A 127,077-nucleotide genomic window follows, 5' to 3' on the forward strand; every position below is an offset into this window, starting at 1 on the left:
ATAATACACAGTAAACTCGGGTGTTGGTATTATGTTTACATTTCTCGAGGGGTTTTCTCTCTATATTTGAATGTTTATTATCATTTGATGTTTAACGAAGGAGGAATAGGTGAATGAAGATGACGAGACTGAAAATAAAATGGAGTTTTAGATCAGCTCCTTCCTCCTCCCCCTCTCCTGTCCTCTCCCAGCTCACCCGCTCCCCCTCCCAGTTCACCCTCCTCTCCCCCCCCTCCCCACTCTCCTCCCCCCTCACCCAGCGCCACCTCTTCTAAACCATAAACTAAACAAAATAATCAGAAAATTATACTCTATGAGGAAATAACGAGAACGCCTCAAAAAACACACACACACACACACACACACACACACACACACACACACACACACACACACACACACACACACACACACACACACACACACACACACACACACACACACACACACACACACACACACACACACTGACGCCTATTATCATAAAAATGAATTTTATTTCCTGAAAACAAGATTCGTGATATTAGCTACTGACTCTAGGAAATTGAGACGAAGTTTATGTCAAGAGTTAAAGATATTGGAGTCGGCGGAATAGTCTCTCTCTCTCTCCTCTCTCTCAGTACACTTGATCTGATTGTCAATGTCTCTCTCGTCAATGCCGTCGGTCTTTCTACGCGTTTGTGTGTTATCCCACCTGCCCAAACTGGTATAGTTCTCCTTCCAGTTCTGACTCGACCAGACGGTAAGGGAGCAGCAGCAAGAAATTTACTCAGATGCACTTTCTTATAACCTAACCTAACCTAACCTAACCTGCATCTAACGTAACCTAACCTAACCCTAACCAAGGTCGCACAGTTTTAGGATGAATACTCGGGTCCGGTTTCGTGTCCGGATTCGGGGATTAGTTTCTGGCCGGAATAAACCAAGATCCAACTAGCATTAACTTGTCGTTGTAACAGCTCGTTGAGGGTGGAGCAACTCGTACCAGCCTGACGGAATTTCGCTCAAGAGTTGCTGAGCGCGACAGAATTTCGGCAAATAACCCAAATTCTGGCAGATTGTGTCCTATTTTCTTCGTCTGGCGAGGCGGAGAGCTTTCCTCTTGGATCATAGCAATAATAAGGTGGTCGGTACCGAGCAATGACTCCGGCCCAGCGGGGAAGTGACCGACACGTTGGCAAAATGGCTAGGGCTATGAGGTGGCCAGGACTATGAGGAGGTGGCCAGGGCTATGAGGAGGTGGCCAGGGCTATGAGGGCGGTGGCCAGGGCTATGAGGAGGTGGCCAGGGTTATAAGGAGCTGGCCAGGACTAAGAGGAGGTTGCCAGGGCTATGAGGAAGCGGCCAGGACTATGAGCAGGTGGGCAGGACTATGAGCAAGTGGCCAGGGCAATGAGCAGGTGGCCAGGGCAATGAGCAGGTGGCCAGGGCAATGAGGAGGTGGCCAGGGCTATGAGGAAGTGACCAGGACTATGAGCAGATGGCCAGGACTATGAGCAGGTGGCCAGGGCTATGAGGTTGGTATTACCTGTTACCTGACCTTCTGGAGACAACTGTGTGTAAGAATAATGGGAATAATTCGAGAAAAACGGATGAAACTATAATAAGAGGAACCTAGATGTCTTAGCGTATGAGAAACACATCTGAAGGACGAAGGAGAGGTGAGAACTGGAGGGATTGGATGAAGGAAATATGATAAATATGTCATTGGTCATCCAGGAAGTAGCAGTGAATGTGAATGACTGGAAAGCATAGAGGCGAATAATCTTTGTTTTGGTTCAGGGAAGCTGTTGGTGATGGATGGTGCTAGGGGTGTGGGAACCTTGTTGTGAGGAAGGGAACACCATACTAGAATACATTTGTTACTACACGTCGGAAGAGTTATGTTTTGGCTTTGTTCTTACCATGAAAACATTTGAAAAAAGTAAAACACACATACACACACACACACACATATACCCCTACCACACACACCCATCACACCCCCCCCCCACACACACACATACACATTCATACACACAAACACTAATAAAAAAAAGGCCAGGCAAGAGTTTACCAAACACAATAACACACAGACAAATATTTACACGCGGGAACAGCCACGAAGCTCCCATCACCAGGGCTGCCCGTGTGTCTCTCCAGTCCATCGTATTTTTTTCCAAGTAGAATACAATAGATCAGTGTTTTGTCATGCAGTATCTATGCTTAGTGCATGAGATTAAGCTTATATTGTATTGATTTAGCTTTTTTCCTAGGCTTAGTGTTTTAAATTTCAGGTTGATTCGTGTTTATTTTCTGTTCTAAGCTTTATGTCTAAAATTAAGCTTGTATCGTTTTTTTAAAGCTTTGGTGTCTAGATTTTGTTTCTTTCGTGTGTGTTTGTCTAAGCTTAGTGCTGTAAATAAGTTTGGAAACTTTCTCGAGGGAGACAGGTAACAGAGTGAGGCAGCGAGCGAGACTGAGGGTTATGAATCACACACACACACACACACACACACACACACACACACACACACACACACACACACACACACACACACACACACACACACACACACACGGGAAACAATCAGTGGAGGCTCAAAGAAACATGATATATGCCCTTCGTCAGGTGATTCTTACGTGAATTTATGAGGTAACCGGTAAGATTATGAGGCCGCGTCTGTATCATTATGAGATGATTTATGAGGTAGAATGTGTGGGATTTATGAGGTAGAATGTGTGGGATTTATGAGGTAGAATGTGTGGGATTTATGAGGTCGAATGTGTGGGATTTATGAGGTAGAATGTGTGGGATTTATGAGGTAGAATGTGTGGGATTTATGAGGTAGAATGTGTGGTGTATGAAGTAACGTCTCTGGTGGTGTGAGATAAGTGAGAAGATGTATAAAGAGAAGGAAGGAGAAAGAAAGATAGACAACGAAGGAAGGAGAGAGAGAGTGAAGGAAGATAAAGAGAGAGAGATCGCTAAAGAAGAGAGTAAAAAAGGGGAGAAAGAAAAAGAGAAAGACTGACAACGAACGAAGGAAGGAAGGAAGGAGAGAGAGAGAGAGAGAGAGAGAGAGAGAGAGAGAGAGAGAGAGAGAGAGAGAGAGAGAGTCTGACCTTTAACAGGTCTGAATGTTTCCACAGTCTGCTGTTGCTGCTGCTAGTAGTGGTAGTGGTGCTGATGGTGGCTGTGTTGGTGGTGGTAGTTGAGGTGGTAGTGGTGGTGGTGGTTGTGTTGGTGCAGGTGGTAGTGGTGGTGGTTGTGGTGATAGTGGTTGTGCAAGTAGTGGTAGTTGTGGTGGTGGTGGTAGTGGTGGTGGTGGTGGTGGTGATGGTGCTGGTAGTGGTTGTGAGGTGATGGTAGTGGCTGTGTTGGAGCTGGTGGTGATAGTTGTGTGCAGGTGGTGGTGGTGGTAGTGGTTGTGCAGGTAGTGGTAGTTGTGTTGGTGGAGGCTGGCCATGGATTATTTCAGAGTCAGTGGTGGCGCCTTTGCCTGTCTGCTTCATTAGTCATCTGTGATACAAAATAAAAGAGTCTGGATATTTTAACCCCCGTGCACCGGGTCCCTGAAATAAGAAAAAACCACCACCTTGTTCTTTCATTTTTTCATCCTCTCTCAAAGTTCATCATCCGCCATGACATAAATCATTTTGGCTACAAGGTCGAACATACAGATTGCGATTTTAATATAATACATATTTCAGTTTATGTAATTTACGGCTGGCATTTATAGTGAACAGATGTAATGGACAACTCATAATTCTGTAACACACTTACTGTAACGGGCTCCTCTCGCCTCCACTCCTCGAAATACAGATCCTCCTGTAATCTGCTTTCAGTTTCAAAGGATACTGTAAAATTCATGAAGCCGACTGTTCGGATGTTGGATACATATTAGATAACATTGTGACTGAATGTTTTATCACTGCACCCAATTCAATGTTGGTCTCATCATGTGCGGTGACGTGCTGTTCACTGCTGTACTGTATGATGTGCGGTGTGCTGTTCACTGCTGTACTGTATGATTGTATGATGTGCGGTGTGCTGTTCACTGCTGTACTGTATGATTGTATGATGTGCGGTGTGCTGTTCACTGCTGTACTGAATGATTGTATGATGTGCGGTGTGCTGTTCACTGCTGTACTGTATGATTGTATGATGTGCGTGTGCTGTTCACTGCTGTACTGTATGATTGTATAATGTGCGGTGTGCTGTTCACTGTTTCTACTATGATTGTACTGTGCGGTGTGCTGTTTACTGCTGTACTGTATGATGTATGATGTGCGGTGTGCTGTTCACTGCTGTACTGTATGATTGTATGATGTGCGGTGTGCTGTTCACTGCTGTACTGCATGATTGTATGATGTGCGGTGTGCTGTTCACTGCTGTACTGTATGATTGTATGATGTGCGGTGTGCTGTTCACTGCTGTACTGTATGATTGTATGATGTGCGGTGTGCTGTTCACTGCTGTACTGTATGATTGTATGATGTGCGGTGTGCTGTTCACTGCTGTACTGTATGATTGTATGATGTGCGGTGTGCTGTTCACTGCTGTACTGTATGATTGTATGATGTGCGGTGTGCTGTTCACTGCTGTACTGTATGATTGTATGATGTGCGGTGTGCTGTTCACTGCTGTACTGTATGATTGTATGATGTGCGGTGTGCTGTTCACTGCTGTACTGTATGATTGTACGATGTGCGGTGTGCTGTTCACTGCTGTACTGTATGATTGTATGATGTGCGGTGTGCTGTTCACTGATGTACTGTATGATTGTATAATGTGCGGTGTGCTGTTCACTGCTGTACTGTATGATTGTGATGATGTGCGGTGTGCTGTTCACTGCTGTACTGTATGATTGTATAATGTGCTGTTCATCAAGTGTGCTGTTCATGCTGTGTGTATGTGGATTGTATGATGTGCGGTGTGCTGTTCACTGCTGTACTGTATGATTGTATAATGTGCGGTGTGCTGTTCATGCTGTACTGTATGATTGTATGATGTGCGGTGTGCTGTTCACTGCTGTACTGTATGATTGTACGATGTGCGGTGTGCTGTTCACTGCTGTACTGTATGATTGCGTGATGCGGTGTGCTGTTCACTGCTGTACTGTATGATTGTATGATGTGCGGTGTGCTGTTCACTGTTGATGTACATTGTAAGTGATGTATGATATGATGTGCGGTGTGCTGTTCACTGATGTACTGTATGATTGTATAATGTGCGGTGGTGCTGTTCACTGCTGTACTGTATGATGTGCGGTGTGCTGTTCACTGCTGTACTGTATGATGTGCGGTGTGCTGTTCACTGCTGTACTGTATGATTGTATGATGTGCGGTGTGCTGTTCACTGCTGTACTGTATGATGTGCGGTGTGCTGTTCACTGCTGTACTGTATGATTGTATGATGTGCGGTGTGCTGTTCACTGCTGTACTGCATGATTGTATGATGTGCGGTGTGCTGTTCACTGCTCTGTCCTGCTGTGAATAACTTAACCATAATAACAATACTAAATCACAGACACTTCTCTTTAGCTTCATCCAGTTAGAGTTTCGAAACGTGTCATCTCTCGTTTATAAACCCTGAACCACCATTTATTATCTTCCAAAGGCATTATTAACATCTATGCCAGTAATATCCCTTCTTTATTCATGTTGTCTTTAATTCTCAAGTGTAAAAAATAATCTAAGTAATGTTGTCAAGTAATCGGATCGTTTACAACATTACATTCATGTTTGAAACTGTACTGAACCATTGACCTGCTGTGGGTAGAGAAACAGTTCAATGATTCGTTCCAGTAGTTCGAAGTCTCAGTCGCGTAGAGTCATTTCTTCTGGATAATATTTATAATATATTGTAATTTTAATATACTCGATTATGTGTGGTTATATTTTTGAAACGATAAAATAAGACATGGACATTTTTTTTTATGTATTTCGGTTATATTACAAATTTATTCAAGACTGTCAACACTACGTATATATTTATAAATCCTGAATATCAAATGAGCTTCTTAAGTCTGTCTAATATTTACAGTTTTTTCACAAGAGTTTTATAAAGATAAGTTATGCAAAAAATTAAGTTGATATCCTTCTGGAGTTAATGAATTCTCTCTTTATAAATTACTGTTTAGAATATTGATAATTATAACACCGAGTAACTTCTTCTCTCCTTCCCTTCCTCCCTCCTTCCTTCCTTTCCTTCTCTTTCCCTCTCCCTCAATACAGTTTTCTCTCTTGTGCTTTTTACATCTCTTTTTGTTTGCTCCCCCTAAGGAAAAGTCCCCAGAGAGGTAGCCCCAGACAGTTTCCCAGAGAGAGGTGCCCCCAGACAGAATTCCCCAAAGAGAGTTTTCAAAAGGGAGGCACCTCAGAGAGAAATACGACCAAAGAAAGAAAAATCCCCACAGAAAATACATATTCCCCAGAGAAGACACATTACCTCCCAAGAAGACACATTACCTCCCAAGAAGACACATTTTCTCTCAAGACGACACACATAACCCCCAAGAAGACATATTACCCCCAGAGAAGACACATTACCCCCCGGAAGACACATAACCCCCAAGAAGACATTAGCCCCGGAAGACACATTGCTAGAGAAGACCTATAACCCCTAGAAGACACATAACCCCGGAGGGCAGCAACCTCCCAGAAGACGCATCACCCCCGGGAAGACACATAACCCCCAAGAAGACACATTAGCCCCCCCCCAGAGAAAGGTAATGTGAGGTGAAGTAATCCCTGGGCACCACATGCGTCAGTGGTACCCTGTCTCCCTGCCTGGTACTGTCGACCCACCTTGACTCTAATCCATCTTCCGGGTCTCTCTGACACAATGCGAGGGGCGAGACAGGGACATATGGAGACAGAGAGACATAAGAGACAGGGGGCATAAGGGGGGCAGGGGGCATAAGAGACAGGGGGGCATAGAGAGACAGGAAGAAAGACATGGAAAAGCAGAAGAGATAGGAAGACAGAGAGAGATACAGAGAGAGAGAGACTAGAGACAGATGGGGAGATAGACAAAGGAGAGAGAGAGAGAGAGAGAGAGAGAGAGAGAGAGAGAGAGAGAGGAATGATTGATAGATAAGTTAATAAAGACTGATTGCTCGCTGAGACGAATGAGGCACAACCTGTACAAGAATAATTTAGGGGGGAGAGGGAAGGGAGAGAGAGGGGGAGAAAGTGAGGAAGGGAGAGAGACAGACGAGGAGGGGGAGAAACAGTGAGGGTGGGAGAGAGATGAGAAGGGAGAGAGATGAGAAGGGAGAGAAAGAGTGAGGGGGGGAGGGGAGGGTAGATGAAATGGAGATTCAGAGGGAGAGAATGAAATTAAAACAAGATGGATGATAAACAGAGAGATAAACTTAGATGGATGACCGAGGTTGGAGAACTGATGGATAAAGAGAGAGAAATATTCAACCAGAAGGAGAGGAGAACAAGTAAGAAAGAGAATAGCGAAAGAGAAAACACAAATAGTTAACATCACAAAAAACGTATCTGTGTTGCCCTTAAGTGACGATTTATAAACAATAGGTTGGACCCCGGGGGAAGCTGTTCAATAAATACGGGTTGCGTAAACTTGCACACACCGAATTGGCTACACTTAACATGTACACTACACGGGTAAGCTGATGGCGTGTGGACTGAGCATACTAAAATTGGTATTATACTACTGACATTCATAACTCCAGGTATAATAAATGCATGAACGAAAGTTGGTCAATACCCTCACAGGAAAATAAATTCATCTCTATAACATAAGCCTGAAAAATATCCCGGTGTTTGTTGTTATTTACTTACTAAGAGGATTTAGAAATATCCTGACCTAAAATACTGTATATCTGTCTGTAACTGTAATCTGTATCTATATAGTTATTAACTGTATCTATACCTGTAAATCTGTCTCTACCTCATACCTATCTGGTGCATCTTACCTGTATTTTACCTGTATCTATACCTGCCCCCTTCACCTGTCTCATCCTGTGGTTCATGAAGTTAAGTTTTTGTAATGTAAACAAGAGAGAAATGTGATAGCAAGTCGACACAGCTGATGAGAACAGACGTGAGAGGGTATCATAACACACTACTCCGGCCATCAACTCCCACCCACTCCCACACGTGTCTAAAATTAGGAGAGGGAGTGGAGGAAGGAGGGTTTCGGAGTGAAGAAGGGAGTTTGGAGAAAAGGAATTAGGAGAACTTTGGAGGTGGCTGAGAGGGAGGTGGAAGAGGTGAGGCTGGGAGGGAGGTGGAAGAGGTGAGGCTGGGAGGGAGGTGGAAGAGGTGAGGCTGGGAGGGAGGTGGAAGAGGTGAGGCTGGGAGGGAAGGAGGACGGAGAGGTAACTAAAACAAATGACCATGGCCTCACTACCTCATAAACTCAATTATCGTCAATAAATCCCGGTAGCGGAGGCCAGTCTAAATGTACCCCTCTACCCCCACACTACCCCCACACTACCCCCCTCACACTACCCCCCACACTACCCGCCACACTATCCCCCTCACACTACCCCCTACACTACCCCCCTCACTACCCTCACACTACCCCTCACGACCCCTTACTACCCCCACACTACCCCACACTACCCCTCACCCCCACACTACCCCACACTACCTCTCCCCACTACCCTCACACTACCCCTCCCTACCCCTCACACTACCCCTCACACTACCCCTCACACTACCCCTCTACCCCCCTACCCCCCACACACACCCTACCCCCACACTACCCCTCCCACACCCCCTCACTACCCCTCACACTACCCCCCACTACCCCCACTACCCCCACACACACCCCTGCCACACTACCCCACACTACCCCCTACCCCCTCACACTACCCCTCCCTACCCCACACTACCCCTCCTGAACCCTCCTGAACCCTCACACTACCCCACACACTACCCCCTCCCTTTTCACCCTCACACTACCCCTCACACCCCACTACCCCTCTACCCCCACTACCCCATAGTACCCCCCTACCCCCCCCACACTACCCCCACTACCCCCACACACACCTCACACCCCTCCCTACCCCTCCCCCTACCCCTACCCCATCCCTACCCCCACACACACCCCCTTACCCCACACCCCACCTACCCCTCACTACCCCCTCCTACCCACTACCCCTCACTACCCCACACCCCTCACTACCCCACACACTTACCTCCCACGAACCCTCACACTACCCCACACTACCCCCTTGCCTACCCCCACACTACCCCTCACACTACCCCCCACTACCCCCCATGTAGTACCCCCACACCCTCACACTTCCCCATAGTGCCCCCACACCACCCCCACACTACCCCCCACACTACCCCCCCCACACTACCTCCCCCACACACACACAATAAAGGACACCCAAGTTTTCCCATAAACCAGGACTAAGTAAAACAAATTTGCTAGGAGATATCCCTCAAGTGTGACCTGAGATATCCCTCAAGTGTGACCTGGGATATCCCTCAAGTGTGACCTTAGATATCCCTCAAGTTTGACCTGGGATATCCCTCAAGTGTGACCTGGGATATCCCTTAAGTGTGACCTGGGATATCCCTCAAGGGTAACCTGGGATATCCCTCCACTCGAGCATGGGGGGATACAGGTGGAAGGATGACTTGATTGGTAACGGTGATAAATATAAAAGATCTTGCGGTCAGTCAGCAGGTATGTACTAACGAGCGACATCTCTAATTGGGTGGTTAAGGTAGTAGGTCTTGTGGTACATACAACACTTGTTCCGGTCACTAAAAACTCCTCCCTCTCCTACCCACCCACTCAAGTCTCCCACACGGTGTAGATCTTACTCCTTCCACCCACCCACCCGCCCACCTGCCCACCCACTGAGTCTCCCACACGGTGTAGGTCTTACTCCTTCAACCCACCCACCCACCCACCCGCCCACCCACCAGTCTCCCACACGGTGTAGATCTTACTCCTTCCACCCACTGAGTCTCCCACACGGTGCAGGTCTTAACACTGTAGATTCTGTTACCTGAAGCTGATGAATGGACCGATCATAAGGGTTCTGCTTATTACACTATAAATCACGGACCAAGGTGTGTCAGGTGCTCCCAGCCTCCCCTGATGTGAGGACGGGAAGAGGAGGAGGGGGAAGAAGAAGAGGAGGAGGGAGGAAGAAGAGGGGGAGGAAGAGGTGGAGGGAGGAAGAAGAGGGGGAAGAAGAGGTGGAGAGGAGGAGGAAGATAAGACAAAATAAAGAGGTGGGAAGAGGAGACGAGAAGAAACTAATGCTAACGATGATGTGTGTGTGTGTGTGTGTGTGTGTGTGTGTGTGTGTGTGTGTGTGTGTGTGTGTGTGAAGGGTGTGTCAGGTAAGTAGGTAACATGATAATTATATGTATATTTCCATTGCCGAGTGATGTAATGTATGTATGTATGTATGTATGTATGTATGTATGTCTTTGAAAATAATTAATTAGCCGACATCACATACTAAGATAAGTAACACGAAACAAACAACTTTACCTGATGGTACTAGTGTAACTTGATTGTACTACTGCTACTTAATGGTACGATAGTGTTACCTGTTGGCACTACTGTTACCTGATGGAACTGTACAACAGGTGAGATATAAGAACCATTAACTAAGAAACAAACTCTTCCATATATTCCTCCATTATCTTAAAAGCTTTTTCAGAATCATACATATTTAAGGGCATAGTGGCATAGTGGCATAGTGAAAATAAAGACCGTCTGTAAAAATTTAATTCATATTATATCTATCCTTTTCGTGAGGTGTTAAAAAAGTCTATATGTGTTTCCATTTGGCATAAAGCTAAGATTTCCAATATCGTAGCTAAGACGGTGAGCAAACATAATGAAGACCTCTCCTCTCCTCTCCGAGTTTATTCCTGAAATACAGAAATCTATTTTGTGTGTTAATTTTGCTGAGAGAACGAAGGCTTGGAAAGGGAGAGGGAGGGAGAAATGGTAGGGAGGGAGGGAAGGAAGGGAGGGAGGGAAGGAAGGGGGTGTATTAGCCTCTTAGAACATATGTATATTGACACAAATATTTGTTCCATTATTAGATTAGGTGATTAGTTCTTCAATGGGGTTCAGGTGTAATTATATAATGGATTGTTCCAGTTGTAATGAACTGTGTGCGAAGTGTGAGTCTGGCGAGGGAAAAGTGAGTGAGTGAGACATAGATATACAGATACAGACAGACAAAAAGAGAAAGAACGAAATAAAGAAACAAGCAAGCAAAAACAGGACAGACTCAGTGAGGGAGAGAAACACACACACAGTAAGGGCCGAGCTGCGATATGTTCACCCGTAACGTCTTATTGTTATCACTAGTGAAGGGCCTCCATCTTACCTCTCCCTCATGATGCTTTTGTAAATCTTCCTCCACCGGCCATAAACCAACCCCCAGCTTTATATATATGGGCGTGGCGAGGTGGGCGGCGTAGCGTCCATCAAAATTACCGTCACTGTGGTAGCCTGGCGAACGTACGTCATCCCACTCGGCGGCTTGGCCGTACGGCCGCCGTTAAGCCCCCCATAAGGCGAGTGCTGCCATTCAGCGGCTTCCTTGTACGGCCACCGTTAAGCCCCCATAAGGCGAGTGCCGCTCCTCAGCGGCTTGGCCGTATAGCCGCCGTTAAGTCCCCATAAGGCGAGTGCCACTCCTCAGCGGCTTGGCTGTGGGGGCGCCGTTAAGCCCCCATAAGGCGACTGCCATTCCTCAGTAACTTGGCCGCACGGCCACTGCTAAGCCTCGATAAGGAGAGTGCCGCCCCTCAGCGGTTTTCTCGTACGGACGCCGTTAACATTAATTGCGGAGAATATTATTAATTACGAAGAAAATTACTTGAAGTTCTAAATCATTTGAAATATACAACTTGTTTTACAACTATATGTAGCGTTAGAGCTGAAACCTGACTCTGTTTACGTGGCAGTAGATTCCCTTGACAACATTCAGAGGAGCATGGCTAGGTCAGTCATTGAGAGACGTAGAGTGAAGGGCGATAGAATGTAAACAGAGATTAGGTTCAGTAAGTGATGTTAATAAGGTCCTCAAACTATCAAATTTGGAGTGAACGCATAACAATGGTTTTTACATGAGTTAAGGAAAGAAATAAGTCAAACTTTATTTTGAGGAATTAGAATTGTGGATGAGTGAAACAAGTTACCCAACGCCATCATTAACTCGAACACGTTGGCAAGTTTCAAATATAGGTTGGACAGATATATGAGTGATTTTAGTTGGGTGTAAATAGAAGCTGCCTCACATGAACCAACAGATCTACAGCATTTTAGTTTATTATTTATAATGTTGTGTATATAGAGCAGGAACACTACTGACACAAATTATCTACAGCAGTAATATTAGCCTCTCGGTATACCTGACACAAATTCAACGTCCCATCATAACAGGTGTAATATTTCCACGATTGATTGGCTCTAACGATATTGGAAGCATCGACTAAAATACTGAATTAATTTAAAGAGCGAAGGTTGTTCCAGTGTCCCAGATACTAGTATAGGCCAGGGGGTGAAGCACCCATCTCTACCCTCCCTGCCCAACCCCCCCCCCCTCCCCCCGCCCTCCCGTTTTTTTCCACTGACCTAAAGTTTTAAATTGTGTGTTGGAAATTTATATTTTACCAATAGTTCATGGATAGTTCTAAATCATATGAGACGTTATGGTAATTGATGTCCATAATGTGTGTTGCACCTGATTACCTGTGCAGTTTTACTCTCATCAATATGTTATAAGTACACGGAAATCACCTGGGGAAGTTGATTATCACCTGGCTCTTACACACACACACACACACACGGTTATGATCTGGCCACACAACACTCCCCCTGGCCACACAACACTCCCCCTGGCCACACTCAACATGCCTCAGCAATAAAGAAGGTTTTATACCGCATAAAGTCTAATTTCCTGAACAGCCGGTGGGTGGACGAGTGGACCAACATACAGTACACACCCACAGCCAAACAATACGTCTCGTCAACAGTGCTAAGGTGGTGTTTCATCTTCCCTAAAAGGTTAAAGAATAATAATTATGTACATTGTCGATAACCATAAGTAATAGGTTAGGTTGGGTTGGGTAGGTTAGGTTATAGGTTAGGTTAGGTCAGGTCAGGTCAGGTCAGGTCAGGTCAGGTCGGGTTGGGTTGGGTTGGGTTGGGTTGGGTTGGGTTGGTTAGGTTAGGTTATAGGTTAGGTTAGGTTAGGTCAGGTCGGGTTGGGTTGGGTTGGGTTGGGTTAGGTAGGTTATAGGTTAGGTTAGGTTAGGTCTAGTATACTAAAATCCTTAATATTGTGCTTGAACCAACACCGGCCGACTGTACCCAGCTAAGAGAGGGAACTCGTACACAAGTTGCTGGTAGACTATCTCCACTAACACGCATTAAAATTTTTATTATCTATATAGCCAAGAGTAACCAGTTTTAATAGATAAATTCCATTGTTCGACAACTTTTTAATATTATGAATCATGAATAACAGCAAGAGCCACACAACCTAACCTAACACTAACGCTAACACTAACCTCGCCTCTCACGGGAACGGCATAAAACCCTCGACCACTCAAGTGTACCAGACAGGGGTGTATTTGGTCGTGGTTTTCAACATCGTCCGCCTGAGACCGACACTAGTGAGACGAGTGACTCTTCAATATCTGGACGACAACAAAGAGGAAATATTGTTTGTTGAGTACAGACTGGCTTTTATAATATGAATGTGTGTGTGTGTTTTGATATCCTTCACTGTACGATCCCCATACACGACTTGAGTCTCTGAGCTGCTTGAATGAGTCCTCGTACAACTCATAAATGGCGCTGTAGTGTTAGTGTTTAGTATAGTACCGTTTCGAATATTATTATAGAGTAACTTCCGTATTGTTGTATTCCTTCGCGAGGTCAGGTGTGGTCATTAACCTGGTGATTTGTTATTATGAGAGGTCAGTATAGAATCGCTAACTGGAAAAGATTAATATAGGTTAGGAGACGGACAGGTGTAGAGACGTACAGGTGAGGAGACGGACAGGTGTGGAGACGGACAGGTGTAGAGAAGTCAAGTGGGGAGACGGTCAGGTGTTCGAGACGGACAGGTGTAGAGACGGTCAGGAGAGGAGACGGATAGGTGTAGAGCAGTCAGGTGAGGAAACGGTCAGGAGAGGAGACGGACAGGTGAGGAGACGGACAGGTGAGGAGACGCACCGGTAAGGAGACGGTCAGGAGATAAAACAAAATACTTCTTGGAGCTGAGACGAAAAGCTAAATGACTTATGGGTGATTTTGTTAACCTAACCCCAAATGAAGTGCCGTAATTTTTTAATGGGGAATTGTAATGGAGGGAAGCATGGTGGTGGGGAGGTAATGTGGAGGGGTGGTGAGGTAATGTGGAGGGGTGGTGAGGTAATGTGGAGGGGTGGTGAGGTAATGTGGAGGGGTGGTGAGGTAATGTGGAGGGATGGTGAGGTAATGTGTGTTTATTTGCTTTTACAATCAATGATATTCTCCAGTCTCTGTTATATATTTTTTCATTTTTCATTCATTCTCTTTTTCATTTACTTAGTTAAATATGATGTGGCACTAGTATAAGAGAGTAAGTCATAAGGTACAAGTTTATTTATTAACCACACAGAATGATTTACCTGCCGCTGAGGTATATTTAATGGATGGGCGGACACCATTGTACAGTTTCCTGGAAAAATAATCTCCATTCATTACCTGAAGAAATGACACCATGTTAATTCATCACAAAGAAACAGCTGGATAAAAGGAAACACACACACACACACACACACACACACACACACACACACACACACACACACACACACCCGCGCGAAATGTAAATAACATGTTATGGTGAAGGAAGAATATTGCAGAGAGAAATAACAAGGCCAGGAGTTGTGCCACACCACCCACGGTTCAGTGAGAGATTGACAAAGCCTTCATAACAACATTGTGTGTGTGTGTGTGTGTGGGCGCAGGTACATACATGAACAGGGGGGTGACGGACGCCGGCCTCTAACGTGGTCTGGACAATCAGGTATCCGTCCCTTGCGTGTTACCTGACGATACAAGGGAGGAAGATATGTTTTTTTTTTCTCTTTTCTCGGGGATTAAAGGGATAAGACTGTGTTCCTTGTGGGTGTGCAGAACGGTAATAACATCAAAGAAAGATAACAGATGGAGATGAACTGTGTGATGCTAGTGGTGAGTTATGTCAAGCGTGTGATGAACCTAGTGGGTGGTGTGTAGTGGCGCCGTCTTCTTGTTAGTAGTGATTGCAGTACACACACACACACACACACATACTGACGAACTCGTAAATACTCATAATAACTCGGCCACATGCATCTAGACACATTCAGGGACGTAAATAAACTACTCGTTAGATTTACGCTCTTATAATCAACAATAAACACGCACATACCCACACACGGCCAAGCAACACACACACACACACACACACACACAGTTGATTGAACAATACAAGCAGTAGCAGTGACAGCAGTAGCAACAGCAGCAGTTAGCAGCGGCAGCAGCAGCAGGTAATGCAGGCTGGCCGTGCATATTGCGGCAGTACTCAACAGCATCAATTACAGAACACTCACACAAATATTTAATCTACCATTTACTAACGAGTAAAATTTTGATTGCCATGCAAGATAAAACTACATCCTGCACTCAGCCCTCCATGAAAGCTTAACGAAGTCAGCTCTTTCCCGTCTTTATTCTCTCTCTCTCTTTCCCTTCTTTATTATCTCTCTCTCTTTCCCTTCTTTATTCTCTCTCTCTCTTTCCCTTCTTTATTCTCTCTCTCTCTCTCTCTCTGTTGGTTGTATCTTGCATCGGCCATATTGAACACGAATACCACTGAAAGCCTCTCATTAATTTTCTTATTCACAGGGACCAGGTACCTCGGGCACTACTGGGAGTAAATATGTTTACTAATCTTCTTACCGTCTCGGCTTGGATGACTGTGTGTGGTAGATGAGTTCTCGCTAAGGTTAGTGGTTCTTATACTGGAGGTGTCTAATGGCGTCCCCTCGTGTTGGTGGAGCGTGACATCACAAAAAAATATTTTGAAGTTGTAGTTTAAATGAAAGCAAAAACGAGGAACTAGTTTCTATATTTCCTGGAGCTGGTATATGAATTAAGGGTCAAGAGGTCAAAGGTGAAGACAATAACTGTCCTAAACACCACCTAACATGACCCGACACATTGTTTGTTTATACTCATGATCGTTTTATTTTCTATTTTGTTTTCTCTTTTAACTTTTGTAAACATAATGACTTCCAAGTCTCATTAACGCCAGATGATATTAGTAATCTTGTCACAAATATGTTAAATTGACCAATGTAGAGGACACAGGTGTGCTTTTTGGTGATTGGATTAAGAAAGGTGACAGGTGAGGCACATTAGCAATACACAGTGTACGTTATGAGTTCTTCACGGACGGACAGACAGACAGACAGAGACAGACAGACAGACAGACAGACCTACAATTTATCTCTTGCCCATTGCTGTCTCGGGAGTGTGTGTGTTCGTCCGTCTGTTTATCTGGGAGTTACGAATACAAAACCTTGAGGAAAGATCGAATCACTTCATGAGTAACCACCCTAACCCTAACCTAACCTGACCTAACCTAACCTAACCTAACCTAACCTAACCTAACCTAACCTAACCTAACCTACATAATCAGCATGGAGCATTATAATTATAACCTAACCTAACCTACATAATCACCATGGAGCATTATAATTATAACCTAACTTTACCTACATAATCACCATGGAGCATTATAATCAAACTCCTGTATTAAAATAAATCTTTTCATAATATTATTCATTGTTTTGCACGTACTGATCATTCCAGTTAATTTGTGTAATGTATAAGCTTGTGTGTATAGGATGGCAGATATATAAGGTAATATTATGTAGCGCTGGTATACATAGGAGGCTTATATGTATAGGCCTATAGTGTATACTGAAAGTCTGTGACGTTGGTATGTATATTGATATACATATAGTCTCCATATGTATAGATGTGGTATACGTTCATGGCTAGTATACGGCTGTTGAGACATATAATGGCGTAAATTACCTGGCGGGGATGTCTGCATGTCTAAAATAAAAGGAAATAAGGTCACTAGCCATAGTAAGCTTGATCTACAGTCTGGTCTAGGGGGAGGGGGTGGTTGCGTCGTGTCATAATTTATCGTCTTGTGTCGTGGTGGATTAGGGTAATTTCTACGATCACATAGCGTGCGTATGAACGAAAAATATACGACCTTACCGTAGTTGGTGATGTCTCTGGCCTGATCTATTGTGAAACGTGGCGTGAACTCGGCAAATTCAGATGTGTGTATCTAAGAATTTGTGGGTTGGTATGGTGACGTTTGGCTCAGTCGTGGGAGTCGTGTTGGCTGTATGTAGTGAGACGTGAGGAATGTTTATCAGTGTAGGTATTTCTTAATCCATTGTATACAGGTGTGTGTGTGTGTGTGTGTGTGTGTGTGTGTGTGTGTGTGTGTGTGTGTGTGTGTGTGTGTGTGTGTGTGTGTGTGTGTGTGTGTGTTAACCCTCACTGTTTACTTATGCAATAGTCTTTATTGATGTCTTTATTGTGTCATGTCATTTACTCTGGAAACTCTTAGTTATAATATTCTTATTGACCCCCGAAGGACAGTGGAATAGGCAGTGTGTTGTAGTACTTACCATCAGTCTCTCTGTTGTAGTACTTACCATCAGTCTCTCTGCTGTAGTACTTACCATCAGTCTCTCTGTAGTAGTACTTACCGTCAGTCTCTCCGTTGTAGTACTTACCATCAGTCTCTCTGCTGTAGTACTTACCATCAGTCTCTCTGCTGTAGTACTTACCATCAGTCTCTCTGCTGTAGTACTTACCATCAGTCTCTCTGTTGTAGTACTTACCATCAGTCTCTCTGCTGTAGTACTTACCATCAGTCTCTCTGCTGTAGTACTTACCATCAGTCTCTCTGCTGTAGTACTTACCATCAGTCTCTCTGTTGTAGTACTTACCATCAGTCTCTCTGTTGTAGTACTTACCATCAGTCTCTCTGCTGTAGTACTTACCATCAGTCTCTCTGCTGTAGTACTTACCATCAGTCTCTCTGCTGTAGTACTTACCATCAGTCTCTCTGTTGTAGTACTTACCATCAGTCTCTCTGCTGTAGTACTTACCATCAGTCTCTCTGCTGTAGTACTTACCATCAGTCTCTCTGCTGTAGTACTTACCATCAGTCTCTCTGTTGTAGTACTTACCATCAGTCTCTCTGTTGTAGTACTTACCATCAGTCTCTCTGCTGTAGTACTTACCATCAGTCTCTCTGTTGTAGTACCACCAGTCTCTCTGTTGTACTTACCATCAGTCTCTCTGCTGTAGTACTTACCATCAGTCTCTCTGCTGTAGTACTTACCATCAGTCTCTCTGTTGTAGTACTTACCATCAGTCTCTCTGTTGTAGTACTTACCATCAGTCTCTCTGTTGTAGTACTTACCATCAGTCTCTCTGTTGTAGTACTTACCATCAGTCTCTCTGTTGTAGTACTTACCATCAGTCTCTCTGTTGTAGTACTTACCATCAGTCTCTCTGTTGTAGTACTTACCATCAGTCTCTCTGCTGTAGTACTTACCATCAGTCTCTCTGTTGTAGTACTTACCATCAGTCTCTCTGCTGTAGTACTTACCATCAGTCTCTCTGCTGTAGTACTTACCATCAGTCTCTCTGTTGTAGTACTTACCATCAGTCTCTCTGTTGTAGTACTTACCATCAGTCTCTCTGCTGTAGTACTTACCATCAGTCTCTCTGTTGTAGTACTTACCATCAGTCTCTGTTGTAGTACTTACCATCAGTCTCTCTGTTGTAGTACTTACCATCAGTCTCTCTGTTGTAGTACTTACCATCAGTCTCTCTGCTGTAGTACTTACCATCAGTCTCTGCTGTAGTACTTACCATCAGTCTCTCTGCTGTAGTACTTACCATCAGTCTCTCTGTACCCATCAGTAGTACTGTCCATTACCATCAGTCTCTCTGCTGTAGTACTTACCATCAGTCTCTCTGTTGTAGTACTTACCATCAGTCTCTCTGTTGTAGTACTTACCATCAGTCTCTCTGTGTGTACTTACCATCAGTCTCTCTGCTGTAGTACTCTGCTGTAGTACTTACCATCAGTCTCTCTGCTGTAGTACTTACCATCAGTCTCTCTGCTGTAGTACTTACCATCAGTCTCTCTGCTGTAGTACTTACCATCAGTCTCTCTGCTGTAGTACTTACCATCAGTCTCTCTGCTGTAGTACTTACCATCAGTCTCTCTGCTGTAGAGTTATAGTGCTTGGGGACAGACGTTTACTCACATGGTACTCAAGACGGCTTCCCTTTACTCAGTTCTGTCCAGACTCGTGTTATTAACCTTAGCCCTTCATAATGTTTTATTTGGTTAATGCCTGATGATTTTATTCAGGTCGGAGGTTAAGCTATGAAATATCTCCCTCAAGGCGATAAGAAATTTCAAAGGTAAAGGTGATATTATTGTGAACCAGCGAAGTGGAAAGGATTTTTTTATTTTTTACCTTTATATCAGTTAACCCGATGCCTCACGAGCCTCTTCATAACAGGATTTAACTTACAATTATGAATCAAAAGGTAAAATGTTTAAATTTACACTTGTCATCTTCTCCAGCATAATATATTGTACGCAGCTGACATTGTAAATCTAAAGTTGAAAAAAAGGACTCCAGCCTCTCCGGTAACTGGCTCCAACGGTCCACGGTGTGAGGTGTGTGGTGACATCTTAAGCAGGCGGGAACCGACCATTCCAGTCGCCTTAATCAATTACCTTCATCCATAACGCGAGGTCCGGCTGTGCTCACGCCCACCACTCACTCATAATGATCCGCTGTCGACACATTGATTATACTTGGTTATAATGCGTGGTCATGCGTGCCTTTAATGCGCTGCCACGTCCTCAGACCTGTGTTCACGCGCCTGGTGTTGGCCAGGATCACCTACAGTGCCGCAGCGCCTCGTGGGGATTAATAGCCAGAATATACATTATTACCAGAGCCGGGCACCAACCTCCTGCTCCTCCACACCTCTTGTCCGCGCCTCCCGCCACGCCACTCTGCTTGGAGCTTAATTTCTCAGAAGTGACGACAACACCTTTTTGTTTGAGCACCATTAAGGTTGCCGTGTAGATAGAGACCTTTGAGTTACTGAACAAATTGACATATAACATTATAAATTAAATAGTGAACGCACGCTTTTCCGAGAGGCATATTGTACCTAAGAGTCACAATTATTGTATGTGTTTGTATTTTATCTGATCCTCCCAGTGGTTGGGGTACCCGGCCATGCCAGAGTCTTAGAAGAGGTGGCCAAAATTAAGTGAACATGCAAAACCTAACTATATTAAATTGCGGTTCTCTAAGTTAGACACTGGTTGTGTACAGGAACACTTCTATGTGGGAGTCTACCCCTGCTGGGGCGCCTCCCCCCATCAATCTAGACATTCGTGAGTCGAGTATCCACGGCGCCAGTTACGTGAGCATACCAAATTTCTGCTCCCTCCTTATAACCGTGGCTGAGCATAATAAGGGCACGAAAAATTTTTATAATGAGGGTGTTCCACCATCAGGGGTTGGGGGCGGGAACCATTTCACCTTCGGAACACTACTGGGGCAGGTACTGTACTGTACTGTACTGTAGTATGACGCGGTGTAGTGGCCCTTATAACCGACGGACTGAGACTAAAACACGACAACAGCGACCAAATAATTGTCTGGTATAAGTGAATATGTCTACTGTAAATTCTATTTTTGTTTTCTGTTTTTCCATCCTTTTGGGTTTATATAGCTGTTTGTTAATGGTGTTTTGTTTATTTGTGGATATTTTGATTTTAAATGAAGGATGATAAATAATTGGATTGACCAATAGACCTTTTGTTTTCTTTTTTACGTAAGTGGTGACGAAGATGTTTCATTAATATCTGCTAAACTTAATAGAGAAGAGATGAACGAGTTGGGAGTCTCTTCTCTGGTGAAGAGGAAGAGTAATTTATAAGGAAGAATAACACATCAGGAAATTTCAAGAGTTTACATAATTAATTTTGTACAGTGAAACCCTGAAAATCTTCCAGAGGATTTAAACTAATTCTGGGGAACAGTTCTTATTAGCTGGAGGAAGAATACCATCTGGGCGCAGCTTTGGGAAGGCTCTCGCTGTCGGAGAACTGACAAAGCTTCCCAGCGTAGAATTTTGAGGGGGTACAAAGTGAAGGATTAAATAGGATGAGAAAATGGATCTGAAATGATTTAGTCAAGAAATATAAGGATTCATGGATACCTGTCTGCCAGTGTAGGAAGAGACAATATATTTTGGTGCTAATAAATGTATATATCAGTGAGGTGTGTTTGTTGAATCTATTAAATGATGAAAGGATTCCGCCACGACACCTCTAGTAGATTGTCCACCCGTCTGTGATCCTCAAGGCCACGAGAAGTTCCTCAGCCTCGAGAGACAACACTATCGTCAACAAAGGTTCCCAAGACAGTATTATGCCATCTCTGAACGTCTGATATGTGATGCCTTCAAGTAACCCCTCGGAAAGTGTTTGTAATATGTAGTACTCGACCCCACCAAAGTAAGCTTACATCCCAGCAAGTTACTCGACACTCGACAGCGTTTTGAACAGCGGAAGAAACCAAAGCTGAAATAGATAAAGTTGCGAGAGAAAGAAATGACGTATCTGAAAATATAATAATAGCAAGTGTTGTATCTTGGTAAACACTGTATATGTTGGGTTGATGATGTAAACTGTGACAGATGATAAAATTTGGCTTTGTTTATTCACTGTTATCTTGCCAACACGTGAGCTGAAGATTATATATCACTCTGTTGCAATAGTTTAGGTAATTATTTTAAGTCTTTTTTTATCGGTATTTATGTGATGTAGACCGGTCGTACTTGTTACTGGTGTTATCTGTGGCCGTAAATGGGGGAGTTACATTATAGACGTGACACCAGCCTGGGTGGACGTGACTAACGGCCCCGGATATATTGACTACTACACAAGATAGATAACCTAAGGCAGGGTAAACAGTTCTCTATCTTCCTTCCTTTTTATCTGGAAGTATTTGAGTCAGGTTAGGTTAGGTTAGGTTAGGTTAGGCTGTCGTGTAGCGGATTCACTCGGTAAGAACGTTGTGCAGTGAGCCATTGGAGCTTCACTCAGGCCGCCATTAGTACAAGCTATTGTGTCCCTTGTAGAGGAGAGCAGGATGGCCCCCAGAGAGGTCCTTGTTTACAGTGTCCACACGAGTCCTCCGCTCCCTCCATCCTGTCGCGGGGAGAGCAAACCTTCCGCTGTCCTCCCTCACTTTTTTTTTGTGTTTTCCTCCCGCCAAGAAAACACCCCTTCTCTCCCCCCCCATACGTCAGACCATACACACAAACAATTCTACACCTTTAGATAACTTGCTTACTTTCTTGGTAACATTTACTCTGTTCTCCATATATTTGTTCTATATTCATGGTTATGTATCGTATCCACATAACACTAACGAGCCGCGTTCCTTCCTCAACGGCAAACGCTTTTTAAAGATGGAAGTTTATGTATGCTTGCTTCCTCGAGTCAGGCCATCACCCGGCCACGAAAACCTCTTTACCTTCACTGAGTTTCTGAAGGCCATTTGTAAACCCTTCCTATTTCCTCGCCACTTCCTGCTCAACTTACAGTCTTACCTCTGAGTCAAGCCACCTAGCCACCAGACCCTCCTCATACCTCCTCCTCTTCCTCTTAGCTCCTCCTCCTCTTCCTCTTAGCTCCTCCTCCTCTTCCTCTTAGCTCCTCCTCCTCTTCCTCTTAGCTCCTCTTCCTCTTCCTCTTTCCTCCTCCTCCTCCTCGTTCCAGGTGTTTCTTCTCCCCACATCCTTCTCGTTCCTCCCACATCGTAGATTCATCTCGTGCAAAAAAAAAAGTGAGAAAAATGTAGGGTCAAGAATGGCGGGAGAAAGACAGAGAGAGACAAGAAAACAGAGAGAGAGAGAGAAAAAGACAGTGAAAGAGACACGCGGGAATAGATGGGACACAGAACTAGAAGGGGAGAGAGAGAGACGGGAGAGGAAGAGAATGTTACGTGGAGAGATAATGACAAAAGTGACCTAATTAACTTACCTGTCACATTTAGTGTCTCCGTCCCAAAGTTGAATCCCTCTTGTGAGACTGACAGAGTATATCATTCCGCGGCCCCACGAGAAGTTTGCAAAATGTATCAATACTTGTAATGAAGGTAGCTTATGTTGGCGGCTCTCCTCAGTCCCACCAGTGTTAAGGGATTAGTAGTCATTTAATATAGTTCATATCGTCGTTATATAAACCTCAACTACGTCTAAGGTAAATACCAGCTCAGGTCAGATGATAGATTTTTACCATAACATCTCTAGGCGGCGTTGTCATGGTGATTATCCCAGTATGAACATTATAAAATCCTTTCCGTTCTTGATTCATAATCTGGATATGAAGTCGGATTCAGACGATGCTGGTCGCCATCCTCACACGAACCCTGGATACGATCATCATCTTAAAGCCTGTAAGACACTTGTGTGTATTTTGTTTTTCTTGTGTATATATAATGAGCTTAACGTCCTTATGTTTGTCTTTTTTTTTGCCGAAGTTTTTCCATTCTGGTGATTAGTGCTGAGACAAGTGAGCATCGGGTCACGTTAGAGACACTTGGGGTTAATGAACTTGTTTCTGATGCGCACAAGACGTGATTATTATTATTATTTTTTTATTATTATTATTATTATTATTATTTAAACATGCTTAATAATAAATAATGAAAACTACACGACTTTCTCAATCACTTTTAGAACACGACAGTTGCAGTAACACCCACAACCTCGTTCTCTGTCACCCCTAGTTTACACAAAGCAACACAGCCAGGGTAAGTCAGTCAGTCAGTCACTTGAGGTCTGTCGTGTAGGAGAGAGGCTGGGCTGGGCTGGGTGAGGTTGCTGTGAATAATGGTGTTCCTTGCTCTTGTGGAAATAGTTTACAAGATGTAAATAGGTAGTATATGGATAATTGAACGTTTTTTACATTTATTTACGTCTGTGTGTAAATTATTTGACGACAGACGATAGAAAAACGGGAGAGGAATGTTGGAGGATGGTGACAGCGACACTTGACTGAAGGATGGATCTCGCCAAGTACACAATGGAAATAGTCCTGGAAAAGGTAAACAAACAGAATAAGCCATAACACATATAGTAGGTCACGTGATACTCTGGTACACACACACACACACACACACACACACACACACACACACACACACACACACTTGTAATAAATCAGTGTATTCACTCCCAGTAAACACTACTCCTTGCACTGTCACTATGTTGAAATGAACTGTAGTTTGAGCTTTTCCCCATCTAGTTATTATATGTCTTATTTGTGTCACTTATGTTACTTGTATAGTATTTGTAATTCGAAACCCATTCCCCAAATATGTAACTGTATATTTTCAGCCTTCTGGTTGCCAAGCTCTTTCAATAAACCGTTAATTATTATTATTATTATTATTATTACACACACACACACACACACACACACACACTACATTATTCACAGTTGCTAATTAACGTATCTAATTAAGGTAGAGTCTCAATGAAATACCTATGCTGCTCCTGAATGTAATATTTTCTGGTTTACCTCCCCCCTAACCTAACCTAACCTAATCTACCGTAATATAATCCCACAACCTAACCTACTCTCCCCCCCCCCAACTTAACTCAACCAAACCCGGGTATTTATTAAAAGAATATTCGGGTATATGAGATCAGTTCGGGTAGGTAGTGAGTGTCGGCACCACGGCAGTCAATAAAGGCGACGTCATCAATCATCGTGAACGGAAAATATCACTTACTCACCTCTCATGCTCCTCAATGGCTGCCAGCTGAGTCAATTGTGGGCGTGAGGGCGTGTTTGTGTATGGGCGTGGTGGTGCTAGTGAGCCATTGTATGTATATGGGGGGGGGGGTGTGGATGTGTGGAGAGAGGGATAGACAGAGAAAGTAGAGAGATATTCAGTGGTTTAAGGGAATGGACGTGATGAATGAGGAGGGAGGGAAGGAGAGACGTAGGGTTGGGGGAGAGAAAGAGGAGGGAAGGGAGGAAGTGGAGAGAGAGATGTGGAGGAGGGAAGGAAATATGTGTAGGGGGGTAGGTGAGGGAAAATAGAGGGGAGAGTTAATGATGTGATGTTGTGCAGGAAAGCTAAATGCAGGAAGGGGGAGAGGAGTAGGGAGGGAGGTAGAAGAGAGGAGGAGGAAAAGATGAGAAGGAGAAGGAAGAGATGAGGAGAAGGAGGGGAGGAGGAGGAGTAGGAAGACAGGAGGTGGAGGAGTAGGAAAAGATGAGAAGGAGTAGGAAGAGATGATGAGTAGGACGATGGGAGTAGTAGGAAAATAAGAGGAGGATAAAGGAAGAAGAAAGTAAAATAAGGAAGGTGAAAGAAGTGTGTGTGTGTGTGTGTGTGTGTGTGTGTGTGTGTTGCAGATAGTGGATTTTGACGTGTATGTGTACGTGGTTTGTGTATTTTAATAAGAATGTGATCCCTCAGTCTTGTCTTGTCTTTCTGTCTGTGTATGTATGTATGTATGTATGTATGTATATATATGTATGCAGCAGAGTGGATACAACACTCCATAGGTTCACTGGTTCATGCTCAGATACAGCCAGGTTCACTGGTTCATGCGCCAGGACATACAGCCGGGTTCACCCAGTTATGTATGGGTACCAAACGTCACTAGGCTGCTGCGTCATTTGGGCTGATCCTAATGGGGCAAACAAATAAAACCACATTGAAACCCATGATGAAGTGGTCTCTAACGCACAGTCAGGATAGGTCACACTAGACTGGGACCTATTTGACCTGGGACCTATTTGACCTGGGGCCTATTTGACCTGGGACCTATTTGACCTCTCTCCCTGCTGTATGACGCCTTAGAGGGAATTGATGTGTAGGAAACTGCTCAACTCTATACCCGTGGGAGGAGACGAGCCATGTTGACGACCTTACATTGATCAGTTGATTAAGACTATTGTGCCTTATTAAATACCTGTATAGAAACTACAGGAGAATTAGTCTGTCAAGAATACAAAAGAAGGGGGGGGGGAGTCTGTCAAGAATACAAAAGAAAGAATTAGAGTAGATAGGGGAGTGAATGTGTGTGTGTAGAGAGAGAGAGAGAGGGGAAGGGGGTAAGTGGGAATGATAAAAATATAGAGAATAAGAGATATACATTACATCACCGACAGCAGCGAGACTTTATCACCGCCACAACATTATTAACGGATTAAATAAACGATACATTAAAACATCTTCCATTACGACAAATTTTAAGGCACCGTAAACCACATGTCGTCCCTCTTACTAAAATCTGTCGTGTTTACGGGACCTTCAGAGGAATATCAAGGAAGCTAGAATATGATTTGTCAGTTTTAGATTTCCAATAATGACACTGAGTTGTCGTATTTTGATTATACATATCCAAAAACCGCGATGAGTTATCCTATTTAAGTTTAAAATGTCCTATAAATTCACCAAGATATCCTATTTCAGTTTTATGTATACTATAACGACGCATATATATCATATTGTAGTCTTAGATATCCGACATGACAGCTACGTTGTCTACCAGTGTTATAAAATTAGCGAATGGATCAAGAGAACGTGACGAAAACGATGAATTTGGACACGAGGTGAGAATATTGAGGTGGTTGGACCAGCACCGTACCACAACAGTAAATATGGCTTGATTGGGTAAACTGAAGGAAAGTGGGTGATATTGTCCATCAGGGGGTAAATATTAGCCAGGGTTACCGAGGACGTCACCCCCTCGCCTCGGTGGCCGGAATGTCAACACAAACGTCGAGTGGAGGAATTACCCCCAACCATCGCCTCTTCAGTGATTGTCTTTTTTAACTGGATCCTGTTTACAATTCCACACCAAAAAAGAGTCACCAGGAGGTAGAAAATTAATTTCCAAGGAGTGTAGGGAAGCCCGGAAGGTGATTAAAGGATAGGAAGTGAAGGGTGTAGGGGAGCTATCGTCAAGTTGAAAACAGCTTCTCTGTTAATGTGATGTTTGCGCTGGTTGATTAAGGGTGAGTCCCAGATATTTGTCCTCAAGTATGACGGTATCGAGACTGAGGGCAGGCGCATTACATATATATATATATATATATATATATATAGTATATATAGTGTATGTGTCAGATGCATGGAAACTTTTTTCTCTGGTTGTGTCTGTGACCACTCTACTGTGAGTGTTTTGTTACAATACTACACTGTGTACTTGTATTCAACACTCCTGTGCTACAGTAGTGTGTGTGTGTGTGTGTGTGTGTGTGTGTGTGTGTGTGTGTGTGTGTGTGTGTGTGTGTGTGTGTGTGTGTGTGTGTGTGTGTGTGTGTGTGTGTGTGTGTGTGTGTGTGTGTGTGTGTGTGTGTTCATCATGCTGAAACCTACTCAGAGTTCACCCGGGCGTACAGGCCAGAAGCCTCTCCCTATTTTGCATGACACATGGAGAGGCAGCTCGTGTGTCATGCTGGTCTACTACTGCCTGCTGCCGCGACAGTCTGATCCCCTTACAACTTCCTACAGATCTACGTCCTCTGGTAAATACAATACACTTTGACGCACTCTTATTACTCTGCCTACAAGTGTGGGTCAGGGGATTGTTTGGGTCCTGCCTGTCTGTCTGTCTGTGCCTAAAACAACTCGAGAATGGGATTATAGATAATATGTACTAAACTTTGCAGGTTTGATCAGAACGTGACACGATCCACTTGATAAACTCTTAGTGTAAATCACGACACAATTTACCAAGTATTAAAGAAAACGAAGACACGAGACAATCTTTAGCGGTGACTATATCAATTAAAGGTAACAGCATCACAAGTTTACCCTTCCATGGTAACGGTTCACGGACAGGGTATCATTATCTCTTATTTTAGTATATACATGGATGAATAAAGTAGTTTGGTATTCATATAGGTCATAATCAGTTCTGAATTCACTGTAATTACTGCTAACTCGGTAATTGGGATAAAAACTTGACTCCTCAGACAAAGAAACACACCCGCAGCCCCCACGTGTTCCAGCCGCAGTGAACACCTTTTGTTGTGCCTTGGAGAAATTTCACTGTATTAATTTTCTTTACTTGCACACACACATACATTCATACACATTCAAGTACATTTGTAAATTCATGACTATAAATTATACATACATACATACATACATACATACATACATACATACATACATACTGTGGCTCCTGGCTCCATGGCTGTCTGCGTCAGGGCTCAGGAGAGAGAGGCCCCAGGGTGTAGTGAAGCCATTAGTCTTGTGGCCCCCAGACACCGAGTCCGCCTTTGTTGTCTTTCTTAACGTGTTTATTTAAGGCGGTGAAATACCTAATGATATTTTTCATTTACATAAGTCGTTTATTTTACTCTGGTTGATCTGTTTTTCTTGGACTTTTCAGTGATTCTTTTGTTTCGTGAGCTGAAGGGGATACGGACTACGTGTTTTTAAATATAACTTTTAAATATTGGGTTTTTTTTAATTTCTTATGAAAAACTGTACATTTTTTCTTAGTTACGGGCGGAGTTATATTTTCTTATATGTCTATAATAAGTTTTTAGATTGTTAATTAAATAGAGAGAGAGGGGGGGGTGTTGTAAGCTACTGTTATAGTTTAGTTTGACGAAATACAGTAATTCAAGTTTGTGCCCTACTACCACCACACGTCACTATCACCACCACCACACATTACCATCACCATCATACCTCACCATCACCACCACACACCATACCTCACACCTCCACTACACATCACCACCACACACCATACCTCACACCACCATCATACCACACATCACCACCACCACACATCACCACCACTACACATCACCACCACACACCATACCTCACACCACCATCATACCACACATCACCACCACCACACATCACCACCACTACATATCACCACCACCACACATCACCACCACCACACATCACCACCACCACACATCACCACCACTACACATCACCACCACAACACACTACAAATTAGAATGCAAATTAGTATCCCTCCGTTGTCTGGTAATCCTGGGATATTACAAATTGGACTTTTGGAAAATTGGAATCTTCACACGATAAGTATTTTTTAATCTCCAATGAAGTTAAATAATTATTTGGATTTATAGAGAATTTGGGTATTTTGTTGCAGTTATTTTAGTGGAATGAAACATGAGTTAGGTGATTGTGAAGCGGGAATGACGTAGTGGAGAGAGGGAGGGAGGGAATGATTGACACATTACCTCATTAAGCTGTTCTTGTTGCTCACGACACCTGCAGCATTCCAGTTTTCATTTACAGCTCTGATTCCTACTTACAGCATTCCAACCCCCCTTACAGCATTCCAACCCCCCTTACAGCATTCCAACCCCCCTTACAGCATTCCAACCCCCCTTACAGCATTCCAACCCCCCCTTACAGCATTCCAACCCCCCATTTACAACATTCCAACTTCAACACCTGTTACACGAAGAATAGAAATCCTTGTCCCATTTTCCTGCAGTTGACGATGAATATAGAAAACGTAACAGATATTTAAGGGGGAAGTTAAAAAAAAAGTACATAATTTAAATACAAAAATCGGTGGTTTACGATCTGGACAACTCAACGACCAGGTATTATTTCCCCCGTTAACAGGTGTAACTAACAGTGAAATTAACAGTTTAGAAGTGGGATTTACAACAGATATGGCACCGTTTTTGTTTGCATTGTATCAGGTGTTGTAGGTGTGTGTGTGTCGACAGGTTAACAGGATACATTATATACAAATAGTGGCTATGAAAGGCTTGTGTCTTGATATTAAGTAAAATAAATAAACGTAGAAATGAACTATAGTCAATCAAGAAAATAATTTGAGAGTCATCTGCTTACACTCCCTTCTAGATACTCCCGCACCTACACACCCCCTACCTACACACCCCCTAGCACCCCCCACCTACACCCCCTCCCCTACACCCCCTGGTCCGTCGAAGTGATGATAGATAAAAAAAAGTCGTTAGGTTATACAGTTACCACAACACCTCTCTCTCTCTCTCTCTCTCTCTCTCTCTCTCTCTCTCTCTCTCTCTCTCTCTCTCTCTCTCTCTCTCTCTCTCGCGTCTCAGAGAAAATAATCAGGCAAGTCTGAGTCGGGTTTGTTTACTTGAGTTAGTGTCGTCGTGGTTCTCGTTTTCTGTTTATTTTCCAGATGAGAGGAGACGGAGTTTATCGTGTGTGTCTGTCTGTCGGTAATTACGGGGGACGATCGAACCCATTCTTCCGTTGCAACTGAGAATTGTAGACTCCCTAAAATGAATTGTTAGTGTAGATACTAATGATGACAACAGTATTCATAATGATAATGGGGTAATGATTTTGATGATGGCATTAAAGATAATTAAACACCTGACCGGATGCTAAGCCTCACACAAACCTTTACCATTGCAGAGAATATATCGAGCTAATAACACTGTTGCTGTAGTTTAAGAGAGTCATAGCTGTAGACTGTCTCATGTCATCGTTTTATTTAATGACAAAAAAACATATTTTATCTTTAGTTCCTGAAATACCCCCAATATATATGTATTATTGGGGAACAAACACTGCCAACACTTGGTCAGTTTTGATGCGACCAAACGTTTATCATGTACTGTAGAGTTGTAGACCTCTTGTCACGTGTTGATGATACCTCCCAGGTGTTGTGGACACAGACAGATTGGTCCAAGAACAATACTTTGCCCCGTTGTTATGGGCTGGGTAATAATAATAACATTATGATTTATAATAATAATAATAATAATAATAATAATAATAATAATAATAATAATAATAACCTTAAAAGTTAGAATGATGGTAATAATAATTTATATTAGCAATAAATAAGAATATACAACAAAGAAAATTATAATCTTTAGATATATAGTATATACGCTCAACGATGAAACATAACACAAAGAACTTGTCAGTAAAAGACAGCAGTAGTGCCGCCATTGGTCGCTGGGTTGCCAAATGTCTCCGGGTTGCAGGATTCGTCTACTTGATCCTCAAATGTTTCTGGGATTTGTAAAATTGGGTTTCGGGACGTGCCAGAATTGGGCGTGATCCTTGTTCTTTATTGTGCTATTCAACTTGTTTATATCACCACCTGAACTACCCCAGCAAAGTTATTTATTTTACATTGTGTAAAGTTATCTTTTACTGCCTTACTTCCTGTGGACTTTCAAACAGTGTTGAGTAAAAGGATAATGTTTTCAAGAGAGTTTTTTGTTTCATATGTATTACTTAGAAAACCTTGTTCGTGCAGTTAGATACCTCGAATGATTGTCAGCCCTGGGATGTTTTATTATTATTGTTATTTATTTGTCTTGACCAGAGCTATTACTTCATCATAATAAAACTACTACATCGCGGTAACACTTCCTCCAGCTCTTTGGGTTGTGACTCGAGCCCAAGACGCAGATATCATTACCCTTCTGAGTCACTGTGTTGAGGTGTTGGAACATGTAACTAGATGCTCTGGAGTTTCCGGTGGCTTCACTGATTCTGAAGCTTAACTCATTCAGGACCTCCAGGGCTTCGACACCCTCAGGATCCTCGAGTCTCTGAGCCTCTTGAGACAAACAATATTTATGGCTCAGAATCTTGTACTTTGCCTCTTAGTTTTCATTCGAGGTTGTCGCCCTTCCTGCTGCGGCTCTACTCAAGGGGAGGAAGTAGTGTGATAACGTCCAAATAAACTGTTTGTTATTATTATTATTATTATTATTATTATTATTATTATTATTATTATTACATGCAAATACACTCACACTCGCTACCTCTCCAATCAATCCCCTTCCAAAAACTCCTCCTTTTCCCCGCCCTCACCTCCCTCCCCCTCCCCCTCACCAGTCCACCACTTGTTACCTCTCCCCCATTAAACTCCAACCTTTCTCCTCATATCACCCCCTACCAGGAATCCTAATTATCATCCATTACCTTCCCCACTCCTCCTTTTCCCCCCAGAGTCCTACCCTCTTTCCCCTACCTTCTCCAGTCCTCCCCTACCCTGGCCAGAGGGACCACACCTCCTACAGAAGCTCTTGGTTGTGAAGGAGGGCGTCAGGCGGTGACCAAACATGGCAAGGAACGATCTACCTTCTCTCATTATCTGATCCACCTCCCCACCCCCCTCCACCCCTCACCTGGCGCCCGACCGCCCCGCTTTTGTGACGGCCTTTACCTGGTTATAGATGTGTGGCTCCAATACACAAGCTCCCCCACGCCTACCCTCACCTGTACAGGTGCTGTTGTACACATTCTGGCCACTAACGATCCTCGAATTCGGTGCTACTTTACGTCCAGCATGTTGCAGCGCTGTGCTTCATCGCCCAGCGTTGTGTTGTGGGCTGCTCCCCCTTAGCGTTTGTGGTTCTCAGTAGCGGGGGAGAAGCCCCGTGTCTGCTCCTCAATAGATGGTGTCTCGGTGTCTCTTATTTGAATCACAATGTTCGATTCATCTGTATATTGAGCCTCGGCTTGTTATTCGTTGGGTCGACTAGTTTGGGGATACTCGGCTTTACAGGTTCAAGACTCACAGGATCTTCAGCCCTAAGCCCTTTGTAGTAATGGTTGGTATTACTGACTCGTGTTGTCTGGTGTGTAAATATTCATGAACAAATATTTATTTATTTCAGAGGACTAGGAGAAAGGAATAATTTCAGAATAGTAATAGCAGCATGACAGACAAACTTTCTCCTAGTATTATTTTATTTCCTATACGCTTAAACAAACAGGAGTATCTGGCCTTTCAATTATATTTTGTGGATTACACTGGAAAGCCAACATGGGCGAGTGACCGTGCTAAAGACAGCTCAGTGTTGTCCGCTCTTGATTCAACTCGTAAACACTGGAGAATAAAGACCGACAAACAAGTTGTTGTTACCCTCAGAGACCCTGACATTCGGTAGTCATGATAGGACTGCAGGAGGAAAACGTTGTTTTGATACTAGCAACGTTTGTAAGGCCAAGAGCATTACTGTGTGAACAGATATCAGACGCATCGAGGGAAACATTATTTCTCTGTTGCTCCCCGACCTTCCCGCCACCACTCACCAGCAACGGTGGTTGTTATTCAGGCCCGGCCGAGTGTGTTTACTTGTGTGGTGAGGCGACTGTGAACTCGAGGTGCAAGAAGAAATATTATATATATATATATATATATATATATATATATATATATATATATATATATATATATATATATATATATATATATGCTAGAAATAACCACAGGAAAAAAAACACGAAGTTAAGCGCTTTCGTGTAATTTCTACACATCTTCAGGGGTGAGTACAGACTCACCCTGAAGATATTATACCAGATCACTTGCACCTACAGTGATTTACTTGCACACACACACACATATATATATATATATATATATATATATATATATATATATATATATATATATATATATATATATATATATATATATATATATATATATCAACAATACAACTGGGAAAGAAGTATTAGTAATTCAATGAAAATCACTCAAATTCAGGCAACAAAACATAATCACTGACAGCCAGCCAAGACAAACACCTGAGGATGGCACTGACCGCCGGACAAGACACCAGTGTTGGGTTAAGAAAAACACTGGTACTCGTTTAGTGTGTGGGGTCAGCCTCAAGGGCCGCCCTACCACACTGAACTGGTTGTTAGTGAGGCGGCAATGGCTGGAAGAACCTTGGAAACTGAGCTAACGACAATACTTCATTTGTTGAGGATCTGGTGGCCGGCCCTCCACGGTGCTCCCTGCCTCCCTGACTGTCTTGTTTATGAGCGGGCGAGATGTGGTAGTGGGCAGGGACGGCGCTTTATGGAGAAACCATTACTTACTGTCCTGGTCATCACCTGCTCCCTCTCTCCTCTCTATCCCCTACACTCCATCCTCCCTCTTCACGCCCCATAAACACTCCTTCCTCTCCACGCCCCGTAAACACTAGTCCCTCTCCACTCGTAAACACTCCTTCCTCGCCACTCCACGCCCCGTAAACAACCCCACCCCACACCCGTAAACAACCCCACCCCACATCCGTAAACAACCCCACCCCACACCCGTAAACACTAGTCCTTGGTGGTATACAGTACATAGGTCGCGTGCTTGCCCCAAACCCCCGGGCCAGGCGTGAGTAAGGTGTGATCCAGTGTGATCCTCCTTACCATCTCAGGTTTTCTCCAGGCAGACACTCCGGTTTCATCCTGTTTTAACACTGGATAATAAAAATAAAAACAAGATAACAAAGAACAGACCAATTGTTAGTAAGGTGATAAATGATGAAACGATAAATGAAAAAAAAAATACCAAATTGGTCTCCACGTATAATTCTGATGATATTGTCGTCTGTTCTTGTGTGTGTTTTAGCTTCGTCAGCCAGTGCAGTCTTACATCTTCACTCTAGGCTACTTTATGACTCCGGATAAAGCTATGTTATAAAACTTGATAATATACTAATTTTCCACTCTGAGGTTAGAAAAATGGCGAACATCTTATAGAATTTGGCGGGTGTCTCACGGCGGCAGACCTGGGGAAGAGGACAGAGGGTAGAGGGTGACGTGTAGTAAGGAGACCGCTGCTTCATACAGACGTGACACTGTAATACATTTAGAAATTAAGATAAATATAAATTCATCAAGATTTCAAATGCTAAGTAACTTCCTCTCCAAATATCTTCAGACAACAAAACAACGACCCAAGACAAACGAGACTCCCTGAACCCAGATGAACGACTGGAGTTGCTCACACAGACTCTTGGAGTGGGCCTCCACCTTTACTACCCTGGAGAATATGAGTGCTGGGTTGAGTCTTAGCGTACCTAGGGTAGAAGACTCTCCTGGAGAACATGTATACGTTGATGCGAACTTAAAACAGTTCATGAACTTTGGAGTCTACAGCCCCTAGAAGTTAGCCCTTAGAATCTACAGCCCCTAGAAATGAACCCTTGGAGTCTACAGCCCCTAAAAGTGAACCCTGGGATTCTACAACTCCTAGAAGTGAACCCTTGGAGTCTACAGCCCCTACAAGTGAACCCTTGGAGACCACAGCTCCCAAGGAGATCACTACCACACATACATACATATATATATAGTTTCTTCATCCCCAGCCTGTAATATTATGCTCCCGGGCGCGTTATATATTTGCATGTAATCTTGGTAATTTAAAACCCGGGTCCTGCGCTCTGTTCACAGGAAAATATTGCAGAATCAACATGCTCGCGAAGCAATTATGTAATTTATGTTTGTTTTTCATTATTCTGGTAAATTAGCACAGGGGAGACGGCAGATTAAAGGAGAGAGAGCAGGGGAGAAAGAGAGGAGGCGAGAGTTGGTATATAAGAGTACGAGAAAGAGAGAGAGAGTGGTGGGGAGAGGGGAGTGAGCGGGATAGGGGTGGGAGAGGAAAGTGAGAGGTGAATGATCAAGTTGGAGAACAAGTGAGAGGAGGGAGAGAAAGAAAAAGGAAAGAGAGAGAGAGAGAGAGAGAAAGAAAAAAGGGAGACTGAGATATAGAGAACGGAGGAGAAAAGAGATAGTGAGGAATCAGTGGAGAGATAAAGCCCAAAGTAAAGAAAGAAAAAAAAGAGAAAGAATTGAAAGAACAGACAATGAAAGATAAGAGACAAACGAATTTACGATTTAATAGACAAAAGAGGAGAGTGGGACACAAAAGGATAGAGAGAGAGAGATGTTTCTATGTAAATTATCTTGAACGTCCTGTGGTGGTTAAGTGATGAACATTAGGGGCAGGGAAAAAACACTTTTATTTGAGTTGCAGGCTGCACTTTTCAGGCATCGTTTATATGGCTGTAACAAACACCTGTGCAAAATTTCATGCCATTTCATGCATACTTACCCTGCCGCATCGCGAACGACTTTTTGTCAACTTTTAGTGTATACCAAAAATTAGGTGTCATTTAATGTTTTCCAGGATAATGATAAATTTTACATGGGTGACATCGATTTCATTCACATGTTATTTTACAGGTACACCGTATAGAAAATCATTACAAGTTCATATTGAAATTCTTTTTTGTGCGGAACCTTGGCATCATTTTCCTAGACAATAATCTTTGCCTAATATATCCATCTCTCGATTCGTATCCCGTCACTTCAGTGCAAGCTTCAGTCATCACTTTTATGCCTCTCTCGACCGCCTGAGTGCTGTTTGGCCACTTGGGCACCACTAATGGTGTCTCAAGAATGTCATTAACCTGTAGATTTGACAGAGAAGCAATGTAAGGAGGCTCAGTCTTGAGTTCATTCCTCCAGTTAATCATGGAATGATAGTTTTTTGCTTGCCACTTTAGTTTCGGAGTCACCACCTTTCTCATGTTGACTACAGGAGGCACATCCTCATTCCCATCTCCATCTTTACCCTCCTCATCAGTATAGTTTAACAAATTCTCGTCAACAGCAGCATCAGAATCTTCCTCCTCCTCTTCAGATCTGCCAGTGCATTCTTCCTTTTGCTGATTCTCCTCTCTAATTTTTCTTATCATTGAGACAGCTTTTTCTCTAACAGTCATGTCCTCATCTGCACACATACCAAGAAGAAGTTGATCTGTGTGGGCGAAGTATGCATTTCTCTGGACAGCCTTCTTCACTATCGTCTCCTCCTCACTATTCAGGTGTTTCATATATAGCAGGGACTGGAATACGTTCCTTGAGCCGTGTGTTACGTAAGGGTGTATCTTGATGTAAAACCACATTGGAGCACTGAACTTTATTATTGTAATGACAATTCTTTTCAACTCATGGCTGGGTCTTGATGTTGCTACATACAGCCTGAGGATTCTACTCCATAAGGTGTTCCACCTTGACACACAGGGAGGACCTGGCTCAATAGCAGCCAAGTCATCTTCAACAACACCTGTGATAACTCCTTTACAAATCCTATACAGGTATTTCTGATCCCAGGACAGATCTTTCTCCACTTCATCATTAAACACAGAGAAATCAGGGAAACTGACTGGCTGGAAGGCGACAACTGGAAGCTCAGACAAAGACTCCTTGATCTGCTTTCCAATGGGACCACGCCAATGCTCAGGACCACTTGGTTTACCATCATAGTGATAAAAAACTGCGCGGAAAGGCAGCTCATTTCCGTGAAGCTGACATATGAAATAATGGAGCGGGTGACCAAGTAACATTTCAAGATGATGAATGACTCCATTTTCTGATCCTACATTTACATTGGTTCCATCACAACCAACACACAATGGGCTGCTGGGTTAGATTTTTCTCCACCAGAAACTCGTGAATAGTTTTGGCAATCTGCTTTCCGTGTCCAGTCTTGGGAGTCACATGTGTGAGATATTCATTGCCAGGCTCAACCATGATGACATAATGATCTTTCACCATCATCCTCGAACTCCATTTCTCGGTCTTCTCAGAATGACTGCTTATGGGTGACTGAGGAAGCACGTGGTGATCCTGCGGTGTGAACTGCTTAACGGTAACTATTTGAATAATTTCAAGTGCGCCAACTTACCCAGGTCTCCCCTACATTACAGTACAGTAACACAACATTGAGAAATGAAATGAGAAAAGGCTGATAATCAATATAGACATAGCACCATACTCATCTGCAACAAGACAACTTAAATGAAATAAGAGATATGAAAAAAAAGTTGATAAACACTGAACAGAACATTGCACCGCCACAGCGGCTGTTTGGCTAGTACTGTAGGTAAATTTAAAAATTTCAGTAGAAAATGCGGCAGACTAAACCTCGACATATCAGCTTCAAATTTGGCATGGAGTCTTAGATATGTATAAGGAACAATGCCTGAAGAGTGCAGCTTTGAGCAAAATTTCACTGCCCCCTAGTGAACATCTTAACCGGACACCTAAACTGGAAACTTATCCGGCCATTTAAACCTGTACTCTTTCGCACAGCACCTGCTGACCTCTTACCTGATCTTACCTAACCTGACCACACCTGACCTGACCTGACCTGACCACACCTAACCTTGCTCAGCCTCTGCTCCGACAACCTTCCTCTCATAATAATGAACTCGTAAAACTTTACACTACATTATTTTTCATAATTTTCCTTTTAAATTATTATGTAATTTAGTCTTTACTCTTTAAACTGTAAGAAAAAGAATGTTGCAGTTTTAATTACGTGTAAAAGCATTTGTGTGTGTGTGACCTAGGGCACCTGTACACGTTTTTTTTTTTTTATTGGGCACTCCCCTACATCCTTGTGTAAGGTGAAGCGCAGAAGCGTTTACAGCGCCCAACAGGGAAGCATGCTAAGTTCATGCTTGCCTTTATGTCTCATGAGTTAAGGGCGTAGAAACCTGAAGAGTCAAGGGCGTAGAAGCCTGAAGAGTCAATGGTTTATGTCATCAAGTTATTGGAAGCTCCAACAACTTTCCCTGAATACGAATTCGCAACTTTCGACTTACACCAGGTACCTACTGTACTGCTAGGTGAACAGGGACTAATGGGGGCGAGGAAGTAAGTCCAAACAACTTCCACCGGCCCCGGAATCGAACCCGTGACATCTCGCTTGCGAAGCAAGAACGGTACCGCTTCTACCACCGATCCCCCCCTGTAAACGTCTCCCTCCGCCTACAACACCAGGTCTTCGGGGGTCATACTGAACGTTAATTATGTGACGTGTCAGTGGGTAGTGAAGGTCAAACATGGATGACCTACACAAGGGTGAGGTCAAGGTTAAGATCACAACATTATGGTCGTCCAGATGAACTCGCTTCTTGCCTCGCAAGCGAGATGTCACGGGTTCGATTCCCGGGCCGGTGGAAGTTGTTTGGACTTACTTCCTCGCCCCCATTAGTCCCTGTTCACCTAGCAGTACAGTAGGTACCTGGTGTAAGTCGAAAGTTGCGAATTCGTATTCACGGACAAGTTGTTGGAGCTTCCAACAACTTGATGACATAAATCATTGACTCTTCAGGCTTCTATGCCCTTGACTCTTCAGGCTTCTACGCCCTTAACTCATGAGATATAAAGGCAAGCATGAACTTAGCATGCTTCCCTGTTGGGCGCTGTAAACGCTTCTGCGCTTCACCTTACACAAGGATGTAGGGGAGTGCCCAATAAATAATTAAAAAAAAAAACCGTTGAGCGTTGGTTGAGACTTGTTATCTTGGCTTAACTTTGACACTTGCTGAAGAACTATCTAAAGGTGTCTTTATGACTGTTTGTTTGACAACAACTTATTTACTTCCAGAACTACAAACTACGGTATTGACATTATTTTGGTTTTCCAGATCGCCAAATCAACACTGAATTTATTTATTGTGATATTAAACAAAATTCTTGACAGTGGAAGTAACGTATTTATCTTTTCACGCCATTTGAGGTTGACGGGTTGGCAGCCCCGCTTCTATTCACGCCATGAGAGGTTGTGAAAGGCCCGTGATTCATGAAGTATTCAGACCCGTCAGTCATCGCTGGAACTTCCACACAGCCTCATTGTTGTGGTGTCGGGCGAGTGGTGGCACTAACTCCTCCTTCTGTCAAGCCCGTCACTTGTCTGCCAGATACATTTGGAGACCTGCGCCCCGCCCATGGGAGAACCTTTTTAGTTCACTCATATTCTTTACCTTAATAATAAACATGAAGGAATCCCGGAAACTTAATAACTCAGTATATTTTAACTGCTAGGAATCGCTTCTTAATGTACTGTATTGATGATGCCAAAACTTGGAAGAAAAAGTCATCGAATTTACTTCACAAACATCCCAAAAGTACACACACACACACACACACACACACACACACACACACACACACACACACACACACACACACACACACACACACACACACACACACACACACACACACACGTACAAGTCTCTGGCACACCCCACCTGGTAATCCCATCATTAAGGAGAGTATGACCATGTATAGCACGCAATTATCACGGCAACACCTTCCCGCTCCCCCTCCAGATATAACAAAATGTAAACATACGCGTCCACTCTGATGATACATCCATTCAGAACAAACTCCCCGCCGAAAAAGATGTACGAGCCTCAGAACTTACGGTAACAACTGCCTTACATCTGCATAAGGTTTTCGCCCCAAGGTTCCTCTCTCTCTGTACCTGTGTGGGGAATATAACCTGGTGCCGGTGGGAACACATACAGTTGTGGGCGCTATTACTGTCGCTCATACAGGCCCTAGACGCCAGCCCCTCAAGATGGGCCCTTAGGGACGGACCCGTGAAGTAGGGCTCCTGGAAGTGAGGGCCTCGCTGGCTAGTTGGTTGTCCACTCTCACGCTGGAGTGTTGTTGGCATCATTGTAGTTACATTGTAGAGCTGTATCACAGGCATTGTAAAAATATAATATATGATTCATTGTTATTATAAGTTAAGGTTTAATTTAGCCGCCTAGCCTGTAATATGAGAGATTCATGAGACTGTGAGGTCGAGAGAGTCCGCCGCTCTTCTCCTCTGTCAACACCAGAAAATATTCACATCTGTGCTGGCGCTGGCTGGCCGTCTCTGTTTATACAACTATTTCCTCTTCAGTTTCTCTCCGATATAGTGATACTTCGTTTCACTATATCTATTGTTGTTTCTTTATATTGTTAATCTGTTTGTTTTTACACACGGTATGATAAAATAATATTTTTTTTATTCTCATTGGTGATTCATGGTGGCTGTCATGAGTGGTTCTCTACACGTCTGTTTGTTATTATTGAAAGTGGTGCGGGAACATCAGTAGAACCTGTACGTGGCGGAGGTTAGGTTGGCACGAGGCACTTTTTGGAACCTATATATGTACAGGAAACCAAAAATTACCAACGCCATACTAACTGTGAATCTTTAAGGTGCCGCCTAAACAATGTATTGGAAATTTATCTCGACTGGGGACACGTGTATCCCCCAACTAATGTGAAACTTTGTACCAGGTTTCTCTTTATAGATGGCATGGCAAGGTGATATTTGGTCCCATATAGTCTAAAGCCAATATCATGTCAACCTAACCCATATAATCACCCCTTAAGGACAAAATCTTATTCATAAAGCACTAATTAACTTACAGACTGACAAACGAAAATAAGAATTAACCAATATCTCTCTTAGGCTTGACTAAAACGTTCAAGTGGGTGGCTTACTGAATATAAACAACACCACCAACTACAATCGTCAATCAATACACAACACCAAACAACACATCTGAGATAAAACCATAATCCCGACTTACAGGCACCACACCCCACACACCCACCCACCCCACACACCCACCCACCCCACACACCCACCCACCCACCCCACACACCCACCCACCCACCCACCCCACACCCCAAAAAATCACAATTACCATAAAGAGATTCCCTAAAATCATCACTTAACACTTGTCCACCAGAATCCACTCTGGGACATTCGGTGTGAGAGATTCAATATGGACGCCGAGGAGAACAGCAGCAGCAGCAAAATAGCCGCCACCTCTCGTCACAGCTGTCACCATCACACGGTAATAACAAGCCTAGACAACAAAAGGCAAACCCGTTTAAATGGTGAGGTAGAGAGGGGTGCATATAGACCATAGCCCCGCCCAAGCCTGCCTGTAGCTGACGGCTGCTTCAAAAACACTCCCCTTCCCCTCCTCCCCCCAGGCGAGGGATGTGAGGGGAGGGGGGAGGGTAATGAAGATGAGGGGAGGAGCGGGAGAGGGAAGAAAGGTACTTGGGGAGGATAAGGGAGAGAGGAAGAGAGGGGAAAGGCAGGAAGGTGTTGGAGATGGTGTGGGGAAGGGAAGGAGGGCAATGAAGATGAGGGGAGGAAGAGGGGGGAAGGAAGGAAGGTAAGGAGGAAGAGAGAAGGAGAATGGAAAGAGAAGGGAGATGAACAGACTGATAGAAAGAATAGATAAAAAAATGAAGGGGTGGAAGTTAATGAGGAGAAGGAAGAAAGTAAGGGGGGGGGGAGAGAGTGAAGAGGGAGGAGGAGAGTGAGAAAAGTAAGAGACAGGAATAGACACATAGAAGTCGAGGAGATATAGAGATTAACAAAAGGAAGAGAGAAACGTGAAGGTGTTAATGGACTGAGAAGCAGTAAGGGTGAAGGTCATGTACTGTACTGAAGTAATTGACACAGGTGTAATAATTTAAGTTTCGTTCAGGACAGGTGACTGTGTATACCGTCTTGGTGTTCCTGCTAATTCTTGAAGGTGTTTTATAGTTTTCTCTCACATGTTTGTTTTTATTGTTTTATTTTTCTCTCATTCTTGGGGGTTTTCTGTCCCTCTGATCCTGCTCTGCGTATACGGAGATGGAGATGTGATAATAGACACCAGAACATCTACAACAGTATGGGTTAAGATAGTGTCACTCAAACAGGATATATATATGTGTGTGTGTACGGCACTGTTGCCATCACCATGTTCAACACCTTCTCATATACGTCTCTTTTTGATACCATTCTGTTTTCTGATCATACTTACGTTCATTCCTGGGCAATACTTGGTCAAATTGACATATTACTTGTCATTATTTGTGTATCTGCACTATATACTGTACACTAGCCCCGCTATATTATTGGATCATTTCACCATTTAATCACCTAACTGGCTACTCAGGTGATTGGTGTGTTTGTTGATTGGTTTGTTATGATCTTTAATGCCCAGGTGTTAGTATAGAATGAAACCGAAGTACCTGATCTAACTAAAGCAGGCAAGAGTCTCATTAGCTAACACCTTTCTAACATCTGTCTCGGGCCGGGGACTGCACCTAGGACACATTTCCGCATTACAATCAACGCGAAAAATCTAGTGAAAAAGATGAGTAAAATGGACACCAAGAAACTCCCAGTAATCTTTGTTTGGTAGGAAAGTATAACATTAGTGTCAGTCACCATCACCCCAAAGCCATGGATGTGTCGGCGCCAATATAAACAACAGATTTATATATTTACTGTTCCTTAACCAGTTAAATTCCCTTCATAGTGTAATACAAGTGATCGTGGGCCCTTCGTGCCCGGTGGCGAGTCCGGTGGTACAGTTTACTGAGGCGTGAAAGTTTGAAAGCTTGCTCTTGGCTAGCGCGCAACCGCCGTCCTGTTGACAGTTTACAGCGACATCATTTTCCAGATGGTCGTGGCTGTTATAATCATGGTCGTGGCTGTTATAATCATGGTCGTGGCTGTTATAATCATGGTCGTGGTTGTTATAATCATGGATGGTCGTGATAATTGGTTTGTTATAATCATGGTCGTGGCTGTTATAATCATAGTCGTGTTGTTATAATCATGGTCGGTTGTTATAATCATGGTCGTTATAATCATGGTCGTGGTTATAATCATGGTCGGTTGTTATAATCATATTCGTGGTTCTTATAATCATGGTCGTGGTTGTTATAATCATGGTCGTGGCTGTTATAATCATAGTCGTGGTTGTTATAATCATGGTCGTGAGTTATAATGCGTGGTTGTTATAATCATATTCGTGGTTATAATGTCGTGGATAATCATGGTCGTGGTGTTATAATCATGGTCGTGGTTGTTATAATCATGGTCCTGGTTTTTATAATCATGGTTGTGATTGTTACAATAAGGGTTGTACCTGAGACTAACACAGGTAGAATAAACCCCACACCTAATCTTTAATCTCAATAAACCCAGATTAACCTCACCTAATCAACAGGATTAGAGACCATTAGGATTGTACCACCAATACCGATACATTTCACACTGGATTAATAACAAAACATTTAATCACATTTCCAATAACTAATGTCTTACGGATACTGTAAGTATCTAGTATACTATAGGAAGGAATGGAGTAAAGGTTAGAATAATTAGTTAAAGAAATATTCGCCATAAGGAGAGGTTAAAATCCAAAAATAAAATTATTATGAATCACCGATGATCATTCCGAGATTAATTATATTATGAAGAGAAGTGACCTTGATTCTGGTTAGATTAGTCACCATCTGCTTAAGTCATCACCTGTGTTAAGTCATCATAGTCATCATCTACGTTAGTCAGTTTTAGGCCCATCTCACATGACTGACCGACCATCGATGTTCTTTCCGCGCGAGGGTGTTAGTTTTCAATGCTTCTTATTATTTACGCTGGTGGATGCAAGACCAGTTACCCTCACTGACGCAGCTATGGTCAGTTTGGTGTTATTCTTGTTTATAAATGCCTTCTAATCTGTCTCAAGTCTATCCGTCCTGTCTATTGCCATCCCAACTGTCTGTTCATCTGCGTGGTGTTTGACTGTAAGCCCGTCTGTACTCTTTGTGTCGTCAAATCTGTCTGTCTTATCCGTTGTTGGCGTGTGTCTGCCTGTTTTCTAATGTGAACCAGTCAGTCATCTGTCTGTATGTCTGTCTGTCCTGTTAATTGCCATATTGTATATTTGTGCATGTATGAATCTATCTATTTTTGTCAACCTCCTGTCTGTTTCACTGTCTAGTTTCACCCTGTGTAGTCATGTCTGTCTGTCTGTATGTATGTGTCTGTTATCTATGTCTTTCATAAGTCTGTCTATCTGTCTGTCTTTCTGTGTGTCCTTGAATCTGTCTGTATTATGTCTTTTGTTTGTCCGCTTCTCTCTCTCTCCATTTTTATCCGTACTATCTCTATCTTTATATATCTCTCTCTCCATTACACTACTCATCATATTTAGCACTTTTTCTTCCTTATTAAATAGGTGATTTTAATATGGTATTCTGGGAACTTTAAAAAACACATCCCTCCATTCATACCTCCACCTCTCACTATCCCTCTCTCTCATCTCCTATCCTCGCTCGCCTCTTCAGGATAATAATGTTTCTTTTCCTTCTCTTCTCCCTTTCTATCTTCTCCATGCATTCCTGTAATTATCTTTTTATCTCTTCTCCTTTTCCATGTACAGTCAGCCACAGGAATAAGTATACACTGTAGCCTCGTAAGGTCCGAAAATGCTCTGGTAACGTTGAATCTGCGCATCCAGACGCATGATGAAACTCAGCTCCCCCCACCTGTTATCTCTAACTATTTTCTGTTTCCCCTTCTTTTTTCTTCTATTTACTCATGTTTTTTCCTTTACTAATCCAAACAACATTACAAAAAAAGTAGGCTAAGAGAAAAAGTGGGGGGAGGAGGAGGGAGCCGTACGATAACTGGAATCATCCTGCCGGCAGACAGCTTGCAGCGACATCTTTTGCCAGCGTAACCAAAATCGTTAAATAATGCCTTCCTAAAAAAAAATCGACATGGGACCAGGTTTGTTCCACTCTACGAATTTTTTGCGATTTTTCCACCAAGTTTGATGAAAAACGATTGTGCCGTTTTAGCTGCCCAGAACAGACAGACAGACAGACAGACAGACAGACAGCTAGTCCTATAGTATATTAGACAAGTGATCGCGGGCCCTTCGCGCCCTTGTGAAAGTTTTAACGCTTGTGACAGCGTACAGCGAATGAGGGTGCGCCAAATCAGTAGACTTGCATGGTTAATTAGGGTGCGCCAAGTCCGTAGACTTGCATCGTTTTCTATCGTAAATAAAAATTTTAATTAATGCCTTCCTAAAGAAACCATCGACATGGGACCAGGTTTGTTCCACTCTACGAATTTCTTGCGATTTTTCCACCAAGTTTGATGAAAAATGATTGTGCCGTTTCGGCTGCCCAGAACAGACAGACAGACAGACAGACAGACAGACAGACAGACAGACACACGCCTAGTCCGATAGTATATTAGATGTGTTATTATTATGTATTAAACCCATGTCAACTTACATAATCTCTGTGAGGTGTCCAAAAATAGCTGTTTTACATTACTGTTTTGTTATTGTTTTGCTTTCATTTGTTTTGTTTTGTTTGAATAAGTCATTTTAATACTGTCAAGAGCCAAGCAAGAAGTGGTGGACCATTAATGACAGAAGCAGACACTGAGGGAGACTTGAGTGGTCGATCACCTGAAGAATACCATTAAAACTTTTACTGTCGATTAGAACGATAATGGCTGGCCAAATACTCGAGCTCCGTTCAGTGAGGTACTCTTTGTCCCCTTAAAAGGACTGACTTACCTAAGGCTCTGTCAGGTGTGGATGAAATATATGCATACATACATACATACATACATACATACATACATACATACATACATTACATTCAGTAAAATCCGTCATACACGTTCACATTGATTCAACACCTCCATCACCACTACCATCACCACCACCATCACCACCACCATCACCACCTCCATCACCACCACCACCTCCACCGCCTCCATCACCAGTAGTATTCACCACCACCATCACCACCATCACCACCATCACCATCTCCATCTCCATCTCCATCTCCATCTCCATCTCCACCACCATCACCACCACCACCATCACCATCACCACCACTCACACCACATCACCACCACCACCACTAATTACCACTGCCATCACCACCACCACCACCACCACCACCACCACCACCACCACCTCCACCACCACCACCACCACCACCACCACCACCACCTCACCACCACTGCCACTAATTAACATGAGACCCAACAGGCCATTCATCAGTGTCTTTACCAAATGATGGGAAATTATTAAGTACTAATAGAAGGTTAATACAGCATTCGTGTCTTGACCAGCCGGAAATATTGTAGCTTAATTTACACTTGAGGCCCCCACCCTCACTCCCCCCCCCCCCAGTGAGAGGGACCGAGTGTGATGGAGGGAAGGTGGGGGGGGAGTATTTTTTTTTTATTGTTAATATATTTTCCGTTTAAATATCTTGAGGAACTACAACTTCACCTGACTCCAGTAACACCTCCCCCCCCCCGGGTTCAATAAGACCGTAACATCAAGTAGCTTAAAAAATCAACCTTAATTTCTATCGGTTGTTTCTCACAGTGTAATTTTATGATAAATATATACCAAAGTTTTACACACATGAAAACAGTTAGTGAGGAAAAAAGAACAAAAACTTGACTTTTATCTTTTCAATCAAGGTTTAGTTTATTCCATTTGTTTGGTCAGCTTAATGTATGCTCTCTCTCTTATACAGTATATTCTCTACTATGAACTTTCTTTACCTAACCTTTACTATTGTACATCCATCTTACATCCTCCACCCTCTACCCCTTTACATCCATCATCCTTCATCCTCTTCATTGCCAAGGTACAGAAGGATTATCAAAGTCATTAGCGAATCCTTATCTAACCATCTGATAAGGTCGAGCAGTCTTCCCGGTCATAAGCAAGATGAGAACTTTCCTGAAGATAAACTCCCTTTAACTTGTAACAGCCGGATCGAGTTCCATGCAAACGACCCTCAAGTTACAACCGAAGCCTCAGCAGATCAAACAACTCCCTTCCCTCGTCCCCCCCCCCCTCCACCAGGAAGGTTTAAATCTCTCTCTCTCTCTCTCTCTCTCTCTCTTAGGTACTGGACTCTTGTAAATTATTGGCTGGAGTTAGAGACAAGAGGATGAATGTTTCTCTGTAAGGTGTGACAAAGCTGTGTGCAATTTACGTGGACTAAAGAAAGGTACTCAGCGAAGACCCAGGCACTGTGTATGGATGCCGTCTTTGGTACTTGCATTCAGCAGATTAAGTCCAAAGAATTATCCCAAGACCCGTTAGGAGGCTGATAGTATCCACCCAGTATATATAGGTTCATAGAATTATCCCAAGACCCGTTAGGGAGGCTGATTGTATTCCAACGTATATATAGGTTCATAGAATTATCCCAAGACCCGTTAGGAGGCTGATAGTATCCACCCAGTATATATAGGTTCATAGAAGCTATTTTTGAACTATTTGGTATCTAGGTATTATTTTTCAGTGGCTGTAACATGCTAGTACATAAGTGGATAAAAGCTGTCGTTGACCTTCTCATACACTAACGAATATTGAAACCAGGCACACAGGCCAGGCTAAACTCCCGCGCCATCAGCTACTGTACATTCATTCACTCGCCCGCCTTTGATGCCTAACCAGTTTATAGCGGCTGATGTCATCCAATGGAAGAAGATTTTATTGCCAGTAAGAGTAAATAACATCCTTCGTTGATGTCATTAATTTCTCTCTAATGTCATGTGTTTGTGAGAGCTTGTAAACAGATTAATTTCGTAGCTTCTGGTGTGCTGACGGAGTTATGTAGCGACGCTTAGACGACTTGTAAATTATGATGTGCTGTGAGGCTCTACAGCACTGTATTGGTGATTGGCTGACGCTCCTCTACAGCACTGTATTGGTGACTAGCTGACGCTCCTCTACAGCACTGTATTGGTGATTGGCTGACGATCCTCTACAGCACTGTATTGGTGACTAGCTGACGCTCCTCTACAGCACTGTATTGGTGATTGGCTGACGCTCCTCTACAGCACTGTATTGGTGATTGGCTGACGCTCCTCTACAGCACTGTATTGGTGATTGGCTGACGCTCCTCTACAGCACTGTATTGCTGGCTGGCTGACGCTCCTCTACAACGCTGTTGCTGGCTGGCTGACAGTTATCTCCAGGGTCACCCAGACGGGTCGCCTATCACCCAGGGTAATAACAACCGTTTAATCAGGGTCTGAGCGCAGCAAGTAGGGCAACAAGCCTGGGTCCAGCAACGTCCGGGTCCCAGCGCTGCCCTGGCCTTAACCGCCTCTAACTAGGACTGACACGATAGGGAGAAAGACCCAAGGACTGACAATATTATAATAATAAATAATTGCTCGTATTTCAAAGAGAATAGATAAATGGATAGAGTAAATACCGATATAACCCTAACAATTTTGGTTGATGGTTGGCTAGATAGATAGGAAAGTGATTGTGCTGGTAGGTGGGGAAGTGATTGTGCTGGTGTTGGGGAAGTAATTGTGGTAGGTGGGGAAGTGATTGTGCTAGTGTTGGGGAAGTAATTGTGGTAGGTGGGGAAGTGATTGTGCTAGTGTTGGGGAAGTAATTGTGGTAGGTGGGGAAGTGATTGTGCTTGTGTTGGGGAAGTAATTGTGGTAGGTGGGGAAGTGATTGTGTTTGTGTTGGGGAAGTAATTGTGGTAGGTGGGGAAGTGATTGTGCTTGTGTTGGGAAATGGTGTTAGTGGTAAATTAGAAGTGATTGTGCTTGTGTTGGGGGAAATAATTGTGGTAGGTGGGGAAATGATTGTGCTGGTGTTGGGAAATGGTGTATGGTAGGTGGGGAAGTGATTATTACTTCAAGTGTTGGGAAATAGTGTGGTAGGTGGGGAAGTGATTGTGCTGTGTTGGGGAAGTAATTGTGGTAGGTGGGGAAGTGATTGTGCTTGTGTTGGGGAGTGATTTTGGTTCATATTATTGAAAAGGTAATAAACATGTATACTTCAGTTAAATGTCTAAATACAGTAGAGACGGCGGGAGAGGAAACTAAACTTAATACCCACCTTTTCCTATATTCCGTTCGTAATAATTTATACACCTGACTACATGGATTTGTTCTGCAAATTCAACATGTACACTAATTAATAATTCAACAGGTGTTATAAATATTACTAATACAAATGATGTGAGGACGACTTAGGGATAATGTGTGGGCAGGAAGCAAGATGGTGGATGTTATCGCCGCTGGCTTCAGCTACAGTGCTGGCGTGTGATGCCATTAAATTTTTCGACCTGTGACCTCGCCAAATGTAGAAGTGTTTACAGACAAGTCCTGGTTCTGCTGAGTGGACTGTCTTAGACTGGTGGCGGTGGCTGCCCGCCCCTCCATGAGACAGATCGCCCTCTCTAGTGATGCTGTGAAGACCAGCCTTCTGTCCGAGAATTTGTGCTGGGACGATTTACGCAATACTGTTTTCTCTAGGAACACCATACTGATCTGCATTGACCCGCACTTGTAAGTACAGCCTAAGTGATGACATACCCCTCGGTACTGAAATATTGTTGAATAATTACGCCTACTCGTTTCTGCCTAACCTGGAATAATAAGACAATGCAGAGTGAAGCGAAGCTAAGATTAATAGAGTTATGAACTTTGTGTTATGTCAGTATGTTTAATAAATTGTAATTAAGATAAAATTGTGTGAGACTAACTAATTATGTATCAGATGGATCACCTTGTAATATTATGAACGCCTTCTCCTCTGCAGGTTTTGACCACATCAATAAATATTGAATGCGTCAAAAGAAGGGTTTCAATCATTCCCTTCGACTTGCCCGTAACCTGAACGTCCTTAACTAAGGCGTTTACAGTCAAAACATATACGGGGGGGGGGGGGCGTCGAAGGGAATTAATTCTCAACTACCATGAGGAACAAAGGAATCACCAACGCCGGGAGTTCAGCATGAGACAACGTAGATCTCCATAACGTCAGCACAAGAGACAGTGACGTAGAGTGTGGTGTGTTTGAGTGAAGTGTTCAAATATCTGAGGAGTTGTCATAAAGTTTCGGTTCAAGGGTACAGGGTTGTAAGTGTTTGTTTACGACGAGCCAGCCCACGCACCCAGTGAACGAATATTCATTACACTTGGACAGTGTCGTAAGGTTTCGGTCCGAGCGGACGGGCTGTTATTATTCATTCCGGACAGGCAAGCCCACCCTCCCAGTGATTATACATGTGTGTGTGTGTGTGTGTGTACACACCAGTGATCATCAAGAACAGCTGATCCGCCTACACCAGTGACGTACCGTGGTTACACTGATGAATCATAAAGAACACCTACATAGTATATAAAATATCAAGTAGAATATGTCCTCTCTTTAAATAAGGTGTTGTCAAGCCATTTAACATAAAAAAAACATACTAAATTATTTACTTATATTGAAATTCGGCTCTCCGAGAATTTGTAGAATTCTTATTGACATTAATATTGATATTGGTAGTTAATTTAGCCAGAAGAATGTTATCACCCTGGCTTTATCGTTAGTGTCAACAACCTTGTGCCTCCCCCACCCCACACGCGGCTTGTTACCACACCAGATGTAGCGACTGTGGGGGGGGGGGGTGTTTACCACCGGGAGTGTCATCACCACTGGCGTGACCACGCGACCTGTTACCTCGAATTGAATTGAATTGAATTGAATTGAATTGAATTGACATTTTATTTAGCCAAAAATATACGGATACAGAGTGGATAATAATAACAATATTAACATGGCTGAGCCAGTTGAGAACCTGAGCTCTCTTTGAGGCACCTGATATATACATTTATCTCAAGGAAGTATTATGTAACATTTAGTAGCATGGTAGTAATAAGATGTGGCAGCTGGGCGGGGGGGGCGGTGTTTACCCCGTGAGTGTCATCGCCACTAACGTAAGTGCTGGCATCGCCGGGAGTGTTTTCACCCCTGGCGTCAGCACTAGTGTTAGTGCTGACGTTTTTGCTGCCTTACCCGAACAAAGATTAGGGGGTGAGTGGTGTTTACGGCGGCGTGGCCACCTGGACTCTTTACCACCGGGAGTGTCATCGCTACTGGCGTAAGTGCTGGCGTAACGATCGTAACGACCTTCTTATAAAACCTAATAATTTTTTGCCTGATTTACCTTCGTCTCGCAATGGCCCGAGAAATTCAGCTCATTGTCAACATACACACCTAGGTCCTTCTCACATTGTTTTAAATAGTGCAGATTCTTCATCCAGTGGGGACACATGATACGCCTCCTCACCCTTGGTACGCCCCAGGTGCATCCTCTTACACTTCGTGACATTGAATCTCAGTAGCCATTTCTTCGACTATTCCTGGAGCCCACAGAGATCCTCCTGCAGCTCTTCACAGTCTGCTTGGTTTCTTGATTTCCCGAAATAACTTGGCGTCATCGGCAAACATTTGTATGGAGGAGTGTACAACGCCAGGCATGTCATTTATGAAACAAACAAACAACAGCCGGCCCAATATACTGCCCTGTGGTACCCCGCTTGTGACAGGTACGGACGATGATTTCGTGCCATTAATCACCACACACTGCTTGCTGTCTTGTAGAAAGTCTTCTATCCACGCTAGGACATTTCCCGAATTCCGTACCATTCCAGTTTGAATTTTAGCCTTTCGTGGGGTACACTGTCGAAAGCTTTGGCAAAATCTAGGTACACATTGTCGAGATTACCACCCCGTTCCCGAGTATAGCTGCCTACTACCTACTACCTAACAACATCTCTTAGGAAACAAAATATCACCGTTTAACATGACACTTCAAGCTTATTAGAAGAAAGGGACTGGTAACAGCTATAGCACCATCACATAATGGGAACACCACAGCCTATTACAATGATCACGTGGTAACAATACGTTATATCCACAATAATATTAAATTACGACATTCGCTCAAAGGTTATTGAGGATTTACAGTTTGTATACGAAGACTATTTCTCTGTTTCCTTAATTAAATTCACCTTAGAAAAGGACGCTTTGCATCAACAGTGTACGTCAGAAGTGACAACACTTCCATTGCTAATGTCCAAAACAATTATATTTTGCATCTCCCTCTTCATTTAAAACGCTAATAACAGGTTTATAAAATTGCTGACTCTTTTGGGGTGTAAATATACCGCCAGTCTCCACAACTTACTGTTTAGTTCGAATCTTTTCTTTATTTCCCTACACACTACTACTACTAGAAGTCTCTGAACCACATCTTCGTCAGTGTTCATGCTTATCTTATAATGCTCTAGCCTTTGGAAGGTGGCATGTAATTGCGATCCTGAATATATCTGATTGACTGGTACATATAGGGAATCATCGGTTGGATCAATACCATACATTTGGAGTTTGACACACTATGTAAATGGCAAAAGGATGCAGTTGACATATGCTTTACGGATTAAATGCAAAGTTGGGGCTTTACTCTAAAAAATCAAGTTTATTGTGTTGAGTTGCGGCAATATGTAATTCAAAATTCAAGTAGCAGAACACAAGTCTCTCCTCAATTACCCTGATGTGGAAATACAGTTTGAGGGGGTTGCCACTGTTGGAGTATTCTTGCAACAGCTTCATGGAGTGACAATCACCTCGTGGCACAGGCATGAAATATTTGTGGTTTGAGTTGACAAAACCCTGGAATTCCAAAACTCACATTTCCCTTTGGCACTATGGGAAAGGTAAATGTACACATTTCTCAACACGTTTAAATATGGTAATGCCAAGCATTTGAACTTTCATTCTGCTAGTTACACAGTTATATTCGCCCGTAATGTTTAACGCCCCATCTGCAGCAGACCCAATGAAGTTGTTCAATGGTAAATCATGTGTAGTGAGGCACTGAAACAGCATGTTATATATTTTCAACAGTCGAACCCTGATTACCTTCAAATACTCCAATCAAATCCAGCATCGCGATTTTGTCATTATCTCTCCAGATCAAAATACGTCACTATCATTGCACGTGATTTACTTACTGAGCAGTCGGTACTTTCGTCAATAATTACACTAAATTTATTTGTAGTTTCCTAACCAAGTTTTGAGTTGCACATTCCCCTAAAGCTTGCACGACGACCTTGCATCTGGTCCGTTTCGTTGCCGTTTGAGCGGCTGTTTTGGAATCGGGAACATTCGCTTATTGAGGTCGTCAAGATGGTCACCTAAGCTAAAAGAAATATTAAATTTATTTGGCTATACTTGCAACTGAAGATTGTGAGATCACATGCTGCTAAATGATTAAGGTTTCTGCCATCCGTACTTGGGACAGATTAACACGACCACTTATTGAGCAGTGCCATTACATTTTGGGCTACAACACAAGAGGAAACAAACACTAAATCACCTGAATGGCATCATGTTCTGCCAAAAACGCTGAGAATAGGACAGTTGCCTTCGCCGCGGCGCTCAGTATGGCCCCGGCAGGGTGAAGACGTGTCAGGTTACATAAGAACATAAGAACATAAGAATGGAGGAAACTGCAGCTGGCCTATTGGCCCATACTGGGCAGTCCCGTTTACACCCAACCCCTATTGCTCATATAACCATCCAACCTATGTTTGAAGCTATTCAGCGTATTCGAGTTAATGATGATATTTGGTAACTTGTACCATTCATCCACTACTCTGTTTCCAAACCAGTGTTTACCTATTTCGCGCCTAAATCTAAATTTGTCTAATTTAAAACTATTGTTACGAGATCGCTCCTGGTTGTATAGTTTGAGTACCTTTGTAATGTCCCCTTTGTTTAGCCCTGACTTCAATTTATACACCTCTATCAGGTCGCCCCTCGCTCTACATCTCTCGAGGGAGTGCAAATTTAGATGCTTTAACCTGTCTCTATACTCAAGGTTCCTAATGCCCGGGATTAGTCTTGTCATTCTCCTCTGAATTCTTTCCAAGGATTCTATATCCATTCTGTAATACGGTGACCAGAACTGAACTGCGTAATCCAGGTGTGGTCTCACAAGCCCAAGATACAGTTTTAGGATGACCTAGCTAGTCTTGTAACTAACACTCCTTTGTATGAACCCAAGTACTTTATTAGCCTTGTTACGAGCAAAAACCACATTGTTCACTTGGCTTAAGGTTCCTACTTATCATTACTCCTAAATCTCTCTCGCAGTCGGATTTCTCTATGGCATTGTTGTTCATCTGGTATCTGGTTTCCCTGTTTACATCTCCTATACTGAGCACTTTACATTTGTCCACCTTGAATTTCATCTGCCATTTTTCAGACCATTCGAAGAATTTGTTTAGATCTTCCTGTAGTTTTGCGGAGTCCTCGTCAGATTTAATAACACGTCCTATTTTAGTGTCATCAGTAAATTTACTTATGTTGCTGTCTATGCCGATATCTATGTCGTTTATGTATATAATAAATAATAATGGTCCAAGTATTGAGCCCTGGGGAACTCCACTAGTGACGTTGCTCCAATGGGACTTAGTGCCTTTAATGCTCACTCGCTGTTTCCTGCCCTGTAACCACGCCTTAATTCATTTAAGGGTGTTACCTTTGATGCCATGTGCTTCTACCTTTCTAATTAGTCTTTCGTGGGGGACTCTGTCGAAGTCTTTGCTAAAGTCGAGATATACCACATCATAATTGTGCCCTTCGTCCACCGATTCGAAAACTGATGAAAAGAATGTTAATAGATTAGTTAGACATGAACGCCCGCTTGTGATGCCATGTTGGGAATCATTGAACAACTTGTGCTTCTTCAGGTGGTTTCGAATAGAGTTTGAAAGATTTCGAATAGAGTTTGAAATAGAGGTTGATCAAAGGCACCGCCGCCAGGCTGACCACAATGAGCAAACGTGCCACCCGGAGCAGTGGTGCTAGCTTTGAGGAGTTCTTCCTTACCCGTATGCTATCTTGAGGTGCTGTGGCGTTTGAACGATGATGTCTCGGCACTTAAGTACTTATGGCAAACCTGACGATATGCCTTGGTCGGAGTTCCTGGTACTCAAGCTAGTTAACAGCAAAACGTCCTTCGCTAACCAATCTTCTTGGAAATGGGGACGAGGAGGCATAACCTGGAGATGTCAGTTGTTGAGAATATGTTAGACGTTGACTCTCACAAGCATTAAATAATCTCCGTGCACCCATGTGGTATGCATAGGATTTCACCAAATATAGCGGTATTGCAGAGAACCGCTAGTTGAACATCAGTTTACTTGCACATACATGTAATCCACATAAAAGATATTAGTTATGTTGATTGAGTGTGTAATAAAGATAGTAAATAGACCAATTACCAAGACAGACTGATGACTACATGAATCAGAGCCTCTTAATTCACAAGCAACACCAAAGATGTTAGTGAACAATAATCCTAAAAGAAGCTTGAACTATGAGATTCAATACACAGACAATTTAGTCGGAGTTAATTTGTTACAGTTTGACATAACCGTGATCCAAGGTCGTAAATACACGTGTGTGTATTAAGAAATATTAAGTAGATTTTCTTGAACGATACCAGTGTCCGTTTTCTGTACGAAACGGTACGAAACTGGTGCATGGAACACTTATCCAAAGGAAGTAAATAAACTAATTTATCATAACAAATACAATTAGACCAAATGTGAGACGATATTCGCCGATGATATAAGGAGCCTTACATAGTGGTTGCCAGACGAAAACCTCAGAAGTACTAATCAGTGTACAATCCTTCTGCTTTCACTACACGATGGTACCAGAAAGACCATATCCGTTGACCTGTCAAATTCATCGCCTTTTCTACTGCATCAGCAACGAATTAATATGTTACTAACCTTACGTAAAATAAGGAAATCGTCGAATGATATCTGAATTTCATGTCCTCCTTTGGTATTGCATACTTGTACCCTTAAATTGGAAACATACATTACAGCAGCACTGGTCGGGACATAGAGTGTGGACCACAGGTTGCGAGTGTTCCTTTTCGTACAGGCAGAGCTGCCGCCCGCTACTGAGATTATGAAGGAAAGGAAAATTGATTCATTACCACCGGTTTTAAGGTAACAAATAACCAACTAGACGAAGTACACGGTAAGCGTGATTAAATTTACTTGTACCACCGTAAACAACCGGCAGTGAAATGCTACTTGTAACACCGTAAGCAACCGGCAGTGACCTGCCACTTGTAACACCATAAGCAGCCAGCAGTGAAGTGCCACTTGTAACACCACGAGCAACCAACAGTGACCTGCTATCATCAAACATAAATACAAGCAGCGAGCTGCACCACCAAATGCAGGCGGTGAGCAGTGGTTCACCGAACAAACTTTGAGACCTAACCGGAGCTGCAAATGAATATCAATAAAAGGACAAGAGGTTGTGGAAATGGATCCAGAGCAACGAAGGGGAAAGGTGAACAAGGACAAAGGTGACCGAGACCCAGAGGTAGAAGTTGTACCCCCAGAGCTGAACAACCGCGACTTTACGGCAACAGAAGCTGAAGGGAGCCACCCTCTGCCTGAGCCTGAATGCTCAGCACCTGACCAGAATCCCGGGTTCAACATGTTGGCAGAAGTGCGACGAACTGTGACAAATGCTGGAGGCGTATTTCACAAAGGAGGAAGAAAGGGAAGCAGCACGACGTTTGGAGTTAGGGAATGGCAAATTCGAACAGTCAGAAGGTTCTCAGAACGATTCTGGGGACACAAGTCCTGGATGAATACCGACTGCAGATGCTATTTGTGAAGTGGAAACAATAATAAATAATCGAACCATCACACCTGCGTCGAGCGACATGAGAGACCTGGAAGCGTTTACACCAGCCCACATTCTCCACGGTGGCCCACATGCTGATCTGCCATTGGGAGGATGTCTTCTGAAAGACTTATGTCAACGACGGTGGCGGCACGTGCAGTTCCTAGCAGACCGCTTCTGGAAACGCTGGGTGAGGAAGTACCTTCCACTACTCCGCAAAAGACAGAGGTACATAGAACCAACCTGTAATCTCCAGAAAGGCGACCTTGTCTTCGTCACCGGAGAAGATCTTCCTCTCAACAAACGGCCATTGGGCAGGGTCACGACAACAGTCCCGGGAGCCAATGGTCTAGTGCGCCAGGTGCTTGTGCGAACCGTATCTAAAGAGTTCCGAAGGCCAGTGACCCGTGTATACCCTATTGAACACGCCACACCGTAAATCTTGGGCGATTGCCCAACGCCGGGAGTGTTATCGCCGCTGGCTTCAGCTACAGTGCTGGCGTGTGATGCCATTAAATCTTTCGACCTGTGACCTCGCCAGATGTAGAAGTGTTTACAGACAAGTCCTGGTTCTGCTGAGTGGACTGTCTTAGACCAGTGGCGGTGGCTGCCCGCCCCTCCATGAGACAGATCGCCCTCTCTAGTGATGCTGTGAAGACCAGCCTTCTGTCCGAGAATTTGTGCTGGGACGATTTACGCAATACTGTTTTCTCTAGGAACACCATACTGATCTGCATTGACCCGCACTTGTAAGTACAGCCTAAGTGATGACATACCCCTCGGTACTGAAATATTGTTGAATAATTACGCCTACTCGTTTCTGCTTAAGCTGGAATAATAAGACAATGCAGAGTGAAGCGAAGCTGAGATTAGTAGAGTTATGAACTTTGTGTTATGTCAGTATGTTTAATAAATTGTAATTAAGATAAAATTGTGTGAGACTAACTAATTATGTATCAGATGGATCACCTTGTAATATTATGAACGCCTTCTCCTCTGCAGGTTTTGACCACATCAATAAATATTGAATGCGTCAAAAGACGGATTTCAATCATTCCCTTCGACTTGCCCGTAACAGAACGTCCTTAACTAAGGCGTTTACAGTGGACCTGTATATATTAACATTTTAGTGAATTTGCATTAACATAGGTAATTTGTATATTTATATTATAGATGATTTTTATATCCGGATTAAATCAAATTGAAGGGTTTTTTTCGTGGGTAAGTTATATATTAGGAAATGTGTATATTTTCCAAACAAAGATACTAAATTATATAGTCCATATAAATATGTTAAGATACCAGGCAATTTGTATAGTTCTGCAGATACCAGGTAAATTTGTAGTTACGTAAATAAGATCATTTCCCTTTGACATAGTATATGGATCAAATTAAATTCTCCCTTAATACTATCTATATACAGACTTAAGATTACTGTATATGCCCGGACACCGGTGTGATTCGTTAAAAAAAAAATCATACATTATACGAATTATCCCTTCGAAGTGATTACCATTTTCTGTGACGCATCACCATAGAAAACTTAGACACTGCTTTCTCAGTCAAATATGGCTCTGACTACCTTGAGATTATTTTGTTTGAATACACATCGTTATTTTTACTTTTATCCTCTTCGCAACTGATCGGCTTGATAGCCGCTCGGGCGATCGGTCACGTCTCTGTTACGCATAAACATAAAACAAATGTGAAATAGAGAGGTGGACCATACAGAAACCAGAACCCCGGTGACCTTTTTCTCACCGGGGTGACAATGGTCTGAATCTTTATTCTTTTTACTTTTATCCTCTTCACCACTGATCGGCTCGTTAGCCGCTTGGGTGATCGGCCACGTCTCTGTTACGCACTGTTGGCAAGTACTGGGCATGCACTGGCTGCTGAATGTATCTGAACCTTCTCCAGTGCTTGTCAAGTCTGGTCTTGAAAGAGCTCACACTCTGGTAGATTGTTCCAAGAGTTCACAACTTTCACAACGAAAAAGCTACCCCTCACAGTTTTCTGGACCTTGAGCTGTGACCCCTTGTGGGGCGATGATTACCAAATTTACAAAAACTACGAGAGCTCATTTTTTTTCTGACAGTTCCACATTAAATTAGAGGAATTAAACTACACATGACGTACTTTCGTAATGACAGCACCATTCATTTTTGCGTGCCATCAGTTTGCCAAAACCGCGATTTCCGTAAAAAAAAAAAAAGTTCGCCTGCACTTTTTGTGCTATTTCGGTCTTCTTTTTTTTCGTTCCTCAATCTTCAGAAACATTGAATTTACATTCACATTTACATTGTAAATATGGAATTGGTTGTTCTGTTACATTGTGAAGTTAGAATTGGAATGAATCTTTATTTTTTCTTATTTATTTAACGAAAATCGAATTACCCCGGGCTATTGCTCGGACCAAATCACTCCAGTCGACGCTAGTAATTACTTAATTTGCAATACATTCTAGAAAGCATTTTGTACTTCATTGACAAGAGGAGTAAATATTTTGTTAAACAAATAAAAATGAAACACCTACATATCATTGCTGAATAAATATAATAAATATGTGGATTTTAATGTTGAATATTGATCTTCATTTGTTGGTGGTTTGCCATTGTAAAACAAAAACATCAAACAAGAGAAAGTATTCTGCAAATTTGTACCAACGTTATGCCATTTATCAAAGTGGGGTTTCCTTTATGGCTATCAACTAAGTTGCCTCACGTTCCGCCAGCCTTACTACTGTACGTTTGTGTTTATTACTTGTATCAAATTACATCTCATATTTTGGTAGCCATACTATAATTTCCCCGATCAATGCATTGATATGATATTATAATCTTATCAGAGATGTAATATTTTATAATTATTAAAATAAATATTGCCTCATCTTTCGCCAGCCCTGTAGACATTTCCTAGACCGATAATATAAGCGGCTGAGCGACATGAGAAGGCGCATTACAACAAACACCATTAAACGTGAACCTGCTTTATATTACAAGGCAGTCTCCTACTCTACGGCGATTAGAAATTTCTTGGTGATGGGTAAGTACGGATTATTGCACACACACACACACACACAAAACCTTAAAGAAGCCGATCAGTGGCGAAGAGGATAAAAGGAAAAAAAGGATGATGTAATGTCATTCATTTCCATCTGTATGTCGTCTAATCTTTTATGTACAGTGGGGTATTTTAATAATTCCGGTCTTTTTAATGCCAATCTATGTAATGTTAACATAAACTTGTAAACGAAAATCTATATACCTACTCTAATTAGGAATATATATACTTAGAGTAAACATTTATATTTACAATCTTTCTCAACTCGTAACTGTAACTAGTTATTAGTTAGGATAGGTACATCTTCCTCAGCGTACTAAGCTGTCCATAAATAAAATTGGTTTTCCCCAATTTTAATTTAGTTAGTATCATATTATTTTACGTTGAATATGATTAACTGTGATGTAATTGACTTATTGTTTACCATTACTTGTTTTCTGGTAGTTTATGCACATCGCCTGTAAATATGTACTGCCCATATATATATACCTGCACTGTTTATATACATGCTGAATCAGTATAAGATTATGAAGCGATTTCACTGAATAAATATGTATCTATCTATCTGTTTTATGTGATATGGGGCCGTGGGAGATATACTGTATAGTATATTGTACCTTGCCTCACAACAACTAAGAACACAACACATTCCTTCCTGGCGACTTGGCAGGGACAGATTGTCTCCATAGTTACTGGGAACGAGACCTGGAAAAAACTGCTGTAAAGTATGGAGAGAAATGAATTTGCAGTTCTTGATAAATAATTGAAAAGGGAATATACGTAGTAATGTCCTTTAATGTTCTACAGTGAAATTTTTCGCGTCGTTGGCATATACTATACTAATACTATAGTTTTAAAATGGAGAAACAATGCATGTTTACTCAGCCTGAACCTATCTGGTGATTCAAAGTTTAATTTTATGTGGGTTTGTATACAGTAGGGATGAATTAATGTTTAGATAACTTTGGTCGGTCCTCCCTAACTTACAGGTTTATCTCTTGCTTATGACTCATCAGTTGACAATTTGCTATTGGAAAACTGCAAAGCATTTGTGGTGACCAGCATTTCTTATTGATATTATCAAGTGATGTCAGAATATCCACCAAAGAAGAAGTTACGTCAGGTTTCATTAGTGGATATGTTCATGCCATCAACAAGTGAAGGTGAGCAATGCATAAATGATGGTAAAATTGCAATTTCACTACCAATTGTTTTTTGAACAGAAGTCTAGGTTTTCCCCATGGTATTTGGTATACCTGTATGTATATGATTCATTTGAGTCATTTTTTGATGTCCTCCCCCTCCCCAAACAATCTTGGGGAACCCGAGGGAATTTGGGGTTTTTGGGTGGGGGGGGGGAGAGCAAATACAGAAGCTAACCCAACCTAAATCGTATTCTTCTTTGGGCCATATTAATGGCTGATTGGTCGAAGACAATGCAGTCAAAGCTTTGAAGCTCTGAGATTGTTTTTTTAATGCCTGCCAGTTGTCTCTGATGGTAACATTTTAACTCGGGGGGGCGTTACATGTCTCTCATAGTCACAATCTCAGAGAGTTTGTAGAGGTAACATCAACCCTAGAGGCCGCGTGATATTTTACGCGAGTTTCCTACGTGAATTTATCATATCGGTTATTATCCATTTGCGGCGGAAAGAGTTTTTGCAATTGACGAGATATAACTCATGGTGGACCCAAAATTGCTATAACCCAATTGGGAGTGAAACTGCAATAATACCTAGATGTTTTGGTGGTAAAATTTAAGGAAATATGTAGCTAAGTAGGTCAATTTTTAGTAAAGGCCATAATTAGATACAGTACAGTTTTTTGGGGTAATATCTGAGAACAGCACTACCACCAGAAGGAGTTGTTTGGTTTGGTTTATTTTTTTCTACGAATTTTCTTAACATTATATTGTAGTAAGTATTTTATAAGAGGCAAAATTTAATAGAACCTAATAAAACCTGACCTAACCAACCAAAGAAACCTGCCTATCCTTACCTAACTTCCTAGCGAGGGGTGGGGGTAGGTCGGAATCCCCCGGACTTATGATGATATTTATGTAGACAAAAAAATATTTCTTTAGATATATACATTATCCTAAATGTGGCATATTGAGGAATAATTTCCATGGAGGTGGCATGTAATTGCGTAGCTGATTTGCCACCCAGTAGAACTCGGAGCAGGTGAGGCTGAGTTGTAGGTCAGTTTATAGTAGAAGACATAATTGGATATAGGTTTTTTGTGTGTAATGATAATTTCTGACAAAACAACACGGTTGTCTTCTGTGACACTTTAAGCACATTTTACCCATAACTGAGATATTGTGAGTTGAGAATCAGAAAACTACTGTAGCACTGTATGAGGAAAATTCTAAGGAATGGCGAGAAATGGCAGGACATTTCCCTCGCAACCTAGAACAGAGATATTTAATATGCCTCGGGGCGGTTAGGAAATTAGGTAAGGTAGGGTAGGATAAGTTGGTTTGGATAACTAGTAATACATGATTGATAATACAATAAATACTATTATATAATTAAAATACTTCTATTACATAACAATGGACTGGCAAAGTAGCCTAAAACTGCTTGTAAGGCTAGTTTTTGCTGTGACCAGTAATTTGGCCACTGCAAAAAAAAATTAAATAAAAATCATCGCACCGCATCGGAGTTTCACTCTTTAGTAGTTTTAATGGTAAAGATGGAGCAGACGGCTAACACCAGAAAAAGTTGTGCAATGTTGTTCATTTTTTCCCAGAACCTAATACAGGTAGTTCTGCTATAACGCGATAATTGTGTTCTTGTAAAATATCGTGTTATAGAAAATCGCGTAATAGAAATAACAGGGCTTATGGAGAAAATAGGGTTAGGTGCAGATTACTCGAAATCGAAAAAATTTAGTAGTTAGCCTAACACAAAGGATAGCACAGTCTAAATAAATGTTACATTCATATCTAATAATGAAATCATACAGTAAATGTAACACTTTACCTTGAAAAAATATGAATGTAACTTGATGGGGGAGAAGGGTGATTTTGAGGTTGATAAAATCGAGCTTCTCTTCAAGTGTTATATCCTTTCTTTTACGATCATCACCGGGAATTCTATCACCAGAACGCTTCTTGGAGATATTCTTCTTTACCATATTCACAGTTAATACCACAAAATTGGAGAAATAGTAAGCAAAAATTGCGTTATAGCAAACAAGCGTTCGCGTTATACAAATATCGTTCCTAATTCATAAATCGCGTTAGAGCAAATTTGCGTTATCAAAACACGCGTTATAGCAGAACTCACTGTAGAACATTACCTAACCAAAGAAACCTACCGGTACCTAACTTCCTCCAGACCCCCCCAGCATATTAAGCAGAAATAATTTCTACTACTTTGAAAGCAAGCTGTCTTGAGATGTCATGGTGTAATTTTACGTATTTTTATGGACATGAGAATACACACGGACTGAGCATCTCGATTGTTGCACTGAAACGAACGAAGATTTATGATCGTTCTGTATATAGAAAGACTAAAAAAAAGACTTGTAATTAAAATAAAAAATTGTCGTATGGATAAAATATCATACAGTACTTTCATATACCAGTAAATGATGAATAAATAAAATTTGATGTAAACTAAAAAAAAATTTTTAATTTTCTTTTAAAAAAGTCCAGATTTTTTCCATCCCTGCTACCTAATGATATTAGAATACTGTATTTACTTTGATATGTTAGATAAGTTAAGTTGGATTTGATTAGTTTATATGATTTGTTATCAGTTTAAGACCATTGATCTATTCTTGTTGCCATTCCTTCTCTATAACTACAGGTATTTAGAGAAAGGATGCAGGTTGTTGTGTCCCCCTGCCTAGTTGATGTGTTCCCCTGATAATTGTATAGTCTGTTATACCTTATTGTTTCTTTTACTTAAGAAAATTATTCCATGTAGAATTCTAAAAAAAAATTATAGAAGCCTGTCTATAGGCCGAAATTATATGGATATAAAATTTGTAGGGATCAGGTGTAAATTTTAGGAATTATTATACTTTTAGTCTTGACACATTTATTTTGGGCTACCTGGATACAAAATTTAGTTTATGATTAGAGTGAAGGAGTATTTGGCAGAGGAGAGCAAGTACATACTGTTCAGTGGCTGAATAAAGTACTACAGGTAACCATGGGACCAGCTCTGAGCCGGATATAGGAAACTACCGTTATTTAGAGGGTCATATTTCTTATGTATACTTGTAACAGGTTATCGATAGACTATGTATCTGTATTAGCTACTTGTATCTGTATATTAACACACTGTATTTATATAGCACTGTATAGACCACTTCCACTAAGGGTAGAATAAAACTGTAACACTTAAACAAGCTCACCACCATCCTCAGCTGTACTGTAGAGTATATTCAAACAAATAAACTGAGAGGCAGGAGTGATTGGCTCACCACCAAAACATTAGCGGCTAATCAACAAAACTGCTAGATGCTGCTGCTCAATGGGAGGTTTGCCAGGTAGTCAAATTTTCATTCACATTACCATCCAACCACACCATTCTTTTGGAGTTTGTTGGGTAAATGATTTTCCAAAAACTGTGAGAGTTTTGGGGGAGTTGCTGTATGTAAGAATGCCAGATAGGGGAGCTGAACCTGTACAGTAGAAGCTATATGGTCTTGGACAACATTTCTCTGTACAATTAATAGCAGTAATATATCATTAGTTATTAGGTGCTATCTCCCAAACCTAACCTGAATCTTGGTAGACTGCATGCTATAGTAGCGCCAGTTTTTCATTATTTTTTATATTCAGATAGGAACTGGCAGTTTAATATTACAGGTTAAATAAGATGTTTAATAGTCTTTTCTTTCTTTCAGAAGTCGGTAATAAACACGACAATAACCAGACCACTATTGACATTGAATCTGATAGCTCCCAGAACATCCAGTCCAGCATAGAGTGTTTGAGACTCAATTCATTCTCATCAGATATTGGTGCATCAGATGATAAAGAACTGATGGAAACAAATGATGAAACACAAAAAGGAGGTCTGGAATATGAGACTCACACAAGTGGAAATTGTATTCGTGAACATGATAAGCCAATTCACGGTAGCAGTGAAAGAGAACGTGGGGTCTCTGAGCATTTCAGTTTGGAAAAGAAAAGGCATTCAGATGTAAGTCCTAAGAAAAAGAAGATGGAATTTGCTGGTGAACAGAATGATTACCAAGAAGCTTCCAAGAGAAATGCTGACCAGAGAAATGCAGCAAGTACAAGTCCCAGAGCAAAAACTCCATCAAAGGGACCAGTCCCCAAGAAATTATCTAAGATAGCAACACCCAAGAAGTCTCCAAGGAGGTCTCCCACAAAGGTATTGTCTTAAAAGTGGTCTCCCATGAAGTAAGAGCTTTAAAGTGATCTCCTCATAGGTTTAGTAGTCTCTGAGTCTGATCAGCATCATGTTGAAAATAAATTCACATTTTATTTCTATATACAAACCATGTTAAATTCCTCATCTGTGAATCTACACTGAGTTGAGTTACCATATATTGGTAATGCACCTGCAGTGAGTGGCCCTATTATGGTAATGTATGTACAGTAGCAAAAACATCTATTTGTGCATACTTTGTGGGAAACAATATGAGACCATGGACAAAATTTGGGGGGATATGAGGGCGGTCACTAGTCACACAAAATTTTGGAGCACAGATAGTTGATTTAGCTACTGTACAGTATACTTATATACAGTGAAGCCTCACTTTACGCAGTCAATTGAACCCACGGCGGCCCGCGTAAAGTGAGAAACACGTAAAGTGAACAACATAACACATGGGATTAATTGAAATAGAGACCGGGCCGACCCCCAAACTCCACTTTTTCCCGACACAATACGTACGTTTTAGTAAAAATAACATCTTAACTTTATGATGGTTTTCACACACACATAATATAGAAGGGAACAATCAATAAGAGAATAATATACTGAAGGCTAGGTTAGAAAAAAACAAGGTTAGGGTTAACACTTACGTTAGTAGAAGAGATGGGTCGGCGTATGGGAATGGAGGCTGGTTCCGAGGCAGAGGGCAGGCTACTGGCCCTCAGGTGAGTCTTCATCACTGTCATCCACACTTACTAGTACAGTACCTCCCTGACAAATCCCTCAAAGTCATCATCACTGTCTCTGTCACTATCACTGGCTTGGGCTGGCTGTGGTGGGTTGCGGGCGAAGAACTCGGTTATGCTTTGCTGACGGCTGGTGTTTATGTTGTCGTGATACACCTTGATGTAGGGCTCCATAGTCTGCAACAGCTGGGTAGTGAAGATTTCATACCTGTTAGCGTCAGGGTCGTTGGAAAGGAGGAGCTTGACATTCTCAATACACTCGATGGCACCCCTTACATTACTATGGGATAACTTGCGTTCTTCTTGGGATAACACACCACCTGCCTCTTCACTGACGTCATCATCATCTACCATCTCGTCGGTAGTCACATCAGGATCCCTTATCACCTCCAGGTTCTCGTCGTTGGTGGTCTCGGAGAAGCCTGCAGCTGTAACACTCTGTGCAACTTCTCTGGCAAGGTCCACTGCTACTGCAACAGTCTGAACCTCACTAGTCACAGATTTACTCTGCCTCCCACCCGGAATACCTTGCAACACATGTCTCCATGCGTGATGAACAGTTGCTACAGACAGCTGATCCCATGCCTCCACCAAGAAGTCCACAGCTTTCTTGACGTTGAATGTTCTCCAAAATTGTCTCACAAGTACTTCTTGATCTGCCAACTGTTGTTCCTCTTCGTCTTCGCTCTTTCTATCGGTGTCGGTGTCACTCAGGTTACGCAACTCTTCCTTGGTGTTGGTGTAGTCGTTCAGGAGCTTGGATTTCTTGGCAGAGAATGCAGCTTTCACATTACAGATCAATTCTTGGTCCATGGGCTGTGTTATAGACGTAGTGTTGGGAGGGAAAAAGACCACCTTTACGTTGGGGTGACGATCTAACAGTAGGGGCGAGTGTCCTGGTGTGTTGTCAAGCAGCAACAAAATCTTGAATGGAACATTGTGTTGCTCACAGAATTTCTTAACGTCAGGAACGAAACAGTCATCAAACCAGGAGAGGGACAGAGTCGAGAACATCTACGCCTTACGTGCTGTCAGCCAGTGGACATTTAGCTTGGTCATGTCCATGCTCTTGTAGGCGTGCGGCGTGCGTGCTGTGTGGATCACCGATAATTTGTGCTTACAGGTACCGGAGGCATTGGTGGTAAACAGGACGGTGATGCGCTCCTTCTGCAACTTCCGGCTCCGACACTTGCTGGCATTCTTCACAACGAAGGTCTTGGAAGGTAGCTTTTTCCAAAAAAGACCAGATTCGTTCATGTTAAACACCTGGTCGTCAGTGCACTGTCCTTCCTCCATAATCTCACGTAAAAATGGAGGAAATTCCATAGCCGCAACACGGTCAGCCCTAGCTTCTTCACCACCAATGTTAATATTGGTGATCTTGTTCCTCTTCTTAAACCTCTGTAACCACCCAGAGGAAGCATTAAAGGCTCTGCAATTCCCATCTTTCGTGACACTGCAGCATACAGTTCATGTGCGTACTCCTTAACTGAGCGCGTGTCCACCGCCATGTTCCGTCGCGCCTGACGAGCCAAGTACTGAAGCTCAAGTAATTTTTCCGTCTTGAGAAGCACCTGGTTGTGGCAATACTTGATCATAGAAGCACCTGTAGACTTTGTGATGTTCATGTGCTCCTTTATCTTGGCTGCATCCTTCTTAATTGTCCTGATCGTAGACTCATTAACACCATGCTGGCGCGCGAGATCAACCTGTCTTGTTCCTTTCTCCAACTCTTGTATGATCTTATATTTAATTTCGTAGCTTAAGGAACGTCGTGTCTTCTTTGGCTCAGGGCGGCTGGGTCCAGGTAATGCAAGGTTTCTTTGTGGTGGTGGTGGTGGTGGTCCGGTGGAAGCCATTCTTATGGAACAATGGATACCGATATACACGGTGTAGCCGGGAGGGGTGTAACCGACGCGGGTAGGTCAAGGGGCTTGAACACTCCCGTGGCGGGGCACGTCATAGTACATTAATCCAAAATATATATATATATATATATATATATATATATATATATATATATATATATATATATATATATATATATATATATATATATATATATATATATATATATATATATATATATATATATATATATATATATATATATATATATATATATATATATATATATATATATATATATATATATATATATATACATTAGTATATATATAGAGGTACCCTGATTTACGTCAATTGAAACTCTATCGGGTACCGTGGAAAGGAAAACCGCGTAAAGTGAACAACATAACATATGGGATTAATTGAAATAGAGACCGGGCCGACTCCCAAACTACACTTTTTCAGACACAATACCTACGTTGTAGTAAAAATAACATCTTAATTTTATGATGGTATGCACACAATTAAGAGAAATATCAATAATATTAGGTTTTTAACACTTACATTAGTAGAAAAGATGGCTGGGCACACGGGGATGGGGGGTTGGTTCCGAGGCAGAGGGCAGATTATTGGCCCTCACCTGTATCACTTGTATCAATTGTATCACTATCCACCACAGAGGCTTGCAGGGCCTCTTTGTCAAACCCCTCAAAGTCCATATCCTCACTATCACTGACTTGGGACGGCTGTGGTGGGTGACGGGTGAAGAACTCGGTAATGTTTTGATGACTGGGCGACCTTGTGCACATCCTGCCTGCGCCGCTTCCCGCGTATATGAGTAGATGCACCGCGTAAAATGAAAGTCCGGTTCTGGCGAGGTACCACGTACATGCAAAATCGCGGAAAGTGAAACCGCGTAAAGCGGGGTATTACTGTGTGTGTGTGTGTGTGTGTGTGTGTGTGTATATATATATATATATATATATATATATATATATATATATATATATATATATATATATATATATATATATATATATATATACACACACACCTAGACCCCGACTTACGACGGGGTTAGGGACCCAAATCCAGGTCGTAAGTCCGGCATGGTCGTAAGTCCGACAAAAATAAAAAATAAAAAATCTACAATGAAATACAGTACAGTAAAAGTAATGAATAATGATGAATGGATACAGTACAGTGAAAGTAATAAATAATAAGGAATGGATACAGTGTGACTGAGCACTTAACCTTTAATGTAGTCAGCTGAATGCACATGGGGCCCCCATAATTTTCTAATTATACATGGAGACTACATTAACTGGAAACGTTTCGGTATAGAAAATGCGTGTCATTTTTTTTATCTATATCTGAGGCGGTCGTAGTCCCGACGGTCGTAAGTCCACGTAGTCGTAAGTCGGGGTCTAGGTGTGTATATATATATATATATATATATATATATATATATATATATATATATATATATATATATATATATATATATATATACACAGTGGGGTATGCTATAACGAATCTAATTGGTTCTATAACCTCGTTCATTATAGCATTTGTTCGTTATAGAATTAATCCGTTCCAGGCCCCCAAATACAACCACTTAACACTGAAAAATTTCTGTGGAAATTGTAAAAAATACGGTACTTTATCTTACCTTAGTGTTGTTAGCATGCAGGACAGGAGGCAGAGGAGGAGGGGGGAGAGAATTATGGGGAAGAGGTGGAAGGAGAGGAGTCATCCTTCCTAGCCCTCTTTGGTGACTGTCTTACAGGCACTTTGTCTGTTTATTTATAATTTCTTTCTTAGTTTCAAGGGTTATTAGCTTTCTCACTCGCTTTTGACGATTCATTGTTACAATTGTACACTTGTATTACAAAATAGTTATAAAAATAACACGAATTTCCACATCAAAAGACGAAATTTCAACAAGTTCAGTGGTGCACTGACTACACAATAAACCAATATGGCGCCTGACGCTCTTGCTATGAGCCGCGGTACAACGATATTTATGCGCAGGACGAAATAGTCCCGTATTCATCCACGTTCATTGTAGGAGTTTCGTTCGTTATAGCATTCTCAATTTTATAGGTAAAACCGTTCGTTATAGGAATATTCGTAGTAGAATCCGTTCGTTATAGCATTCCCCACTGTGTGTGTGTGTGTGTGTGTATATATATATATATATATATATATATATATATATATATATATATATATATATATATATATATATATATATATATATATATATATATATATATATATATATATATATATATATATATATATATATATATATATATATATATATACTAGGAATGAATCGACTACTGGGTGGGACTAGAGAACGCTACTGACGCATTCGTCCCCAGTAGTCGGGGTCAGTCCTTGAAGATAAGTTATTTATATTCAAAGTCCGTGTTATATGGACTAAAATGAAGTATATATATATATATATATATATATATATATATATATATATATATATATATATATATATATATATATATATATATATATATATATATATATATATATATATATATATATATATATATATATATATATATATATATATATATATATATATGTGTGTGTGTGTGTGTATATATATATATATTACCTTAAGTTTTTTCATGAAAGAGTTGAGTTCCCATCATTGTATCATGTCAAAATATTTTGTTTCATGACCATTATGGAATCAACTTCATCTTTAAAACACAATTAGAACAGGTGTTATGGATAAAAGTTTATATACTTTTTCACTGCTAATGGCCACGGCCTAATATAATGGGTGAGTGATAAGAGAATTGTACTAAGTAGAAGAGTGTTTCTTATGGTATTCATTATTACTGCACTGAAATGTGCCTGTTGATGAAACATAGAAGCACATAGTACTGTACATGTTAATAATAAAGTACTGTACTAGTTCATTATTACTTGGTAACTTATTACAAGGCCTTTGATTCTTGAGGTGATGAGGCGATTGGGGCAGGTAAATTGTGCGACACTCACAATGTACTCCACGGATTTATGTGCAGTACAAAAAATAGCACCGTCCTCACTGAAACCATCCTCTGGGCGACACAACCTATTTCAGCCGGGTAGCCACTCAGCTGACTCACAGACATGGGACTGCTGCCTCGCTGCTCTGTGTGTATGCCATAATATCACAACAGGGGAGGGAGTACAGCAATGCAGTACAGCTTACCGCCTTCACACATGTTCACTTTCCACCACACAAACACACTCATGCTATTTATTTTTCTTCTTTTATAGTTTTATATTCTAATTTTTTATTTATAAGCCACAGTGTTTATATGGAGTAGAATAAGTGTTAAAGAATTCAAATTTTTCACAAATCTGTGTCCTCTGCTTGAATATTGTACCACTGGAACATTTTACCAGGAAAAGGAAGGTCGGGTCTCGAATGGAAGATCTTCAGAGCGGCGTAACATTCTGGCAGACGCAGCTGAGAGGAGGATGCGGTTGGGAGTCACAACGCCATCAGACAGGGTTGAACAAGAAGGTCGAATATCCCCAGATATATTTGATGACGACGATGATTTTATCAAAGCAGCGGAAAAGACAGAGGTGAATACTTTATACTGTATGTTTTTTTTTTGTAACTATAGTACAGTATTTGCAATGTATACTGTACTTCAGGTGCTGTAACAAATCTGAATATGTAATGTAAAAGTACAGGTGCATGAAAGATAGAGAGTACAACACAGTTCAGAAAGAATAATTGTCAGAATAGACAACCAACCAAAATGCCCACAGACTGCATAATGTGGTTGACTGTTTTTTAAAAATTTCAAATTTTTCCCTTATTTGCAAAAAACAGTAATTTTAGGCAGCTTAGATGGATAATATTGCGATGTTAAATCCATTCATATTTTTTTCTGAGAAGCCATCCAACAATGGATTACAAAACAATTGTAAATATAGTACAAGTATAGACCCTCAAATTCAGGACCCATGGGACCAACCCCAAACCAGTATGGAGGATTTTTCAGTTTCCTGGGTGCTAGGTCATCCCTCTGTAACCCCAGGCCTACCAGTAGACTAAGTCATGTTCTGTTTCCACTCATCTTAGTTGAACTTTGTTTTACTTCTTAAATAAAAAATGAAGAAAACAACATTATATGCATACATTAAAAATAAACAAACATTAAATACAGGACAGTGTACCGGTATATGTACTGTATGGTCTCTTTAGGGTTTGTTTACTTCTGACTCCCAGAAACTTCATGCAATTCATAAACATTAATTGTCTGAGTAAATCCTCTAGTCCAGTACAGTACCTTAATTATATTTATTTATATTTATTTGTATTAATGAGAAATTAATATTGGTCAGATTAAACCAAAGATTCGAGGTAACTTATATCAGATGCTGCCTGTTCTCACATGGACCATGTGTCAACAAATACCCCGTACACAGTACAGATAGAGAAGTTAAAAGGGAATAGGCAATTAACTTATTCCAGTTAACCATAACTTATGTCAACATGCAACTTTCATTGAAATGATATCTTCATTCACCTCTTTTTGAATATCTTGTTATAGTAGTGATATGTGTTATTTTCACTAAATACTGTATATCACTTTATTTAAACAGATCACATGGTGTGGTTCTCCATTGTCATCTTTAGAGGCTTTAAGTTCAACTAACTTGAACCTGCCTTCAGTGTATCCAGCTCCTGACCACACAGTACTGGTGAAGCTCCCAATCTCTCCAGGTGGTGGTGTTCCAGCCCCTCATCCATCCTCTTACACTGATATCTGGGACCAGTATCATGTCAGGATGCCTTGTTCACCAAAGAGCCAATACCCATTAGGGAAGGTGAGTTGCCCAAGGTGACAACACACAAAGATCACACATTGGGTTATTCAACCGAGATTATGGGGGGGGGGGGTTACATTATTTCCTGGGACATATGCCTAAAACCTTGGGATATCCCAGTTTTGGCAAAGCATTTAAAATAATAAAAATAAAAAAATTTACTGTATGATAGAAATCACAATAATATTTTTGGTAAAATATTTTCTCTTTCACACCCGTTAACTCATACTGCATATAATCAAGAAATATGCACCCTTACATCGCGTCCACTGGTGAGTCACACAGCCTACATTTCATTGCAGTCTTGTTGTTTCACATCTTTTTCATCTGTTATGCTAACTAATTTGTGGCGGGAGACACAAAGTGGGGAGCTGCTGTCTGAACTCGGTGCCCCTCACATCAGTGGAAGCAGAGAGAGCATTTTTAGCAGCAATCGGCTTTTACAGACAGGCAGGGTCGGATTATCAAGGGGGCACAGTGCCCAGGGCCTACGAAGGTTTAAGGGTTCTACGAAATTTGAGATATTATAATGTATGTATTTTCACTGGTCTGGCCTATTAACTCTTATGTTCCAACAGCGTAAATAAAAATAATCATAAAATTTGACGAGAGAAATAGATTATTTATAAAACTAAGTGATTATAAATGTTAATTTAGTATCTGTTTGGTTAGTGCTTAGACATGCTTTAAACCTGACTTGCCAGAAACTAACTATGATTGAATAGAAGTCACAAATGAATAAACGAACAACTTTATTCTTAGACGTACTGCAAAACAAATGTAAAGTTTTTATTAATCCTCAAAATAATAAGCAACTCAACTCGACCTACTATTCATACTTAACTGTACACGAACCCATCACGTACAGTTCCTGTCCACTGACCAGCCCGTCACGGCCTAGCTATCCACAGCCTAATGTACCCTATGTATATTACTTTTGGATATTACGATTCTAAATACCGTAACAGGTTGAAGCATTTATCATAATACCTTAGAATTTTCCAAAAATATGCCTTATGAAACAAAAAAGTAATGAATATGTGCTTTAGCAAAAAAATGCTAAAATATGCATTTGCTTAAGCACACATGCAAATCCATAATTATCTTAAACCTAATAACAACGAGTAAATTTGTTAGATTTAACATGCAAAACCGCAATAAAACAGACTAACCTAAAATTATGGAAAAGCTTGCATCTCTGCCTGTGTCAACTAACCCATTAGTTGTTGTTATCCATAATTGGCAGCACTCACGGTGTTGGCGTGATGTTTGAAGGTCGTGGGGGTAAAATAAGGCACATGATGGTGCATCAGGAAATTTAAGGGCCTACGATAAAAAAGTGCCCAGGGCTTACAAAACCCTTAATCTGGCTCTGCGGACAGGTGGTTCCCCCTTTTAGTCTGGATCTTCGAGGGTTCACTGTACTGTAATATTTTGTGTTCAGTTTTATGAGAAATATATATTTTTTCTAATAATATGAATATAACACTAACTGTTTAAATATTATGCAGTATATGTTGTTAAAATATTTTTTCAATAAACCTTTACAGGTTACTGGGTATGTTAATATTCGTGCTTAAGTACCTGTACATACTGTAGTACTCGTATTTACGTAAACCAGGAAATCCTGGAATCCTCGAATGTTGAAAACACTAAAATATGAGAAACCTTAATTACAAAGGATTTTGACAGGTATAAAATTTTCTTTAACTTAGGTTGTTTAGCTTATTTTTCGATGTTAGTCTTTTGTAGGATAACTGTAATACAGTCAGCCCTTAACATACGCAGGGGTTACGTAACAGAGATAGCCGTGGATGTTAAAAATCCGCGTATATGTGCTCCCCCCCCAAAAAAAAAACCCTGGCCCCCCATGTCCTTATTTACCGTATATACCTGTGTGTAGTTCGAGTTTTTAAGACCAAATTATTTTGCAAAAAATTGGGGGTCGACCTCTAAAAGGGTAATAGTTTCGTTAGGTTGAAAAATATTTACCAGTAACTACCAGTAAACAATGGAAACGACGCACCAACGCACCACCAGCTGTGAGTGTCGGTACAGTCGCCAGGGCAGATCTCTTGCGTCATCATAGCTAGCCCAAAGTAGCCAAATGCATGGTATGGTATACACAGGACGATGTAAAACAAAGTATTCATTTGTTAAAGTTTATTTATAGATACTGTACATAAATTTTTGTTCATTACATTTGAAACATCAATCTTTGTTAATTAAATTTGATACAAAAGAAAACTACGATACCGTATTTTCATTAAAATATTACATCACAAGTATATTTTACCTTAACTGTGACTGAATGAATATATTCTCAGAAATAAATATGGAAATGTAATATTTTGGCTGAAATGACGTACATATTACTGTACAGTGGAAAGTGGGATAAAATTATGAAAACAATGACTTTCGCTTTCTTTCGTTGTTCAAAAGATTTTACCGTAATCGCTTTTCGAATGGTTTTCAGTTAAAAAACTGTTGTACTGTACTCGTACTGTATTACAATAATATTCTATCCTATCATTAGCCTTATAATCCCACAACTGAAAACCATTCGAAAAGCGATTACGGCAACATCTTTTGAACGAAAGAAAGAGAGAGAGTCATTGCTTGCGTCACAATTTTATCCCACTTTCCACTGTAATACGTACATCATTTCAGCAAAAATATTACATTTCTATGTTCTCAGAAATAAATGGTAGTTTTGTTGAAACGTAATGTACAGTATTTAATATTAAAATGCAAAAATAGCTATAAAAACAATTAATACACCCGAAATATACTGGCTGGCATCTCCACTCGTCCCTGCTCCTGCGTCCAAGGTCACCTCACCACTCCTCCCAACTCGCTCCCTCCGCACCGTCACTACTGCCGACAACAAACACAAATGTTTTGTGAATAACTGCACCTCCACTTCCTATGTACAGTACTTGTACTGAACTGTACTGTGCTATGCATTTTTACAAACAATAAACATGGCAAGAAAAGCTATTAAAAAAAAGAGATAAGAATTTCACTTTACTGTACCGTACCTCTCCTCGGCGACAGGGCGGGGGTCATCGGGCTCATCGTCACTCAATTCCATAACGGGTGGTGAAGTGGGGGCGCCTGTGGATTCAGCTGCTTCCTCACTGTCGCCAGTGATTGATGGTGTTAAATCTCTCCTTCGGTGATCAAAGAACATGGTGATGGGGAGTTTTCTCTTTCTTTCATTTCTTCCATGATGTTTTTGTATGGAGCGAAAACGTCATCCATCCCTCGCATGAATTTCAGGGCACGCACCATGGAGGGGTCCATACTATAGGCCAGGTTTTTCAGTGCCTCAATATTCCTGGTCATCTCCCCCAACTTCTCCAACGTTATTTCTTGGTGCTCTTCCTCATCCTCTTTCCCTTTCGCTTCCTCTTCCTTGCCTGAGTCTACTAACTCCTGTAGATCCTCCTCGGTCAGCTCAGTGTCGTGCTCTTCAATTAGCTCCCTAATCTCGTCCTCTGCCATGTCCCGGAAGCCTTCAGCAGCCACTTTCCTTGACAGTGCCAGGGTCTTTCTTAATACATCAAAATCATTTTCCTTGTCGTCGTCTTAAGCACCAAACAGCTCCTCCCACATCTTCTCCTTGAACAGGGCTAGTCGTCGTCTTAAGCACCAAACAGCTCCTCCCAGTCTTCTCCTTGAACAGGGCTAGAGGGTACGCGTTTTTCGAATCGTTTTCAATTAACAAAATGTTACAGCACATGTATATTTTACCTAAACTGTGCCTGAATGAATATATTCTCAGAAATAAATAGTAGTTTTGCTGAAACGTGATGTATTTCAATGTAAAATGGATAAAATACATGACGAAGACAAAAGATTTTACCTAACCTTCCAATGTTCAAGAGATGTTATTCGTTTTTTGAATAGTTTTCGGTTAAAATACTGTTATATTACAATGATATTATATTCATACTGTGCTTGATTTACTACATTCACGGAAATGTAATATTTTTGCTGAAATTACGTACGTATTACAGTGGAAAGTGACGAAAACAATGACTTTCGCTTTCTTTCGTTCAAAAGATGTTACCGTAATCGCTTTTCGAATGGTTTTCAGTTAAAAAAAAATGTTGCATCACAAGTGAATTAGGATAGAATATTATTGTAATACAACAGTTTTTTAACTGAAAACCATTCGAAAAGCGATTACGGTAGCATCTTTTGAGTGAAAGAAAGCGAGTCATTGCTTTCGTCACTTTCCACTGTAATACGTACGTCATTTCAGCAAAATATTACATTTCCATATTCTCAGAAATAAATAGTAGTTTTGCTGAAACGTAATGCATTTCAATGTAAATTAGGATAAACTACATGAAAACAAAAGACTTTACCTAGCCTTCCGATGTTCAAGATATGTTACTCGTTTTTTTAGTAGTTTTCGGTTAAAATATTCTTATATTAGTGATATTCTATTCATACTGTGCTTGATGTAATACATTCACGGAAATGTAATATTTTTGCAACTACAATGCTGATGTCAACACAAGCGTGGTTACAGCGAGACTGACTGAGTGAGGGAGAGCTATGCGTGTGTGTGTGAGGTTGCGGGAGCGGGCGGTGTCCCGTGTTCGGTGCCGTGCGCGAGTTGAATGGCGCGCGATTTGAATGTACTTCAATTACTTCAATGTACAGAATATTCCTCCGGCGGGGCAATCCGCGTATTTGCGAATCCGTGTATGCTAAACCCGCGTATGTGAAGGGCCGACTGTACAGTGTACAGTGATTTATTTTATTTATTATTTTAAATTTGTGGGCTTTTTACTCCATTCCCATATCATTTACAAATACTTGTATAGCTAGCTACAGTACTTTATAGGTTAAATAAATTGATAACTTACTTTGATATGAATCTTCTTCAGGACCTAGTGAGGTACACAGTTCAATAGTGATCCTTTTTATTTGGTATTACTTTCTTAACATCAAAACTCAGAAGTACAGGTATCATGACTTTAAATGAGTTGAAATGTGAACTTAGAGATTTGGTGATGACTTGATGGAAACTACTGTATATGCTTGCTTAGTTAGAAAGTTAGAAGAAATACATCCAAGAAGAATATGAGTTAGGAAATAAAAATTGCTCTGTTTTTCTCCCCAAAGACAGTTGTTTAAGAATTGGTATCAGTGTTTTTCAAAGAAGAAAGCTTTGATGATAGAATTTTTTATTAACAGGGCAGTGACTCACTTGTCCCACGTTGGTCAGTAATCTGCCAAGCACTCAGGAGAGGCATTACAAGTGTGGAGGAGCTTCAGAGTGCAATTTTGGAATACAACAGTAGATATGCTACCAAGTGGAAGTTTAAGGGCCTTCATCACTTGATAGAACAGGTGATGTTACAAGCTTTTTTTTAAGTTCTATATTGTTTTTATATTACCTGCTATGACTAATTATATGTATTTTAATACTGGGTAATATTAAATTAAATTTTCCAGGCTTCATTGGATCCTCCATGAATATTTTTGCTTGTGAAAGAGAGACAAGTGGAAGTTGAACTTATTCTATCCTAAGTGTGACTTAGAAGCCTTAAGAGACCAAAAATACCACATGGTTGTGTAACCCTTTTATTTCATACTTTAATACTTTCTTATTGTTCTTGGTAGACAATCATATTATTAATTATTTAAGTGAATAGATTACTGCCTGTAACTCATGCCATAGAGAAAGAAAATTTTGCTTTTGCACGTTTTATGAGTTTGTCATTCTGTTCACTCATAGAGAGGGTTATGTTTCTCAGTTTCTCTGTTTTTATGTGTTGGCATTAGGCAAATAAAAATTGAAAGTGGCATCCTCATTGTGGAGGGGTTAAAGACCATAGGTGTTTGAGGTACGGTAATAACATTGTGACAGCAATGCTTCCTCAGTACAGCATGCCCTTAAAATTCGCGGGGGGGTTAGGTTCTCAAAATGTCTGAGAATAGCCAAATCCGCGAATAACATTTGTGGACGGTGGGCATTTTTACTCGTGTGAAAAAAAAATTATTTTCCCTTTATGTGTGTGCCCTTAGGACACTTATTTCTTTTATTTGTATTGTATATATGTGTTTGTGTATGTAGACATGGACCATTCTAAAGAATTAAAATTTTATATATATTTTTTTAAAGGAGTTTGAAGAAGAGGAACGTGATTATTTCTTCAGTAACACCTTACCAGCAATGATACGTCTAGCTCTGAATTTACCCAAGCTTGTTACGCAGCCCCCACCACTCCTTGTTAGTCGAGCCGCACACTCCATCACGCTCTCACAGATGCAGGTGTGTTGTGCATGTCTTTTTTTTTTTTTGTCTTAATATTTCTCCCTGTTTTCTTGTTCCACTCAAAAGGAATTCAGTGTTTTAGTATATTAAGAACATTTTGGAATACTATACGTGACCAATCATATTTCAAACTAATCTTGCAATTGCTCTTATAAATGTCTTAAGTTTGTTCCAGTATTTCCATAAATCACAAGCTGAGTTGTTACCAAAAAGGGGTTCCCACTTTTTTCAAGGCAAACCAAGAAACAGGAGAAACTCGTTTATGTCTAGCTCATTTATATCATTTACACTAAATATTGAATAGTCCTCCTCAAATATATTTCGGTACCACAAATGGGTAATAATAATAGTACTTCAATAATAATAATATAATAATAATGATAGTTAAAATAATATTTATATTGTAATACCGGGTAATATTAATAATACAGTGACCCCTCCTTAACGAACTCAATCCGTTCCAAAGGTCGTTCGTTAACCGAAAAGTTCGTTAACCGAAACCATTGTTTCAATGGGTTTTTGGGTAATTGGTTCCAGCTCACCGAAAATTTCCTAAATTCAACAAAAATGGTAGAAAAGTTCACTTACTTTGAGGTGCGTATGTAGAAGGCTCCTGGATGATGATGATGATGATGGGATTTAGAATGGGGGTGGAGGAGAAGGAAGAAGAGAAGGCATTGGGGTGGAAGAGAAGTCACCCCATGGCGCCATTTCACCCATAAAATTTTAGCTCTGGTGTAATTCAAGATTATTTTCTTTAAAATCAACACTGCACTGCATTATATATTGTCAATATGTAAAATATATTTCAAAATGACCAATAATTTGCTTGGAAACACAGAAAAAAGCATTTAGTTGAAGAGAGTCTCAAGCAAGATGTTACCTCCAGTGAAAACAGAGAGAGACTAACTCCTGTTTGCTGTGTTAAGAGGCTGGATGCCGCGCATTAAACTAGTCACTTTACCTTCAATTATGTTCAATAATTGTTAAAATGACAAAAAAATTTAATATTAAACTTTTAAAATTATTGAATAGTATAAACTTCTTGATATTTACTAAAATAGTAAGGAATTTAAGCCCTAGAACCGATTAATGTATTGGCGGACTGATACTAAAGCTGGTTGCCCGGTCAGTGCAAGCGAAAACAAGTTGAGGTCGGTTCATAAGAACTTCGTTAACCGAATTTTTTTTCGTTAACCGAATTGAAGATCCTTATGGAAGGCAGTTCGTTAATCGAAATTACGTTAACCGAGGTGTTCGTCAAACGAGGGGTCACTGTACAAGTATAGACCCTTAAGTCCAGGACTCTTGGGATAGTTTTGAGGATTTTTCAGTTTCCTGGGTACTGGTGATCAGTCTTGTTGTGGAAGGGAAGTATCATTTTATTCCTTCATAATTAGGAATTTCTTTATATGCATCTTGTCACTGTATTATTTCAGATTGCATCTCTTCTAGCAAATGCCTTCTTCTGTACATTCCCACGAAGAAATGCAAAGGGAAGTGAGACTGAATATGCAAATTATCCTGACATTAATTTTAACAGGTGAGTAATAACAAAATTGTGCAAAATTTTATTTAATATCCTGTAAGTAGAGATAAGGACTTCGAAAATCATGAATGCAGTTATTACCTTGGATCAGCCAGCTATATTAATACCTCTCCAGCTTGGCTGACTGACGGCTTGACTAAGTGGTCGAGATACAGTAGCTGTTTTGTTCAGCCTTACTTGTTCTTGGTTCCAACGGCTGGTCTGAAACAAGCATATGAATAACTCTGATCTGTTTATTATTTGCATAATATACCATATAGAGAGGTAATACTGTGCTGTATATACAAGCAGGTTTCACTGTACTCACATCCACTACACACCATAATTACCAGTGTACTGACTACTTATGATCACAAATATATGTGTCCAGGAAAACTTTTAATTCTTTCCCTTGAGAAGGTTTGAGACAAAGTTCTGTTTTAATTGGAAGAAATCTCAGTTTTGAGTTTCTGAAGGAACAAAGATTTAGAGCATGTTAGGAAACCTTACTTTTAAACAGAATTTTTGGTTCAAGCCATAGTTTTTCCTTAATAATTCCACCTCTCAGTCAAATTCCAAAACTATACATTGCTATACCTGTACTACTGTTTTTGTTTTTTTCCTAACTCTCTAAGCAAATGCAGTGAACCCAACCCAATGTGAACTAAACCAATTTAACTTTTGAAATCTAAGCACAGTCTATTCTAACCCATCCCAGCACAGTCTCTCTTAGCTGAAGTTGATTAAGTGGAAACTAATGCATTTTCCAATTCGCAGATTATTCTTCCATAAAGAGAAGCGAGCATTGGAGAAGATGAAGTGTTTACTTAATTATTTCCGACGAGTGACAAGAAAAGGTTGGTGGACTGACGTTATTATTTTTACCGGTGTACATAATATGTAAAGTGAGAACAGAAATGACACTATAACATCATATTGAAGGATAGACTTCGTGATTTAGGATTTTTTTAATAGAAACACGAGAAGAAATTTATTAGAAAATTAACATTTGGTAAAGATTTTTCATAGGGATATTTGGGGAGGCAGGGGAGGGATGTCAATGTTTGGGAAGGAGGGAAATTTTTGTACTGAGTGAAACATAATGGAACTGGAAATTTGTGTGTGTACAGTTAGCATTGTCAATCTTCTCTCTCCATGATGTGTGAACCCAGGGAGCATTGAAGCATGATTCCAATGTGCTCATGAGTTAGGGGGAGAAAAAGACCAGGCATTGGTGGAGGCTGGTGTGTGAGGGGGTGACGTGATATAGGGGTACACTATCTTCAATTTCATTAACCATCAGTTCGATGTTTTCATAATACAGGCAAAACTATGTATTTGGTTGTAACCTATTGATACCCTATACTTTGACACTGCCTGCTCAAACTAGTGCCAATTTGTGTCAAAAGTGAACTGCTACGAAAATTACCTATGCTATGCACAGTCTTTCGGACATTACTGCTTATTGATTGTGGGAAGTCCGGTAAGTCGTCAGTAAATACCACATCTGGCCTTGGCCTAAATTCTGATAATGTAAGACCTCCGTGTATGTTGAGTCACTTTGTGCATAAAATCATCACTGTAATCCCAGTTTGGGTTTAAGTGAGCTTGAAATACTTCCCTAATATGTGGCAAAATATTCTACTCCTAAGATTTGTTTCGTCCTGTATACTGTATTTATACCATAATTTAAAAAAATATATATTAAATTTCATCCCAAATTACATTTTTATGAACATTCCAGAGGCAACTGGAAATGTGACCTTCACCCGACAGTACATCTGCTATCAAGACTTACCAGCCTGGGAATCCTCCTCTAACCACTTACCAAAGATTCACATTAACACCAATGGCCTAATAGAAGATGCAAGTGGATTACTTCAAGCTGACTTTGCAAACAAGTAAGAATTTCAATAGGCAGAAACTCCTTCCTTTTTTTAGAATATGAGATATGTGACTTAAATAAAGAATGGAATACATATTCTGATTTAGTGACTGTAATTAACCCCTTCATGAATTTTTATAGGAAATTAAGAAAAAATAGCTGAAGGGTTTAAAATGACTTTAAGTAATCAACCATCCTGGGAGTCAGAAAATAGAAAGACAGGTATTGTTGACCCCATTCTATATTTTACCCAAGGATTTTAATCTTACCTTTAGGCTGAGTTTCCCAGTATTTTTTCCTTATTGCTGCAGATAAAACACTGCTTATCTTGGTCTTACCATATTTTTTCCCAATGGTAGTGTAAATGATAAGAAAAGTAATATCCCTGTTTGCCAGAACAGGTGGTGAAGAACGTTTCCTGGTTTCAAAGTTTTCCGAGTATTGAGAATAATTCTCTTATTCCCCCCAAAAATATAGCACATCTACAGAACTTTTCTGGGCATTGCTGAATGTTTCTGTGTCTAAGCTACACATATGGCACGGAGCACCATTGCTATGAAAGCTTAACTGCAATCGGACATCTACAGAGGTGTATTTATTACTGAAAACATTACTGTGCACAACCAGTATATTGTAAATAAGCAAACTATAATATTGTATACACTATACTGTACTCACCAGCAGATGCTGTTATCTTGAAATTGTCATGCAAGCAGGCCAAATAGTGATATGGTGATAGTACAGGATGGCCTGCCTTTGTCCTGTACCATCTACTGTAACAGGTGTTGCTAACTGTATGTCTTGAACTTATGAGCCTTTTTAGTTATGTCACCCACCTCCATGAATACTAGCACTGATTGACTCCCTGAGAGAACTTTTGGCCAGCTCACACAACCCACCCGTCACTGATGCAGCTTATTACCAATTATTGGTCATCTTTGTTAATAGTCAGGGGTAGATACAAGCTTTTCCAAGTTGAGGTTCTTACACACACACACAACTCTTGCAGTCCGCCACTACAACAAAATTCAGCCCATAAGAGCCCGCACCGATAGATATAAGAACAGCACCATCCCATCTAGTGTTAAAATAATAAACAACTCTTGATTTATGTACTGCACAGCCCTGTAAATGTATTCAATGCATATTATATCATTATGTCTAAATCTAATAAAAGTCTGTATATTTTCAGCCACCGGCTGCAACTCTATTAATAAACCGTTTATTATTATTATTATTATTTATATATATATATATATATATATATATATATATATATATATATATATATATATATATATATATATATATATATATATATATATATATATATATATATATCTCAATATATCATCACAAGTGATGATTGGGGAAATAATTATAAGAAGAACATGCAGGGAACACCCCTGAGTGCATGGGTTTTGTGAACATGGTGAAGAATTATTATTAGGAGCAGGAATGCAACTTCAGCCTCACCCTCACCAGGAGGTGCACTTTATTCATGTCGTTAAAGGTATCTTCAGGCCACAGAAGGGTGATGCTCCACCTCTCAGGATCTAGTGGTGGTGATACCTTTATTCCTTGGTAAATTATTAAGAAGTTGTAATAAAATGGAATACCAAATATTTTTCATTTATATGTCTTTTGTCACTACAGTACTCTACTTAAATTGTACCCATAGATACCTGGGTGGAGGAGTCTTAGGTCTTGGGTGCGTGCAAGAAGAGATCCGCTTTGTGCTCTCCCCAGAGCTGATAGTTTCCCGATTATTCACACAAGCACTGGGAAAATCAGAAGCCCTCATTATCACAGGTATGTATTGCAGCAAATATGTAATAGAATTTTTTTTTTTTTTTTTTTTTTTTTGCAGAGCAATAACCTGTTGAGTAATAGTTGATGGTGGCTACAGGTCTGTCTTTTTGTATCTTACTTTTCCTCTTCTGTTGTACATCATGGTGGGTCTTAAAGGACGATTTCCATGTACTGACCTTGGTATATTCATGCAGGCTCCTCCAGTTGAAACATCCCCTCACTCACTCTCTTCAATCTCACATTCTCACTTATTCATTTTGTGTTTTTTCTCTCTTTATTTGTGGCTAAACACCCTTCATCAGGCACTTTGAGTATATATACAGTACAGTGAACTTAACCTTAGTAGCTGGGTCTAATATATATGATTAATGAGCCTTCCTTTTTGTAACTAAAACCCTAAAAGGGGCTACAGTATTGTTTAGAAGTAAAGGCTTTTCCTACATAAATATTTGAGGGAGGTGGTCAGGTGAGCACATAACATGCCTGATGGTACTGTGCACCTTCCCAGTCTTCTTGGTTAGCTTCTCAGGTCATCCAGGTTTTGATCTCATTCATCCCTGCTGCATTTTTTTGGCTGGCAGCACCCTGGGTTTGTGTTGGGGGAGGGGAGGGAGGGGTGTTGAACATCTTGTTCTGGTTTGACTCAACTGCTGCCTTAAGTAACTGCAACACACGCAAGTGTAGAAAATAGCTGTATTACATTAATGATGGTGATGGTGGAAAGTATTTTAATGCATGCCCAAACTAGATATTAGTCACATATTGTTGCCTATTTGTGGATCTAATGTAATAACAGAGTGCTACCATTGTTTATAAATTTATTTCTACTCACTTCACTCATATCCACTGTGCTCATTTACTCCATTTTTTTTATTTTCAAGTGCAGGTCAATGGAATTCATATAAGATACAGGTTTGTAAGGTCAGCTAATTCAGAGAACTCGTTAAATTTTCTCTCATCATCAGGAGTTGAGCAGTATAATGATAGCACTGGCTATGCCTCAACCTTTAGCTGGAAGGGGTCACATGAAGATACTACCCCTGTTGATGCCTGGGGCCGACGTTTATGTCAGGTCACTGCTATTGATGCTCTTCATTTTACCAGACAACCTCAAGTGCAATACAGGCCAACTTTTGTCCGAAGAGAGCTGAATAAGGTAATATTAGAAGGAATGTGTTGCATATAGACTTCATTCGCTGTATGAATAACTAATAATGAATTCTCTACTACGATTCTGTTTTAAGGATGATTAGAGGATTAATTCTGAAATTCCTTTTTCTAGTTAAGCCCATAACCAGGAAGTGTCATTAATGTGTATCCACTCTAGGGATTTATGATAGTAGACTGCCTCCATTTGGTAATTGGGGGCTGTTCTTGCCTGTCCCTCCCATCCCTCCCTGTCACAAACTCCCTTCAGAAGGGTGTTGTGGAAGAAATGGATGCCATACAGAACCAAAAGATCTTATGAGAGTTATGTCCACCTAGCCAGTACACGTACCACACCACTGCCATGGTTCACCATCTTGGATTTAATTTCCAAGTGACTACCCATGAACCCAAAGAAGGTGGAATGGTATCTAAGCCACCTGGCTTGGGTTAACTAGAAAATGAACAATGTATATCCATATCAAACTAAACCCTCTTAAAGATGATCAGAATCGTCTGCGTCAGCACCTTGTAGATCAGTGCAGAGAAACAAAGATGCCAAACAATTTTTGTATTAAACTAATGACAAACACAGATATGTAAGATGAGAACATAGGAAGACCATGTTTCACTTTAAATGCACCCTCTCAATTACTGAATACTGTACAGTACTGTATTCTACAGATTAAACAAGTGTGATGGGAAATGAGTTTCAACCAATTTAGAAAAAGGAGGAACTACTGTAGTATCATAAATCAGAACTGTCTCAATTGGAAACTTATCAATCTGAAGACCTGATTGAAGAAACAAGATTGGTTCCATTTGTTCCATACCCTTACACTTGTATCTGCTCTCACATAACCCACGTTTGTGGTGATATAAAGAACTGGGAATTGGCAATAACCAGTTCCTCTGCCAAATGAAGCCAAGTACAAATTCTCGGGGAAAAAATCTGAAAGAAGAGCTGTGGATCCCACACCCATAAAGATGTCATCACCTGCACTTCACAAGACATCTGCTCTGGCATTAGTGTCTTAGCAACAGGTATGGTCATAATTACCAGGAGAGTCACAGTGAAAGAAGAGACACATCACTAGCACATTCCCCAAAGGACTGAACCTATGTTGTCTATACACATGATGGACGGTATACCTGTTTTGTTTATATACAGTAGACCCTTGCCAACCGTGGATTCCGGGTATTCGCTGTTCTTACTCTGTATACAATTTCACCAATGCAGCATTGAACTTCGAATATCCGCGGATTAGTGTGGCGTCTTTATCCCTTCGCAGTCTCATGCATTCCTCCTTAAATGTGAGGATTGAATAAAAATAATACTAATAAATAAAATATTAAAAATACTGCATTACCATTTGGCAATCGTTTCACTAAGGACACTGGAGACAGGAGGCCCCCCATCCCCGATCATTGGTTAACTCCCGTGGATGTAAGAAATGTTTATTCGCTTTTATGTTTTTGACCTTATGATAATTTGTTTTTCCACATTGTATGATTGGTTGTGTGTGCATGTACTGTTAAAAAAAAAAGTACATATCTACCCAAAACTACGAGTTGAAAAAGAACAATAATGCAGCTCATAGCTTGGCCTGGTAGGGAGTGGCTGAGATACCTGACACCACACCCTTCTCCCACTCCCCCATTACCATCCCACAATCCAACATTAACTCCCATGGATGTAAGAAATGTTTATTCTCTTAAGGATTTTGACCTTATGATCATTTCTTTTATTTATTTATTTTGTTTACACATTCTGTATGAACGATCATGTGTGCATGTCTCAGAGTTAAAAAAAATATATATTAAAATATTACGCATATACAGTAGTCATATACCGTATACCGAAAATACAAGTTTAAAAATAACAATAGCACACCTTGGCGTGGTAGGGGAAGAGCTAAGGGGATGTAGCTACAGGGATAATCAAACTGGCAACATCCCAAGTCTACATATGCATTCACTTCACACACATGCACACCCATGCTCTTCACATCCATGCTCTTCATTTTTCTTATTTTATAGCAACATGCCATCTCCATGGAGATGTACAGTACTGTAAAATTTGTATTACTATTTAATTTATATTAAGCTATTTTATATATACAGTATATGACTCAAATTAAATGTACAATACAGGTATTGTTTAGTGAAGGAACAAACAACTTGTTAGGCTGTGATGAGTGTTATTAGCAGCCATAGAACTTAACCCCCTATTTCCCATAAGTCTTTAGTCTTGCCAACCACAGTGTTTTTCGGAACCTACCCCCTGCAGTTGGCGAGGGACTACTGTATACAGTACATGGCAAACCAATTGTATACTTTTATGATGAATATACTAAATATGTATTATTATAATTTCAGGCATATGCTGGTTTTAAAGTTCTGAACAATAGCCCAGGAGTTCAAATAGCTGTTGCTACAGGGAATTGGGGATGTGGGGCTTTCAAAGGGGATCCACGACTCAAGGTATCTACCCACACACATTTCTTGTCAGTCTGTGTGTAAGCATCTGTGTATGTTTATGTTCATGTTCATTTTTAAGCTGAGTGTTTTATAGTACAGTACCTATAGTCATGTCTTCTATCATAACAGTCCTGATTGATTTTGGATTTATAGTTTTGTGGGAGATTGATTGATTTGGTGGCTAGCATGCCATAAATTAAGCAGATATCCACAGTTCATCATTATAACAATACTGTATATTCATAGTTATAGCCATGAGGTAGTGGTTAAGGAATTTTTTCCTAGTTGCCTTTGTTTTAGGAAACTGTGATAAGTGATGAAGATAGAGGAAATATAGAAACTAAATTTATCTAAAGAGAACTTGGCCTGTATTTCTCTTTGAATGGTTTTCTCCAAAAGTTTGTAAAAGTGTCAAACTATAATTCTTGCTTGGAAACCAAGGTCAACAGACTGTGACCTGATGACAGTCCTTGACATACCATATTAAGACTGCATTTATGAGTATAACTTTTGTTCGGGAAGATTAAAAGGTAAAACATATATGTAAGTGTGATGAGTTACAATAGGAGTTTGGGAAGACTAGAATTCTGGTGAAGGAATGAATGAGGAAGCTTTGGTTGAGATGAACTAATTAGAAGAGATACATGAAGTTTGTCGTAACCCTAATTTGTTTGTAGGAATTGCTGTGTAGTTTTATGTTGTAACATGGTGTGGTAACTTCAGTTTAGGTGTTTGTTGTGACATTTGGAGGACTTCCTCTGAAGGTTTGTGTTGCAACATGTTTGGTTAGGTTAGGTTAGGTCTATAACAGCCAAAAGATGGTGATAAAATTTTTCAAGCATAAAGTGTCCTTTTACACAGAGTTCAAAAGTTATAATGCTTGCACAAAAGGTTTGAAGGAATTGAAAATATTAACATATAATATAAGTTAACATTGATTATGATGAATTTGAAACATTAGGAAATTATAAGATAGATTCCCTCACCTTTTATGACTATGTCATCTTGAATCTTGATTGGTCCATGTAGTCTTGAATATCTGCAACAAGATGGCAGTGCAGATTATTAACTCGACATCCTCCAGCATGCGGACAAAATGATTGCAAATACCAGATTTATTCGCACATACTGTCCTGTACTGGTGGTGTACTAAACTTTTTCATTTATTAACTCATTTACATATCTCATATTGACACAGCTTAACTAAAGGTTCAATTTCTAATCCAAAATGTATGTCTGTTGGGCATGGAAATGTTTCATCCTCAGTCATGAAAATGATGGTCAGCAGACAGACATGATGGATTATTGATCGAGCCTCATGTTAGTGTGTCATTATAAGTAAGCATATCAATGTGCAATTGGATATGCAATAAAATAGTTCTTTCATATACAAGATCTTTACACAAGGGGGTGTCCAGATTATATGTCCATCCTGTATAATTGACAAATTACTTTTATTTCAGTCCTTGATTCAGTTAGCGGTGTGTGGTTACATTGGACGTGATGTGGCTTACTTTACATTTGGAGACCAGAAACTTTGTAATGACCTTGCAGCCATGCATATTTTTTTGAAGGAAAACAATGTTTCAGTAGGTGAGTGTATAGGTGTTAAGTGAAGGGGGTGCCCATTTCTGACCTCTTTTGTGTAAAAAAGCCAAACTGTTATATCAGAACTTGAAGATGAATTCATAATATGAAGCATAATGGTGATGTAGCAGTGACACCTGGATAACTGTGTCCTACCTCATAATAAAACTCATTCATTTATGTACATGTATTTATATTTATAATACCGGTATGCAAATACCAATTAAAAACTGGTCCCAAGATAATCAAATTTCTAAGCTTTGATAGTTCAGTATGTAGGATGTTTAATTTCAAACCATTCCCTTCCTCTTTATAGGTGAATTGGTTCAATTGCTGATCCACCATGGATCTCGGGAGTGGGCAGATGGTTCTGATTTGTTCCAGTACATTTACCACAACCTTGGGGCTTATGAGTCAGAGACTGATAATGAGGATTCTGCTGGTAAATACACAAGGATATACGTTTGTCTTAAAATTAATGATTTAATTGCATAATTTATATTGAAATGTTGAGGCAATGATAATCAATTATCAAACTACGGTAAGTATTTTTGTAGACTTGAGCATTTGCAGGATGGATTATTTCCTTTAGTTTGTGGTCTTTTATGTAAGACTTTTTTTAACATTCACAAACCAGCGGTTGTGTTAAAACGAATATTACATACACCGTACATATACAGCACATGTCACAACAAGTTTTATACTCTCCCAAGATCACAAAACACCTTTTAAAAAGGCTTTTTTCTAAGTTTTTAGACTATCATTCAAGTTTTCTTGTCACTAAAGTTACTTATAGTGTCACTAGAGTTCTTACATAGTTTTAACCCCTTTGACAAGTCTCAAAAAAGTATCAAAATAATATGCATATGGACAAAATATAAAAATATCATCCACTATACATAGGGAAAATTCATCTAGAAATGCTTGGGAGTTGGTTAGTTAGTGATAAGATTAACTAGCCCTCAGGTACCCCAAACTCAGAGGGTTAAGAATGCAGAACACAGCACACATTACTAGTATTCTCTTAATTCCTCCTGTCTGTCTTGACATTTTGCCTCACAAGGATGAATCACTGATTACACTTTTCACCGCATCCTATGTCGCATGTTGATTTTATGGATACAGTCAAATAAAATGGCTTTTACACTTAACATTTTCCTCATCACAACAAATTCATTATTGAATAGAATTTATAGAGAGTATATGTAATGTACTGTAAATAGTTGTAGACAAGTAATGTGAGGTAACTAATGGAGTGTAATTTGTTTCACAGTACCTGCCCCACCCCAGAATACAAATACAAGAAAAGAGATGCCAGCTGTTAAAAGGAATATCACAGACTACTTCAAGAAGTTGGGCAAAACCTACCCAACACCTGCTGCAGCTACAGCCGTGACACATGGCGCCACACACCGTCATGCCTCTACTAGTAAACAAGTTTTATCAAGTGGAACTGGAGTAGTTGGAAAAGATTCTCTCTCTGAGGAAAAGATTTTGGAGGTCTTGACAGAATGTGATCGTCTTGTAGGAGGCCAGAAGGTGAAAACTCAAGAGGCTTGTGATTCAGGACCATCTCTGTGGACACAAAATAAATACTTATTGGATCAGTCCAAGGAAACTTCTGATACAACTAAGTTCAAAAGTAGTAAAAGAGACAGTGAAGGTAAAGATAGAGGTAAAACTGAAGAGAGAAAGAACACTGTATCAAAAAGTACGAGTGAACCAAATAGACTGCTTTCATTTTTGGATGACATAGACAAAGGTATGGCATCATAGTGTAGATATTGCTACAGGATAATATCACAGGTGTTGTGTCTACTACCAGGGGTGTATATTATACATAGCACTGATGTAAATACTGTATGAAAATTAATTTATTTTCTTGAAATTTATTAATTTTTGGATAGACTATTGGAAATCTACAGTAAGGAACTGTACATTAGCACCGTTAGTATCAACTTTATGAACATGGCTTAGACCAGAAATAATTTTCAGATTATTGACATTTGTGTTTTTCAAGATGTAATATACTGCATATCTAGAAGTAAAAGTCAATGTTTGTAAAATAGTAAAAAAAACTAAATATAGTATTATCAAAGGGACAGTGGTGTGTCTGACAATACCTTTTCATTTTTTTTTTTTTTGGTACAATATTCGTAGATGAATTTAAGAGTCATATGATTTTATTTTGGCCTTAAATTTTTGTTCTCGGAATGAAAACAGAAGATGCAAAAATAATCAAGAATGTTTTAAAAAATATTTAATGCTCCAGGCCCAAATTAAATTTCCTTGCTTGTTCTCAAAGAGTTCTCTACTGAACTTTGTCCTGTTCAGTCTACAGTACACTCCTCAAACTATCTCTTTGTACTTCATCCTTCCCCTCTTCATCCAACCTCAAAGAAAAGAGATAGTCCTACACTTCAAATTACTACCCAATATCATTTTAGAAGCCGTAATCAATGCTCATCAGACAACTTGAAAATGAAAATGTACTCAGTGGTCAACATTTTGGCTTTTGTGCTGGGTGCTCTACTGCTGATCTGTTATTCTGCATACATACAGTCCACAAATCAACAGAATGCAGTGGTGAAAAGCCCATTCAGTAGCTATTGCCAAAAGTATCCAACTTGCAAAATTGCCCTGCTGCTATCTTTCCTCCTTTGACCATAATTATATAGTACCACCTCGATACACCAGACTAATTAGGGCAAACCCCAGTTCATAAAAGTGAAAGTCCGATGAAACCGAATCTATGGAGGGGGGCTGGACTTAACTCTGCTTTCTCTGAATATTTCAAGAAAATCAGATATAAGTCTGGTTGTCGACAACTGTTTTCACTGATATTTCTGTTTCGTACTGTAAAGTACTGGTCACCACAGAATTTGCAGAAAAGCCATTTAAATTTGTGAGTGCATTATGAATAAAGAAAAACTGGGAGGTGCATGTAGATATCTGGGAGCAACAGGCACCGGTGGGTGGGTGGCTGATCATTCTCTCATTCTGTTATTGACTATAACATGTCTTCGGCACTTAGTAAATAATATTAAAGTGTTTTATGCATCTGCATATTCCCTCGTTTATTCATTAATCACTTGTCTAAGTGCACAAGTAGCCAAATCAAGCCATCATGTATCACTTTAAAGTAATAAATAATACTCTTGAAGGTATCTCCATATGAAATACTATACAGGACAGAGTATGTTATAATGATCCTGTTGAAAGCTCTCATGAATGCATCCTCAGTGAATACCTTCTGATACAGCTTGTACTTTTTGATTTTCAAGTCAAATTACAAATTATATTTATATACTGGATTGTATTTTTCTATAAGAGGCTGATTATACATTACATGAATATAATATTGAATCGATAAACCTGGCAAATGTGGCAATGCTCCAGCCTCTTTACATAGTGTCATTGCTCTTGTACTTATTAACTATTATTAGGCCTACAGCTTATCTGATTAGACCACTGTACAGAATTCAGTTGAAAAATGTTGTTCTTTTCATAGGAATTTTTTTTTTTTTACTAATTTCTTGAAATGAGTTTTTACATAATTTTGCCTATTTTGTAAAATCCTCAAGTATCCCCGTTAAAAACAATACTGTACATATTCAAGATAAAAAGTTCACATAAATGAATGTAGGTAGTGAGGTGAGGCACAATGATGCCTTACATATGAAGGCAAAATTCAGACATGTGCCATGCGACACCCACGCACAGACATTCGACTGCATCTATGAACACAAACTGTCCTGACTGATGTTGGATTTTCCGGACATATACTTCTGGTGAATAGAGGGGCAGTCCAGAGCACCTCAGAGTGAAAAAGCGAATTCCGGTGTTCTGAAGTCCACTGTACTGTAATTTCTTTTTTTTCTATCTGGTTGTAGTGTTCATAGTTTTGGATGGTCTTTTATCTATCACTCTATCAATGTCAAGAGTTCCGCGGGATTCCATACTGGTACTAATTCTTATTACGCAGTACGAAATGATCTTTCACTGACAGCTAACTTTCTTCACATCTATGCAGAAGACTCAACCCTCCATAGATCCTTTACTTTGCCCCAGTCATGAGATGAAATATTGAATGCTAGACAACATACACATCTCTACAGGAACATCTTGCTCACATAGCTGAATGAGGTGCATACAACTTTGTTTTCTGGAATGTAACTAAAGGAAAATACATAAGGGCATGATATTTCACAATTCAGCATAAATTTTAACATTATAATTCCATTATCACACAGCATTGATATTTTTAGCATCACCTTTACTTTAAATTTTTGCCAGAACTTAAGCCAAAACTGCTTCAATAAGTAAGGCTTAGACTCGTGTTCAGAACCACTCCCTACTTTACTGTGACACAATTATGTAAGTCATGTGCACACTCAGATGGAATACTGTACTGTTCTCATCTGTATGCTGTGTGTGGTGTTGGGAACTTTGCTTCCTTGATTTGGTGAAAAAAAAGGCATCAAAACAATTCAGTAATAACCACCTCACCAGAAAAGCTCCATTAATGCACATTCACAGGAATGCCTTATTGCTTCCCTATTTTATAAATTTTTCCACAGTCAGTGTTCTAATTATCTACACTAATTATTGCCACCTTCAGTTATTCTGCAGAACCTCTCCTGTGAAAACTCGCTTGTACCTGTACCCTAGATTAGTACTTTGGGAACTCCATTCCTGGATATTTTCTTGTTATATAACCTCAATCAGCTCAAATTATCCTGCTTTAAATACCTTTAGTCTTTGGCAAGGGGATGCTCCAGTGAACAGATTTAACAAAGACACTTGTTTGTTCTCTCAGCATTTTTTATTTTATTTCTGTTTTGAATTTATTACATGTTCTATCAATCATCACATGAGTTTTTCAGCTCGGAATTGTTTGTTAAGATGTGTGTGGGTAATGAGGTTTAGTGTTCAGTGAACCTTGTGCATTCTGTTTCATTAAATACTAGAGTCACACTAAGTTCTCTCTTGTTTTATGTGTTTTGTCCAATCTTTTACCTGTGCATTACTGTCTGGTCAGAATCAAGAACAAATAAACACACATACCTTCCTTTCACTTGTTCATTCTAATTGCTGTGGTAGATTTGGTTTGTTTTGGTACTCCCCTTCCACAAGACAGCAAATCTGGTTAACCCCTGTTGTTTCACATTAGTCAGTACTGTATGACCTCTTTAAAAAATCACTTGACAGCAGCGCTCCATTCCCTCACACATAAAACAGGTACAGTACATGAATTCAAGAAACCATAATTATCAAGGACATTCCAAAACAAATTACTGTAACCTTGAAGACACCGTACCTACTATACCTGGAATGTTGTGGAATGTTCAAGCTTTGGTGGTAAACAGAACTTGTAGTCTTCCATGGCATTTATGGAAAGTGCTTACAAGATTCCAATATCTTTTACACTAATCTATTTGTTAGAGTAAGAAAAAACTCTAAACATTTGTAATACATTGAAAAAAAGGTGAAGATTGAAATGGTTTGATGAAAGAACTCGACATTGGTTTGTTCATTATCTATGATATAAAGAATTACTGTATTAAAAAATAAATAAAATCAGGCAATTCATTTTCAAATACTGATACAGGAATACCTAGCTATTCACAACCCCGCTTATCCGCAATTTATATTTTAACACCCTATTCATTATTTGCAAAGCATACCCTGCTTATTCGCAAATGAAAAATTACGATACCTTACAGTAATATTTCAAACGGCGTGCTAGCTGCAGCTCTCATCTTCCAATGTAAGGCCTGGTTTACACAAGTTTTTTTTTTTTTTTTTTTTGGCATACGTGTGGGGAACAGGTTGTTTGGTTCACACTCAGGATGGGATGATGAAAGGAAACTCACAATGTGCTCTCTGTATACATATTGTATTGGATGTACAATGCAGCTTGGTGCTGGGAAAGCAGCATGGTTACAAGCGTGATGGAGAGAGAGCTGGTTGGTGAGGGTGCTCAGAGGACAGCTTGTGGGTCGCCATGCTCGCCGGCGGGAGCGAGGGCCGCCAGGCAGCGGCGGAGAAGGTGGTGTAGCTTGCTGTGGCTGTAGCTAGAAGAAGAGAGGGGTCACCACGAGGTCAGGTCTTAAATAGCAGAGGTAGGCGTGGCTTAGTAGTTGACCTCCATCATGTAAGGCGGCGCTGGTTGACCTAGACCACGAGGCATACACTGGGGAATTCGCGGGGTCGGCTACTCAGCGACAAGCATTTGTAGGGGAGAAATCCACTTCAGTACTCCCCTCTTCCCTCCAGGCGGTGTAGGAGACTTGTTGTCTGCAGGGTTGCATGGCACATGTGAGGCAGAACGGGCGGTGCATGCCACATGTGAGCGATAACGGCGAGGGCGTGGATGAGCCGGCCGCTAGAGGAGACAACTGTCTAGAGATACAATATCTGGGAGTAGAAGGAGAAAAGGGGTGTGTGGAGGCGATGAATGTTGTGCTTCCCTCACGGCAGGTACAGAGTCGTCAGGTGCGCCTGCTGGGGTGTGTGGGCCTGGGTCAGGAGCAGGGGCTGCGTCAGCAGAAGCGGATGAGGACTCGTGACAGCAGCTGGGTCCACAACAGCAGCAGGGTGCAGGACAGTAGCAGGGGGGTACCTGAGGGAGAAAAGAGGGGCGTGTGGGTCCGCGTCAGGAGGAGCGGCAGGGGGTACTGCTGGGCCGGGGCGGCATCTGAGGCAGGAGGGTGTGTTGGGGTCGGTAGGACGTGGTGCTTGGGGCAGGAAGAGGATCGGCTGTCTGCTTAGAGTCGCAGAGCTGCTCTAGGGTGTCTAACCTGCGGTGTAGAGACAGTAGTTGTAGAGCCGATGAGAGCTGCTTCTGGGTGGATAAGCCAGTCTTCCATGTTGCTTGAAGACTGGAAGAGTGATTGGTTTCTCCTCCATCCTGTGTGAGTGCGAATCTCCGGGGGTCACCATTTGTGGGGAACAGGTTGTTTGGTTCACACTCAGGATGGGATGGAGAAAGGAAACTCACAATGTGCTCTCTGTATACATGTTGTATTGGATGTACTGTGGGGTATGGGATGTTTGGTTCAAGACTCAAAAATCACGATGAGCTCTCTGTATACATGTTGTATTGGATGTACAATGCAGCTTAGTGCTGGGAAGGCAGCATGGTTACAAGCGTGATGTAGAGAGAGCTGATTGGTGAGGGTGCTCAGAGGAGGACAGCTTGTGGGTCGCCATGCTCGCCGGCGGGAGCGAGGACCTCCAGGCAGGCGGAGGAGGAGGAGGTGTTGCTGGCTGGTTGGTGTAGGTAGAAAAGAGGGTGGTCACACGAGGTCAGGTCTTTTATAGCGGAGGTAGGCGTGGGTAGATAGTTAACCCCTGCTCCGTGGGCGGGGCTGGTTGACCTAGACCATGAGGCATACACTGGGGAATTCGCGGGATCGGCTACATAGCGACAAACAGCGTTTGTAGGGGAGAAATCCACTACAATACTCCCTCCTTCCCTCCAGGTGGTGTAGGAGACTTGTTGTCTGAAGGGTTGCATGGCACATGTGAGGCAGAATGGGCGGTGCATGCCACATGTGAGCCATAACGGTGAGGGCGTGGATGAGCCGGCCGCTAGTGGAGGCAACTGTCTAGACACACAAGATCTGTGGGAGAAGAGAGGGAGAAAGAGGGTTGTGGAGGTGATGAATGTTGTGTTTTCCTCGCGACAGGTACAGAGTCCTCAGATGCGCCTGCTGCGGTGTGTGGGCCTGGGTCAGGAGCAGGGGCTGCGTCAGCAGAAGCGGATGAGGGCTCGTGACAGCAGCTGGGTCCACGACAGTAGCAGGGTGCAGGACAGTAGCAGGGAGTACCTGAGGGAGAAAAGAGGGGTGTGTTGGTCTGCACTCAGGCGCATGGGCCGCATCGGGAGCAGGGACTGCATCAGGAGAAGCGGCAGGGGGTACTGTTGGGCCGGGGGCGGCGTCTGAGGCAGGACGGGTGTGTTGGTCTGCACTCAGGCGCATGGGCCGCATCGGGAGCAGGGACTGCATCAGGAGAAGCGGCAGGGGGTACTGTTGGGCCGGGGGCGGCGTCTGAGGCAGGACGGGTGTGCTGGGGTCGGTAGGACGTGGTGCTTGGGGCAGGAAGAGGAGCTGGTGTCTGCTTAGAGAAGCAGTGCTACTCTAGGGTGTCTAACCTGCGGTGTAGAGACAGTAGCTGTAGAGCCGATGAGAGCTGCCTCTGCGTGGATAAGCCAGTCTTCCATGTTGCTTGAAGACTGGGAGAGTGATTGGTTTCTCCTCCATCCTGTGTGACTGCGAATCTTCTGGGAGTCACCATTTGTGGGGTATGGGTTGTTTGAGTTCTTTTTCCTCCATCCTGTGAGTGCGTCACTCCGGGGGTCACCATTTGTGGGGTACGAGATGTTTGGTTCAAGACTCAAAAATCACGATGTGCTCTCTGTATACGTGTTGTATTGGATGTACAATGCAGCTTGGTGCTGGGAAGACAGCATGGTTACAAGCGTGATGTAGAGAGAGCAAGTAAATCACTGTAGGTGCGCGTGATCTAGGTATATGCTGATAACCACAAGGAAAGAAGAAAACACGAAGTTCCCAAGCGCTTTCATGTAATTCACATCTTCAGGGGTGAGTACAGACTGTGCAGTCTGTACTCACCCCTGAAGATGTGAATTAGACCTAGATCACGCGCACCTACAGTGATTTACTTGCATATATATATATATATATATATATATATATATATATATATATATATATATATATATATATATATATATATTTCATGTAAATCCACAATGAAACGTGGATAAGATAAATCTTGATAAAATCACACGGGAAAATGGGAACAACGGAGCACCTTAGCTTTCGTCTTTATTCAAGACGAAAGCTAAGGTGCTCCGTTGTTCCCATTTTCCCGTGTGATTTTATCAAGATATATATATATATATATATATATGTGTGTGTGTGTGTGCACTGTTTATTGTTTTATGTTATTTGTTTATCAACGCACAAGTGAAAACAAAATAAATTAGATATTCATTATACTGTATACAACTATTGTCTATGGTAGCTCAGTTATACACTTGCCCCGTCACCCCTATATTACTTCTCCGTTCTCTATAATATCGAGCCCTCCACAGATGGCGCGTCCATCGGTAACACAAAATAATAAGTTTTATGGAGAGTTCACTATCCTCCTCTATAGTCTTTGGGACGGAAAGATACACAACTCTACTATAGATTAATTTATTTCCTCCTTATGTAGATAAGAAAATTACATTGCCAATCTTATCGATCTATACTCAGAACAAGAGTATTTATTAGACGCAGATCAATCTAGCTGTGCATTAACATATTCACCTACAATATTTAGTACCAATGACAATAATCAGTGTTGGGAGCATCACCCTGCCTGACGCACGAGTGGCGGCCTTTACCTTGTTAATAAAACACTGCTGCTAACGTAACAACAAGAGATGAACAACACCGACCCCAAACGCAAGCTTAAAGAGGAGGATGAGGAGGAAGAAGAAAGTGAGGATGAATGGATCGGACCAAGACCAGACGAGGCTGCTGTCACACCTAAACCCAAGAAAATTAAAGGCAAGTGTTATTAATGGTTAACATATTAACGAAGTGAATAATTGACCTCAATTATCCCCTTAAACCTATTTACCCTTACTTGTCTCTATTTAACAACAGTACTTATTTTTGGGTACTACTGCCAAAAATTCAGTATGTTATTAAAGTGGTTGAGTATTTCGTAAGGTTAGGTTATTAATTACGGTAGTTTATGAGTAATACTCGAGATAAAAGTCCATGAGGATATCCCAAAACCAAAATTTGGGTCGATGACCTGTGCTGGGGTGGGCTCTTCCCCGTAAAATGAAAAAAAAAATGTACAGTACTTATTTTGGTAATTATTGATGACTAACATGCAGCCGAAATAGTAGCCCTTATTTTTCAGTCACGGACCTTCACTTACTTCCACCGTTTGTCCAGGATTCATTCTAATAGTATTATTACAGTTTCAGCCACAACTCAGAGCATTTTTGTGTTTACCATTAGTTACATCTTGTCAATAGAAACAACTTTTTCTAATACCACTTCCGTCTCAAATGGATATTAACTGAGAAAGTAAATTCACGTAAGAAATTAACAAAAATCTGCAGTTCACCACGTGTTGTCTGTTTGTTAACAACCAACCCACTCGGTCTGAGCGTACTCTCACGTCCACAAAAAAAAAAAACGTGAAATTACACCATGATGCTTCAACAAAGTTACTTTCATTGGTACCAGATATCAAAATAAATCTATGTACTTTCTGCTTAATATGGTGGAGGGTCCAGGGGCGGAGCCCCCCAGCTACGGTACAACGAATTACCCAGAAGTACCCAACTGCACCCAAAAGTACCCAAAAGTATATTAAATCAGGGTAAAATCTTAACGAATATATGTTTTACATCAATAAAACCTGATTAATAATGTTTTCATTGAAATGTAGTCAAAATAATGAAATAATAAACAGTGAAAAATGCTAAATTCCAAAGAGGCACCCATCCAAAATGGAGATATAATTACCGATGTTTCTGTTACTTTGGGGTATTTAACATAGCCGTAGGATTTACTATTCGGTAGGTTAGGTTAGCGAAGTGCATCACGATGGATCTGAGTCATCTCCCTTGTTCACGAACTCTTTGGAATTTAGCGTTCGCCAATACTGAAAGTTTTTCGCTGTTTATTATTTCATCATACAAATTATTTTTACAAAATTACACTAAAAATATTATTAAACATGTTTTGTGTATGTGTAACAGATATTTGTTAAGTTTTTACCCTTATTTGCTATACTTTTGGGTACTTTTGGGTACATTTGGGTACTTTTGGGTAATTCGTAGCTCCCCCCGGCTAGGAAGTTAGGTAAGGTTAGGTAGGTTTCTTTGGTTGGTTAGGTCAGGTTTTAGTAAATGCTGCCTCTTTTAAAATACTTACTATAATGTTGAGAACATCACAAATATTACCCTGTCATCTATCATAATTGATTTAATGCTGTTTTCTCACAGACTGGCATTTACAGACAACACTTCATTTGATGCACAGTGTACATATTTGCCATGGCTCTTAAGTACTTTTATTCAGTTATATGGCTCAAATTGTCCTTTATATCAGATAAATCTTTTCTGAATCAGCACAGTACAAGTTACATTAGCTATTTACTCCATTGTCCATACATAGAAATTTAATCATTCCACCATAAAAAACAATATATTGTTCCAGGGCACTCTGTCAGTTGTAGTTATTCTTGTTGCACCGTCATTATCATATAGTACATATTTTGATAATAGGCACATTTATAGTCTTGGAGAGATGGCTGGATTAAGCAGCTACCTAACAAAAAATTTCAATACAGTACAATATCACATTTCTTTTATGAAGAATAACCCGAATTGGGTGGAGGAATTACTTATTTTGTGTTTTGGTTTATCTTGTTTTTTTCTTGTAAATGAAGATGCTCTATGCCTGTCCACCCTACAAAGATGCCATGTTTGCAATTCAACTTTGCAAATGCTTTCCAACAACCAATGGAACTTTTCCCAGCAGCCTTTTCATATAAACTATCAGTTGCAAGTTGCCACCAAACATAACCTACCTAACCTAACTTAAACTATTGTACCTATACAGTACTGTACAGGTGTTCCTATCCAATGGAAAGGTTGATACTGAGAAGTGTTTGTGTGTACAGTGACCCCTCGGTTAACGAACTCAATCCGTTCCAGAAGGTCGTTCGTTAACCGAAAAGTTCATTAACCGAAACCATTGTTTCAATGGGTTTTTGGGTAATTGGTTCCAGCTCACCGAAAATTTCCTAAATTCCAAATTAGAAAATTTTAAAAATTTTTGTTGTGTATTATGGCTGGATGATGATGATGGGATTTAGAATGGGGGTGGAGGAGAAGGAAGAAGAGAAGGCATTGGGGTGGAAGGGAAGTCTCCCATGGTGCCATTCACCCATAAAATTTTAGCTCTCTTGGTGTAATTCAAGATTATTTTCTTTAAATCAACACTGCACTGCATTATATATTGTCAATATGTAAAATATATTTCAAAAACCAATAATTTGCTTGGAAACAGAAAAAAAGCGTTTAGTTGAAGAGAGTCTCAAGCAAGATGTTACTTCCAGTGAAAACAAAGAGACTAACGCCTGTTTGCTGTGTTAAGAGGCTGGATGCCGCGCATTAAACTAGTCACTTTACCTTCAATTATGTTCAATAATTGTTAAAATGACTAGTTGAATATTAAACTTTTAAAATTATTGAATAGTATAAACTTCTTGATATTTAAAAATAGTAAGGAATTTAAGCCCTAGAACCGATTAATGTATTGGCGGACTGATACTAAAGCTGGTTGCCCGGTCAGTGCAAGCGAAAACATGTTGAGGTCGGTTCGTAAGAAATTCGTTAACCGAATTTTTGTTCGTTAACCGAATTGAAGATCCTTATGGAAGGCAGTTCGTTAACCGAAATTTCGTTAACCGAGGCGTTCGTTAAACGAGGGGTCACTGTATTGCCAAACTAATACTGTACTGTATTATACAAATTGCAAATGCTTGTTCTTTTGGGGGGAATAATTATTCTTAATGTCAGACAATCTATCATCATCTTTACAAAAAAAATCTAAATTAACTGTTGCTTAGTGAGAATGAAACAGGGGTATTGTTAATGTCTATTAAACATTTGTTCTCATGTAAGTAAGCAGTTGAATCACAAAGGTGGTGTTTTTATTGTTTGATGGTGCAGCACACCTTTATTCACTGTAAAAAAAATGAGAAAAGAGGCAAATTACAAAAATTGCAGTTCCTCTACCTGATTTGGGTTATTCTAGAGGTAAGAAATACATACTGGGGGTAAGTCTTCTTTAACAGAGATTATTTTGTAAAGTAGCTGGATAACCCAGTCATTCTTAGGGATGTTCTGTGTGGCATTCATAGTGGGCATATTGATGATGTTGCAATATTTTTAATGTAGATTACAGTGTAATAATATATCTTTTTATTAAAAAACAGTACTGAAACATGAACAGATGTACCTGGACTACTTGCCTTGTGCTGAATACTACGAGAAGAGTTACATGCATCGTGACACTGTCATGCATGTTGTCGTAACGAAGTGAGTGCTGTACTGTATTTGCAGTATATGTGTAGTTGTAGTTCAGAGAAGATTTATTACACATCATTATTCTTCTAGAGCAAAGCAAGTGCTGTGTTTTGGTGTAATACCTAATGAGTCTTACCTATTATTGACTAATATTGTATGAAAGACAACTTCTTCCCTTCCTGAAGAAAACTGCAAATCAAGAGAGGGAATTTTAATGGGTTTACTGTACTGTACATATATTTTTGTTTGGGGAGAATTTTTCTTCTTGAAAATAATCTGCATCCATCTGACATCATTTTTGTGCTTGATCTGTTGTTGACATATCCAGCGACTGCTACATTATATGGCATTACAGTATAGTCTTTTATAAGATACCAGTACAGTATAAGATGAACCAACCTAACTTACCTAACATAACAATGATGTAATACAGTACAGTATACTGTACAGTATACTGTACTGTACATTACTGTAATGTAGCTGCCATGTAAGCATTTTTATGTATGGAAAGGTCACTGTAAGCATTTGTGGTTTTCTTGAGTTTGGAAGAAGTTGTCTAATACAATTGTAGTTGATAACAGGAAGCTAGGTGCACAAAAGTCATGTAGTATTACCCATTTGTTTGTGTCATAGTACCAAGATTAAAATATCTGAGTGTCCAGTATTTTGCTAAATATACAAATATTTATAAAAGATTGCAATTTTTTTACACAGTGCTTGTAGATAATTCCTGGGAAGCCAAGTAATATATTGTACTGTACTGATGCTAAAATCTATTTCCTTTGGCAGAACTGACTTCATCATAACAGGCAGCTCTGATGGTCACATCAAATTCTGGAAGAAGCAAGAGGAGGGTGTGGAATTTGTCAAACATTTTCGTGCACATTTAGGGAATGTACAGCACCTTGCTGCCAATACTGCAGGCACCAGGCTTGTTTCTATATCACATGACAAATCACTGAAAGTCTTTGATGTGGAAAACTTTGGTAAGGATTTGGTACTGTATTATGATTAACCATAGATTTTTATTGATTGAATAAATTTATCTTGTGTAGTCCTTCCATTACAAAAGCTTTCTGTATCAACATACAGTACAGTAATATAATAGGCATAGATGATGTGTAACCACATAGAAAGCATATTGCCCTTCAACATTGTTTTCAGCATCTTACACTTTTCTCTGGTGTTATGCTGTACAGTATTAGCCTCAGATATACTGTGTGTGTTGTATGTCTATAATGGACTTTCTGTAGATTGAAGAGAAGTAGGAAAACAATTAGTAGTCAAGTGTTTTGGGGTGACACTTTGGTATGGATAAATGTGTGTTGTAATATTGCCATATTTCCTTAATGTATTTTTAAGATGCATTTTGAAATACTGTACTGTACCTGTGTTGGAGATATAATTCATTACTGATTTTGCTCTGTAGCCATTTCATTTTATTATTCCCCTTAAATTACTGCAGACATGATTAACATGATGAAGTTGAACTTCACCCCAAGCACAAGTGAGTGGATCCATCCACTATCGGACCCACAACACTCACTGGCTGTGTCAGACTCTACAAGTCCCAAAATATACATCTTTGATGGCCATGGTACAAATACACCTCTGCACATCTTGAGTTCAATCCATACCAAACCTGTTACAATCATAAAGGTATGGTGATTCTTTCATGACATTTGTTTGGTTTCTGTTATTTTTTCTTGATTTATGAGAGAAATCAACTACAGTATAACCTTTCCATGCTAAGCTGGCCCGTAAGCCACACCCTTCATCTATAGCTACAAATTGCCGATTGGTTCCCCTGAGCATTTAGCCCCCGACTGTGCATGTATAAGGGATTTAAGGGTGCATTTATATCAACCTTTTATGATAAATATTAAAAATTTTCTAACATCCTCTCTGAAATGCTAATGCCTTGAAATCATCTGCATTTTGAGAGTTCAGATATTTAAAATTATTTCCGATAATAATAGGTCTGCTTACCAATTGTGAACACATTTAGTTCGAATTTTCTATGAACCAATCAGCCATTAGTATACTGTAGAAGAGGGGCGTGGCTTATGGGCCAGGTTAGCATGGAAATACTAGTCTCTGTTGATCTTTGTCATTTGATTGAACTCTTATATCAAAGTTAGTTAAATAGTGGTTAGGAAATTACAAGTGTATAATTTTAACCTCTTTACCACTGCCTCGGCTGCACGTCATGAGTTGTAGTGCATGACCCTCAATGTTCGCTCAGATTTTCTTTCAGTAATGTAATTTCTTACACATTACTTGTTTAGAGGCTATATTTAAAACATACAGGTATACACTTTTTTAATACAAATATGTACTGTATACAGTATATTTCAAACATATACTGTACGTGTAATGTACTTTGTTTCAGTGCAGTGCTCGGCATTGAAAACTTCTTCTTTTCCAGTACAATGTATCCTATGATATTGTCATCTCTGTTGACGAAATTGGTATGATTGAGTATTGGTGTGGGACCAAGAATGAATTCCAGACACCAAATTGTGTTAACTTCAAGTCTAAGCTTGATACAGATCTGTTTGAATTTGTCAAGCACAAGACAGTCCCCAGATGTATGGCCATCTCACCAAATGGATTACAGTTTGCTACCATTGGTGCCGATAAAAAGGTAAGTTGATTGGTTGATAATAAAGCAAGTTTAGTGAAAATTTATTGTTCCACTGTTATTTATTCATTATCGATGATTTATGGCCATTGTATGTAGTAAAAATTTTGTTAGTTCATATTCTCTCCCACAAATTGTCAGACACATTTTAATATTCAGAATTAGGAATTTGGTTTTTCCCTGTGAGTCAGGAATTTTCTTAGTTGTGCAAGGTATCATACCTTCATAATAGTGTAACATGTAATAGTGAGTAATAATAAGTGATATTTGATATATCATTTATCATCATTGTGATGCTTTAAATTTCTTAACAGAACTGATGACTGTATATCATTGTTGTTGATTTAATTGTGCATTGTAAGCTAAACAGTAGATAATTTTTGTCCAAGGGGCAGGCAATCTGTGTGAACTAAGAAAAGAAAACATCCCCAGCATTGCTCCACAAGTACTGTACAGTACAGTACAGGGTACAGTACTATAGGGAAAACATTTCCCCTTGTAGGGCAAAATAAACCATTTGGGCAGGAAAAATCCAAACATTTAGGGAAAAATATTTGCCAGTAAGTCATAGCAAGGGCAAGCATAGGGCTCACTACTGCACCCAATTTTTTTTTTTTTAGGTTTAGATTTTTTTTTTAGGATCTAACAGATTTTGCATAGAAGTGAAAAATACACTACAGTGAACCCTCACTTTACGCGGTCAATTGAACCCATGGCGGCCCGCGTAAAGTGAGAAACGTGTAAAGTGAACAACATAACATATGGGATTAATTGAAATAGAGACCAGGCCAACCCCCAAACTCCACTTTTTCCCGACACAATACGTACGTTTTACTAAAAATAACATCTTAACTTTGTGATGGTATTCACACACACATAATATAGAAGGGAACAATCAATAAGAGAATAATATACTGAAGGTTAAGTTAGAAAAAAACAAGGTTAGGGTTAACACTTATGTTAGTAGAAGAGATGGGTCGGCGTATGGGAATGGAGGCTGGTTCTGAGGCAGAGGGCAGGCTACTGGTCCTCAGGTGAGTCTTCATCACTGTCATCCACACTTACTAGTGCCTCCCTGACAAATCCCTCAAAGTCATCATCACTGTCTCTGTCACTATCACTGGCTTGGGCTGGCTGTGGTGGGTTGCGGGCGAAGAACTCGGTTATGCTTTGCTGACGGCTGGTGTTTATGTTGTCGTGATACACCTTGATGTAGGGCTCCATAGTCTGCAACAGCTGGGTAGTGAAGATTTCATACCTGTTAGCGTCAGGGTCGTCGGAAAGGAGGAGCTTGACTTTCTCAATACACTCGATGGCACCCCTTACATTACTATGGGATAACTTGCGTTCTTCTTGGGATGACGCACCACCTGCCTCTTCACTGACGTCATCATCATCTACCATCTCGTCGGTAGTCACATCAGGATCCCTTATTACCTCCAGGATGTCGTCGTTGGTGGTCTCGGAGAAACCTGCAGCTGTAACACTCAGCGCAGCTTCTCTGGCAAGGTCCACTGCTACTGCAACAGTCTGAACCTCACCAGTCACAGATATACTCTGCCTCCCACCCGGAATACCTTGCAACACATGTCTCCATGCGTGACGAACAGTTGCTACAGACAGCTGATCCCATGCCTCCACCAAGAAGTCTACGGCTTTCTTGACGTTGAATGTTCTCCAAAATTGTCTCACAAGTACTTCTTGCTATGCCAACTGTTGTTCCTCGTCGTCTTTGCTCTTGGTGTCGGTGTCACTCAGGTTACGCAACTCTTCCTTGGTGTTGGTGTAGTCGTTCAGGAGCTTGAATTTCTTGGCAGAGAATGCAGCTTTCACATTACAGATCAATTCTTGGTCCATGGGCTGTATTATAGACGTAGTGTTGGGAGGAAGGAAGACCACTTTTACGTTGGGGTGATGATCTAACAGTAAGGGCGAGTGTCCTAGTGCGTTGTCAAGCAGCAACAAAATCTTGAATGGAACATTGTGTTGCTCACAGAATTTCTTAACGTCAGGAACGAAACAGTCATCAAACCAGGAGAGGGACAGAGTAGAGAACATCCACGCCTTACGTGCGGTCAACCAGTGGACATTTAGCTTGGTCATGTCCATGCTCTTGTAGGCGTGCGGCTTGCGTGCTGTGTGGATCACCGATAACTTGAGCTTACAGGTACCGGAGGCATTGGTGGTAAACAGGACGGTGATGCGCTCCTTCTGCAACTTCCGGCCCCGACACTTGCTGGCATTCTTCACAACGAAGGTCTTGGAAGGTAGCTTTTTCCAAAAAAGACCAGATTCGTCCATGTTAAACACCTGGTCGTCGGTGTACTGTCCTTCCTCCATAATCTCACGTAAAAACGGAGGAAATTCCCTAGCCGCAACACGGTCAGCACTAGCTTCTTCACCACCAATGTTGATATTGGTGATCTTGTTCCTCTTCTTAAACCTCTGTAACCACCCAGAGGAAGCATTAAAGGGTTTGGGCTCTGTAATTCCCATCTTTCGTGACACTGCAGCATACAGTTCACGTGCGTACTCCTTAACTGAGCGCGTGTCCACCGCCATGTTCCGTCGCGCCTGACGAACCAAGTAGCTCACAAGTAATTTTTCCGTCTTGAGAAGCACCTGGTTGTGGCAATACTTGATCATAGAAGCACCTGTAGACTTTGTGATGTTCATGTGCTCCTTTATCTTGGCTGCATCCTTCTTAATTGTCCTGATCGTAGACTCGTTAACACCATGCTGGCGCGCGAGATCAACCTGTCTTGTTCCTTTCTCCAACTCTTGTATGATCTTATATTTAATTTCGTAGCTTAAGGAACGTCGTGTCTTCTTTGGCTTAGGGCGGCTGGGTCCAGGTAATGCAAGGTTTCTTTGTGGTGGTGGTTCGGTGGAAGCCATTCTTATGGAACAATGGATACCGATATACACAGTGTAGCCGGGAGGGGTGTAACTGACGCTGGTAGGTCAAGGGGCTTGAACGCTCCCGCGGCGGGGCACGTCATAGTACATTAAACCAATCACAGCTAGCGGGGAGGGAGGTAAGCATGCTTGGCCCAATCACAGTCCGATACGTCATATGACGTCACCGATAACGCAACAAAGACATACACTGCGCAACCTACTCGCGCCGCTTACACAACATGGCGGATGGCGGGAGAGATGGCGAGAGGACCGCCAGCCGCTCTCCGCGTAAAAGGGTACACACACCGCGGAAAGTGAGCATTCCGTGTTCGGCAGGGTACCGCATAAACGTGGAAACGCGTAAAGCGAGGGTTTACTGTATTTTATTTCTCCTGTAATATAGTACCTGTACCTAGTTAAATCCCAGAGGTGACCTTCTGTTTAGTGGATCCCTTCTACTAATGGATGAGTTTATATTCTGCCATTATCACCCACTAGTGGAAACCACCAAGGCAATTTTAATCCATTTTTGTCTTCTATGGGAGCTATGGGGGTTAAAATCCACCAAATGAGATGTCTCTCCAGTTACTGAACCAAAATTTTGTTTTAGGTGTCCAGGGCATATTTGACCTGTGCTAACTGAACGTGTTTCACCATGTTGTACAGTACAGTACTCACCATTACTTGCATGTGCAGGAAGAAGACCTAGTAATTGTTCTGTAATGAAGCCCCATGCATAAATTTCAAAACTCCGTCATTTCCCCTACTGTCCTGTATTAATACGTAGTAATCTTTTTGAGCAGGAGACATTCTCTGGACGATGAAAAAAAAAATTTCTCACTGTCCTTAGTTCCCATTTTTTTTTAATTTCCAGGTTCGTGTGTTTAAATTTCTCACTGGAAAACTCACTCGGGTGTTTGATGAGAGCCTTCAACATTATACTGAATTGCAACAACGAAAGCAACAAATCCCAAATATGGAATTTGGAAGAAGGTATGTTGTTATCTTCATTAATTAACATTACAGTATTTACATTGCTGTACGTACTGTGATTCCTCCCTGGATATATATTTTGAATATTTTATTGAGTTTTGAATACAAATTTGGTATTCACATTACAGTAAATCGTGCATAGAATAGTTTTAAAATTTTATTTTCCAGACTTGCAGTGGAACGTGATGTGGAGAAAGGTGGAGCCTTAGCTGTGTGCAACTTGGTATATGATGAAAGTGGTTACTTTCTCCTTTATGCAACCATGCTTGGGGTCAAAATTGTAAACCTTTATAATAATCGATTAGTGAGGACAATTGGCAAGCCTGAAAATTTAAGGTTGCTGAATCTTGCTCTCTTCCAGGTAATTAATATATATTTTTATCAGTTTATTTTTCTCCCATACTGTGCATGAATGTCCTCCCATGGGAGGTGGTGACTTTTTTTTTTTGCTGGCACAGTGAACAATTGTCATAGGGGGTCACCCAGCCATTACCCTTGTACCCTGTGACCTTCACTATACATCAGGGATGTGTTCCAGAGACACACAACTTAAAGTGAAATGTTTTATAATGAGCAATTTTTTCCCATAAGAATTAATGTAATTAGGGGTACAGTAAACCATTGATAACTCGGCATTCGATATATTAGAATTCCATATAATTCGGCACATACAGTCCTTCATAACTGGTTTTACTTATAGGGCAAGGTGAAGAAGAATAAGGGAGCAATAACAATGGAGATGGAAGCCTCAGAAAATCCAGCCCTTGACTCAGCACGTGCTGACCCCACTCTTGTGGCTACAGCTTTCCGTAAAAACCGTTTTTATCTATTTACACGTCGTGATGCGACAGACACAAAAAGTGTTGATACTGATCGTGATGTCTTCAATGAAAAACCATCAAAGGAAGATATAATTGCTGCTACTGAACAGGGAGGTAAGATCTCACTTGTTATAAACATTTTGTAAAACCCATCACAAGTATAGTTAGATTAATATTAATGTAAAATGATTCATTTTATAACCTCTTGTGAAAAGTATTTACAGGATTATTAATGTCACTATTTAGATCATTACTTTCAATTTTTATGCCTCCACTATGAGGTATGTTGGGTGACTTTGTTGTGCCTGTCTCAACCTAGAACCTGTTACTTGAAGTTAACATGATTCTGCCATTCAGGACATCATGTAAATTACAAAATTAGTGAACTTTATCAATAATATCTTCCTCTTTAAGAAAGCATTGAGGGGGAGTGAAAATGCTTTCATAAATTTGTGAACAAATTGTTTTACAATGTAAACTATGCCCTTCACTCTCACTACTCTTCATTACCTTTATTATACAGTAGTCATGGGGGGTAGTAGATTATAGAACACCAACATGACTATTATGGGACCCAATTTCACTTTCATATTATTGTTAGTTTTGTGTGTTCTTTTACACTATATATGTTTTAGTTTAATAATGTCATTCATTAATAGAATAAAAACATGAAAAGGGGAAAAATGCTTGTTACGGTGTGTTAGTCCACGTTGCTATGCGATAGAAAATGAAGCCATGAAGGAAGGTATAGAAAGTGTTGAAATAATACATATTTGAGTGTGACTCCTTTAACAACTTTTAATTATATATATATATATATATATATATATATATATATATATATATATATATATATATATATATATATATATATATATATATATATATATATATATATATATATATATATATATATATATATATATATATATATACAGTATATTTATATTCCAGGATCCATCCCTGAACCCTGTTTCCTAATACAGGTACAGCTAAATCTTTATCTATAGAAAGCATGAAGCTCCATCCCTGCTGCTAACCATCTGTTTCATGGAAAGAAAAGTGGAACCAAAAATTCTTTTAAATTAATATTAAATCCTTTCAAAGCTGGGTTCTAAGGCTCATTATGATAGAATACAGGGGGGGTCCCCGACTTACAAACGCCCGCCGATGCGAACGGGGTTAAACTTTAAATTTACAGTATTTTATTTACCCGTACCTGATTTATTTTTTACTCTCATTTACTGTATTTTGTCATTCTATTTCTTCTTTTCTCTTAAATTAAGTTATTTTAGATGTATATAAGGACTTAGGCTTTGATATAGTGGGATTTTAAACATTGTTCTGTAAGTACGATATGTTAATAGCATGTGTTCTGACTTACGTACATTTCCGACCTAAGAACATCCTCAGGAACGGAAACCATTCGTAACCCGGGGACCTCCTGTACTAGTTGAGACACAAACTCCATCTAAAACCCTGAGGCATCTATTCAGTTCAGCAGGTCTGAACAGATGCTATTAATGCATTCTTAAGGTCTTGTGGTGAAGAAAACACTATCCCTTTTCCTGGCTTGGAAAAATCTTTTATGCTTCAAAACCCTTAACTTTAAATAAGAGGAGTTACTCAAATGCTAATATTCTGACCATCCTCTTATATTCTTGGTGAGATACTTGCCCCAAAGAAAGGAAAGAATCTGGTCCATTATTGATTGCACCTTCTCCTTTGATTGAAAACTGACTCTAGTTATTAGTGAAGTTTTAACCACTGAAAATCCTGACTAAATGTGAATCTAAACTTCTCTTGACTCAATAAAAATTCAGCCTTTAAAATTATTTAAACAATTGCTTGAATAACATTTGCTTTTATCTTCTAGGTGGCCAGAGACTGTATGAAACTGCAGTGCTCCATACTTCTCTTGGAGATATTACCCTTAAGCTATTTCCAAAGGAATGTCCCAAGACTGTAGAGAACTTTTGTGTCCATGCAAAGAATGGTTTCTATAATGGTCACTTATTCCACCGTATCATAAAACAGTTTATGATTCAGACTGGTGATCCATTGGGTAAGTAGCCAAGTTTTGTGTGTTTTTATACATTCCCAGTAGGAATGGAAAGCACATCTAATCAAACTGTATGCAGCATAGTTATTTGGTGTAGTTTTTGAATGCTTTTAAGAATATAAACTTGACCTTCTGTGTTAAAGGAAGGCCATGAGTGTACAGTGTTTTGAAGTTAAAACTTGCATATCAGTGCAATACAGTTGACATATTTTGTATAATTGAAACATAACATATACAGTACTTGTTAAGTAAAGCCTATAAATATATATATATATATATATATATATATATATATATATATATATATATATATATATATATATATATATATATATATATATATATATATATATATATATATATATATATATATATATATACACTGTGAGTTCTGATATAACGCGTGTTTTGACAACGCGAATTGGCTCTAACGCGATTTATGAATAGAGGAACGATATTTGTATAACGCGAACGCTTGTTTGCTGTAACGCGATTTTTGCTTACTATTTCTCCAATTTTGTGGTATTAACTGTGAATATGGTAAAGAAGAATATCTCCAAGAAGCGTTTTGGTGATCACATTCCCAGTGATGATCGTAAAAGAAAGGCTATATATATATATATATATATATATATATATATATATATATATATATATATATATATATATATATATATATATATATATATATATATATATATATATATATATATATATATATATATATATATATATATATATATATATATATATATATATATATATATACACACACAGTTGTACCCCACTTAACGCTGGTCAATAGAACCCAGAGGGTCCCGTGTTAAGTGAAATCCTCGTTAAGTGAACAACAGAACATATGGGATTAATTCCAATAGAAACCGCCCGACCCCCAAACTCCACTTTTTGAAGACACATAACTATGTTGTAGTAAAAATAACATCTTAATTTTATGATGGTACATGCACACAATTAATACTTAAGAGAAATACAGTCGCCAAGTTAATGTCCATTCAAATAATGGACTCAACTCCCTCCCCCTCTTCTCACACTACACTGCCGGCTCTTCCCTCTCTGAGAAATTTTTGGGGAAAACTACTAAATTTTAATAAATAATACCTCAAACTAAAGTTAGGATAATACAATTGACATTGCTGGATTCCTTGTAAGACCAGGAATATTTTGAATATAAACGTCATATATTTTGCACAAAAGATAACATATTTACTCAGAGTTAACATTATATCTAAAAATTTTATGTCTAATGCAAAATATATGATGTTTATATTCAAAATGATCATCAAATTGTAAGAATTCCAGCAATGTAAATTATATTCTGGCCGGGTAATTTGTATGAATTTTATGAGCTAAAATAAAAATCTTCAGTTAATAAAAAAAAAAATATTCTTCACACGGTAACAGATGGTCGGTCGCCGGTCCCTCCCTCCCTCCCCCCCACCCCCCACCAACGTCCCTACTAGATAAATGTGTGGGAATACCAGACTGTTTACCTTTTTAGTAATAAATAATAAATCAGACTAAAGTTAGGATAATATAATTGACATTGCTGGATTCCTTGTAAGACCAGGAATATTTTGAATATAAATATCATATATTTTGCACAAAAGATAACATATTTACTCAAGAGTAAACATTATATCTAAAATTTGTATGTCTAATGCAAAATCTATGATGTTTATATTCAAAATGATCATCAAATTGTAAGAATTCCAGCAATGTAAATTATATTCTGGCCGGATAATTTGTATGAATTTTATGAGCTAAATAAAAAAATTATACTTCACCCGTGTAAAGGGGTACACCCACCGCGGAATGTGAGCATCCTGGGTTCTGGCAGGGCACTGCGTAAACGTGGAAACGCGGAATGTGGGACCGCGTAAAGTGAGGGTTGACTGTATTATTTTCCACCTTTTTCGACTTACTACTTGGTCATCGGGACAGAACCTCATCGTAAGTCGAGGAGGGATTGTACTATACAATGGGTCTGTACTTAGGTAAATAAAACTGCATCTTAAACCATGGTTCAAAGTTAGCCGATGGCCAACCCTCAAGGAATGGTTTTCTTTACCCCCTGGCTACTCATCTGGATCCACCCCATATAAAACAAGAAAAGCAGTAAAGATAATAGATATATACTGATTGTAGAAATTAAGTACTTGACAACTCCTCAAACAGGGACTGGTGTTGGTGGTGAGAGCATTTGGGGAGGAGAATTTGAAGATGAATTTCACCCAGCGCTCCGTCATGACCGCCCATATACACTCAGCATGGCCAATGCAGGACCAAACACTAATGGATCTCAATTCTTCATTACTGTTATCCCAACTGTAAGTTAATTCAACCTGTTGAAATACTGATATATGTACAATTATAGAATAATGATGGTAGTACAAATTTTAAAGATTTTTTCCCCACCACAGTGGCATGATTATACAGAGAACTACAGATTTTCATTTTTCAAGCCTTTTTCTGCTCATCTTAATGTGGCCAAACAAGAGTAAATAAACCACAATTGTTCATTTGTTGGCATTTGCTAATTCTTGAAGGAATCTTCATTTAACTCTACTGTACAGTATGTATAAAAATTCTGATGATTTTTTGTTTATTTATTTTTTATTCATTACACTATACCTTTCCTTTATATAGGAAAATTACAGTATGTATACAGAATACAGTAAAACCTTGATAAATCAGACTTCAGTATATCTGAATTAGCTTTTTGGGGACTCTGAGATGCTCTGGTCATCAGAAATCCTAAAAAAAATAAATAAAAAATCTATGTTTTAAGAAATGGGGATGATTCATAAAAAATATCTTATAAAATGAGCAACACTTACTGAATACTGTACAGTGGTCTAATCAGATTTGCTATAGGCCTACTGAGAACTAAGGCACTTGAGTTTGTAAGCAGGCTGGGGGCTGATCAGGAGTTGCTGCATTCGTCAGGTTTATTTATTTATCGATTCAGTATTTTATTCCCATATGATTGGCTTCTTATGGTTTATGGTTCATCATGATTAATATAACATCTTCAGTAATAGAGAAAAAATAAAATACTGTATGTAATTTGTAATATGACTTGAAAATAAAAGGATAAGCTGTATCAAAAGGTTATTTACTGAAGATGCATTCGAGTGAGAGCTTTCAGCAAACCAGCTTACAACGGGGGTTACTATAAAACACTGTATAGTATTTGATATGAAGATAGCTTTCTAAAAACTTTATTTACTATAAAGCATTTTTCCCAGCTGAGTAAAGATGCCCCGCCCCCTCCTCAAGAGTTACAGTTGAATGACTTCTAGAGTGTAAAAATAAAATTTTATGAAATTTTCTTTATTAGTATATCATGCTTTTCACTGTATCTTTGTTATATATTTATAATAAATGTTCAAATTTGGGAAACCATTTGTAATCTTGAATGTAACAAAATTTATTTTACTCTGTACTTGATTGTACTTTTCTGTTGCAGCCTTGGCTGGATACCAAACACACTGTGTTTGGCCGTGTAATCCGTGGCATGGAAGTTGTACAGAACATTTCCAATGTGAAGTGCAATCCCAAAACTGATAAGCCTTATGATGACATCACAATTATATCAGTCACAGTCAAATAAAGGCTACGGTATGTAGACGTGTTGTCCATATGTGAATTGATCTTTATATCATAATTTAAACAAATTTTTTCTTTTCTTTTTTATTTTCACATCACGATAGATGATAAGATATCCTGTTCATATTCATCATGTGATTGATAGTTTGAATATTTACTTTTTGCAGAATGTGATTATCTTTACAGTGTTAATGTTTTTATATGAAATACTCCACATATGGCTCTGTGTGCCCAACAGGTTGATTGTGAGCCATGAAAAGATTTTGAAACTGCCTGTGACAAGAAGTGTAGCAACTGATGAAACTGTAAAATTTTACTTAATAAAGTTAGTTAGGATTGAAAAAGTTTGATTCAGAGTGCTTGTTTCCTCATAATAGTATTTAAAAAGCAATGTGTTGCCCCACCCCTTTGGGGGGAGACTGGTTCTCTAAAAGGGTTTATCATGGTGTTTGATGCATTATTGCAGGATTTCAGAATAGGTTTGCCCTGGGAGTTGTATCCTGAAAATAGATAGTATTGAAGAGTTACTAAAGAAATTTAGGAAATGAAAGGGTGGAATGGAATCTAAGAGTATAAGAGTTAAAATGGTAAAAACAAAATTAGCATTAGTCGTGTGGGCAAGGATCCATATAAGACAATGGAAAATGACTATGCACTGTCTAAAAAATAGCAACTTAATAATATGCACCGATTGTGGAAGGTGGGCACAGTATACAGGTATCCCTCAAGATACAACCATTCAACATGTGAAAATTCGCTTATACACATTTTCTAAATTCACACCATTTTGAGAAACGAAAGCTTTCCCCGCTTATATGAATTTGGGTCTGGGCAAAAATTCAAATTTCGCATGCCTGGAGTTAGCTGGCACGGCCCACAAGCCTGCCTCCTTCCCTCTGCCATTTGTTGTGTGCAAAGTGCTTTCTCTTTATCTGTGTGTATTCATACCATCCTTTCGTTGCAACTTTCATAATGGCATCCAAATGTTCTGCTGAATCTTTGGCTACCTGTACTACACCAAAGAAACCACCAAAGGCTGTTACTCATGAGACAAAGCTGGAAGTAATAAAGCATCATGAATGCAGTCATGACCCTACCAAGATTGGGAAAGATATTGGTTTGGCTACTTCTACTATGCAAGGGCAGATCCAGGGGGTCCAGACCCTGCTTTTCATCAGAAAATTCCAGTACTTTTCCTTTAATGCAGTATTGTACTGCATTTTTTGTATCACAAAATTTTATATATTTTTTTCTAAATGTTTATTTATTGTGGTTTATACTATAAAATCTTTGATACCGGCTATGTATATTACTGTATTGCCGTAAAGCTTTAATTTTCCACCGACTTTCCTTTACAAAAATTAGTTACGTACATTAATCAATATTATAATTGTAATAAATAAATAATTATAGTAAATAATATGTAAGTTTGTTATACCACCTACACACTTATGTTAGGTCACGACAGTTGACCCTTCACGAGGTGTTCCCCAACATTTGGTGCCATGAAAGTGACCTGATCCGGTAGTTCAGCACACCAGTTGACCTCGGATTATCAGCCCAGGCTGATCTGAGGGACGGTGGGTTACGCCTCTGCCTAACAGTTTCCTGGCCTGTTATAGTGTGCCACACCGCAATAGCTCACAGGAGAGACTATTTCCATTCACCGGTCGGCCACGTCTCTGTTATGCACTGTAAGCAAGTACTGGGCATGATCTGGCTCCTGAATGTACCTGAACCTGCTCCAGTGTTGGTCAAGTCTGGTTTTGAAAGAGCTCACACTTGGTGCCATCAGAACACTTTGGCAGATTGTTCCCAGAGTTACATTGATGTATCTGTACTTTACAATGATGATTGCTTCACGATTTATTGGTTTCATTTATGTTTATCGCTTATGAAAACTTTGTCAGAGATTAACGCAGCCGTCATCTAGTTCAGAAAATCAGGTGGGGCCGTATGTGTGTTCAGGTGACGTCACAGATTAATAAGTGAATGCCAGTCACGGTAAGGGGGCAGAGTAGCTCGGTTTACAACAAAGGTTTGATCAAAGAGGACAGAGGTGGTTATCAACAATGAATCGCAGACAAATGTAGCAGCAAGGAACACTTCAAGTGCTGTATCTTCGTACATCGGAATCATTACTGTACAACCAAAACCCTGCTCTGATGAAATTACATCATGTGAACCTATTACAGTAATACCCCGATTTACGCGGTTTCGCTTTACGCGATTCTACATTTACCCGGTACCTTGCCAGAACCGGAATTTCATTTTACGCGGTGCATCTACTCATATACGCGGGAAGCGGCGCAGGCAGGATGTGCACAAGGTCGCCCAGTCATCAAAACATTACCGAGTTCTTCACCCGTCACCCACCACAGCCGTCCCAAGTCAGTGATAGTGAGGATATGGACTTTGAGGGGTTTGACAAAGAGGCCCTGCAAGCCTCTGTGGTGGATAGTGATACAATTGATACAAGTGATACAGGTGAGGGCCAATAATCTGCCCTCTGCCTCGGAACCAACCCCCCATCCCCGTGTGCCCAGCCATCTTTTCTACTAATGTAAGTGTTAAAAAACCTAATATTATTGATATTTCTCTTAATTATTAATTGTGTGTGCATACCATCATAAAATTAAGATGTTATTTTTACTACAACGTAGGTATTGTGTCTGAAAAAGTGGAGTTTGGGGGTCGGGCCAATCTCTATTGGAATTAATCACATATGTTCTGTTATTCCATTTACGCGGTTTTCGTTTTACGCGGTACCCCGTGGTTTCAATTGACCGCGTAAATCGGGGTATCACTGTACAGTGTTGTGTCTTACCCCTGAATGGAGCATGCAAGAGTCACACTATCAAGTTCTTGACAATAATTCACAGAGCACTTTGCAAAACTTGTGCAAAGATATTGATGTAGGAAACACTGTAAGCGGTAAAGTCAAACTTAACTCTCTTTCTAATGATGACAAAGTTAAGTATCTGAAGATGTATTTCAGGCCATAGGGCAGCTATAAGTGTTTGAGTGAAACTGTAGTAAAATGAAAAAATGCTTCTGTGAAGACACTGACATTTCAGTCAACTTGGCTTGATAAATACAGGTGGGTTGGATACAGTGATGCTATGCATGGTGGATTCTGCAAGTATTGTGTTTTCACTCCAAAAGATTCCCACATAAATAAAACGGGAGCTTTGTTAACCAAGCCATTACCAACCTAAGTAAGGCCACTGGAAAAGATGGTTTCCTAGAAAGACACTAACAGTTGCATAACCATAAAGATGCCGTTGAAGCTGGAGCTACGCTCTTTCAGCTTCACCAGGACCCAACAAAAACAGTGACATACATGGCATCGTCTCAGAAAAAGCTATTTGAGAAGAACCTTCACATATTGAGACTGATAGTCAAGGCTATAGTGTTTTGTGGAAGGCAAAATATTCCATTGTGAGGCCATGGGGATGATTCATCGCAAAAATCTATGAACAAAGGGATCTTCTTAGCAGTGGTAGATCTGCTAGCTGAGAATGATAAATCATTGCAAGATCACTTACTAAAAACATAAAAATTGCCCAATGTACCTCAAGGACAGTACAAAATGAAATTATCAAAATCATCGGTGGTCACATTGTTTCTGTGCTTATAAAACCTCTCGTGGATGATGATGCAGGATTTTCTGTCATCGCAGATTAATTTACATATAAATTTGCCAATCAAGAAGTGCTGGCAATTTGTTTAAGGCTTGTGGGTTTGTAGACCAAATAAAAACAGAAATCAGGGAAATCTTCATTAATTTTGTTCATCTAGAACGTGCAAATGGTGAGGCTATAAAATGCTATAATTTCTTCGCTGAAGCGGAGTGGTGTGGACATTTCAAAAAATTCGTGGACATTCCTATGACCGAGCAAATGTCATGTCATCAGAAAAGGCAGAATCAAAAGCCTAGTGCCAACTGCATTATACAGCACTGTATCTTCTTGCAAGGTTGCTTCCATCCGTAATATGGTTGATTTACTGAACGAAATGTTTTTGTTCTTTGACCTTTCACCAAAATGACAAAGATTGCTGGATTGAGTTTTGGAGAACACTACTGACTCAAGGCAAATATCCAAACTCAAAGAACTGTGTAAGGCACGATGGATGGAAAGATATACATGCCTTAATACTTTTCAAGAACTGTACTCAAATGTGGCTCTTACCCTGGAGTGCACTATTAACCCACCCTCATTCCCAGAGATGTATACTGTATAAGGAATCAAACTGAGGGTGATGATGTTGATAAGATCAAAGTTAGGTCTTGGGATCGTGATACCAGGACTCTTATTCAACATGAGGTCTTCTACCAACATTGGCCTTCCAAACTATGAGAAGCACGTTGGAAGTTCTTCGATCCCTGGTAACAAAACTGCAAAAACAAGATCAGGACATTTACCAAACCTATCTACTGGTTGAAAGTGCAATTGCAAGGCTTCAAAAAATAAGATCCAATTTCGTCACAGAGTTTACTTTATGGTACACAGCCTGTGAGAAAATGGCAGATGATGTTGGATGTGCAATTGAGATTCCAAAGATCACAAGGTTAATGCTGCTGCAAGTTCCACTCAGGAGCATTTCAAAAGGAATGTTGCAATCCATTTCATTGATTTCTCTATCTCTGAGATAAAAACAAGATTCAAAACTAAAGACACTCATCCAAACTAAGCAATATTTTCCCTGCTACAAGTTGACACTATGAATTGCCCTGATGTTGAAGACACTTGTCTGAGGCAGAAGTTTTGGGAGGCAGGTCTTCCAGTTCCTTCTTCCCTCGCCAACAAGCTACAGGAGTGGATGGCCCTGTAGTGGATTCCTCCCCTACAACCGCCGTGTCGCTGACCAGCCGACCCCCCCGTGAATTCCCCAGCGTACGCCTCGTGGTCAAGGTCGGTAACCAGCGACGCCGAACAAAGTGGAGGTCTACCATCAAGCCACGCCTACCTCCGCTATATAAGACCTCACCTCGTGGTGACCTACCTCTTTCTACCTACCGCCACCAGCAAGCAACATCTCTCAACATCTCCACACCACCCGCTCCCTCAGAAAGCTCCTCGCCCGACAGGAACTCTGAGCAAGCTTCTCCTGACCTAGTAACTCTTTAACACTGTACTGTACAACAATATATATACAGGAAACGCATTGTGAGTTCCTATTCTACCTCAATCCTGAGTGCTAGATATATTACATGTACGTACGTTGTGAGTCCATATAAAGATAATCCTACAACCTGCCACAACAGTACGCTACAGCCCATTGGCAGGTATGTGGATATATCAATAAGTCATTTGCTTTGTTTTTCAATTGCAAATATTAATACTGTGACCAAATATGTTGTTTGATTAGAAATATACAATATCTGAGTCTCCCATGTGGCACCTAACAGACTGTCCATGCAAGCTGAGAACAGCCATATTTTGTGTATACAGTATATGTTTTATAAATGAGTTTAGTTAAATTAATATAAGAAATTATTTTTTTTTTGCTGTACAGTACATTAATAATAGTCATAATAACTAAAATATATGTGCTAGTATCAGTCCTTTGTGTGTCTGATATCTTCAGTCACAGAACATAGATCTGAACTTGTGTAACTCTGTTTTCGGAGGCAGAAGGCTGACCAGTTGTCGACCACAGCCTGCTTAGCTGCCTTAAGGTGGTGGATGGGGATCAGTTTCCAAATACAGTTAACCCTCACTTTACGCGGTCCCACATTCCGCGTTTCCACGTTTACGCGGTGCCCTGCTGGAACCCAGGATGCTCACATTCCGCAGTGCGTGTACCCCTTTACGCGGAGAGCGGCTGGCGAGCCGCGCCATTTTTGGATCCAAACCTCCCGCCATCCGCCATGTTGTGTAAGCGGCGCGAAAATGGTGCGCACAAGGTCGCCCAGTCATCAAAACATTACCAGTTCTTCACCCGCCACCCACCACAGCCGGCCCAAGTCAGTGATAGTGATAATTATGGTGAGGATATGGACTTATATGGACTTTGGGGAGTTTGACAAAGAGGCCCTGCAAGCCTCTGTGGTGGATAGTGATACAATTGATACAAGTGACACAGGTGAGGGCCAATAATCTGCCCTCTGCCTCGGAACCAACCGCCCATCCCCGTGTGCCCAGCCATTTTTTCTACTAATGTAAGTGTTAAAAAACCTAATATTATTGATATTTCTCTTAATTATTAATTGTGTGTGCATACCATCATAAAGTTTAGATAATATTTTTACTACAACATAGTTGTGTGTCGTCAAAAAGTGGAGTTTGGGGATCGGCCCGGACTCCATTTCAATTAATCCCATATGTTATGTTATTCACTTTACGCGGGACCCTCCGGGTTACATTAACCGCGTAAAGTGAGGGTTAACTGTATTACCATCCTGCTTAGAATATGATGCGCACTACCAATTGGAAGCTGTGGAGCAGAAAGATCAATTAGTGGACTCAGAAGAGCAAAAACCTTTCTGAGAGCCACCATGTCAGAGGAGCAACTCACTGGCTCCATGCTGATGCACCTTCACGTGTACTGTATATGGACGGTAACACGGGCCTGGACCAACACACACCCAAGCCAAGGTGAAGTTCATGGACCAACACACATTCAAGCTAAGGTGAAGTCCATGGACCAACACACATTCAAGCCAAGGTGAAGTTCATGGACCAACACACATTCAAGCCAAGGTGACGTTCATGGACCAACACACACCCAAGCCAAGGTGAGGCCCATGGACCAACACACAATCAAGCTAAGGTGAAGTCCATGGACCAACACACACTCAAGCCAAGGTGAAGTTCATGGACCAACACACATTCAAGCCAAGGTGAAGTTCATGGACCAACACACACCCAAGCCAAGGTGAGGCCCATGGACCAACACACATTCAAGTCAAGGTGAAGTCCATGGACCAACACACACTCAAGCCAAGGTGAAGTTCATGGACCAACACACACTCAAGTCAAGGTGAGGCCCATGGACCAACACACACACTCAAGTCAAGGTGAGGCCCATGGATCAACACACACACTCAAGTCAATGTGAAGTCCATGGACCAACACACACTCAAGCCAAGGTGAAGTTCATGGACCAACACACACTCAAAGTCAAGGTGAAGTCCATGGACCAACACACTCAAGGTAAGAGGCCCTTGACATCTTTGCCTTGACGTTCTTAATGTGCACACACACACACACACTCCCCTTCCTTAGCCACCTCACTAATGTTGACGCAGCTGAGCAAACAAATAACCATTTCGCTACTATATGCCAGACGCTCCCACGGCTTGACACAACCACTCTCCCTGCTTACCTACCAGCCCCCCTTCCCACTGACTTAGTAGAGGAATTTGACGTAGCAAAACGCCTGGACAAACTAAAATTAAAACGCTCTACCACCCCCATTGACTTACCAATGAAACTATTCAAGGAGTTCTCCCCGGAGCTTGCTAAACCCCTCTGCTCCATCATCAATGCTTCTCTCAGTCAAGCCAGATGCCCAGCTGACTGGAAGACCTCTTATGTATCACCAGTGCCCAAGTCAACCAGCCCACAATCCTTAAATCAGCTACGACCTATTGCAATCACCCCAATACCCAGCCTAATCTGTGAAAGTTTTGTGTTTGACTGGGCTTATGCTGATATTGCAGGAGTCGTAGACCCTCAGCAATTTGGCAACATGAAAACTTCCTCCACCACTCACTGTCTTGTCAGCTTTCTCGATTACATATACCGCCATCTCGAGAAACGAAAAACGTCTGTAGCTGTCGCCTTCATTGATTTCACTAAAGCGTTCGACCTAGTCGACCACAATATAATCATAAACAAAGCTATTGACCTCGGGCTTCGGAGAAGTCTCATACCATGGCTTACAGACTTCCTCAGTGACCGACGCCAAGCTGTACGCTTCCGAGGGGCTGTCTCCACCTTTCAGTCACTCACCTGTGGCGTCCCCCAAGGCACCAAGATGGGACCACTCTGCTTCCTTATGCTCATCAATGATGCCCTAAGAGAAGCCCCTGCTCGCTGGAAATATGTCGACGACTCCACCATTGGGATCAGCGTCAACAATTCCGCTCCCAACTATACCGCCCTTCAGGATTTATTGAACAGTCTCCAAAACTGGGCCACCAACAACCATGTCACCATCAACCATACCAAGACAATGGTTATGCACATCAACCTCTCCTCCGACATTGTCCCACCTCCTTCCATTACCCTAGGTCCGAACACACTCCAGGTTGTAGATTCCACGAAGCTCCTCGGCGTCACCATAGACAACAAACTAAATTGGAAACCACACGTCAGTGAAGTTGTCAAATCCTCCAGTTTCCGTCTCCACCTCCTCCGCCGACTCAAGTCCCTCGGAGTTCCTGCACACGAGCTCCTCAGTGTTTACACAACATTCATACTTCCCAAGCTCACCTATGCCTCCCCCACCTGGTCTTCCTCCCTAAATGCCACACAACGTAAACACCTAGAAAAAGTGCAAAAGAGGGCATGCAAGATTATTCTCTCCCCTTCCTACTCCACATATCAAGAAGCGCTCAACACACTGACCCTTTCGACTCTCACTGACCATCACCACGGCCTCATCTGCAAATTTGGTAAGAAGCTTCTACACCATCCCCGACACCGGCCCCTACTACCACCTGAGATCCCCTGTCCGAGAATTGCTGTTCGACACCACAACCGCATCCAGCCCATACGTGCACGAACTGATCGCTATAAGAACAGCCCAGTCCCAACCATTGTAAAAATTATCAATAACATGTAATAAATCAGTGTATTCACTCCCAGTAAACACTGCTCCCTACACTGTCACTATGTTGAAATGAACTGTATTTTGAGCTGATCCCCATCTAAGTTACTACATGTCTTATATGTCACTTATGTCACTTATTTGTAATTATTTGTAATTCGTAACCCATTCCCCAAATATGTAACTGTATATTTTCAGCCTTCTGGCTGCCAAGCTCTTTCAATAAACCGTTAATTATTATTATTATTATTATTATTATTATATATATATATATATATATATATATATATATATATATATATATATATATATATATATATATATATATATATATATATATATATATATATATATATATATATATATATATATATATATATACGCTACTGACATATACACATACAATATCACACAGTAAATTCTATATGATCAATGATATACAGTATAATAATGTGAAAACGTTAAACACAAGCTCACATGGACGCTTACCCCGGGCTTTTAGTTAGCTGCGTTGCCAATAGATGGCGATGATCAGAGCTCGGTGGCTCGCGTTTTTTTTTACCGATAAAGGTAGACGCTTTCCTGTCGTATTATAGGCTTTGGCTCCAATGATCATCATCTGGGAGTAGTACAGTGATGGTTAGTCATCTTTCGTGATGAAAGTCTTGCCAAAGTATCAACAGTATAGGCACACTTAGGCAGCAATAAACTTTCAAAGTTGTAAAATAATAAATAGAACTCTATAAAAAAATGTCAAACTATCGCTATATAGTTTAGGTGCGCCTCTTGTAAACTACAAACACACTTCACCCCCATATTATTATTATTATTACTATTATTATTATCATTATTATTATTATTATTATTATTATTATTATTATTATATGCATTTTTTTATAAAAAATAAGCACACAATGAAATATCGGAACATAATGACTTGGACGATACCTTAGTAACTGTTACATTTTTTTTTTTTGCCCCCGTAACGATACTGTGACGTTAACATCTTCAGAGAAATAACCTATGAGACTTCATTACGTGCACAGCTTGTGATAAGGGTATCATGAGTTGAAACATCCGCTGAAACCGTCCGGCAACCAGCCACAACAAAGCCTCAGTATGTAGCTCTTATTTTTCTTACTTTTACTTTTATCCTCTTCACCACTGACCGGCCCGTTAGCCGCTTGGGCAATCGGTCACGTCTCTGATTACTTTTCCTTTTCTTTTATCCTCTTCACCAAAAGATCGGCTCGTTAGCCGCTTGGGCGATCGGTCACGTCTCTGTTACGCACTGTTGGCAAGTACTGGGAATGCACCGGCTCATGAATGTACCTGAACCTGCTCCAGTGTTGGTCAGTCTTGTCTTGCGAGAGCTCACAGTCGGTGCCGTCACAACACTTTCTGGTAGATTGTTCCAAGAGTTCATAACTCTCACTCTGAAAAAGTTTGCCCTCACAGCTCCAAGTAAAGACACTCGATAGAGTAGTGCCCCTTGAGATGCTTATACACCCCAATTAGGTCACCCCTTGCCCGTCTGTAGTATAAGCTTGGCATGTGCAGGCGCTCCAATCTCTCAGAGTAGCTGAGATGCCGAAGTGCAGGCACCAGTCTGGTGGCCCTCCTTTGAACATTTTCAACCAACTGACGGGGTGACAGTACTCCAGATGGGGAAGCACTTCACTCTTGAAGATCGTTATGAGGGACGGACCGTCTAGATATCTGAACGACCTTCTTATAAGACCCAATAATATATTTGCCTGATTTACCTTCTTCTCGCAATGGCCCGAGAACTTCAGCTCATTGTCAACATACACACCTACGTCCTTCTCACATTCAGTTTCAAATAGTGCAGTTTCTTCATCCCGTTGGGACATATGATACGCCTCCTTACCGTTGGTACGCCTCAGGTGCATCCTCTTACACTTCGTGACATTGAATCTCAGCAGCCATTTCTTCGACCATTCTTGGAGCCCACAGAGGTCCTTCTGCAGCTCTTCACAGTCCACTTGATTCTTGATTTCCTGAAATAACTTGGCGTCATCGGCAAAAATTTGTATGGAGGGATGTACAACGTCAGGCATGTTATTTATGAAACAAACAAACAACAGCGGGCCCAATACACTGCCCTGTGGTACCCCGATTGTGACAGGTACGGATGATGATTTCGTGCCATTAATCACCACACACTGCTTGCTGTCACGTAGAAAGTCTTTTATCCACTCTAGGACATTTCTACGAATTCCGTACCTTTCCAGTTTGATTTTCAGCCTTTCGTGGGGTACACTGTCGAAAGCCTTGG

At 40.6% G+C, this 127,077-nt stretch overlaps 2 protein-coding genes across 6 annotated transcripts; both read left to right on the top strand.

The window, feature by feature from the left end:
• The first annotated feature begins 59,991 nt into the window (after positions 1–59,991).
• LOC121870970 (poly(ADP-ribose) glycohydrolase-like) lies at positions 59,992–94,786 on the top strand. Of its 4 annotated transcripts, none has more exons than XM_042372959.1 (16): positions 60,869–60,967; positions 61,232–61,405; positions 65,109–65,602; positions 71,629–71,814; positions 72,844–73,068; positions 78,283–78,438; positions 79,214–79,363; positions 80,806–80,909; positions 81,672–81,751; positions 82,639–82,795; positions 84,461–84,591; positions 85,557–85,747; positions 88,117–88,221; positions 89,682–89,811; positions 90,122–90,247; positions 91,079–94,786. In XM_042372959.1, exons 2-16 carry the CDS (start codon positions 61,330–61,332, stop codon positions 91,579–91,581), a joined length of 2,814 nt encoding a protein of 937 aa, XP_042228893.1. In that variant the 5' UTR covers positions 60,869–60,967; positions 61,232–61,329; the 3' UTR covers positions 91,582–94,786. The 4 variants fall into 4 exon arrangements, with proteins under 4 accessions (XP_042228892.1, XP_042228895.1, XP_042228893.1 ...); XM_042372960.1 differs by having other exon boundaries at positions 60,883–60,967; positions 61,259–61,405; XM_042372958.1 differs by lacking the exons at positions 60,869–60,967; positions 61,232–61,405 and adding an exon at positions 59,992–60,224.
• Positions 94,787–98,989: 4,203 nt separating this feature from the next.
• On the top strand, positions 98,990–116,335 carry LOC121870971 (peptidylprolyl isomerase domain and WD repeat-containing protein 1-like). 2 transcript variants are annotated; one of them, XM_042372964.1, is made up of 12 exons: positions 98,990–99,395; positions 102,856–102,958; positions 103,736–103,932; positions 104,412–104,605; positions 105,375–105,593; positions 109,366–109,484; positions 109,653–109,845; positions 110,185–110,419; positions 112,182–112,370; positions 114,564–114,715; positions 115,858–116,009; positions 116,236–116,335. In XM_042372964.1, exons 1-11 carry the CDS (start codon positions 99,269–99,271, stop codon positions 115,999–116,001), a joined length of 1,872 nt encoding a protein of 623 aa, XP_042228898.1. In that variant the 5' UTR covers positions 98,990–99,268; the 3' UTR covers positions 116,002–116,009; positions 116,236–116,335. The 2 variants fall into 2 exon arrangements, with proteins under 2 accessions (XP_042228898.1, XP_042228897.1); XM_042372963.1 differs by having other exon boundaries at positions 115,858–116,335.
• The last annotated feature ends 10,742 nt before the right edge of the window (positions 116,336–127,077 follow it).

The sequence above is a fragment of the Homarus americanus genome, unplaced genomic scaffold, assembly GCF_018991925.1.
Source record: "Homarus americanus isolate GMGI-L3 unplaced genomic scaffold, GMGI_Hamer_2.0 scaffold52512, whole genome shotgun sequence".
NCBI classification, from domain to species: domain Eukaryota; kingdom Metazoa; phylum Arthropoda; class Malacostraca; order Decapoda; family Nephropidae; genus Homarus; species Homarus americanus.

Excerpts from the sequence above, each read along its gene's own strand:
- LOC121870970 (XM_042372958.1), top strand. The coding sequence starts at position 60,125 with ATGAGAAGGCGCATTACAACAAACACCATTAAACGTGAACCTGCTTTA. Across the intron at positions 85,748-88,116 it reads TCCGAAGAGAGCTGAATAAG|GCATATGCTGGTTTTAAAGT; the intron begins GTAATATTAGAA and ends TTATAATTTCAG. Across the intron at positions 89,812-90,121 it reads GGAAAACAATGTTTCAGTAG|GTGAATTGGTTCAATTGCTG; the intron begins GTGAGTGTATAG and ends TCCTCTTTATAG.
- LOC121870971 (XM_042372963.1), top strand. The coding sequence starts at position 99,269 with ATGAACAACACCGACCCCAAACGCAAGCTTAAAGAGGAGGATGAGGAG. Across the intron at positions 102,959-103,735 it reads ATGCATGTTGTCGTAACGAA|AACTGACTTCATCATAACAG; the intron begins GTGAGTGCTGTA and ends TTCCTTTGGCAG. Across the intron at positions 112,371-114,563 it reads TCAGACTGGTGATCCATTGG|GGACTGGTGTTGGTGGTGAG; the intron begins GTAAGTAGCCAA and ends CTCCTCAAACAG.